Source organism: Polypterus senegalus, chromosome 18 (assembly GCF_016835505.1).
Source record: "Polypterus senegalus isolate Bchr_013 chromosome 18, ASM1683550v1, whole genome shotgun sequence".
NCBI lineage: Eukaryota > Metazoa > Chordata > Cladistia > Polypteriformes > Polypteridae > Polypterus > Polypterus senegalus.
Window position 1 is genome coordinate 55,348,749 of NC_053171.1, and position 120,000 is coordinate 55,468,748.

A 120,000-nucleotide genomic window follows, 5' to 3' on the forward strand; every position below is an offset into this window, starting at 1 on the left:
TGAAGGACTTAAGAGTTTGACTCCCATGAACAGATTTTTAAATCAGTGACATTACATTAAAGTGCTGAGGTGTCTACAGCAGGTGTGTCAAACTCCAGGGGCCTGATGTATAACGCTGTGCGTAGAATTCACACTATAACATGGCGTATGGACAAAAGCAGAAATGTGCATACGCACAAAAAAATCTAGATGCATAAATCTGTGTGAACACCAACTTTCACATTCTTCCGCTACATAAATCCCGGCCAGCGTGAAAAGTAATGCACGTGTACGTGCCTGCTATCCCGCCCCATCTCCTCCGAGAATTATGTGTATTTGAATATGCAAATCAATATAAATAGCCTTTAAGCTCAGCGTTCTGTGAAAACGAAATGGCAAAAGCATGGGGGGAAAAAGAAGTTCAGTGAATACCAAGTGGAGGCAAGGAAAAACATACTATTTGTTGGTTTAAGCAGTGGTATAAACAAAAAAAGGAAGTTGATCGAGTGACAGTGTCAGAGAAACTCGAAAGCTCAAGTTAACAAAGTCGCACCGTGCCCGAAATAAAAAAAAAGTTGTCAGATATCAAAGTCACCGTGAAAAGGCGAGTCATATCCCACCGTCTGAGTGTCATATGAAAGCTTATTAGAGTACAGAGAAAAAAAAAATTGGCACACAGTGGGGAAAAAGCATGAAATGTCAACTTTAATCTCGAAATTTCCACTTTAATCATATAGTTTATTTTGTCATTATAGTAGAACATCATAAACTTCATTCTAAAATCATTTAATTTACTAGTTTCTCAAATCCCATCGTAACAAAGTAGCACATTAAATGCTTTGTTTTGTATTTGATCTTCTATGTGCTCTATGTGTGTGAATCACTACGTGCTTCTTAAACTGGCTTTCTCTTCCTCCGACAGAACACAGAATCCATTACATTCATAATATTACAGCTCTCTGAATAATTAAAATACTGCGATGTATACTTGATAACATTTTCATGACGATAGGAGTTAAAGCATGTTATTAAACATGGGAACACAGTGGCGCAGTGATTGTGCGCGACCTTTGATGAAATAATTTATTGCAGCAGTACTGTCTCTTTCAAACATACTAACCACGAATTCCTGTCCTTCCTTTTCTTTCTCCAAATACCCAATCGCCACACAATCAGCTCTATAATAGATGTTAAGCCAGTTTTTTAAGTTTTATCTGCATAATATAATAAACATATTTTGCTGCATTTCATCTTAAAAATAATATCGTCATCATATGTAAATACGCGCTTTATAAAGTGGCTCAGGTTGTGCAATATTATAACTGTATTACAAGTTTACAGTGAGGTGATTGTACTTATAAGTACAAACAGTTCTACAAGGGGCAATTTGATGGATTGATTTATTGAGTTTATAGTTCTTGGGATGAAACTGTTTCTGAACCGCAAGGTGCATAAAGGAAAGGTTTTGAAGAGTTTGTCGCATGAGACCAGTTCAAGTAGGCAGTATGGCTGAGACAGCGTGTGCTTGATTGCTGTATATCAATAATTCTCTTTCCAATCAGCTGCTCCGAGTGGTGCAGTGAGAGTAATATAGAAAAAGATGATCCGCTGTCGCAACCCCTAATGAAAATAGCTGAAAGAAGAAAAAGAAAGTGCAGTGAGAGTAACAACACTAAAGCAGCTTTGGAATATTTGGAATAGTTTGGCCATTCTGTGGACCATTATATTGTTACAGGTTAATTACAACCAGATGCATTAAACTAATAAACAATATGCGGTTAATTTCAGTTTATTTCTAAAGCCATGTCAGGGATGTGGATCTAAAAAAGAAAGGGAAACCACAATGGAACAGTAGCCCTGCTTTGATGCTGGGTGCCGCCAGTTTGCAAAACCAAGCGCAGAACTTGCGTATGCTATGGTATGAGCTACCATGGAAATGTGCGTGGCTTTAAGCCAAGTTTAGGTTTTATACATCGTGATTTGAACGTGGAAACAAGCTTATGCAACATTTTTGTGCATATGCACCATTTATACATGAGGCCCCAGGCCTGGAGGGCTGCAGTGGCAGCAGGTTTTCATTCAAACCCTTTTCTTAATCAGTTTCACTGCTAATTAACTCTGTAGCTGCGTTTTCCCAAAATTACCAAAGTTTTGCAGCTTCAACTCAAAAAATGGGATTCAACAAAAGCCTGAAGCGCAGAAATGATTCCACAGACAAAATATCTTAGTTTTTAAAAGTTTAGTTAAGTTTTAAAGTAAAACAGTTCACACAAAAAAAGGAAAATTAAAAAAGGAAAAATTAATGTTAAGAAAAGTTAAATTCTAAGCTTAATCTTGTCACATCTCAAATCGTTACTATTTACTTAACATTTCTGAACCATTTCAAAACGGTCAGAAAACTGTATGCTTATCCCATTTCTAAGTTTTAAAATTTATCTTTCAAGTCCCTCTTTACTGGGACATGTTCTAAACAAACTGAGCTTATTATCACACTGTTACTCAGTTATAGTAAGAAGGTTCTCTCTTTTGCTAACATATGGGGGGGAAAGACTATACCATAAGTTATGACTATGAAATTTATATTCTATTCAAATTAAGCAAACATTAATATGAGTTTAATTCAAAACTTTCTAAGATTGGCTCTTACATTTCCGGCCCCTAATTGGCTATGCAGGAGCGGAGGCAATTACTATACTTTACTTCAATATGAGCCAATTACTTTTATATTAACTATTCTTTTCAAATCATTAGCAATAACACTGCAAACAAATATTTTAAAAATTTCATATTTCAAACATTGGCTGTTTCTTGAAGCAGGCACAGTTTATTCACGGGTCTGTCCAGTGTGCCGACTTTGGTCTGCACACAAACTCTTCTGACTGCACCTTTGGCATCTGGCATTGTCTTGATGACTCGACCCATTACCCAGAAATTGCGAGGTGTAGCTTTATCTACAATTAGAACAACGTCCCCTGGTTCAAAATTTCTTCTTGGTGCAAGCCATTTTTGACGTTTTTGAAGTATTGGAAAATACTCTTTCGTCCATCTTTTCCAAAACAAATCGGCCATGTATTGAATTTGTTTCCAGCGTCTTCTTGGGTATGGTTCATTTTCTGAAATGAGTTTAGGTGGTATTTCAGGTTTTATCTTCAATAATAACAAGTGATTGGGTGTGAGTGGTTCCAAATCATTTGGGTCATCTGATGTCTTCGTAAGGGGTCTGTTATTGAGTATTGATTCCACTCTATACATCATTGTAGGAAGGTTTTCGTCATCGAGTGTTTGTTGGTTTAGTGTTGAATTTAAGATCTTTTTTATGCTTCTGATTTGTCTTTCCCACACTCCACCTTGGTGAGAGGCTGATGGTGGATTAAAAATCCATTTGATTTGTTCTTGCATCGTAGCGTCACTGATTTTTTTGTGTTCCAATTTTTTAATAGCTTCTCGTAGCTGTTTTTCTGCTCCAACGAAATTTGTTCCATTGTCTGAGCGCATGATTTTAACTTGTCTTCTTCTATCAGTAAATCGGAGTATGGCTTGGATACAAGAATCAGTGTCTAAGCTATGTGCAATCTCTATGTACGCAGCTCTGGTTCTTAGACATGTTAGACATATCCTTTTTATGGAGATGTTACACAAGGTAACATGGAGAAAAAGGAAAAAATTGACAAAAGTAGGTCTCCTCAGAAGTATGGACAGAGATCAGGAAGTATTTTCACCACCAATATTTCTGATGTAGCAGAAAAGGAGACTCAAGAAATCTCTATCAAAAATACTATTAATGATACATGTGCATTTATAAAACCTTGTGCATTTTGCAGTGACCAGCATATTCTCACCGAATGTAAAAAAATCAAAGAATTGCCACATAAAGAAAGAATAGACTTTTTAAAATCTAAAGGTTTATGTTTTCGCTGTCTCAAACAGGGTCATCTAAGTAAGAATTGTAAAGAGAGAATGAAATATCAGACATGTTCCTTACAGCACCCAGATATCCTGCACATTCAAGAGGACAGTAGAGCAGTATTTAAAGCTACGGCTAGTGTAGCAACATCTACTGAAATGGAAACCAAGACTGGAACTTGTACCTTTACAGGGGCCGGAGAAGAATGTGCACTGCAAGTAGTTCCTGTTAAGGTAAAATCCAAGAAGAGTGAAAGGTATGTAGAAACATATGCCTTTATAGACCTCAGCAGTACAGTAACAATTTGCACTGAAAGGCTCCAGAGACAACTGAGCCTTCAAGGGAGAAGGACGCAAGTATTCCTCAAAACTATGAGTAATTACGATGATGATTCAAAAATGCTAACCCAATGTTCTGTTTTATCAGATTTACAAGTCTGTGGTCTCAATGATGTTGAATATATTGATTTGCCAAAGGCCTTCACACAGGTCTCCATTCCAGTGAACAGAGAAAGTATTCCACTACAAGAAGATATCGATAAGTGGACATATCTTAAGGAGGCACGTCTATCTCATATTGACTCCGAAGTTGATCTTTTAATAGGAATCAACTACCCAGAAATCTTCGAGCAGTCACGAATCATACCTAGCCAAGGAGGTGGACCTCACGCTATGAAGACTGCACTTGGATTGGTAGTTGGTGGACCATACAAAGAGATAGATGACCTCGCAAAACAAGGTGGTAAGATGCCTAAATATTCATTCAATCATGTGTCAATAACAGAAATTGAAAATATGTTGCTGCAACAGTATAACACAGATTTTCCAGAGTGCAACTGTGAAGAAAAAGAGGAAATGTCACAGGAAGACATCAAATTCATGCGCATAGCTTCAGAATCTGCAAGACTGGTAGGTGGCCACTATTGTTTAAATTTGCCTTTGAAGGATGAAACACTTAAAATGTTGAACAACCACTGTATTGCTGAACAGCGTGCTATTGGACTCAAAAGAAAACTGAGCAAACATTCAGGTTTCCACGAAGACTATAAAGCCTTCATGAAAGACATTTTAGACAATGGTTATGCTGTTAAAGTACCCAAAGAAAGCCTGAATTGCAATGAAGGCAGAGTGTGGTACATCCCACATCACGGTGTGTATCATCCAAAGAAAAATAAGATTTGAGTGGTCTTTGACTGCACTGCCACCTACCAGGGGATTTCACTTAACGAACAATTACTAAAAGGCCCTGACCTAACTAACACACTCATTGGCGTCCTTACAAGATTCAGAAAGGAGCCAGTGGCCTTAATGGCAGATATTAAGTCAATGTTCTACCAAGTTAAGATACCAAACAAAGACACTGATCTTTTACGTTTTCTATGGTGGCCTGAAGGTAATCTAAGTAAAGACCTAGAAGAATTCAAAATGACGAACAAAAGAACTTAGATATGAGCCACAGTCTCCTTCCCACAGAGCGTGCCCTGGGCATCCAGAGTTGCACAGAAACGGACAGTTTCAAATTTCAGATTAAGTTACAAAACAAGCCCGCTACAAGGAGTGGTATCCGTCTGTTGTTAGCTCAGTTTATGATCCACTTGGTTTTCCAGCACCTGCTTTACTGCCAGCAAAGCTTATTTTAAGAGACTTATGCAAAGAGAAATTTGGGTGGGATAAAGAAGTAGAAGTCAAACACATTCAGAAATGGAAAAAATGGATGGATGATTTGAAGTTACTTACAGACTATAAAGTGAACAGATGCTTCAAACCTACTGGGTTTGGAACCATGAAGACAGCACAAATGCACCATTTTGCAGATGCTAGTGAAGATGAATATGGCACCGTCACTTATCTTGTTTTAACAAATGAAGAGGGCAAAAGGCATTGTTCATTCCTGATGGGCAAGTCAAGAGTTGCACCACTGAAACAGGTCACAATTCCAAGAATGGAGCGGACAGCAGCCGTTGTGGCAGTTAAAATAGATAAAATGCTTAAAGTTGAGCTTCAAATGTCCTTACGAGAATCTACATTTTGGACTGACAGCACCACGGTGCTAAAATACATCTCAAATGAAAGCACTCGATTCAAGACCTTTGTTGCAAACAGAATCTCCGTGATCAGAGATCATTCACAACCTTCACAATGGAGTTATGTCACATCTGCCCTTAATCCGGCTGATCAAGCTTCTAGAGGGCTGAGCATAGAAAACTTTCTCAAGAACACCACATGGTCACATGGTCCAAGCTTCTTATTGAAGTCAGAACGTGAGAGGCCAAAAAGACCAGATCAACTGAACGACTCACTTTTTGAAGATGATCCAAAAGTTAAAATTTGTGTAGTTAACATGACAAAAATAGAAGAGACAGCTGAACCCATCAACAAACTAATCACTTACTTTTCAGATTGGCATCGCTTGAAGAAAGCAGTGGCTTGGTTTCTCAAGTTTAAAGACATACTGTTGCGCTTAAGAAATGAAAGAAAAACATTTCAACTAAAAGCCAGTCAGACTAAAGTAATCCAACAGAACAAAAATCACTCATCACAAAGCACATGAAAAAGTATAAAACGGACTTTAAAACCAAGTCCAATTTTTCTAGATGAATTAGTTAAAGCTGAAACAGAGCTTATCCGTCTAAGTCAACAGCAAGAATTTCCAGAATAATTAAAAGATCTAAAGAAAAAGACTTGTGTTAAAAAGAACAGTCAAATCTATAAACTCGACCCGATCATACAAGATGGAATATTAAGAGTTGGAGGAAGACTCTGTAAAGCTGCAATGCCCGAAGAAGCTAAACATCCTGCAATTCTACACAAGCATTCACATGTTGCTTCCCTCATAATGCAGCACATTCATAAACGCGTCGGACATTGTGGGCGCAACTATGTGCTCGCACAATTACGCCAGAAATACTGGATACCTCAAGCAAATTCAGCTATCAGAAAAATAATTTCAAAGTGCACAACATGCAGAAGATACAATGCGAAAGCAGGTGAGCAAAAAATGGCAGATTTGCCAGAAGATCGCCTAGCATCAGACCACCCACCGTTTACTAATGTTGGAGTTGATTATTTTGGCCCCTTCCTAGTCAAAAGAGGAAGACTCATTTTAAGCTTAGAAATGGGATAAGCATACAGTTTTCTGATGAAAATGTAGCTGCGTTTTCCCAAAAGTACCAAAGTTCTGCAGCTTCAACTCAAAAAATGGGATTCAACAAAAGTCTGACGCGCAGAAATGATTCCACAGACAAAATATTTTAGTTTTTAAAAGTTTAGTTAAGTTTTAAAGTAAAACAGTTCACACAAAAAAAAGGAAAATTAAAATAACAAAAAGGAAAAATTAATGTTAAGAAAAGTTAAATTCTAAGCTTAATCTTCATCTCAAATCGCTACTTAACATTTCTGAACCATTTCAAAACGGTCAGAAAACTGTATGCTTATCCCATTTCTAAGCTTAAAATAAGTCTTTCAAGTCCCTCTTTACTGGGACCTGTTCTAAACAAACTGAGCTCATTATCACACTGTTACTCAGTTATAGTAAGACGGTTCTATCTCTTGCTAACTTATAGGGGGAAAAGACTATACCATAAGTTATGACTATGAAAGGAATTTATATTCTATTCAAATTAAGCAAACATTAATATGAGTTTAATTCAAAACTTTAACTTTCTAAGATTGGCTCTTACAAACTCTTTTTCCCTTCATTTTAATAGCCTTTGTTTTTAAGGATTCAGTCCTCTAAATCAATTCTTTTCTTCATTAAATGACTGCCAAACAGAAATGACACGTGAAACGAGTTGGCAGATGACCAGTTAAATGGGAGCTTCAAACACCAATCAATTTCACTCCAACCAGTTTCTTAATGAGAAGCCAATTCTTGCTGTTAATTAAACTCATTATTTAATTCTGTGGCCTGTTGCCACAAAACTGTTGATTTTCTGTTTTTTCCAAGAACACCGTCAAAATGTTTTGGTGACTTGAGACATCGACCTTTCTGAAACCATCACTTTTCTTTATATTCAGATATTATGTGATGGGCACAAGTGAGTTGGTCATGTGTGTGGAGTGTTTTGTGTCTCACTGTTTGGCTGAGTCAGGTTAATTAAAACTATGGCAAAAGAAGTTAATTAGTAGGAAAAACTGGTCACTAATTAAGAAGATGGTTACAATGAAAACCTGCAGCCGCTGCGGCCCTCCAGGACCGGAGTTCGACACCCGTGGTCTATGGGAAAACATCAGGAAAAAAACATCTAGACTTGTTGTGTATGCATTGCCATTGAAAGAGTCTTTGACCAAAAACAATGCAGTTGTTGCTTCACACCCTCCACTTTTGCTCCCCCACTGACTTTTTGTTCCCGAAATTAAAACTGACTGAAAGAAGACTATTTGCTACCATGGATGAAATCCATAAGAGGCACCAGAAATGAGTACAGGAAATATTTACAGTAATTGTATTGCACCTCAATGAGTATATTTTGAATGTGACATAAAGGGCAATTACTGTTTATTTTATATTAAGTTTTTTTTTTATTTAAGTATATAAACAGAATTTCTGTCCCCTCCATCTTTGTAATTTGAATAAAATAACATTTCTCCCAAAATAAGCGAATACGCCAGTAGCAAAAACTGATTTTGCACAAGCAGGAATTACTATTTCAAAACAAGTTAATATTTTATTCAGACTTGTTTATCAAAACGCAAGCAGCAACATTATATTACACCAAAATTTCATAACCACACAGTCAACATTACAAGGCAGGCTTACTTGATATGTCCATTGAAAGTGGAGGAATAATTATAAACTATTAAAATTTAGCAAGATAAAAAAGGACAGATGGCACAAGTAGTCAAGATGACCTTTTCTCCTCGCAGTTGAATCTTTTGAAATCCATTGATCTGCAGGCTCCACAACCACACTTGACCACCTTTTCAGGCTACACTTGCCCGTTTGTTAAGGATGGAAGATTTAGGAGTGCTTGATGAGATGGAAAAGCACAAAACTGGATTTGTTCCTACTGAACTTAAGTGAATGTCAGATACAAACTTGCAAACATGCTTATGTTTAAAAGGCAGTGTCAGTAATTAATGGCAAAGGTACAATAATCAACAATGACAGAAGCCAAGAAAGCAGACAACCAAATGGAGCACTGATTAACAATGCAAAGCTCCCATGGACTGAGCAGTTACTATAAAATACACATGCATGTTTGTGTCATGTGACTGTGTGATCATTAATGGTTGCCAGGAAGCCCTAAATGAGCAATTGTGGACAAGAGAAAGCCACACAGATTCCACAGTCGACTGTCCCGTCTATGAGTTTTAACGCTCATCTTTTGTGCCCCTTCAATTTGTTTAGTTCTACTCAAATATTTGCTGCATACCACAAAGGATCTGGAAGAGTCTGGGAATGAAATGACGCTGTAACACTCTTCAGCGCCAAGTCCTTGTGCATTGTGTGGTCTTGTACTGTATTGTTTTCCTCCCCTGCTCTTCATTCTGGGCTTTTTTGTTTGGAACTCTATTCTTCGACATCCATTTGTTCTGGAGGGAAAAAAAAAAACACGCACAAAAATGTCACTGTTTTGAAATGAGGAAACTGTAAGCTGCAGAACTTAACAAAATGTACATGTGATAAAACCACTAGGTTATTCCTATTTATTTATTTAGATTTATCAGTTTTTGAACAGCACACCGCTCTGGTACGAGTTGGATTCTATTAGTTTTCTGTTGGAGTTTATATAATCAATAAAATGTCTACCAATAAGACACTCTGGATTGATCCGTGATGTGCTGGGTCGACCGCGTCTCTATAGTGGTAGTGTGGACGGTGGATGTGCAGCAATGATTTGTTCTACAAGCTGGCTTGTAAAGTTTGCGTGATTTACAGTTTCACCAGCTTTTTGTTTGTATGAGACACGAATGCATTCCAAATTTGCTGCCACCAGATGATGGAAATTTCTTTTCGTAGGATTTCTTTTTATGATCCACATGATCTATGCCGCCCATCGTACTTTTACAGTCGACAACAGCACAAGGCCTTGTAACCTGCTCGTTGCCTTTTGCCTGTAGAGAGACTGTAGCTGCATTATTTTCTGCATTATTGTTTCTTTTCTCGTGACCCAAATGTGGCAATTGGTGCCACGGCCCACCTGCCAAGTTGTTTGCCTGCCTATGGTAAAGTCATCCCTGATGGAGGATCACAGGAATCATGGGAAAGAGGGGTCCTTTCATCGGAGCAACGTTTCAGCCGTGGCATGGCCAAATGGGGAGGCAGCTAGATGGATGAGGTCTCCAGGACTCTAAAAATATCCAAACCTAATTATGTCATATCATCTACTGTTAAACTGTACTTCTAAAATTTTTATTATTATGCTGTATTAAGGAATTGTTCTGTTCTGTGTATTGTATTGTATTGACCCCCTACTTTTGACACCCACTAAAAGCCCAACCTACCTGGAAAGGGGTCTCTGCCTTTCCCGAGGTTTCTTCCATTTTTCCCTACAAGGTTTTTATTGGGAGTTTTTCCTTGTCTTCTCAGAGAGTCAAGGCTGGGGGGCTGTCAAGAGGCAGGGCCTGTTAAAGCCCATTGCGGCACTTCCTGTGTGATTTTGGGCTATACAAAAATAAACTGTATTGTATTGTATTATGCAGAGTGCTAAGAAGACAACCGCCTTTCTTGTCCTTCAATTTCAGCACAAACATGTTTCCCTCTTGCCAAACTACTACTGCACGTTGCTGTAATTTAGCTGTGCCAAAGTTTTGAGGTGTGCCACAGCAGTTAAGACGCACTGTTCCATATGCGTCATTCTTTCTTTGCAGCAAAATATCAAATAGCTGTGGTGAAGTATAAAATTATCCATGGTGATAGAGTACCCTAGATCCAATAGAGTATCTATCAAAGTCAGCACAGACAATGCAGCAACACTGTACTGATTTTATTTTGGATCAAACATTGTCCCTTTCCCTGTGTACAGAACCGAAATCCGAACGTATTCCATTTTAGATTCACAAAGCTCCTAAAACTTTATGCCAAAGCTTGCTCTTTTTGACACGATGTACTGTATCCACGACAGTCAGTCCTTATAAGCCATGAAACTTTCATTAATGCTGACATCGTGGTCCGAAATGTAAATGATCTGAAATTTTACTACAATCACCTGGTTTCTCCCCCACATTTTCTTAATTTTGGGTGCTGGATGGGTATTTTCATCAAAGTCTTCATAATTAGTGAACACCTATACTTAGACAATTTCTCCAAAGAATGTCAACACTGAGAGCACTTTTACAACCAGTGTGATCCTCGGTTCTAAAGCTTATGCAAGAAGCATCTGTACAGTTGCCCAAGTGACACGCAGGACTAACACTTTTGGCACGGTTTTTGTAGCCCAAGTAATGCTTGGGTCTAACACTAAGGAGGCTACAACACATCTGTACAGTGCATAATACAATGAGTTTTGTCACAAAGCAGCTGTACATACTTCTGGGTCTTAAACCCCAAAAAAACCCTGGGCCCTGTCTATCATTCATGGTTTCTCTTAATAATATGCTGAAGATAACGCAGCTCAACTGTCATTCTCTTCAGAGGACAGTATCAGCTAGAATTTCAATATACTTTACTGGTGTTTCAACCTTGGAGAAAAGAACACCATCTGCAGGTCAACCTGGCATAGACTGAGCTGCTTGTTATCTCAGTTCATCCGCCTATTTAGCACCCTACTTCTGTTCAGCTCAGCTCATAATTGTTAACATCCTCCTGGTCTACAGTGGTGCTTGAAAGTTTGTGAACCCTTTAGAATTTTCTATATTTCTGCATAAATATGACCTAAAACATCATCAGATTTTCACTCAAGTCCTAAAAGTAGATAAAGAGAAACCAGTTAAACAAATGAGACAAAAATACTATACTTGGTCATTTATTTGAGGAAAATGATCGAATATTACATATTTGTGAGTGGTAAAAGTATGTGAACCTCTAGGATTAGCAGTTAGTTTGAAGGTGAAATTAGAGTCAGGTGTTTTCAATCAATTGGGATGACAATCAGGTGTGAGTGGGCACCCTATGTTATTCAAAGAACAGGGATCTATCAAAGTCTGCTCTTCACAACACATGTTTGTGGAAGTGTATCATGGCACAAACAAAAGTGATTTCTGAGGACCTCAGAAAAAGAGTTGTTGATTCTCATCAGGCTGGAAAAGGTTATAAAACCATCTCTAAAGAGTTTGTACTCCACCAATCCACATTCAGACAGGTTGTGTACAAATGAAGGAAATTCAAGACCATTGTTACCCTCCCCAGGAGTGGTCAACCAACAAAGATCACTCCAAGAGCAAGGCATGTAATAGTCGGCGAGTCATAAAGGACCCCAGGGTAACTTCTAAGCAACTGAAGGCCTCTCTCACAGTGGCCTCTCTCACATTGGCTAATGTTCATGTTCATGAGTCCATCATCAGGAGAACACTGAACAACAATGGTGTGCATGGCAGGGTTGCAAGGAGAAAGCCACTGCTCTCCCAAAAAAAAATTGCTGCTCGTCTGCAGTTTTCTAAAGATCACGTGGACTAACCAGAAGGCTATTGGAAGAATGTTTTGTGGACGGATGAGACCAAAATAGAACTTTTTAGTTTAAATGAAAAGCGTTACGTTTGGAGAAAGGAAAACACTGCATTCCAAATTAAGAACCTTATCCCATCTGTGAAACATGGTGGTAGTATCATGGTTTAGGCCTGTTTTGCTGCATCTGGGCCAGGATGGCTTGCCTTCATTTATGGAACAATGTATTCTGAATTATATCAGAGAATTCTAAAGGAAAATGTCAGGACATCTGTCTATGAACTGAATCTCAAGAGAAGGTGGGTCATGCAGCAAGACAACGACCCTAACCACACAAGTCGTTCTACCAAAGAATGGTTAAAGAAGAATTAAGTTAATGTTTTGGAATGGCCAAGTCAAAGTCCTGACCTTAATCTAATCGAAATGTTGTGGAAGGACCTGAAGCGCACAGTTAATGTGAGGAAACCCACCAACATCCCAGAGTTGAAGCTGTTCTGTATGGAGGAATGGGCTAAAATTCCACCAAGCCAGTGTGCAGGAATGATCAAAAGTTACCGGAACGGTGGGGGTGGTCACACCAGATACTGAAAGCAAAGGTTCACATACTTTCGCCGCTCACAAATATGTAATATTCGTTCATTTTGCTTAATAAATAAATTTTAGGACTTGAGGGAAAATCTGACAATGTTTTAGGTCATATTTATGCAGACAAACAGAAAATTGTGGAGGGGTCACAAACTTTCAAGCACCACTGTATACGCAACTTTGGGGGTGGCAGTCGATGACCAGCCGTTCTTCAAAGACCACATTGCTATGAGTCTCTTGCTCTTGCAGATTTACTCATCCACAAGATCAGACCATCATATCTGGCAGAGTATGAACAACAACTTATGTCTGGACATTGGCAGCTATCTGCTGGCAGGACTACTGACATGTGTCACCAAGCCAGTGAAGAGGATCCAAAATGCACATCTGGTGTTTAACCAGCTGAGGCAGGCACATGTCATCTCATTAGATCACTTCATTGGCTCTCTGTAGTGACATGCATTAAGTTCAAATCCTTGATGCTTGCCTATAGCGTAGTCAAAGGTTCAGCACCTATACATATGGAGATACTTACAAGGTCTCATTCTCAACCACTCAGATCAGCTGCTGAATAGTATCTAGTGCACCAAGCTCCAAACCCTACTCTTTTCATATCTACAGTAACTCATACCTCATGAATTGAGGTACCTACCTTCATTCAAACTGATGATTCCCTTGATGCAAGTGTTAGACGACGCTCTTGTTTGGTGAATTTCTGACCATTCTGACTTGTTTTAGCTTTTAAGTTTTTATCACCTAGGAAGTGTAACTTGTTTGTATTTTGTTCCAAGCTCTTCACTTGTGATAAACAATTTGTACCTTTCACCTACCATACTTGTTCTCAAACAGTCCTCACGCCACATTGCCATAAGTACCATAACTGACGCTCCCTAGCAATGCAGGTAATGTGCCTCATTTGGGACTCTATGAGCAACCACTCAACCAACACAAAGTCAAACCAGCGGTACAAAAGAATTCTCCGTAGAGACATAGTACAGAAGAAGTCCAGTCTTCATCTCAGGTCACTGGATAGCATCCATGTCTTGCAACCATATAGCAAGACAGGAAGTACCAGGACTCTAAAGACTTGGACCTTTGTCCTTTCACACATGTATCGGGAGAGCCAGACACCCCTTTCCAGCGACTTCATGACCCCCCCATGCTTTTCCAATCCATCTGATTTCATAGGAAGAGAGTCACCAGAGACATGAATGTCACTGCCAAGGTAAGTAAACCTCTTGACAAGGTCAACACTCTCTCTGCAGATAGACACATTGCTAATGGCTGTACCCAAGTGGTCTTTAAAGGCCTGGATCTTGGTTTTTATCAGGACACTCATAAGCCCAGACACTCAGACTCCTCTCTCAAGTCTCATCCGTTATGGGAGATGGACATCTGAAGCAGAGCTCCGTTAGCAGAGGTGTTATTACTTATTTTCCCAGGATATATTATATTTACCCAAACTGAGGAGTTTCTGTTACAGTACATGCAATCATATATAAACATGAGCAGCAAGAAGGGGCTCAGAAAGAAACAAAATCTAAAGCTACATCCAAGCCTAGACAGTCATCAAGTCCAAGTCCAAGTTCAAGGTTCAAAGACTGACCTGGAACAGGCAGGTGAAAGCACAGACTTCCCAGGACCCTGTTCCGCTGCATCATCTCCAGTTGAGAGCGAAAATGGGAGCAAATGTGCAAGTGATGCAGGTCACGATAGCTCTTCGATTCCAAAAGATCACTCGAAACCGAAAATGGCCTTGCAGTCCACGCTTTCATCTACTCCTCGCAAGCTGGGAGCATCGGCTCTAATAGGACTTGCCACTTTACCTGCGGAGTACAAAGGCCTAAATGTTCTGTGCGAACTGAAGGTAATGATCATTACAATGGCCATGACCACTGCTCATTACATAAATGAGCTCAAGAAAGATATAAATGGTATGCGCAAGACAAACGAGAAGCTGCGGCTGAAGCTGCAGAAGCTGCGGCAGGATAATAAAGATTTGGAGAAACGTGTATATAATCGCTTTGAGGCAGCCTTTAAAGGTATGCTGGAAAAAATTGAGGAACACATTCAGGAAAATGCGTCTAAGTTTGAGGAAAAACTGAGAGCACTTGGCGATCAGCTGGAAGACATTAAGCAATCATTCACGGCTCAAATTGAAACAGCCGAACATCTGGCATCCACCACAGACGGAAAAGCAACAGCTGTAAATACCGAATGCAAAAAACTCGAAGACAGATTTGCTGCTCTGGAAGATGGATGCAGAAGGAATAATATTAGAATCGAAGGTCTACCTGAGAATCGTGAAAGTCCAAACCCAGTGAAATTTGTAGCTGAATTATTCTCAAAAATAACAAGAGGACTTTAAATCAGACACCGAGATCGCATCAGCATATTGCATACGGGGATCAAATACCTCTAAACCTAGGACTTTTGTCGTGCGCTTCGAGAAATTACAATCTAAATTTAATGTAATGTCACTTCTCCGACAGAAACAAGACTATTGACCTACTGTATGCAAATGTTAAAAATGCATACAGCGCCACCCGCTGCCTGCACTTGGGAAAGCAGATCATAACCTGGTTCTGCTTCAGCCTCACTACAAACCAAGAGTGAGGGAGCTTCCTACAACCACACGCTCATTCAGGAAGTGGTGCCCTGAGGCAGAGCAGGCTCTGAGAGACTGCTTTGGAACTGCAGACTGGGATATCCTGCAGGGATGACATAGTGGGAACATTGAAGAGGCTGACTGCACTACCGATTACATCAACTTCTGTATGAACATTGTAGTTCCAGTAAGAACAGTACGCTGCTATGCTAACAACAAGCCATGGATTACAAGTGACATCAAGGGCCTTTTGAACCAGAAGAAGAGGGCTTTTAAAGGTGGTGATCAGCATGTGCAGAAGGAACTCCTAGTCCAGCTCAGGGCGGCAAAAGAGCAGTACAGGAGAAAGCTGGAGCAGAAGTTGCAGAATAACAGCATGAAGGAAGTGTGGGATGGGATGAAGATCATCACTGGCTGCAGCTTGAAGCAGGGTGCCACCATCAAGAGAGACGTGGTGAGAGCAAACCAAATGAACAACTTCTTTAACAGGTTTAACCACCCTAACCCACTTTCACCTCGAAGTACTGCATCCTCCAACCATCCTTCTGCTGATTCCAGCATAGGAGAGACATCCCCACCCACAATTACAGCAGCGCAGGTGAACAGAGAGCTGAGGTGACTTCGTGCCAGCAAAGCAGCGGGTCCAGATGGAGTATCTCCATGACTGCTGAAGGCCTGTGCGCTAGAGCTGGGGAGTCCTCTACAGCGCATCTTCAACCTCAGACTGGAACAGGGGAGTCCTCTACAGCGCATCTTCAACCTGAGCCTGGAACAGGGGAGATTCACGAGTCTTTGGAAAACATCTTGTATCGCCCAAGTCCTAAAGGTATCATGCCCTAGTGAGCTGAATGACTTCCGGCCTTTCGCTCTGATGTGATGTGATGTGATGAAGACCATGGAACGGCTGCTGCTTCACCATCTGAGGCCACAGGTCCACCACGCCCTCGACCCTCTGCAGTTTGCATACCAGGAGAAGGTGGGAGCGGAGGATGCCATCATTTATATGTTACACCGATCCCTCTCCCACTTGGACAGAGGCAGTGGTGCTGTAAGAATCATGTTCTTGGACTTCTCTAGTGCCTTCAACACCATCCAACATCTGCTCCTTAGGGACAAGCTGACAGAGATGAGAGTAGATTACAGACAGACCTCAGTATGTGCGTCTCGGGAACTGACATTGTGGTCAGCAACACAAGAGCGCAGCAGGGGACTGTACTTTCTCCGATCCTGTTCAGCCTATATACATCAGACTTCCAATACAACTCGGAGTCCTGCCACGTGCAAAAGTTCGCTGACGACACTGCTATTGTTGTGTACTGCTGTCACTGTCCTGCTCCTGAAAGACTGAGGAGATCGTTCCTCCCCCACACTATGCAACTCTTCAGTTCCACCCAGGGGGGATAAACGCTAACATTATTCAAAGTTATTGTCTGTTTTTACCTGCATTTTTATTACTCTTTAATTTAATATTGTTTTTTGTATCAGTATGCTACTGCTGGAATATGCGAATTTCCCCTTGGGATTAATAAAGTATCTATCTATCTATCTATCCAAGAGATTATATTTGAAAATAACCATATTCATATCATTGGCTCCAGCAGACCTCCGTGACCCTTTGTTCGGATTCAGCGGGTTAGACAATGGATGGATGGATATCTTACCTGATTTCTCACCCTCAACAGCTGCTAAATGATTCGCTTTTTACAACATTAAACAGCACTTACGGGAAACCAAGATCAGATACAGCCTCTTGTGTCCTGCCAAACTGAAAGTGAACATTCAAGGCAAGCATTATATCTTTATTTCCACTATGTAGGAAGCAGAAAAAGAACTAAGAAAACTGACCCTGACACTCTTCTGAAATATGATTGTGAGTCACACCCTGTCATGGCATGGCAAAGAAGATCTTACCAGCTGTCTGATCCACTTGCAATGATACTGGTACTGTAATCATACATTCTTTGCCACTTTCTGTTTATGTTAGAATTACAATCGTACATGTATATGTATGTGTGGAAGAAATTAAAGTAGTAACTTTTAATTTTTTTTTAAAAAGGAGACTGTTTAACATTATACCCTTGGTTTATTGTTATTATTGTATTAGGGCTTACTATGCTTATCCAGGGCCACTTTTTAACACCAACTCCTGGGTTCACTATCTTACTATTTCAAGAATATTAAAGACTGTATTTTATGCTTATAGTATTTGGACTGTATTTTCAATAGATATCTCAATTTTAATCCTAATAAGCCACTGCTGGAGGGCTTGTTTTATTTTGGAGGTGCTCTGTCTCTAGGTACTGTATGTCAGAGGACTGGGACTTTGTGAAGTGTGGTCCAGTATCAAGTGGGGAGGCAAAATGGGCAGGTAGAGAAAGAGAGCAAGCTATATCTAATCTATCCTATTAATCCTTATAATGATGAGTGCCAACGTAACAATATGCTTCATGGTGATAACTCCTGGGAAAACTGGAAATTAAGGTCAAAGCTGTCTCACTTCCAGTTAAGACTACAAAATGACAGCAAAAAGTCAGAATCAATGTCTCCATGACAGGACAGTTAACATTGTGAGCTGGAATGTTAAAGGCCTGAATCATGAATTAAAGAGAAAGTATTCTCTCATCTAACAGGTCTAAACGCTAAAATAATATTTTTACAGGAGACCCACTTATTAAGCAAGGATCAGTTCCAGCTGCAAAAAGACTGGACTGGCCAAATATTCTGTTCCAGTTTTACAAAGAAAACTAGAGGAGTGGGAATTCTTATACATAAAACAGTCTCATTTGTAGCATCGGATGTAGTATCTGATTCTGAAGGGAGATATGAGATTGTCATGGGTAATTTATTTAACTGTAAAGTGATTTTGATAAATGTTTATGCACTTAATGTGGATGGATAGGGAATTTATGCAAAATGTATTTGCATCCATTCCCAATGTGGACACTCATAAAATTATAATGGATGGGGACTTTAATTGTGCTTTAAATCCACTCTTAGATAGGACTCCTGTCACAGGGGGGATGACATCTAACACTACAAAGACAAATTACACAGTTTATAACTGACCACAACTTATCAGACCACTGGAGATTTCTAAACCGAAAACTCAAGAGCATATTCCTTCTACTCACCAGTGCATCATTGCTACTCAAGAATTGATTATTTGTTTGTAGATAAACATTTCTTGCCTACTATTAAATCTTGAAAGTACGGCACCATTGTTATTTCCGACCATGCCCCTCTGATCTTGGAGCTAAAATCATTATGCCCCACATACCCATCTCGCAGATGGCGCCTTAATCCACTTTTATTAGCAGACGAGAACCATACAGAATTTATATCCAAACAAATCAGTTTCTTCCTAGAGACAAATACATCCTCACAGGTCTCTGCAGGAATACTCTGGGAAACCCTGAAGGCCTTCTTAAGAAGACAGATTATCTCATCTCTTTCCTACAGAGATAAATTAGAAACTAATAAGGTGTCAGAGCTAACCAGTGAAATTACTAGAATGGATCAAGAACATGCCAAGTGTCCAAGTGAGGCTCTTCATAGGAAAAGGCATGCTTTGCATTCAGAGCTCAACCTCTTAACAACCAAAGAAACTGAACAACTCATTTTTAAATCAAGACATCATTACTACGAACATGGAGAGCAAGCTAATAAGCTTTTAGCTCAACAAATCCACAAGCAAGAAGTTCGCAACACAATCCCAGCAATCACCAACACAAACGGAGACAAAATCATTGACCATAAAAATATAATGCACACATTCAGAGACTACTATAAATCCTTATATTCTACTGAGTTTAAAGAAGACAACACACAATCTAATGCATTTCTAGATACATTACAGATACCACACATAGATACACTTAGTGGAGAGGATTTGGATAAACTTTTGGCACTATAAGATTTACTAGATGCTATAAAGTCACTTCAGAGTGGGAAAGCATCAAGCCCCGATTGAAACCTGTCGAATTTTAGAAGAAATTCTCTACTCAGCTAGCTCCCCTTTTATTAGCAACATTCACAGAAACTAGAGACAATAAAATTCTACCTCAGTTTTCACCAAGCATTAATCACCATTTTTCCTAAACAAACTAAGGACTTATTACAATGGCATCATACAGACCAATTTCACTTCTGAATGATGATGTTAAGATACTCTTCAAAGTCCTAGCTAGAAGGATTGAGAAAGTGCTGCCCTCGGTAATATCACAATATCAAACTAGATTTATTAAAGGCCGACACTTGGCTTCCAATTTTTCGACACTTGTTTAATGTAATATATTCACCCACAAAGTCAAACAACCCAGAGATATTATGATCCTTGGATGCAGAAAAAGCATTTGATATGATTGAATGGAACTACCGTTTCACTACATTGGAAAAATGTGGGTTTGGTCCGAACATTTGTGCATGGATCAAACTACTGTATACCAATCCAGAAGCTTCAGTTTGTATCAACAACATTAATTCAGACTACTTTAAATTAGAATGTGGTACCAGACAAGGATGCCCCTTGTAACCATTATGTTTTGCAATTGCCATTGTGCCACTGGCAGTTCACTGTCGAAATGCTTATGGGATAAAGGGGATTATCAGAGAAGGACTTGAACAGAAAATTTCTCTATATGCAGATGATATGGTACTGCATATATCTGATCCACAAAATACTGTGCCAGCAGTCCTAACAGCACTAACATAATTTCAAAAGATTTCTGGTCTCAGAATTAATGAACACTAAAAGTGTGCTCTTTCCAGTGAATTCTCAAGCACACAATATTAGAATGGACACCTTCCCCTTTTATCATTGTATTTCAGTTTAAATATCTAGGTGTAAACATCACAAGTAAACAAAGCACATTATCAACAAAATGTTGCCGTCTGTATGGAAAAAATTAAGCAAGACTTGCATAGATGGTCAACCCTTCATCTCTTTAGCTGGAAGAATTAACATTGTTAAGCTTCTATTTTTATTTCAAAACATTCCAATATTCATCAATGATTTGTTTAAGAAATTAGATTCAACCATAACCTCATTTATTTGGAACTTAACACATCCACATATCCAAAGAGCGACCCTACAAAGACCTAAGGCAGATGGTGGCATGGCTCTACCTATCTTTCAGTTTTGTTACTGAGCAGCAAACATACAAGCTATAAAAACCTGTATACGGACACAAACAGATGAACAAACACAGGATTGTAGAAATAAAATCCTGCAGTACTTCTTTATATTCCTTGCTTTGTACCCCAACAAATGCAAGTTATCGCCAATATACTAACAACATAATTGTGCTTCACTCACTCAGAATATGGAACCAATGTAGGAAGTATTTTAAGATAGAGAAGCTTTTATCTGTGGCACCTCTGCCCGAGAACCACCTTTTACCACCCTCTCAAACATATACAGTTTTTAGTATCTGGAAACCATTTGAGATTAAATCGCTTAGAGATCTGTACATAGACAACATCTTTGGATCCTACGAACAATTACATTCGAAATTTAACTTTCCAGCAACACATTTCTTTCACTTCCTTCAAATTAGAAACTTTGTTAAACAGAACCTGCCCAATTTTCCTCACCTCCCACCTCCCTCTATACCAGAAAAAATATTGTTCAGTCTTGAGGACTCAGGCAGCATTTCTGTAATATATAAAACCATTTTACAGTCCCTCTGTTTCAAAGATCCAAGAGGACAGTGGGAAAAGGATCTCTCACTCAACATATCAGAAGAGGAGTGGAAGGTTGCAATGCAGAGAATTCATTCAAGCTCCATATGTGCAAAACATACAATTATTCAACTAAAAATTATATATTGAGCATATCTGTCTCATTTAAAATTGTCTAAAATGTTCCCAGATCTTGCCCACTGCAATTAATTTCCAGCCTCACTGGGTCACATGTTTTGGGCCTGCGCCAAATTAACATAATTCTGGACAAAAATCTTTAAATGCCTTTCAGACAGACTCTGTACAGCATTCGCAGTACCAGAGTACATGCCGGCAATGATATTCAGCAACTTTGAGGCGATCCCGCAAAGTCTCAGGATGTCCCTCAATCAACTGAGTCAAACTCTTAACAAAAATCGACAAAGGCTGCAAAAAAAACTCTGCCAATATTCACGTTTGTGCTCCATGAGAACCATCAGTATCAGAATGCAGTTGATGATAGACTTCTTAGGTGTAAAACCAGACTGCTCCGTTTGCTGGTAGATGAGTAAGTGATCACGGATCCTATTGGAGGACCCTAGCAAGGAACTTACCTGGCACCGAGAGCAGCGTTATCCCTCTTTAGTTGCCACAATCCAGGCAATCACCCTTCCCTTTCCAGATAGGGACGACAAATCCCATTTTCCAGTCAGTTGGGATGGACCCAGAAATATCCAACTTCCTAGCCAGAGGATCAGCTTAAAACAGCTTCTCAAAGTAGCCAGACCAGCAGGTCACAACTGCAGTGTCATTGATGAGGAGCGTTCCATCAGCTGCTCCGACTGCAATTCTCCAAGGAACAGATTTGGATGTGCGTAATGCTTCAATTCCTCTGTATGCAGGACATGGGCCACTAGACCACAGATGGTGTAACACTTGCTCACAGATTCCTCTAACAATGCCTCTTTATCTGTCCTCAGAGCCCTCGCAGCCGTCCTTCTCAGTTGCCATCAAGCCATGCACTGCGACTCCTTTCGATGATTTCCAGGGAGCCTTGCGAGATGAAACACCTCCTTCTGGGAACACTGGTAACACCAACACAACCCTCAGCAACCTTTAGGGTCTTGTCATGGAAGGTTTCCCACATCACATTAGGATCTGCAAATGCACCCAAAGTTCCTCACACAAACTGTGTGCAAACTCATTGGAAACAGCCCGATCTTGGAGTCTGGTCAGGTCCACCCTCATTTTCCTAGTAGTTGGTAATCTACTGGACCTAAGCATGATCTTCAGAGTAGCAACAAGTCTGTCTCAAACTTAGCACTTTTGTAGACCCAGCAGTTTTGTAAGAATCTCCAACGTCTGCCCACAAGGATGTGATTTATCATCTTCAACCCACCACCAGTGTTGGAGTACCAAGTCCAACGATGCAGCTCTGGGCACTGGAACCAGGATTCAGCGATTCGCAGCACCTGACCTTTTGCAAAGTCAAGGAACATGCATGGGGACCGAGACAATCCTCATAGCCAGCCCTGTCAGTGCCAGTGGTTGCATTGAAGTCAACCATGACCAGAGCAGTGTCACCTCGCGGGCACCCATCATCCACCAAAGTTGCGAATATAATGTCTCCCTCACCGAGACATCACTCACCGTGGTTGGAGCACGCACTAAGACAACAAACAAGACACTCAGAAAGTGCCTTAATCTGATTCTCATAATCTGCTTGTGACATCGGACACCATCAGAAGGAGCTGATCTGCCACAGCAACAACAACTCCCTGAGTATGACAGCCATCAGAGTAACCAGACCAATAAAAGGTGTACCCCCCTACAGAGACCTGGCTAGTCCCAGGTCTGCGCACCTCAGAGACTGCCGCCACTGAAATGTGGAGTTTATGTAGCTCCTTTAACAGCAGAGGAAGATGATCTTCATGCCAGAGAGAAGACGTTCCACACGCCTACCCGGATGGGCTGCCTCAAATTGGAACACGAGTGTTGCTTCAGCACCACACCAGTTATGATTCCCAACCGGCCTGATCCCATTGGCTCTTTGACAGCTTGACTCTACCGGGGATGGGATGGGACTTAATCTCGTTCATAATGCAAGCAGCCTTCCTATGGGTGGCTGCAGCAGGTTGTTTGTTTTTTTTAATATAAAAACAGTGGCTGCGAGTTGGAGGACCACTTCCAGGGCCAGATGCAGTTTAACAACACAGCCAATTCTGGGTGTACCTTTCTGTGAGTCCAGCATGTCTTTTCACCCTTGTTTCTTCCAGCTGCTATGGTCTACTACAGTTCCTTTCTCCAGTTCTTGTTCCAATGGCCTCCTTCAGCATTTGCCTTAAGGCTTGTAGCTGGACACCCACATTCTGTTGCTTCTGTTGGTGTCTGCAGGAGCTTATTTTCCCTCTCACACCACTCCTCTGTGCATATGGGTTCCCTACGAGGAATCACTCCCTGCTCCTCAATTTTGTTCAGCCAAGAACAAATCCATCAATTTGAGTGCCGTTTACTCACTTCTCTGCAGGGTCACTGACCGCTCTGACTTCTGATAACTGCGCCTTTCTCTTCTATTTCCCGATTCTCTGATTCTGGTCCTTCTCCCCTCTATGCTCAGGCTCCTTTTCATACTGTTTGTCGGCACAGGTGCTTCACCTGACAACCTGCAGAATGCCAATGGAGACAAGCATGCAACAAGCAATCGGCTTGCCTCCCCACCAACATCCTGCAAAACACTCTTGCACCCGCAAGATAGAGAGCACTGTTAGTTTATTTTAAAATACCTGCTTACAGCCACAGACCTTAATGTGCGTCATTACATTTATTGAATACCATCCATTCATTCATTTTCAGAACTTTTCCTAAACAGAGCAGCAATCTTTAAAAGTCCACTGCAGACTTTGGAAGTGAATTGCAACAAAGCAATTTGGAAGAGACAGCACTGAATGAGTCAACCCACACAAATTCCTCAGAGTCAAAGTCAACACGACCAGTTAAATCTAGGTGTACATCTGTGAAACTATTTATAGCAGAGCATTTATAATATAATGCTGACTTATAACAGAGCATTTATAATATAATGTTGACTATTGTGGCTGCGCATGTGCATCTCAACATGCCACATATCCATAATTTTTGTGAATTAGTACTTATATAGTTATGATTTATTTTTCCCCAGTAAAGTCAAGCAAATACAATGTATAGCCAACTAAAGCTTTTGAACATTGGGTCCCTTTGTAAAAATGAAGCACAAGATTACTGCCTGAGATAGTCTGAACACGGCAGACTAGCGAATCAGGTCAGCAGAGAGAAAGAGTCCAATGGTGGTGGCGAGACTCTAAACAAAGGAAAGGGTGGAGGTATTTGGGCAAGGCTTCAGCAAACCCCACCATCTACCTCTGCTGAGCATTTTTTTCACCAAAATTCGGTGTCCGGCGAACAAATGAGACGAACTACAACTCCAGATCACCTCACAGCTTACAGTAGTTGAGTATTACAGAGAGCAACATCATGATTTTGACAAACGTGGCTAAATAACTGTATCCTGGCCATCATTATTGAGCTGGAGAAACACACTGTTCTTCAGGGCAGACAGAGCAATACAGAACACCAGTAAGATCAAAGGTGAAGATCTGTGCATTTACATGAACAATGCTTGGTGTGTGGACTCTTTTAATGGAAATTCATTGCTCTGCTGATATAAACTTGCAATGAAAGAACTGCATGCTGCCGTTAGCAATCAACAAACGGCACACCCAGATAAGGCTTTCATTTTGTGGCCGATTTCAATCATTGCAACTTTAGAACTGCATTCCAAAAGTTTCATTAAAACATCTCCTGCCCCACCCAAGGAGACAGAATCTTACTTTATGTATATACAAACACTGCTGAAGCCTACAAGGCCTTTCTGCTCCCTGAACTTGGACAATCAGATCACCTCTCCCTGATCCTCAATCCTTAAATATACACCAGTCATCAGATATGCGAGACCTTCAGTAAGGACTATGAAAGCCTGGCCTAAAGAAGAAGACACTGCTATACAGCAGAGGTTTCAGTACACAGACTGGAGCTTGTTTGCCAAAAATGCCTTTTGGGACTTGGAAGTGGACATTGAAAGGTAAGCCTCTTCTGTTCTAGACTACATCAATACAAGCATTAATGAAATCACAACGTAAAAACTGTTCAAGAACTTGCCTAACTAGAAGAATTGAATGAATAGAGAAGTTAGGCTCCTGCTTTCAGATTTGACAATGCTGACAGCTACAGCACATCCTGGAATGTGTTTCTTGATGAAGAATTGACTAGAACCCAATACTATGCCTTTTGTACACAGGTGGAAAATAATTACTAGAGAGAGAGAAATATGGCACAAAAAAGAGATATGCATTTACTTTGCTTTAAAAGGTAACTTTCATTCACAGAAATATAATGCATAAACCGGTATACTGTACAGTACATATATATTTAAGCCGGAGAGAAGCATTGAGATATTACAGCCAAGTGGGAGAATACTGAAAAATCAGATGTCCCATCCAGTAGCTAGGAATGTCGGTAGCATGGTCAGACGCTTCTGATGTTGTATTGGATTCTAGTCATTATAAACACTTACATAATTACAACTTCATAGAATTCATGTCAGATATTGGTGACTACCAGAAGAACTGGCAGGTTATTAACACCTTCACAGACTCTGGATCTTTTAACCATATTGGTCAAGCAGACATTAGCACCTTTTAAAATAACCTGCTTTTGTGCTTCACATGTTTTCTGCCTATCTCCCTAACATGACTTACAGCTGTCATCTCCCTGGCAGTCTCCCTCTCTCTCTGCTGAATTGCATGGATTTGTGAAATAAACTTCATAAGTTACATTGGCACAGATAATCGTCTTGCTACAGCAAACCTGAAAAAGGGATCAAGAGAGCCAAACAGAAATACAAGCAACAAACTAAAGATCATTTCAAAAAACTCCGACCCAAGACGTATGTGGCAAGGCATCCAGATCATCACAGAATACAGGAAGGTAAATACAATCTCAACAAGTAGTAATGTCTCCCTTCCTGACGAGCTAAACAACTTTTATATTTATTTTCATCGAAGTAATAAAACACTTGCAACCAAAACTGCCCCACCCCCAGATGACCAGCCCCTCAGACCTACCACCTCCACTATTCAATTTGTACTGAGCAAAGTGAATGCACGCAGGGCTAATGGTTCTGATGGCATACCCGGGTATATGCTTAAGGTCCGCATTATATAACTCTCTGGAAATCCTCAGTAACATCTTCAATCTGTTTTTGGCCAAAGCTGTTGTTCTTGCATGCCTCAAGTCTACAGTGATTGTACTGTTGCCTAAACCATCCTCTCCAGGAAGCCTGAATGACTACCACCCTATTGCACTCATCCCATCATCGCCTAGTGCTTTGAGAGACTGGCTCTGGCCCACCTCAAATCCAATCTACTTCTCACACTAGATCTCTACCAGTTTGCCTATTGTCCCAGTTGGTCAATGGAGAATGTCATATCATCAGCCCCTGGATAACAACAACTCCTATCAGGATTTTTTTTTTTTAATTTTAGCTCCACATTTAGCATAATTATCTACTCCAATCTGGTAAATAAACTTGGCAACCTCTGCATCAGCACCTGTCTTTGTAATTGGACACTGGACTTTCTAACCAACAGAGCCCAGTCTTTCAGGTTAAACAACCACACATCCTCTACCCTGATTCTGAATACTGCCGTTCCACAGGGCTGTTTGTTCAGCCCACTCCTCTACTGCCTGTTCACCCATGACGGTGTCCCTTTATATGGTGTGGAGGACAGCCTAGACGCCCCTATAATGGAAGGGCTGGAAGAGAGCATATCTAGACCATTACCTCCTCTGGAGTGCTATAAAAGTAGGTTGCTCAACCCTGCTGGGGCCCATGGCCGCAGCTGGGGGGCACCTAGAGAACTGCTGTGCCCCTTTCGTAGCACTTCCGCCACATCTAAAAGTGCTGCCAGAAGAAGGTCATTGAGTCCTGGAGCTCTTCCTGTTGCCTTATAAAAGAAGCCAGCAGCCACTACTCCAAGAGCCAGTCAGGAGGAAATGGACTGACCTGTGCACTTTGGTGCTCTGGGGGGGTGAAGAAAAGCACTTCCCCAGTCAAGAATAAAATTGGGTTGTGTACTGCACTTGTGTCTCTGTCGGTCTTTCTTTATTGGGTTAACGTGGCTATAAGCACCTCAGTGGTCCACAATGGCTTCAGCTCCATCATAAAATTTGCAGGAAAGACCACAGTAATAGGACTGATAAGTAACAATGACAACAGAAAGGAGATCCAACACCTAGGAACATGGTGTCCTGACAACATCATCGCCCTTAATACTAAGAAAACCAAATAGCTTATTATGGATTACCAGAAAACTAAAGGCAAAAGAACCCTCCCATCCATATAAATGGGGCGGAGGTGGAATATGTTTCCAGCTCCAAATTCCTGAGTGTCCACATCTCCTAGGATCTTTCTTGGATAATAAATACAAATAATATATTCATATCATGTATCTGTACTTACTGATCGGTATTCATATCTATATACTCTTCCTTGTATATACTATTTCCTGTAAATTCAAATATCATATAGTATATATTCTCATTTGTATGCTGCCTTATAGCACCTTACTATCTATTGCACCTTTCTCTACTCTTTGAACTTTCTGTTTAGATAGTAAACTGTACTTCGTTGTACCTGTACAATGAGAAAGTTGAATATAGTCTAGTCTTAAATGGAGCACCTTCATAATGCAAGAAATTTTACTCATAATATGATGATCCCATCACAAATGAGAAAACTTACGTCTGCTTCTGTGGTAAGCTGAGCTGCTGTTGTCTCTGCAGGGTCTCAGCTAAATAAATTGAAAGGAACAAAACAAAAATCTCAAAGTACATTAGAAAGTATAATGTCAGATATTACTTTCAGGAAATAATTTATCAACAGAACACCTCTCTCCTGGCATAATATACCAGAGACTCGTCACAAAATGTGATAAGCACCATATTCTAATTTTTAGAAACACTGGTGTAAAGGGATTACTGATCAAGAGTCTCATGCTGTACTAAAATTGTATTTCAGAAATAAATGGCACATCCTAATCATTATAGCAAGTTTCAGATTACAATAATTGCCACTTCCATTTTAGTAGAATCTGCTATGAACTGTATGCTTTCGGCTAGGAAGCACCTTCCAAACAGAAGATGCAAGTGTGACATTAAATTGTTGGTGTTCTGCACGCAGGGCAAGGCAGACAGGAGAATTTTAAAGGGACTGAACCAGGCCATCATTTAAAAAGTTTCAAGCTACTACAAAAAGAATCTTGCAATGTGCATACACAACGTGGGATTTCTAAAAGAAAACTTGATGAGGGAACATGTGTATATTTATGGCAACTTTGACCAATGCGTATGTAACATTTTAGAGAAACTGGGAAATGGCAAAACCATTGATAAAGTAGGGAAATGAAGCTAAAGCAACGTGATGATGACTCATCTGCACCAAGCTGTTATTATAATAATGTGCTCTGACATTACAAGTTTACTAAAGCTCAAAAGAGATGAATATGTTGCACAGATTGTATTTTAGTTCCCTTTTAAGGAGACCACTGCTGTGTATTTGCACTGAAGAACACTTCTGTTCATTTTTTTTTTTTTTGTCAATTTCGACTACCTGCTGTCATTTCTCAGGGAACTGGCTGGCAGGTAAGGATGGATCTCAGCCGAGATTCACTTTATCATGCATGCTGTGCTGGAAGCCTTTAACTGACCGGAGTGCTATGTCCAGTTTTTGTAGTGTGTGGGTGTATATACATTTAACATGAAATGTTGTTACCAAAAATAAAGGCAGTTTGTAGCAGTATCTGACTTTCCTAACATATCTGTAGAACTTTAATGCACTTACAGTATATTGCAATAAGGGCACTTAGCATGAATTAAGGCATTCTTGTTAAACATAAGCAATTACATTCTATTAACATACAAGTAAGCATGCTCAGACTAAATCGACTGATTTTCACTTAAAAAAAAGTATTTAATCAGTGATCAGTAAAATGGCCGAAAAAAAAAAAATATTTTCCTTTGGTAAGAAAATGTAATTGAAATAAAGATCTAGTGATACAAATGAAAAAAACAACAAAGTAATCCAGAAAAACTACTACACAGGTGAGTTAAAAAAATAAAATAAAGTAAAGCACAACATTGTTCTTGGTGGTGGACCAGCACTTCTTTTATTATTCACAAGATGAAATACCCAGTGTTGCCCGGAAGAAATAAATTGTTTTTTTTTTAAATTGTTTGAGAAAAATAATGAAAAAAAACACAACTCAAAAAATAAAATAAATTAACATACAATGAAGACTCACTAATGTCCTTGTCTTGCGGTCTTGTATGTATGTTATCACCCAGTTGACGCTCAGAACCAGCCAACTCTATTTCATTTCAAAAGTAACAGGGGTGTGGTGACACTCAGACATAAAGAATGCTAGCAGGCTCCGCCAGTTCACCCTCTGGTGGACTTTCTGAGTGTCAACTGGATGATAACATGCACACAAGACCGCGAGATCACCCCCCACCCTACCTAGAAGGGGGTGGGGGTTAGGGCTGATTTCACCCTACAGTATTTTTAGTTGGCCATTGAGAAACATGCGTACCAAGTTTCATGAAAATTGCTACAGCTGTTAGACAGACAGACACACGCGCACGCACACATATATATATATTGACTTTTACATTATACTAGCTGAAATACCCAGCATTGTCCGGGAGGAAAATAAAGGGGTTTTTTAGTTGTTTGAGAAAAACATAATAAAAAAAAAAACACAACTTTAAAAATAAAAATAAATTAACAAACAATAAACCTGTGTTCACTTCCAGGGTCCTCCCTGCGTGGAGTTTGCATGTTCTCCCCATGTTTGCGTGGGTTTTCTGAGGTGGGCTGGTGAACTGCCCCAGGGTTTGTTTCCTGCTTTGCACCCTGTGTTGGCTGGGATTGGCTCCAGCAGACCCCAGTGGCCCTGTAGTTAGGATATAGTGGGTTGGATAATGGATGGATGGATAAAGACTCACTAATGTGCTTGTCTTGCGGTCTTGTATGTATATTATCATCTAGTTTACGCTCGGAACCGGCCAACTTTATTTAATTTAAAAAGCAACAGGGGCGCGGTGCTGCTCAAAAATAAAGAATACTGGCAGTCACCTGCTATATACTAACTGTGTAAGCCTAGAATCCTAGAAAGTATTAAAATTGTCAGAACTACTCTGGGCATCTCTCTGCTATGAGGATTCGTGTTGCAGACATGCTCGTATCATTTGTGCATTAGCAGCTAAGCGACTGTCTTTCTTCTGAGGTTTCCTTTTGCCGGTGTGCTGTCCTCACATGCGTAACCTCGGAGCTGTAGCCCTTACTCCGACTCTACCTCTCACTTCCAGGCTGGACAGAGTCACACACTTCTACGCATAGATGTTTATAATATATTATATAGATATATATGGCTGTTCGAGTCACAAAGACAGTAAGTGTTCTAAAAATAGTTGGGATGCCAACCCTGCCAACTCTATTTCATTTCAAAAGCAACAGGGGCGCGTTTTTTTTCAAACATAAAGAATGCTGGCAGTCACCTCCAGTTCGCCCTCTTGTGGCCATTCTGAGTGCCAACTGGATGATAACATGCATACAAGTCTTTGTTTCTTAATTTATTTTTATTTTTAACTTTGTGTTTTTTTAATTATGTTTTTCTCAAACAATTAAAAAAACTTTATTTTCCTCCCAGGCAACGCTGGGTATTTCAACTAGTATAATATAAAAGTCAATGTATGTAATGTATATGTGTGTGTATGTATGTCCCAGCATCACTTCCAAACGGCTGGAGCGATTTTCAACTTGCACTTTGCTGCCTATATTTGCTGTTATCACCACAATGTTTTGGAGCTGCACCAGCATGTGAGGGTTCCTTCTGTAGAAAGTGGTTTGGTTGATAAAAGGTAGGCTGCAGTAGGTGAGTCACCTGGCTTTTCCTAATCTTTTTCTAGACCGTGTAACATCACTTTTATGGCTTTCTTTGATTTTGCAGTGTCTATGATGCAGAGAAGATGGGGGCTGAGTGAGAGAAACAGACAGCTTAGCTGATGTTACCAGGAAGAGCTCTGCTTGTAGTGCCTGCACACTGACAATCCCTGCATGCTAAAGTATAAGAAGTTATCTTTTTTGCTCTCCCTACAAAGTAACTGCTTCTCAGAGCACTTGTAATCCAGAGGTCGTGGGTTTGCAGCTAACCACTGGCAGTTACTATGGCATAAAATGTGCGACCTGAGATAGATCGCCTTAGGATTCCACAACAAAACAGATTTGCATTTCTGAATGGTCTTGGCATTGGTGTTAATTTATTTTACATAGCACACTTCCCATTGAACAGAATACTGTGAATATTTGCAATTACGTACACATTTACAATTATATTGTTGCTTATATTAAGTACAAAATATGCTATAAAAACACAACATATTGTAGACAAAACAGCAATTACTATGTCGAATTTGGCTGGAGCAGCTCAGCATGCTGTCTTAGCAGTCCAGGTAATTCAGCTTCAACTAACACAACCCTTTAGTTCTTGACATTACTGAATGCAGAAAGCGCCTGGAGTTCTTCTAAATTAATTAACAAGAGCAAGACAAGTTAAGGGGGTGACAAATGTTGTCATCATTAGCCTCCCTTTAATGGTTTTACTGATTTTAACACAGTATATTTTAGGTCAGGTTGGTGCGAGACTGCACACGTGCCAGAGTGTGTGGTAGGTTTTTCAAATTGATGATGATTACAGGTTGGCAGCATTAAAAATGTTGGCACATTAAATAGGTTATTAAAAAACAATGTTGCTTTATTTAAGCTTTTTAAAAGATAAGAACAATTTAAGTGAAGTAAGCTCAAAAATGTACTTGCCTGTCTCAATTCCAACACATCCTGTAACAAGAACTGGATCCTGGAGGATACCTTCTTTGCCTTGATGATATCATTCATTTCACCAAAGTATTGATCCATTTGAATCTGTTTCAAAGAAAATAATTTATACATCAGGACTGAGCTTCCCTTCTACACCCACCCAGTCCCTGCAACCTATGTTAATTAAAACAAACATCTTCAGGTTTCTATGTTACAATGATATAGTCACAAGACAGGACCTGGAAGAACAACACATTTAATTACTTAATTTTTTAATATCTTTAAATATTAATATGAATTTGTGAAATAATGTAACATATTCACAGTTATAAAGAAACAGGACACAGCAACAAAAAAGCGACACAACTATAAGAACAAAGAACAATGGAGAGAAAGCCCTAACATAGCTCATGATTTACATACATAACTCATGATGCCAATAAAATCCATACAATATTTTACAGCAAAATGGCATTCCCAAAATATTTAAAACATCCATCTGTCTTCACATTCAACCACTTTGTAACATAAAAATGCTATAAATGTAAAAGACCCATTTCTCCCTTAAACATTACTTCAACTTTGATTTTACTTTTCCTTATTGTGTATGACCAGAAAGGACCATTTTCCTGTAAATTGTCAAATCAATGCTAAAACATGCAGCTGGTAGTGTTTCAAGTGTTTTTTGTCCATTTTTGATTCTTTGACTTATGTTAATATTGTTATAATTGTTAATTACTTCCATTTTTCTGGGTTTCTTATTAGTTTTGTGTAGTCTATGTATTCTCTATTATGTTCGGTTTATTTGGTGGGTAGTTCCCCGTGGCAGTGGGACAAACCTGCCCATCTCCATCAAGGGAATACCCTCAAAACTATACAGGCTGAGGAAACAAGCAGTCCTTTCTGGTTTACTGAATGAGCTTACAGTGTTGGTGAGATTTCAATTATTGAGAGCTTGTTGTGGATTTTCTGCATTTGTTTTTACCATATACTCTTTGAATTTACATTTTTTGGGACTTGCTTGCTACTTTTTCAAGCAACTCCTTCTGACCCTTTTTGTTTTCTTTGTAGTTTTGATAATTACTGAGCATTTTTGTTGACAATAAATCATTTTTATTTGTACTTTACATTTGTCCTTGTTGTGACTAGCTTGGATTTGATAGCCCCCTTTTTTAGTAGTCCTAAGTAGCACCCCAACCTCATGATGACAACAATATATTACTCAACATAGTAGTGGGAAGGTGTGATGCAGTGGACTTTATTGCTGGGCCCATCACCCAATTTTATGATCAATGATGTTATTTAGACAATTAAACATTATCCACCCATCCATTATCCAACCCGTCATATCCCAACTACAGGGTCATAGGGGTCTGCTGGAGCCAAGCCCAGCCAACACAGGGCACAAGGCAGGAAACAATCCCCGGGCAGGGTGCCAGCCCACCTCAGGGCGCACACACACACACACACACACACACACGGGACAATTTTGGATCGCCAATGTACCTAACCTGCATGTCTTTGGACTGTGGGAGGAAACTGGAGCGCCTGGAGGAAACCCACACAGACACGGGGAGAACATGCAAACTCCATGCAGGGAGGACCCGGGAAGCAAACCCGGGTCTCCTAACTGTGAGGCAGCAGCGCTACCCACTGCGCCACCGTGCCGTCCAATTAAACATTATTCAAAGGTTATTTAAAAGTACAGCCAGTTGATATTTGTTAGAAATGGTAGTCTGGTCTAACAGGTTATGTTTAGACAATTTGTAGACAGCATAAAAATGTTTGAATAAGAGCCAATCAAATCCTTAAAAAAAACACCCCAGAGTGCAAAGGTGGACTTGCCCATATATGGCACTGGCAACAATGGATACTGTTCAGAAACGTGCTTCAGGTGTTTTGTATTTTTTTTAATAATGCTACTCATCCAGCCATTACCATACCTGTGTGGGCCAAAGCCTATCACTGTAGCACTGGGCACAAAAAAAAACCTGCAAACCACAGACATATCACAATCAAAAAATATTTACCCTCCTTGAGAGAAACCATATAACAGAAGAGCATCTAATTCAAGGTTAAGAACAACCATTTATTTAGCGTGTGCTTATACATTATTTGATGCTACTAAAAATTGCAGCTGATGCATAGAAACAGCATACGCATTTGTTACTGTGGCAGTAGGTCTGTTGAGTATCTTATTTTTTGAGAGGCAGGAGTGATATAGCAAGCTAAACAGAAAATACATACATGCCGATTTTGTTTTTTGTTTTTTTTTTTAAATGAGGTACTTACCAGTAGGTTAAAAAACAGATGACCAATAGAGTTGACATTTTGTATTCTTTCTCTAAGTACATTATAAAGAAAAAAAATTGGCTACTATAAATTGATTTTATGAACGTATAAACATTACCAGGTGCCAAGTCCTGCTATATAGTTATGGGGGACTAACTATGCAGTTATTAAGTGGACTTACCTTGCAAACAGCAACATTACAAGAGCAGGAGTTTTTAGAAGTAATCAGTGACTGTTTTTTAACACCGAATGTTTAAGTAAAAATGCAAAGAAGTACTGCTTAAATAGGCTGAAATCAAACAAATCACCAGGACCAGATTACATTCACCCTGAGTTGTTAAAGAAGTTAGCAAGTACAGATATAAACCCATGACACATATTTTGAGGAAGTCACTGCACACTAGAAAGTTCCAAAGGACTGACAAATGCCAATTATTATCCAAGTTAACTATACGCCAGTAAGCGTAACATGCCTCACAGGTATATCAATGGAAGGAATTATTAAAGACTGAGAAACACATTGCAGGACCAGGGGCCTCATGCATAAACGGTGTGTATGCACAGAAATGTTGCGTAAGAACGTTTCCACGTTCAAATCACGATGTATAAAACCTACACTTGGCGTAAAGCCAGGCACTTTTCTACGGTACCTTATACCCTGTCGTACGCAAGTTCTCTGCTCGGTTTTGCAGACTGGTGGCACCTAGCATTAAAGCAGTGCTACTGTTCCTGCGTGGTTACCCTTTATTTCTTAGAACCACATTTCTGACTCGGCTTTATAAATACACTGAAACTAACCGCATATTGTTTATTAGTGTAATGCGTCTGATTGTAGATTACCTGTAACAATATAATGGCCCAGGGACTAGCCATAGTATTCCAAATACCAAAACTGCGTTAGCGTTGTTACTCTCACTTCTCCTTCTTCTTTTTCTTCTTTCAGCTGCTCCCTTTAAGGGTTGCCACACCAGATCATCTATTTCCATATTACTCTCACTGCACCACTCAGAGTATTTATATCACTGTATCTGAGTGTGAATCACAGCAGCAGCTGATTGGAAAGAGAATTATCGGTATACAGCATCAAGCACACGCTACCTCAGCCACGGCAAAACGTTTCAAAGCCTTTCCTGTACGGACCTCGTGGTTCAGAAACAGTTTCATCCCAAGAACTATAAACACACTCAATCAATTGCTCCTTGTAGAACTGTTTGTACTTATAAGTACAATCACCTCACTGTAAACTTGCACTACAGTTATAATATTGCACAACCTGCGCCACTTTATAAAGCACGTATTTACATATGATGACGATATCATTTTTAAGATGAAATGCAGCAAAATATGTTGATTATATTATACAGATAAAACTTTAACTTCATTTAAATAATCTGTATTGTTAATAATTAAACATGTGAGGATACGTTGCCGCAGTGCTAGCAAGTTCACGTATTGTTCCTACCTTGCGCACTGTATATTTACTGAGGCTGGCACGACACTGGAAGGATAGATGAATAGAATAATTAAACACGTACTATGAAGATATTTCAATGTTCCTTAAAAGTTTTAAAGAATCGTCGTCATAAGCTTACAGGTGGCTTAACATCTATTACAGAGCCGATTGTGTGGCGATTGGGTATTTGGGGAAAGAAAAGACAGGAATTGGAGGTTAGTACGTTTGAAAGAGACAGAACTGCTACAATAAATTATTTCATCGAAGGTGGCGCAGTAGTATCTTGTGTGAGACATGAACAATCACTGCGCCATCATGTTTCCATGTTTAATAACATGCTTTCATTCCATCATCATGAAAATGATATCACATATACTGTACATCTCAGTATTTTAATTATTCAGAGAGCTGTAATATCATGAATGTAATGGATTCTGTCCTGTCGGAGAAAGAGAAAGAACGGAAGCACGTAGTGATTCACACACATAGAGCACACTGAAGATCAAATACAAAACAAAGCATTTAATGTGCTACTTCAGTTACGATGGGATTTGAGAAACTAGTAAATTAAATGATTTTAAGATGAAGTTTATGATGTTCTACCTTAATGACAAAATAAACTATGTGATTAAAGTGGAAATTTTGAAATGAAAGTTGACATTTCATGCTTTTTTCCCCCACTGTGTGCCTATTTTTTTTGTCTGTACCCTAATAAGCTCAGACGGTGGGCTACAACTTGCCTTTTCACGGCGACTTTGATTTGTGACTTTTTTATTTTGGCACTGTGTGACTTTGTGAACTTGAGCTTTTGAGTTTCTCCAACACACTATGTCACTCGATCAACTTCCTTTTGTTGTGTATAACACAGTTTAAATCAACAAATAGTAAGTTTTTCCTTTGCCTCCACTTGGTATTCGCTGAAATTCTTATATTTTCCCCCGTGCTTTTCCCATTGTCTTTTCACAGAACGCCGAGCTTAAGGGCTATTTATATTGATTTGCCTATTCAAAGAGGCATAAGTCTGGGAGGAGTTTGGGCAGGACAGCAGGCGCGTGCACAAGCATTACTTTTCACGCTGACCGGGATTTATGGAGCGGAAGAACGCAGAAGTTGGAGTACGCACAGATTCCTGCATGTGGATTTTTCTGTGCATAAGCACATTTCGACTTATGTGCTTACGTCATGTTATAGTGCGAATTCTACGCATGGTGTTATTCATGAGGCCCCAGGACTTTTAATGAACAATCAGCATGGGTTCAGATGAAGAAGGTCATGTTTTACTAACATTACATTAGATTACAACCATTGTGCAGCATATGATATTATTTATGTTTACTTTCGAAAACCTTTTGATTACAGACAATGAGGCTAGACATCAGACCAAAAGAAGTGGGATATCAGGGTGTTTGTCGATGGCTTCAGAATTGGCTCAGAAATAGGAATCGGAGGGTTATTGTGCGAGAAACCATATCAGAATTGGATGAAGTTAAGATGTGTATCCATCAGAGTCAATGCTGGAGCCACTGCTATTTTAAATATAATTATATGCCTACCAAATGATTTATAAACATAAGCTGACCGGTTAGGTGGATTGGCGATTGTAAATTGGCCCTAGTGTATGCTTGGTGTGTGGGTGTGTTTGTGTGTGTCCTGTGGTGGGTTGGCACCCTGCCCAGGACTGGTTCCTGCCTTGTGCCCTGTGTTGGCTGGGATTGGCTCCAGCAGACCCCTGTGACCCTGTGTTCGGATTCAGTGGGTTGGAAAATGGATGGATGGATGATATAGTCTTCTAATAAATTACATTTTCAACAAGAAATTGTTAATATTTCTAGAAAGGTATGTCAAGGTTAGAATTATATATGTATAATATATACCATTTTTAATATCTGGATTTATCTCCTTAGTTTGACAGTGGCTCCAGATGGCAGCCAGTGAATCTTAATTCCAAATTTAGTGCAATGGTACTGCTAAATTCTAAAGGGGAATTGATGACTCCTGTATGAAATTATTGATTTTCAAACTACATGCTGTTGCATCAATTCTCAATTTTAAACAGTCTGGGAAGTTCTTTTTTAGAGGTAAAAGGTGAGCACTACTAATGATATTGTAGCATTGACTTGAGATGGGACAAATCAGGGATAAAAATCAGTAGATGGATTATATGAAGACCAATAAGAAACATTGCCAGTGTTTGGAGCAATTACATTACATGCATTTTACAAATAATGTGATATCTTGACTGACATATTCCTACCCAGAAATATCTTGTTACAGGTTTTATGCTCTGAGGGATTCTTGGGTGACTGAAAGGAGGAGAACTGTAACTCCAAACAAGTCTATAATAGGTGTAATCCCTCAATACAGCCCATTAGTGCAGAATCATCAGAGAATTTCTACAAATGACATGACCTGGCGTTACATTTATGGTTCAAGGTGTACAGAGTTAATTAAAAAGTAGACAAGACTGTTCCTTGTGGTGCTCCAGTGTTGCTAACAACCATAACAGAGACACAGTCCATTATTCAGTACACCAAAGGCCCAACAACCTGAATATCTCCTAGTGTATATCTTAGCAAGGATGGCTGGATGGTATTAATGGCACTGGAGAAATCAAAAAACCACAGTCTTCACAATGTTCACAGCTTTGTCTAGGTGGGAATAACCCTTTGTATTTTCTTACCTAACTAAATAATGAAAACTGCAGTGCAAAATATTTTAACACTCTCCTAAATACAGTGAAAATGAAAAAGCTTTTGTTGTCAAACAAACTTGACTACCTAGTTTGCCAAATGTTACTGGAGCTTTCAATGGGACCAAGTTCAATGTTTTTTGTCTGGCAAACCTCCCAAAAGATGGCGTCTGATAATAGTTTTCTAACTGTCTCCAGTGTCTTCAAACTTATTAACCATTGCCCTTATAGTAAGTGAAATCATAACATGTGCAGATTAATAGACTTTTGTTGCGTATCATTACTATATTCTTGGGTCTTTCCCATTGTGAAAAATCACTAAGGAAATTTGGCCTGTGTGCCACCGCATATTTATATCCCAGTGAGACAGGAAATCACGACTAAACACCTAAGAGTTCCTACCCACTCAGATGAATTTAAAAACATAAAATATGGTTGGATCATGCACTGATTGGTTGCAATATTGTGTTCAAGAACACTTGAGCAGTATACTCAGATTTTTTGAAGAAAGAAAGAAGAATTTGCTGCTGAAGGAGGTTCTGAGGTGTATGCACCTCTACAGCTAGCTTAAGCATTTTAGAAATTACACCACATGCCTCTCACCTTGGATTCAGAGAGGTCAAGCTGCTTCCCCACAGTGGTCAAAAGCAAGCAGAGGCGCTCCAGAGATTCCTCGCTGTAATTGCTAAGAAGCCATGCAATACACTGATGAACACGGCTTCCTGTAATGACCTTCCATTTAAAAAGCTGACCAATGAAGACAATATTGCCAAGTGATTTCAGGCGGGTGATCTTCTTAATCTCTTCCAATTGCATACAGAGACATTGCTTCTGAATTTCCTTTAATGATAAAGAAAATACATGAATTAGGAAAACCAACTGCAAAAATGAAGAAATGAATCAATAAACTAATTTTCTTACGATACATTCTGGATCTTTTATCATTCTTTCTCTAGCTATGCCAATGTCATTTTTGCAATACAGAGAAATATACCTTCTCTAGAAGAGACTTCACAAGTTAGCTGCCCAGCTTAAGCATAACTTCCTTCAACTTATCATCTACTTTATAATAAAATGTTGTGTGTGTCTCCAATCCCTCAGAGCTAGTTTGGCATTGGTGGCGCGATTGAAAGAGGAAGTGCGTGACACATGAGGAGGAGTAAAGGCGTAGGTGCCATGCTGAGATTCCCCTTCAAAAATGGGAAGTATAAAAGTAGATAGAAGGTGAGCAAGACGCCTCAAAATGACAGAGTCTGAAAAGCTAGCTTTACGGGAATACACTCGACAGGAAGCGTCGCACAAGAGAGGTTCAGACACACAAGGAAACAGAGAAAAGGTGCTGAAGGTACACATAGAGCAAGAGAAAAATGTTTAAATGTATTTTACTTCCCGTTGTGGCTAATGCTATATTACCTAACATTCCGCCATCCTAGTTAATCACTTATGTACACTATCATGATGTTCCTGTAATAATTTATTTACTTACACTTACTGTTTATGTCTGCCCTTATATTGTAAAGAGACACAAAAGTGAATCAGCTCAAACACTTAAAAAAATTACCATACATTTCATTAAATTTAATTTTCAGACACTTATAATCCATATCGGGCTGCTTTCATTTGTTCTATTCATGTTCCACAATATTGTAAACTTTGCTTTTGTCACTTCATCAAATAATTTGTGAAACAAAGCAGCTTAGTTCTTCTTGGTCATTTACATTTTTCCTCTGTAATGTTTTAGATGATGTTCTAAATGATTTAGATGATTGACTGTAACTAGAGCTCAGAATTCTGTGTAAACTTGGTTATCACCGAGTGAGAGTTGGGGTTATATGCAATGATCCATTAACTCTTGGAACAGTAACCTGAAGGAAATCTGGTGCATGAAATAACATCATGTTGCAAATCAATCATCATTACTACTATGTGTTTTGCCACACTAAGGTAACCAACTCATTTTAAAATAACAGTCTCAATCCATGTCACCTCTTAATCTTCTTTTCCTTAAACTGAAAAGGTTCAGCTCCTTTAATCTTTCCTCATAATTCAACCCCTGTAGCCCTGGAATCAGCCTAGTCGCTCTTCTCTGGACCTTTTCTAGTGCTGATATGTCCTTTTTGTAGCCTGGAGACCAAAACTGCATGCAGTACTCCAGATGAGGCCTCACCAGTGCGTTATAAAGCTTTAGCAGAACCTCCTTGGACTTGTTATCTACATGTCAGGGCTCTATATAACCTTGACATTCTGTTAGCCTTTATAGCAGTTGATAGTGTCAAGTCCACTACAACTTCAAAATCCTTCTCATAAGGTGTACTTTCGATTTTCAGACCTCCCATTATGTATTCAAACCAAACATTACTACCTAAATGTAATACTTTACCAATTTACTTACATTACATTTCACTAGATAGAAATCTGTGCCAGTGCTGTACAAGTCCCTCTGTAATGATTCAACAGACTGGAGATTATCTACCCTTCCCACTTAGTTTCATATCATCTGTAAATGTTACCATCTTATTAATTACATTCTTGTCCAGATCATTTGTGTATATTAAAGAGCAGTGAACACAGCACTGACTTCTGAGGAACAACACTCTTAACATCATCCAATTCTAACAAAAGACCCCCTCATTATAACACTTTGCTTCTTGTGTTGGAGCCAATTTAGTACCCATCCACACACCATCCCCTGAATTCCTACTTCTTTTAATTTGATCACTAACATTTCATGTGATATCTTATCAAAAGTCATCTGAATTAAATATAATATACACCTAATGTATACTTGTGTTACTTCCCCATAGCTTTCCAGCATATTAGTGAAACATAACCTTTCTCACCTGGGCCAACATTGAGTATTAGGTAAAATTTCACTGCTTGCCATGTGCTACTCTTATCGTTTCCTTAATTCCATTCATTAATCTACCTGTGATGCACATTAGGCTTACTGAACTATAGTTACTTACATCAGGCTCATCACCCTATTTATCTATCCATCCACTCACCCTTTGCCACTTATTCCAGTTTGGGTTGCAGGGCCAGCAGACTAAGCAAAGATTCCCAGATGTCCCTTTTCCCCATCAACAAGGGGATACCAAGGCACTCCCAGGGCAGAGGAGAGATATTCTCCACAACGGTGTCCTTGGGCTGCCTTAAGGTATCCTACTGATGGCCCAAACCACCTCAACTGGCTCCTTTTGATATGGAGGAACAACAGGACTCTACTTTGAGCTCCTTCCGAATGTTTGCGCTCCTCCAGGGCACCTTGAGAAGCAAACTCATTTCTGCTACTTGTATCCTCAATCTAGTTCTTTCAGTCACTATCTACCACTTGCAAGCTGGGCCGGTTCTAGACTGGCATATTTAAGGGGGCAGACAGAAATGTGAAGGGGGCACATGGTGGCAATGGAGGCTGGAAAGGGGTAGGGTGCTCTGGATTACTGTTTTTGTCATGTCATTGGATTGCACTTCATCAGGCCTCTACCCTAAGACCTGTCCAACTTGGGTGTCCCACCTGAAGGCTAAGCTTCTGCTGGTGTAGCTCTTAGGGTCACTGAGGCACGCAAACCCCCTGACCACGATAAGGTGGTAATCCCTCAGGAGGAAAACATAAAAATAAAACAACAAAAATATCAAATATATTAGAACCCAACAATAACACTTCTCAGTATTGCCAATATTAACAAAACTAAAAAGGGTAGGCCAAGTTATTAAAAAAAAAAATCAATTCACCAAGTCTTGAAAAATAGAATAAAAAAATAAAATAAAATAAAGAATAAAAAAAAATATCCATCCAGATCTTTACAACCAACAACATAAAAATTATCTTTATTGGATGGCCTAATTCTCAAATAAATTTGCAAAATAAGTAAGAATAAAATAAGACCTCTCAATATAGCCAATATTTACAAAACTAAAAAGGGTTGACATAGTAATTAAAAAAACAATTCACCATGTCTTTCCCTACAATTCTCAAACTAATTTGTAGAACACAAGATTTAGAACAGAACATTTTAACTTTTTTCTTCTTTTTTTGTCTTTTTGTCTTGTCTGTTTGTCTTGTTTGTTTTGTAAGCCACTAAACTCTCTGTTTGTAACTGAACAGCTCCGCTCTCCTTTCTCCTCAATCCACTCTACAACAACAGTCTCCTGTTTCCCTTTGCAAACACTCTTACAAATTCATCCATATCCAAGTTATTTGTTATGGACTTCTCATGGGCCAAGATCACCAAACTCCTCTTTCTTTTGTGTAACATGGTGCGACGATAGGGGTTAGGACCCGTGACAAAGTGGAGAAGGAACTCTCACATGATGCTGAAGACACACCAATTACCAGGGCTGTTACATACAATTTATGCAACTCAGGAAAGGCTTCCTTGTACTCCTGCAGGAGTTTACACACAGTGGACAGGTCTGTTTCCTTTGAAAATTTTTGAGCAGCATCTGTTTTGCAACAAGAACCTCATTTTCAAGACTTACAACATCTGCTACAGTGCCAGCCATCACAGCCAGAGGGTGCAACAGGATGGGATCTAGAAATGCACTAGATTTGGGTGCAAGACTAGATATGGCTCTCATCAGGTCAATATTCTTGTGTGAAAATCTAGTTTCCATTTCTGAAATGGCCCTGTCAAGGATTTTGAGCAGGGATCTTTTCAGAGACTGATGGGGGAAATGGTAGGGTCACCAGAGTCTGTATGGCCCAAGGTTGAGAGCACAACACTTTGACCCAGGTGTTTGCTCATTGTTCTCCTTCTCTTTGTTGGATGTGACTCATCCTCAGCAGGAGATGACACTCCCCAACAGTCATCCTCATGGATGTTTTTTAAAGAGTCCAGTGCTGCACTAACAGCCTCAGAAGCACTGCGCAGATCAACTGACTGAGACTGTAGAATAGCATTTGCTGGTTTCAAGACACCAAGCACCCAACACTGGGAACTTTCCAATCTCAAAGAAGTGATGCCTCTTAATTTGGCATAGCAGGCCTGATTCCTCGGTGCACAGGTCAACTGCAGCATCATCATCCTCTGTCATCTCAGATAGGATACTAAGGATTTGTTCTTGATTGTCCACAGTGCACCTTGTCACCTCACCTCATAGTGACTTGTCCATCTGATCTCAAGCAGCCTTTTTAGACAAGGTGCATCATGTTTATTGAGCACATAGTGGTGGTGAAAAAGTTGTAGAGTGAACTAGATAGGCTAAAAATCTTTTGCACACGGCTCACTCTGCATGGCATGCACAACCACTAAGTGCAGTTGGTGGTTGTAGCAGTGGATGTATGGGACATATCTGTCAAGCCTCTTTTGGAGCAGAGCTTGTACACCACCTCTAACCCCACTCATCACAGAAGCCCCATCATAACACTGGCTAAGTATACTGTCAGCACTGTAGCCAGCATCAGAAAGGTGTAACAGGATCTCAGAGGTGATGTACTCTGCATCAAGTTGTTACAAGTCAAGCAACCCAATAAGATGCTCCTCTGGCATGGAATTTCTGACAAACCGTATTATCACAGACAAATTTTCCACATTGCACCTATCCCTGGTCCCATCACTTTTGAGGCAAAACCCTGCAGAATCAGCACTTTCATATTTTTCCTGACCTCTCCAAGCACCATGTCAGCCAGTGTTTGGATAATTTCATTTTGGATATCCTTAGATGTGTATTTTGCATTTTTTGGGATACCCTTAGCAATGCTTGCTAGCTTCTCATCCTTCTCTAAGGTATATTCCATCAGTTTTAGAAAAATACCTGAAGCAATGTCATCATCATTACCCGCTGCATCATGTCTCAAGGTTTTTGCAATCCCATGGACCCCCAACTCATTTAAACAGAGAAACCTTATAGCACTACCAATACTCTTGACATAGTAATGTTTTTTTTCAAGTTGTGTTTTACCAACCAACATTGAATCCACAGTCCCCCTCTGGCCTCTCTGCTTTTATGCTCAGTCCAGATGGTTGAAGCATGCACATGGTTGTGGCTGGACACATGCCTCTGTAGCCCCTTGTCTCGATCAAGTGCTGCTTTCCAGTTGTTAAAACCAGTTAAGGTAAAAACTACATCCCTCTCATTAACAGTGCTGCCATATTTCCGACAGGGGAACAGAAGCATGCGTCCCACACAACAGAGTACTCCAGCCATGGTTGTGTGCGGTACCAGGCAGGATTGAATGATCTTAATGTTGTACCACCTAATACATGTTTGGGGTAACTAGCCAGTATTGGCTGGGATGGTGTATTGCCATTTAAGTCACTGGGTAGCTGAGCGGGTTGCTTTGGGGCAGCAATTGTTGGCAGAGGTACAGGAGAAGCAGTGCCTGTTGATGCCACAGGAGTAGACATGCTAGCTGCTGTCTCTGATGTACCAGTAGCAGCATCATTGCTACTGCTATTGGTACAGCAGGAGCAGCGCCACACTTTTTAAAAGCTTGGGAAAAGGATGCATTTCACAGCATTAGCTTTCCCTTAGTGAGCTGCTGGAAGCTGGGGTGGAAAGTGAATAAATAAGCTTTACTAAAATCTCTGATTACATCAGTATATGAAACGAGAAAACTGTTGAGTGCAGAGTTGAAAGCTGGGGCAGGGCTTTGTGTTGGGGCCTGACAGACACAGGTCCTCCAGTCGGCTCTGTGCAGCAGACAGGCTCACAGTGGTGCTTGTGGGATCGAGAAAGAAACACTTCTCTACCAGACTGAAACTGTGAGAAGAACAATGGACTAGTCCCCCATTGACTGTACAAATATAGATGTATTTTTTAGTTGTTGTTAATTATTTCACGAGTCGCTATGATTTTGACGACAGAGATTTGCTGCTTCCTCAAAGCCTCTTGCAGTTGACGAGCTCATTTGCTCTGCCCTGCCTACTGAGAAACCTGACACCGGGTCATTTACTAATAATTTTACATATACTAACAGTGATTGGATGTTTAGCTGGGGGGAAGTGAGTGGGGATCTCTACGGAGTACTGTGTGAGCTGCGCACAAACAAAGCACAAAGGGAAAGAGCGAACAAGAGGTGAAACCTATCATCTCATTTGTGCCTTTTCCAGTGGATTTTTCAGCTACTGTAGTAAATCTTGTCCATATTCAGTTTATGGGTAATCTATTATTTTCTTTCTCAACTTCTAAAAGTTTGATTTAAGGGGGCAGGACATTTGTTTAAGGGGGTATTGCCCCCTCTTGCCCCAGCGTAGAGCCGGCCCCGCTTGCAAGCAAAAGATGAGGGTTGCAATGTAGATCGACCGGTAAATCAGGAGTTTTGACTCCGCTCTCTCTTACAATGACTATCCAATACATTGTCCAAATGACTGCAGATACTTCTGTGTTCTGTCAGTCAGTCTTGTACTCACTTCTATCCTCACTCAAAAACATCCCAAGATATTTAATTAAACTCCTCCACTTGAGGCAGCACCTCATCCCCAACCTGAAGAGAGTACTACACCCTTTTCTGACTGAGAACATAATCTTGGACATGGAGATGCTTATCCTCAACCTGGTTTCTTCACACTTGGCTGAAAATATTTAGCTATGACACAAATTCGGTCCATAATAATCACAAATAGACTGGTCAAACATTCTAACATAAAATTACTGAGAGGGTAAAAAGCTGGTTCAGTTTTCCATGACTGGGATGAAATCCACATTGTTCCTCTTCAATCTGGCATAGGCCTTCCCAGGGAGGATTAGAATTGTGATCCCCATAGACCTGGGACACACCCACCTGTCCTCTTTCTTACACATGGGGATTAACACCCAAGTTTAATAATCCAGAGGCACTGTCCCCAACCTCCACACAATAATGAAGAGGTGCGTGAGCCTTGTACAGCCCAAAAACATCCACAGCCTTTAAGAACTAAGGGTAAATATCATCTACACCCAGAGCTTTGCCCCAAGGAGGTTTACAACTTCAGCCCCATAGATGGTTTAGTCCTCCTCCAAATCCCCCGACTCTGCTTCTTCAAGGCAAGGTGTGTGAAGGGGATTTAGGATGTGTTCTTTCAACCGTCTGACCATATCCCCATGTGAGGTCAGAAGCACTCCATCCCTGCAATTAAAGACATAGGTGAAAAACTGCTTCTCCCTCCTGAGCCACTTGAAACCTTGAAAGAATCGCTAACTAACCAAGCTCGAAGGCCTCTTCAGTCTGATGGTTCCCTTTACTGCTGGTGTCCACCACCAGGTTAGGGGATTACCGCAGCTCTGTGCAGCTGTCTCAGCAATGGAGTCATGAAACATGGCCCATTCAAATTCAACGTTTCCAGCTTCTCTTGAAACGCAAGAGAAATTTGTCCAAAATGGCAAGATGGAGATTCCCCAAATGAGTAGCAACTACCAAACAATCCCAGCACAACCTCATTATATATTTGAGTACATCTTTAATGTCTAGCATCTTCCAACACCATCTGATGCAACTCACAGCAAGGTAGTGATAAGTTGACAGCCCAGCCCCTCTCTTCACCAGAGTATCAAAGATATATGGTTGTAGATCTAATGACATGACTATGAAATCTTTACTAATAAAAGGCAAAGCCCTCACTCACTCACTCACTCATCCCTAATTCTCCAGCTTCCCGTGTAGGTAGAAGGCTGAAATTTGGCAGGCTTTTTCCTTACAGCTTACTTACAAAAGTTGGGCAGGTTTCATTTCGGAATTCTACACGTAATAGTCATAACTGGAACCTATTTTTCTCCATATACTGTAATGGATTTTAGCTCGATGGCCGTGGGGGGCGGAGCTGTGTGTCACATCATCACGCCTCCCACGTAATCACGTGAACTGACTGTGACCGCAGTACCTAGAAAAGAAGGAAGAGGTCCCAAAGAGTGCTGAAGAAAAACGGTGAATACTTTATTCGCGAGATACAAGTTTAATGAGAAGACACGAGGTATAAACGAGACTTTGGATCACTTTGTAACGGAGTTAAAATTGCTGTAGCGAGAAACTTTTAAGTGCCGGGTCTTAGCTAACATTAAATAAAGCTGTGGACATCGCAACATCACACAAGAGAGCAGCTCACGTGAACTGACTGAACGCAGTACGAGTGATCACTTCCATGCATCAAACCTGTTCAAAAAACGCATTACACAATTGACAAGGTAGGAAAAGAATATGCTCCGAGTTGAGCTCCACAGCTAATGCGGTCTTGCGGAAGCAACTTCGTCAAATACTCACAGAAAAATCCACAAGTTAATACACACGCTGTCTCTAGAGTTTCTCCACACTCAATGTATTCCTCGCATCCTCTTTATACCCTCTGATCTCCCATTTCAATTCAGATGCCTCCAATTTCCAGTAAAGCTCTGCTGCGCAATGACAAGTAATAAGTCTCAGGGAAAGACCCTACAAAAGGTTGCCATTGATTTCAGGCAAGGTTGCTTTTCTCCTGGACAACTATACGTTGCATTCTCAAGAGTGAGTTCACACAGCTTCGTCATATTACAACCAGAGTGCTGAACTGACAACGTGATATGTAAAGAGAACTATAATAATCGTAATAAATGAACAATAAAACAGTGTAGAACCCGTGGATTAAATAAAAAAACAGCTTCCTTGGCAAAGCAAGGAAAAAGGATGGCCATATATGTTGTTCGTTTATAAAACAGCGGAGAAGCTGTGTAAAGGCTGCTTCACAAAAAACCAGCGGAGCGCCTTATATGAGCAGGCAGTAAGGTCCGGAAGGTGGCAGTAAAACCTTCCGGGTCAGGAGGACACAACTGCCCTGGAGCAGGAGAGGACCACGGGAGAGGAGGAGTGACTTTCCGTGGCCACAGCCAGGTGGCGCCTTAAGCCTCCTAGAACCCGGGAGAACGTTACTTCCACCACACTTGACAAGATGGAGGAGGAACCTGCCAGGGATGTCCGGAGTGCTTCCGGGGCAAAGGGCAGCACTTCCGCCACACCAGGAAGTGCTGCCGGAAGATCGTCATCAGCCACCTGGAGCACGTCTGGGCGGGAATAAAAGGCGCCGCCTCCCAGTAATCTGGGAGCTAGAGTCGGGAGTGGGAGCAGGACGAAGCTCCCAGGAGGAGACTGGCGGCGAAGGACTGAGTTATTGAAGAGTTCATTGTGGGTGATTATTGCTTTGTGTCGTGTTTGGGACTGTGTTTATCAATGTTTAATAAACGTGCGACTTTTATAAAGATGTGGTCTCTGACTGGTGGTGTCCGGGCAAGTCTCACAGTACCTGAACAGTAAAGAAAATCTCGAATAGCTACACAATAACTATAACAATCGTAATAAACAAACAATAAAACAGTACAGAACCGCGAAACAAGGAGAAACGACGGCCTTATATGGCGTTCATTTATAAAGCAGCAGAGAAGCTGTGTGAAGGCAGCTACACAAAAAAACAGCAGAGCACCACACTCTGAATGTATTCCTCGCATCACCGTTATACCCTCTGATCTCCCATTTCAATTCAAATGCCTCAAATTTCCAGTAAGGCTCTGCTTCGCGATGACAATTAATAAACCTCAGGGACAGACCCTACAAAAGGTTGCCATTGATTTGAGGTAACATTGCTTTTCTCCTGGACAAAACAATACGTTGCATTCTCAAAAGTAAACTCAGTGCACACCTTGGTCATATTACAACCGGAGTGCTAAACTGACAACGTGGTATACAAAGAGATCCTTTAACAGATAGTTATTGGTATATTTTCCCTCAGTTTAAAAAGGTTTTCTTTTCTTCTTAATAAAAATTTAAAAGCAGTTCTTTTGTCGCTGCGACACGCGGGGATTTTGAGATAGAGATAGATCTCTCTCTCTCTCTCTCTCTCTCTCTCTCTCTCTCTCTCTCTCTCTCTCTCTCTCTCTCTCTCTCTCTCTCTCTCTCTCTCTCTCTCTCTCTCTCTCTCTCTCTCTCTCTCTCTCTCTCTCTCTCTCTCTCTCTCTCTCTCTCTCTCTCTCTCTCTCTCTCTCTCTCTCTCTCTATCTATATATATATATATATATATATATATATATATATATATATATATATATATATATATATATATATATATATATATATATATATATATATATATATATATATATATATAGCTATATATATATAGTAACAAAAGCAGATGGACACGGAGGCACCTATAAAAAACACAAAGACTTTATTTTTCTTCGGCTGTGGGACACGTCTTCTCCGTTCCACACAGCCCAAACACAGTCCCCAAAACACAAGCACAAAACAGTTCTCTTCCTTTCTTTACCACCACTCCTCCTTAAGCTTTGTCTCCTTCCTCCCAACTCTGGCTTCTCGAGTGGTGGTAGCTGGGCCCTTTTATAGCAAACACGGAAGCGTTCCAGGTGATTAACCACCTGGGGCCTCATGTATAACGGCGTGCGTAGAAATCGCACTATAACATGGCGTAAGCACAAAAGCCGAAATGTGCTTACACACAGAAAAATCCAGATGCAGGAATCTGTGCGTACTCCAACTTCCACATTCTTCCGCTACATAAATCCCGATCAGCGTGAAAACTAACGCTTGTGCACGCACATTATGTAACGCCCCAAATCCTCCCAGAATTACGCCTGTTTGAATATGCAAATCAATATAAATCGCCCTTAAGCGCAGCCTTCTGTGAAAAGACAATGGGAAAAGCACGGGGAAAATATAAGAATTTCAGCGAATACCAAGTGGAGGCAAAGGAAAAACATACTATTTGTTCAAATAAACCGTAGTATAATCAACAAAATGAAGTTGATCGAGTGACATAGCATGTTGGAGAAACTTGAAAGCTCACATTCACAAAATCGCACAGTACCAGAAATAAAAAAGAAGTCACATATCAAAGTTACCGTGAAAAGGCGAGTTGTAAGCCCACTGTCTGACTGTCATATGAAAGCTTATTAGGGTACAGAGAAAAAAGCCACACGGTGGGGAAAAAGCACGAAATGTCCACTTCAATCTCGACATTTCCACTTTAATCACGTAGTTTATTTGTCATTTAGTAGAACATTATAAACTTCATCTTAAAATTGTTTAATTAACCAGTTTCTCAAATCACATCGTAATTAAAGTAGCACGTTAAATGCTTTGTTTTGTATTTGATCTTCTACTCGTATGTGCTCTATGTGTGTGAATCACTACTTGCTTCTTAAACCGGCTCTCTTCCTCCAACTGGACACAGAGTCCATTACATTCGTGATATTACAGCTCTCTGAATAACTAAAATACTGAGATGTATACGTGATATCATTTTCATGATGATAGCAGTTAAAGCACGTTATTAAACATGTGTTTCACTTCGATGAAATAATTTATTGCAGCAGTACTCAGGGGCGGCTCTAGGCTTGTGGTGGCACTGGGCAGAGGAAGAATCGGTGGCTCCTTCGTCGGCCAATGTCAGTAAGGTAGCTTATCACAGTGGATGGCCACGTCCTTCAGTAAAAACAATATTTGGAATAACTTTTCTTCAAGATCGCATTGAATTTTGATTCCGTGTTTGGACTTACATCATGACAAGTAACACAACATGTAACTGCCCATGAGTGAATATCATGAGTAAATATCATTTCTTTCTTTCTAATAAATAAACTGACTTTTTTAAAATGTTTGTCCCTGTGATTTGTTAAATGTCATAGCAAAAGCTATTCTCACAGAAAAATGTAAATGTTTTAATACGAATGGCTTATCAAGATCTCCCTTTGTGTCTAATGTTTTTGGCGGAATATGTACTACATTACCTTTCTTGTCGCCTGTTAAAATCTTTCATAATCTCTAACCTGCACTGCATGTGTATCGCGCCAATGTTTTTGAACATCTTTATGAAGTTCTACTTTATGTTTTACTCTTTGTCTTTTATTTCTGATCCTGATTGGACCTGTGAAGTTTTCAGTTCCACTTAGTCCGGGCTGAGTATTACTTTCCTTATTTTCAGAATTTGCACATAGATTATTATTGTTCTTTTTTTCTCTCCAGTGCTTTTGGGTCTCTTTTTGATGTGCAGCTCTTTCTTATTCGCTTAGTCATTGATGTGTCATCTAGAACATATAAAATTATTGTCCTGATAAAATTTATAAGAGCTGAGAGCACAGGAAGTGTGTCTGACAAAAGCATTCACATGACTGACAGGTTAGATGACAGTGGTCTTGTTTGAAAATGGTTGTAAGTAGGATGTGACTTGAAAGAATCTCATTTTAAAAGTCTCTTACGCGGGACTTCATTCCAGAAAGTCTCTTTAAAAAGTCACGTCTCGACCCAAGATTGTTTTTATTATAATAGAGAGATATACTAGGGGGCTTCGCTTGCCATCCCCCCTGCCTATGCTATGCGCCAGCCACTTTGCGTCTCTGCCACTCACGTATGTGGATTTCACTTTCACCAGACAACAAATCTTTTAATTCTCGCAGATACGCCTCTTCATTTGGAAGAAACACTACTTTTCCCTGATGGCAACACGAATTAGACGATCTACAAGTCTCCGACTTCAAGTTTAAATCCAAACAATATATTCGATCTCTTTTCGCTGTTCCATTATTTCACTGAGTAATAATTTCCGTTTGTTTACGCTAATGCGATATTGACTATCATTTTTCTGAGACTTTCAAATTTTCGTACTTCCGTTACCTCTAACCTGCTCTGCATGTGTATCACACTAATGTTTTTGAATTCTTTATAATGTTCTACTTTGTCATCTACTCTTTGACTTTTATTTCCAGCCCTGGCCGTCGTTAAATCTCTTGGCACAAAGTCTCGTCTCGTGGGACTTGAAAGTATCTCTCTGAAATAGTCTCATCTCGTCCCAGGATTTTTTTTATATAAGAGAGAGATGAATATATAAACTCCTTCAAACCCACTTTTCAAATTTGTTTACTCGTAACTATATTTTAGTTGTAATTCTAATAGACTACACATGAATAGATTTATTAAATTCTTCATTGATTTGCAATCATTATTCATCCCTACTGTTATTTCTTTTCAAGTTTTCCTCTGCACTACTACAACCTGATCCTGGTGCCGTACAGCTGCCTACGATGTCCAAATGAAACCAAATTCTCCAACTGTCAACAAGACCGACTGCTTTGATGGCCTTCCCATCTAACTCATCTTAGAGACCTAAAAATTTATTATATACAAAGCATTTCTACTAATTCTGCATTTTATGCAAGTATGTATTGATTTATTTTTGTTATTTATTCATTACTAGCAAAATACCCGCTTCGCAGCGGCGAAGTACTGCATTAAAATTTTTATTAAGAAGAAAATTAAACCTTTTTAAACTGAGGGAAAATATGCAAATAATTATTTGTTAAGGATCTCTTTGTATACCATATTGTGAGTTCGGCCCTCCAGTTGTAATATGACCAAGCTGTGCGCTGAGCTTACTCTTAAGCATGCAACGTACAGTTGGCCATGTGAACAGTAATCTTGTTTCAAATCTCACAGCTTGGATTGCTGCTGTCATAATCGGTTTGAGTTTCATGGTTTGTTTCAATTATGACAGTATTTGCAGGATTTGTTGTGTTGAATTGACATTTGGCATCTGTCAAGCGTTGTAAGCACACAACCAGTTTCATCGATAAAATCACATCCAGCTTTTGAGAGTTTAAACATTCATAAACATGAAAGTGTCCACTACTGAAATCGTCACCTGTGAATCTAAGATGTTTAAGAGGCATTGGCGATTGTTGAAAGGCATAAAATATTTGGCCATTTCGGTACACTTGAAAGCGACAACTGAACAATTCAGCGGCAGCCATCAACTCACATGCAGAACCATAGGTGAAGGGCTTAAGCATTTAACTCTTATAGTACTCCTGTGTAGTATAATTATCTCCTGTACCGTCATCGGTCCACACCTTGAACCTGTCCCAGTCATTCAATACATAAGACACAATGTTCCTCTGGATATCAAGAGTGAGCCTGATATGGCTGTGCAATATGTAACAAAGAGAATGAAAAAGGTAGGTGCCATCTCCGGGCATGGAAACCACTCGGTAAGTGACAGTTCTTTGATCGATGGTGATCACCTCGATAGACATGTTAATGGGGGTACGGTTGGAATGATAAAGGAAATGGGTATCTGAACAATGTAGAGTAAGTCTAAAATACCTACACAATAACTATAATCGTAATAAATGAACAATAAAACAGCGGAGAAGCCGTGGATTAAATAAAAGGCTGTAGTTATCAGCATGGAGACGTGAATCCCGTGGCGAAGCAAGGAAGGGAATGTAGAGACTGGAGCGACAGACGGCCTTATATAGGAAGGCAGCCAACAACGTGGGAGGCGTTGGGATGGGTACCCAACGCCGCCTCACACAGTGACCAAGCTGCAGACTATGGACGTATATATGTACATAAGTAGGATTTAGTTAGCGTTGGGAACCCGCGTACCAAATTTCTTGAAGATGGGCCCTTAAGTAACAAAGACTGTTGAAAAGTTCAATATGGCGGCCGACAGTGGCATCATACCACCGAAATAAGTACCAAATTTCAGCCTTCTACCTACACGGGAAGTTGGAGAATTAGTGACGTTTGGAAAGTTCAATATGGCGGCTGACAGTGGCGTCATACCACCGAAATAAGTATGTACATCGGTTTTGGTTAGCGCAGGGAAGCCACCTACCAAATTTCGTGAAGATGGGGCCATAAATAAGAAAGTTCAACGTGGCGGAAGTTGTCGACCGTTATCGACCGTTACGTGTAGAATTTCTAAATGAAACCTGCTTACCTTTTGTAAGTAAGCTGTAAGGAATAAGCCTGCCAAATTTCAGCCTTCTAACTACACGGGAAGTTGGAGAATTAGTGATGAGTCAGTCAGTCAGTCAGTCAGTGAGGGCTTTACCTTTTATTAGTATAGATAGATTATTCTTAGCTTTCCTGCAACAACTACTTTGATATTTTGTAAAGCACTTTGAGCTATATTGAGTGCATGAAAATGTGCTAATGAGAAAAAAATGTTGTGGGCTTTATTTGTATTATAATCATTCAGCACCAACATGAAAGTGCCAGTGCTCTCCTACTAAATTTGTTCTGTCACTGACCTTCCAATTGCAATGCGTACACTTTTCAACGTGATATTGTTTTTTTTTTTTTTTTTTAAAGTACATTCATGTTACTTACACTTTCTGGTGCCATCTTCTAAAGGCCTGCGTCTTTTAACGTGGAGCTGCAGAACTACAAACCTCAATAGAAATACTCAGAAATTATCAAGCACCGTAGAACTTGAGTAATCTCTCATGGGTAAAATTGGGGACATGGACTACAGAGTCAATCCTAAGTGTCAAGTCACCTGAGTTGCTGCCTCAATTTCCTCCTGTTTCTTGCCAATTTCATTTTGTTCATCCCCATTCATGTAGAACAACTTTTGGCAGCTCTTCAACAGAAGAAATCTGAAGTTAACATATCCTCCAGACCCGTCTGCTGTGGGGGCATCCAGCTGTACAAATGAAAAAATATTACAGCAATTGACAACATTCTTATCTCAAACTGAAAGCAAATACTTTCTTAATAAAATACTTCACAATTTGATTTCAGAACATACAGTACATTTTTATGCTTTACTATAGGAAATTTATAGAAAATCTGAATCAACCAGAGTACTTTAAAAGCTTAAACTTCAATAATATGTTTAAGATACTGTATACTTAATGAAAGCTTTGTTATATTCCAAAGTATAGTGCAAAAATGTAGCTTTTTATATCATGTTTGTTTTAGAAGTTAATAGATTTGTCTTCTGTGTTAGTATGCAAGTAAAAAAAGAACAAATTTCAGATTTCCATCTTCTCAACTGCTTTTCCTGGTCAGGTTCATGGTAACAATGGCCTAGCCAGGTCAACCTAGACTTCCCTGTCCCTGGATTCCAAACCTTCCCATGCCAACAGAGAGATCTAGTCTCCTCCAGCACAGCCTGGGTCTGCCTCAGGGTTTAATCGCCCAGAGTAGGTCCAGCGGGAACCTTATGACATATCCCAACCACCTTAACCTGGCATCTCTCAATCCAGAGGAGCAGCGACTCTAGTCTGAGGCTCTCCCAAATTGCTGAGCCATATCCCAGAGTTTCAGCCCAACCATCCTGCAAAGAAACCTAATCTCTAACACTTAGTAACGACCAAAAAAATGAGATCATTAGTACAACAGCCAAAGACTGATACAGGGCGCGACTCCAATTTGCATGTTAACATCACATTCCCTTTTTCCATCACTCCTGAACAAGCTCCTGAGATACGTGAACTCTTCTGCTAAGGGCAGCTGTTCCCCTTTACCTGGCTAAAAAGAGTAATACTCTGTTTTCCAACATTAATTTTCCAAAACACTATATATTAGAGATTTTTGTATTCAATTAAAGAAAAGTAATTAATAAACCACTTTCCTGATAAAAAACTTGATGAACTTTGTTTAATCATTCAGTCGGCTAGAGATCTATAAAGATAACCAGACAGGTGCTAAAGATGAATGGCATAATGAGCTGATTCAACCAAACTAATCAACTGAAACAAAAACTGGCATCGGAAGAATCAAATTTAACCGTTAGACTTTTAACCTTCAAAAATATCAATTCTAGTACCATGGCAAAAGCTAGCAATTAGCAAGGCACAATATGGTCATCTTGAATCAGGAAGGTCCCTTCCAAGTGGAGAGGAGTTTGTCAAGATGTGCTGTACAAGCTCTTCTGAAGAGGCACAAGAAAATTAGGGCTAAGGCTGAGGACCAGAAACACTGGTAACCCACAGACACCACCTGCAGCAGAAGAAAGATCGCAAGCTGACATCCCTTTGAAACTGGAAGACGTCCAGCACAGCTATTGTTATGTACCAGTGTGAATTTGGTGTTTTAAGGTTAAGATATAGCGGGTTGGATAATGAATGGATGTAAGGTTTATTGTTGTTTTTGTATCATTTATTATTATTATTTTTATATTAATAGAGGGCTCTGCCCCTGCTCACTTCACTCGGAAACCCCCGAGCCTGTACTACGTGCAAGCCGCTTTACGGTTCAGCCGTCCGTGTATGGGGATGCGGATGTATAATTTAAACAGATTTTTATTTTCTTGGGAATTGTTGTATATGCATAACAGAACTAACTATTACACATTACAGCGAATAATTAGCCATATTAAAAAATGGTAAAACGTAATAATTTGAAAGTAAATTGTTTCATGTTGTGTTAGGGGTATTCATTGCGTTATACAATTTCATTGTTTTGATTTGAAATTAACATGCAAATACTTTTTAAACTTACACTTTTACTGTAAAACTTCAGTAAAAAATTTTTAAATTAAATTTTCATCAATATCGCATTTAGTTTTGATTCTGCATTTAGACTTTCATCATGACAACACAACATATAACAGCCTGTGATTGAATTTCATTTTTCTCTCTCTATTAAATTAAAAAACTTTTTTGAATGTTTGGCTTTGAGATTTGTTAATTGTCTTTGCAAAAGCTATTCTAACGGGAAACTGTTAACGTTTTAATATGAATGGCATATCAAGATCTCCTTTGATGTCTAATGTTATCCACGGGAGATGTACTACATTACCTTTCTTGGATACATCCTTCTTTCCACAGTAATTTGTGCGGTGGAAGACTGGATGGTGTTAATGGTTGTAGATATTCTTCGGCATATTGTAAGATTCGCACCATCACCACCAACTGTTTCAGCATTGTCTATTGATTCGCATTTAACTAATTTGCTGTGTAGCCAATCGACAATTTGCGTGTCAATTCGTTTGACTTCATCATTTCTTGGTGCTAGGATTGCCTGTGTACTCATTTCTTCTGTTGATAACCATTCGGAATGAAATTCTTAAGATTTGGACATAATACCTTTTCTTTAACTGCGAACTTAAAGTGAGGAAAATGTTAAAATTTATAAGAGCAGGGAGAGCAGGAACTGTGTCTGACAAAAGCATTCACACGAATGAGAGGTGAGAGTACTGTGTTTGTGGTTGAATATGGTTGAGAGGAGGGAGTGACTTGAAAAAATCTCATGTCCAAAGTCTTGATCTCATGGGACTTGAATTTATCTCTTTAAAAAGTCTTGCCTCGTCACAGGATTTTTTTTATATAGTAGAGAGATATCCATCAATTGTGTTTATTATTGGTTAATTACATACCTTATTCTTTGTGGGTGGAGCACAATGAGCTGTGCCCACCCTGACATCACCTCTCCTTAGCTCTCACTCTGACTATGTAAATGAGCTGAAAAGGCTCTGGAGTTGGAAGTCATTTATTTTTGGAGACATCCTGCATTTCTGAATTCTGAATTTCTGATCACTTCTTGCTCTGTATTAAAGAGTCTGATTTTTAGTTTTCATTTTGGGACATGTTTTTTGTGGATTGCCTAGGCAAACCAATGGGTTACTTGCTCTTGTTGGGCTTTTTGAACATTGAGTTGTTTTGCCAGGTCCCCATTTTTGAGAGCCTACCCCAGGTGAAGCCTGCAGGTAGTACTTTGGACCTGGCTGGATTAAGGTTGATCTCTTCTGGGCAGAGTAGTGAATTTTCTGGCCTGTTTTGTGGTGTTTTTGGAGGCTTAACACACAAGTAAACACAAAATGTAGTTTTTAAACGATGGTTTTATTATTTAGGGAGAAAAACAAATCCAAACCTACATCGCCCTGTGTGAAAAAGTAATTGCCCCCCGAACCTAATAACTGGTTGGGCCACCCTTAGCAGCAATAACTGCAATCAAGCATTTGCGATAACTTGCAATGAGTCTTTTACAGTACTCTGGTGGAATTTTGGCCCACTCAACTTTGCAGAATTGTTTTAATTCAGCTTTATTTGAGGGTTTTCTAGCATGAACCACCCTTTTAAGGTCATGCCATAGCATCTCAATTGGATTCAGGTCAGGACTTTGACTAGGCCACTCCAAAGTCTTCATTTTGTTTCTCTTCAGCCATTCAGAGGTGGATTTGCTGGTGTGTTTTGGGTCATTGTCCTGTTGCAGCACCCAAGATCGCTTCAGCTTGAGTTGACGAACAGATGGCCGGACATTCTCTTTCAGGATTTTTTGGTGAACAGTAGAATTCATGGTTCCATCTATCACAGCAAGCCTTCCAGGTCCTGAAGCAGCAAAACAACCCCAGACCATCACACTACCACCACCATATTTTACTGTTGGTATGATGTTCTTTTTCTGAAATGCTGTGTTCCTTTTACGCCAGATGTAACAGGACATTTGCCTTCCAAAAAGTTCAACTTTTGTCTCATCAGTCCACAAGGTATTTTCCCAAAAGTCTTGGCAATCATTGAGATGTTTCTTAGCAAAATTGAGACGAGCCCTAATGTTCTTTTTGCTTAACAGTGGTTTGCGTCTTGGAAATCTGCCATGCAGGCCATTTTTGCCCAGTCTCTTTCTTATGGTGGAGTCTTGAACACTGACCTTAATTGAGGCAAGTGAGGCCTGCAGTTCTTTAGACGTTGTCCTGGGGTCTTTTGTGACCTCTCGGATGAGTCGTCTCTGTGCTCTTGGGGTAATTTTGGTCGGCCGGCCACTCCTGGGAAGGTTCACCATTGTTCCATGTTTTTGCCATTTGTGGATAATGGCTCTCACTGTGATTCGCTGGAGTCCCAAAGCTTTAGAAATGGCTTTATAACCTTTACCAGACTGATAGATCTCAATTACTTCTGTTCTCATTTGTTCCTGAATTTCTTTGGAACTTGGCAGTCTAGCTTTTGAGGTGCTTTTGGTCTACTTCTCTGTGTCAGGCAGCTCCTATTTAAGTGATTTCTTGATTGAAACAGGTGTGGCAGTAATCAGGCCTGGGGGTGGCTATGGAAATTGAACTCAGGTGTGATACACCACAGTTAGGTTATTTTTAACAAGGGGGCAATTACTTTTCACACAGGGCCATGTAGGTTTGAATTTTTTTTATCCCTAAATAATAAAAAACATAATTTAAAAATTGCATTTTGTGTTTACTTGTGTTATATTTGACTAATGGTTAAATGTGTTTGATGATATATATATATACACACATACATACAAACATACACACAGGTATATATATGTGTATATATATGTATGTGTATAGCTTTGGTCACTGAGTGCAAGGGAAAAATAATAAAATATAGTCTATAAGTTATTAAACAGTAAAACATTAACGTTTTAAGAAGTACATGTACATTGAGCACTACTGGAGTAGTTACGGGTAAACTACATTTTAAAGACTGTGTAACACAACAGGTAAGTAACTAACAGCAGCTAAAATGTATATGGATCATCTCTCGGTAGTAGATCCCTTTTGAAAGGCGCTACACGACGGCTGTGGTATTGAAATGACATTTTCTATGTGAACGTTCAAATTTCTCCCTCTGGTAATGTGCCTTACCGGCATTACCAGCAATTAAAGAAAATTAGTTTTGTGTCCTCTGCAGTGTTAAGAGAGAAAGGCTTTGGTTTGGGATAAAAGGAAAAAAGGTGTAAAGAAAGGAAAGTTGCCTTTTTTATATAGTATAGAGAGATGTGTTCGCTGACGTTATGATCGCCTTTTGGGGACAGTCGCGGTGTGTCTTGTGTAGACTGGTGAGACGCCCCTGCCATTAATCGGCTGTGATGGCACTGTCAGTCCTCCACTCGTGTGCGTGTCTTCATAATCCGAGCTGACGACCTCATAATCGTATACGTTGAAAAGAAAGTGCGAATCGCCTTAATATTAGTTTGCCGCGGTGTAGAAAAGGGGTCCCGTGTTTGAACTTGTCTGGGCTATAGCTCAGGGTGAGGATGAAAAAAATTTAAAGTCAGCGTCTCAAAGGCCGGCACAGCTATGCGCGCTCGCTGGCTGATTGACTTTTGCTGGGCAGGAGACCCCAGTTTTTGCAGACACGTTCACGATATCAAAAGTCTCAGCGCTCTTTGGAGGTCATTTATTATATATATAGCAAAATACCCACACCTCGCAGCGGAGAAGTAGTGTGTTAAATAAGTAATGAAAAAGAAAAGGAAACATTTTAATCATGTGGCGAGAGTATGCAGGCAGTTCCTGGAGGATGAAGGTATTGATAGCATTGACTGGCAGCCACGCTTGCCTGACCTCAATCCAATAGAACACCTTTTGGTGTGACATTATGCTTTGGCCCATCTCACACCACCAGGTTGCACCTCAGACTGTCCAGGAGCTCAGTGATGCCCTGGTCCAGATCTGGGAGGAGATCCCCCAGGACACCATCCATTATCTCATTAGGAGATGACCCCCCCATCCCAGTTGTAAATTGTCAGGTATGTATACAAGCACGTGGGGGTCATACAAACTACTGAGTACGATTTGGAGTTGCTTCAATGAAATTTCGGCAAAATGGACTAGCCTGCCTGCCACATAATTTTTACACTTTCATTTTCGGGGTGTCTTTGAATTAAGCCCTCTGTAGGTTGATAATTTTAATTTCCATCAAACGATGGGGCATTCTTTTATTCAAATATGTAACATTCCATTTAACTGAAGTCAAAATATGCTCCATACAGTATATATCATATATAACTTTATACAATATGGTAAGATTGTAGTCCATATTTTCAAAGTTTGAACATACATAGTCTAATTAAATCCATATAATTCAAATTTCAGTTTGTATTTGACTACATATTTATGCATATGGCCGGAACAATTTATAATAGGGGCTTTACCTTGAACCATTGGCACAGCTGTGGTTTATTTTAAATATACACATTACAAACAATGCAGTTGCAGACAAAATAATAAAAAACGCACACAGACAAATACAATCACTTTTTGCAATTGATAGCTTTCTGAGCCACTGACTTTCAGCGTTTACAGTTAAACACACAAAGTACCTTCAGTAAATAGTGGCACATCCCAGCATAGACAGCACTGTATTGCCTCTCAGATATGGCCCTTTTAACTATGATGTTGACAACACCTTCAAGCCTCTCCTGGGTGTCCACAATTAACTCTTCTACCTGTTCAAGGAGGTGCGGATACCTTTCAGGGATCATCTTATCTAAAATATCTAACAGGTTTCTGAAGAGCTCCTGCAAAACATGTTAAAAAAACAGCTGAATGTTATTAGACATTTCACAATAAGCTTAACATGCTGTGCTCTGTGCTCATGACCAATGTGTAGACCTTGAATACAGAGTATAAGCTGTAGTAATTTGAAGAGTGGCATCTAGATAAATGCATTCACTCTTCATTGTAATACAGTTGGGTGAGGAAAACTGAGAAGTAGGTCCCATCATTCTAGTGTAGAATTGGATATGGACTAGGGCCTAGGCAAACATCAGCTAGGGAGATGGCCGTGCATACTTACACTTCTGTCTCCTCTCATCTTTGGGTTTATCTTCAAAAAACTGCAAAAGAAAGAAGCTTTTCCATTTGTTATGGAAACCATAAAAATATAACTTACACACAGAAAAGTCTACTTTTCAAGCAATCAGCGCTATTCTTCTACAGCTTATATAAAATCTAGTAGTTTGGATCCTGAACACTAAAGCGCAATTTGGGCAGGATATGTTTTACACCAAGTGATGGAGTACCGTATATACTCGCGGATAAGTTCTTCCACGGATAAGTTGGGACTTGATTTTACAGTATAATTTCTGGTGTTTTATAATGTCGGTCGTATAAGTTGAATGTGGAAAACTCCCGCTATTGGTCCAAGAGAATATGATATGCTAACACACACCTGAGAGAGTAACCACGGAGCACACTGCCTTTTTTTTTTCCTATGTGTGTGTGGCAATGTGCTGTATCAGTGTGTGCTCCTAACCTCTCTCCCTCTCTCTTTATTTTGCCTACGTGACCACACGGTAATACCCAAACTATTCCGAAGAGACGTATGCACTGATTTGTGTTTTGTGTATCTCACACCCAAATACGATGGAGCATTCAATCAAAAAAAAATATGAAGCTGGTTTTAAATTAAATATTGTTAAAGTAGTGAAAGAAATTGGTAACTGCGGTGCTGCAACAAAATTCGATGCACCTGAGAAACTGATGCGAGATTGGAGGAGGCGAGAAGATGTTAAAAAAGAAAAAAAAAAATGTATGTGTCACATTTTTGAACGGGCGTATAAGTCAGGGTCTGATTTTATGATTGATTTTTTGGGTTTCAAGACCCGATTTATACGTGAGTATATACGATAATTACTTACAGAAAAATTTCTGCAAATTTGTCCCTGTTCGAAATGCTCAAATCAAACTGTCCATTCACCATTATCATCTATTAAAAGTCTGTTTTAAAAAAGGACAGGCTAAACTGGTCCTGTGCAACTAAAGTTAGTAAAATTTCATCATTTCAGTGATTCAAACAGGACTGAAATTACAGAGGTTCTCTGACAATAAAAACTACTCTGATTGAAATACAAAAAAAAGGGGATAGCCGGTACTTCTTGATGAGTAAGATAAACCGGGTGAAAAGAGATTGCACACCGATATGCACCTTTTAAAACATAACGTGGAGGGAATGTTTCCAAATAGCTGAACAGACAGACATATTGGGGTTTTAAGTAATGGTCATTAATGGTGGTCTTAGAACTGACAGTTTGCACTGTTACACTCACATTAACTACCGGTACTCATAGAACGAGAACTGGGAAATGCTGGTATGGAGTACTGGGGCACACCAGCCCACTTCAAGCACCTGTTGGGGTAAAACTGATCGTATTGAATACAGTTTAATGCACATCACAGACTTTCTCTTTCGGCCTTTATATATTTTCATTCATCCATCTATCCACCATCCAACCTGCTACATCCTAACTACAGGGTCACGGGGGTCTGCTGGAGCTAATGCAAGCCAACACAGGGCGCAAGGCAAGAAACAAACCCCGGGCAGGGTGCCAGCAAAAACACACACACACACAAACACCAAGCACACACTAGGGACAATTTAGAATTGCCAATGCACCTAACCTGCATGTCTTCGGACTGTGGGAGAAAACCAGTGAAGCCGGAGGAAACCCACGCAGACACGGAGAGAACATGCAAACTCCACGCAGGGTGGACCCAGGAAGCAAACCCGGGTCTCCTAACTGTGAGGCAGCAGCCCTACCCACTGCGCCACCGTGCCACCCCTATTTTCATTCACTTCCAGGCAAATACAAAAATAATTCTTTAGGTTATAATAAGGTCTGAAACTATTTGCTCCTCCTCAGTTAGATTAACATAACATTTACAATTCCATGATTATCAATTTTTTATGGGTTGTATTATTTATTATATAGAAAATGACCTGGTAAAACTACATTTTGTAATTCTCTTGTTTGCTTGGTTTATTGCTAATAAAATTTGTAATCCATCTTCAGGAGATGGAAAGGTTATTTAAAGGAATACTCCACCCAAAAATGACCTTTTGTTGTCACCTACTTACCCGATGTTGTTTATAGTAATGGACAAGAAAAACTTAATGCATGCTTTTATGGAGAACAAACATCTTTAAATTCCTGATACAACTGACTTCAATGGATGCTTCTGCTGTTGAACAACATCACAAAATATAACATGAAAATATCTACAGTTCCTGTTGCATAATCCAAACATGTAATATCCAATTGTATGCTCACATGTAGTTTGGATAAAATCTCACTATTAAAAAAAAAAAATCTTGGAAGGAGACGAGACATGATTTTCTTGGAGAGACACTTATACGTCCTGCAAGAAAGAGATTTGACCACGCCCGGGGCCAGAAATAAAGGACAAAGAGTAGATGACAAAGTAGAATGTCATAAAGAATTCAAAAATGTTGGCGGGGAACACATGCAGAGCAGGTTAGAGATAATGGAAGTACTAATGTTCGAAAGTCTCAAAAAAAGGATAGGAAAGATCACAATAGCGCAAACAAATGGAAATTATTACTCTGTGAAATAACAGAACAGTGAGATTGAATATATTGTTCAGATTTAAACTTTAAGTCGGAGATTTGTAGATCACCTAATTCATGTTGCCATCGAGAATTAAAAGATTCCAAAAACGGCGTGGTATGAGGTCCCAAGAGATGGAGACTTTTAACATGAAATTCTTTCAAGTCACACCCTACTTACTGTTTTCAAACAAGACCACGGTCATCGAACCTCGGTTGTGTTCTCAGCTCTTATAAATTTTATCAGGACAATAATTTTATACATTCTAGATGACACGTCAATGACAAAGCAAAGAAGAAAGAGCATAGACAAACATTCAAGAAAGTTGTTTTATTTATTAGAGAGAAAGAAACGATACTCAATCACAGGCAGTTATATGTTGTGTTGTCACGATGTAAGACCGAACACGGAATCAAAATTCAATGTGATATTGAAGAAAAGTTAATTCCAAATATTCTTTTTACTAAAGTTTTAAAGTAAAAGTGAAAATGATGCATATGTAACAATTTCCATGAAAATAGCAATCTCTTTAAATTGCATATCCAGAAAACCAAACCCAGGGGTGGGTGAGCCTAGCGAGAAGGGGCAGAGCTCCCTAGGATAGTTTAAAATACAAAAAGAAAAAAAAACTTCTTCTGGAAAATCCTCCAATGAGCAGCTGAGGAGCAATCTTCAGAACTGAAGACCTGCCTACCTCTTTGTTCATTGGTAAGGAGTCCTGCCCTGTAATAGCCCATTTCTTGGCTACAATGTCGTCAGTATGGCAGTTTGTGCATTTAGTGGGGAGAATAATTAAAGATTAAAAGAAAAGTGAAAATGTCATCAGGTGGAAAGTATGCCTTGTATTTTTGCATTTTCAAGGTGCTTCCAAAAGTAGAATGTTAATTCAATGGAGCAGCTCCACAGACTGCCGTGGAAAAAACTCAAATATATGGCACTGTGGCTTACCAACCAATGAATTCAAGGAGAGGTGGGTGTTCAGTTCAAAAGCTCAAACCCACTTGAACATGCTTTCCAGCACCTCACATGGGGATTTCTCAGAAAGTGATCAGTTTAAAAATAGTTTAGCAAAAATGTGCTTGTTTGGGACATTGCTTTTATGGTAGGTAGTCCCATATCTTGGTTCTTCAGATCCAATATTACAAAACACCAAGAGGTAAGTAACCGATCAAAAATTATTTTTGGATGAAGTAGTTCTCTGTAAGTAAGTAAGTCTCTGACTCGTCCCGCACAATAGTTTATACCCCATTTTACAATGATGGGCTCAGTTTTTTTGGCATTCCTTAACATCACAAAAAATTTTCAGGGAAGGAAATTTTTAAATGACAAAAAGGAGTAGAAAAATCTACAGCTTTTGCTTTGAAGATGATAAAAAAAAAAAAAATGTTGCTGCTGCCTGTATTTGAGAAAGTTTTAAAGTGTTATTACAAGCATGCATGAGGTTAATGCACTTTAAGAAGGAAAAAAACACTCAAACACAAAGAATCCTAAGACAGGCATAGCCATAAAACCATTCAATCATCCCTTATGTACATGTAAATGTGGTCTGGGCTTGCAAATGTAAGTACACTGTATATAAATGAACAGAGTTTAACAGTACTTGCTCATCCACATTGGTTTCCACCTTTTTCCGGAATAGTTTTGAACGCTTCATGGTCTTGCGGTGCAGAAGGCAGCTTCAGAAAATAAATGACAGACCTTAACATAGAGTTTTCTTTTTTTTTTAATATTTACCTTGGCAGGTTTCTGGTGGCAGGACAATCGATGTAGCTTAAATTATGTTTAGTCTGATTGAGCCCCCCACACACAGGCTCACTACCGGCAATGTAAAGGACTGTAGTTATATACACTGCTAGAGAGGAGACATCTATGAAACCAGCAATGTAAATGGACAGTGGGAGTGGGATCCATACTCTCTTGGAACAGCCTGCCGACTCTAAAGCAGACCTCCTGTAATCAGACACCTTAACTCCTCCACTGAAACATTCCTGGCATGCATACCAATTACATGGTTTGCTAGCATTTTGTAATCTGTTTAAAATACAATTATCAAGTTTATGCATTACATATTTGGCAATTTCTAGCTTACCTGAGTTTTCAGACCTTCTGCAGAGCTCTTTCCATTGAATGGGCACAAGTAGTCTGGGCAGGGACATTCCTGGAACTCCTTGCCATTACTTAAGTGTGATTGGGTTATCTCAGTAAAGCCGGTCTTACTCGTGGATAAAGGTACATCCTTTGTAATGGTGCTCTTTATCACTGATGGCCAGGGTTTCTCTGCCCTATTCATTTTCTTCAAATCAGGATTAGATAGTTCCAGGATGGCATTCTTATGTCCTAAAGTAGAGCCATTCTGACAAGCATTTGCCGTATGGGTGGAAAACCGAGACCTGAGATTCCATCCTGTGGTGACTAGAGGTGTCTGAAATAAGGATGACTCTGTGGCCAATCTCCTCCTAAATGAAGGCTTCCATTCACGTTTAACTGTTTCTGGATGAATGTCTTCAGTTTGATTTACTGGAGTCCTGCCTCTCTTCTTCTCGATAGGTGGGTTCTTCGTATGTGACACATCTGCCTTGGACAGTAACTGAAATAAAAAGAATAGCAGTGTTTCCACAAGAAAATTATAGTGGATGACAATGGCTACTGCTTAATTTAACAACCAAAAGGAATACATGGGAAAGGTGCTATATAAATAAATCATATACATTTTTGAATTACAGTAAGAAAATGCAAAAGGCAGACATAAACATTTTTAAATTCACAGTCCACAAAAGGCATACCTACAAAAAAAGGCATGCAATTTTAAAAATCAGATCACTTTTTCAAGTTCGATTAAGCAGTAGGTCAGAGTTCTGTTGTTTACATTAGATTTTAAGTTATATTATTGAAAGAGAGTGAGAACAGCGGCAATGTGTTTACGTTGGGGGCACGGTGGGGAAAATCATGCTATTCCCAGAAAGCAGTGTCAGATCTTTGTCCCAAAACAACTCGCAATATTTCTCTCTATTATAAAAGAAAATCTTGAGACAAGACTATTGCCAACAGATTTTTTCAATTTGGTAGAGGGGGTGGCCCGCCCTCCTCTCAACCATTTCCAATTAACAGCCCACACCCACAGTCCTCTCACCTCTCATTGGTGTGAATGCTTTTGTCAGACACAGTAGTTCCTGTGCTTCTCAGGTCTTATAAATGTTTATGTTTTCTTCACTTTAAGTTCCCAATAAAAGAAGACATATGTCCAAATCTAATTGAAGAATTTCATCCCAAATGGTTATCAACAGAAGAAATGAGTACACGGGTAATCCTAGCACAGAGAAATGATGAAATCAAACAAATTAATGCAAAAATTGGTAAATGGTTACACGGCAAATTGGATAAGTGCATATCAATAGACTATGCTGAAACAGCTGGTGGTGATGGTGCAGAAGATGAAAACATCAACTTACAATATCCCATAGAATATCTACAACCATTAACACCGTGTGGTCTTCCACCAGCCAAATTACTGTTGAAAGAAGGATATATCGTAATGTTATTGCGTAATTTATGTCTGAGTGATGCTATAGGACAAGATTAGTTGTATTCAAAATTGGTCAAAAAAATTTACAGGTTAGAATTGTAAAAGGCAACAAGAATGGTAATGTAGTACATCTTCCGCAGATAACATTAGACACCAAAGGAGATCTTGATATGCCATTAGTATTAAAACATTTACAGTTTCCCGTTAGAATAGCGTTTGCAAAGACAATTAACAGATCACAGGGACAAACATTCCAAAAAGTCAGTTTATTTATTAGAGAGAAAGAAACGATATTCACTCACGGGAAATTCTATGTTGCGTTGTCACAATGCAACTCCAAACACGGAATTAAAATTCAATGCAAAATTGATGAAAAGTTAATTCCAAATACTGTTTTTACTGAAGTTTTACAGTAAAAGCGTAAGTTTAAAAAGTATTTGTGTGTTCATTTCAAAGCCAAACAGATCGAAAACATATAATGCAATGAATACCTGTATAACGCAACATGAAACAATTTTCTTTCAATTTAGTATATTTTACTATTTTTTACTATGGTTATTATTTGCTGTAATATAAAATAGTTCTATTATGCATAGGTAACAATTCCCATGAAAATAATCTGTCTAAATGGTACATCCGCTTCCCCATACGCGAGCGTAGCGCCCGCCCAGGGGTTGGCAAGCAAAGCGAGCAGGGGGGCAGAGCACCCTAGTTTTACATGAAAGGAATGTCATATTAAAAGGTTGACATTGCCAAAATCAACACTCCTCAGTCGCTGGAGCCGACACCTCTAGTCAATCGCTGCGAGTTTTCACAATGACTCCAAGTCATGTTCCGTGAGTAGTACAAGATAAGGGTCACTTGTTGCAGTTAACCATTAAAAAGAATGTTAAAAATAAATAAATAAATCAGAGTACTGTATTGTGTGAATGTAAAGACCAAACACCACAGAGAACTCAACTGCAATGTGCTTACAAATAATGATCTGAATTAAAACAAGACGATATGCTGTACTTTACATATACAAACAACAGAAAACCGTATCGATGCAGTTTGTTAAGATTTGTAATTGTTTGATTTATTATATTATTTATTGCTTCTGTGTGCTTATTGAAATGTCAGGCTCTGAAAAAGGAACTATTTCTGAAATGAACCTAACATACGTTTGATATGAACAAATGCTTAACATTTTGTATTTTATCCCAGTGTCAATTTTGCCTTCTAGACGTTAAATTTTGTTAAACACCGTACATTGTAATGAATAGTCTTAAGCTTATTTGAAAACTTTTTATTCTTATATATAGTATATCGTATAAAAGTGCAGAATTATTGTATCTACTGAAAAATGTCATTTGCTTTGGTAAAAATTGAATTCCCTTCAAAGGTTCACATTGATTTAATACATTAATTCACCTCAAGACTGGATGCCACAGAGTCTTTAACTCTTTTAAGGCTGATTTTTTTTTCCTCCTTTCCCCAGGGCTGGATAATTTTCCAAAAACCCATTCTGAAAAGCACATAAAGCAATAGTTTCTCACAAAAATGAACATAAATCATCCATTGCTACATGGAGCGCACCACGTGCCAGTGGTCTCTGGTGGCGAGGATCTGTCAGGCTGTTTTCTGAAAAAGCACACAAAGCAATGGTTTCACACATAAATCAAATATCAACATAAAATTTCTGTTGCTGGTTCTATGGCCACTCTTGCCAAGTGTTTGCTGTCTCTGGCAGCAGCAGTTGTGCAGGGGTGGGATTGGTGGTGGCCAGAGTGCGGTGCAATCTGGTTTGTTCCTCGTGATCACAAGTGGCTGCCCTCCCAGGCAAATGTTGCTGCAGTTGCAATAGCTACACAAGCTCATGTGGCAACACAATCAGCTGGGGACTGATCAACTTATGCTGGTACCTCACTTTCATTTTAGATCTCAATCTCCTGATCACTTGCACCGAAACCGAGTCCAACAAGTCAGGGTCCAATTTAAAATAATAATATATGCAAAATGTTACCTTCCGAGTATTTTGCTTTGCTATCTTGCCAGACATCAGTCCCATTTTTGCCATTATTTGCTCATCGCCACTCAGCACATGCATTCAATGTCAAGCCAACACTTTTAACATTCCTCCAAGCAAATAGAGATTCTCTTTACTGTAACAGCAAGTTTTGTCAACATTTATAGCTGATTCTCGCCCTCTACCAATGGACCATAAAACAGTTTAATTCATCCCCATAACCACAGAGATGGCACATATGGACACTGGGCGGATGACGGACATTACTAGTTGGCTCGCCTAACGATTTCAATAGCGGAGAAAATACTGAATTATGGGGCGAGTGTGTGGATACTGTAAGAATTACAATTATTTCTTTTAAATAGGAGTGTTATTGATGAAGTATGAAGTACAGGGTCAATGTTGAACATTATGGTGCCCTGAAATGCCATGCATATAAATTATTGATAATTTCAACATGCTGTGACCGAAATGTATGCAAATACCGTTTAAAACGTGCAAAGTGCACTTTTAATCACATTTCAATTGTTTAATCCATGGAGTAGAGGGGTAAATGAAGGAAAACTGTGCCAGTTTCCCAAACATTATGGATGATGCTTGTTTGTTCTGCTAGCTTAGCACCTATCTCTTTGTTTTGTAAAACTTGTGCCCTTGCATATGTTATTTACTCCAACAATGCCGAACGAACATCCCCGCGCTGGACAGGAGCCTAGACATCTGCCCAAGGAGGTATTATATTACATATGCCAATCTGCAGCTGTACAAAACCTGTGCATCTCAATACCCGCAATATTGGAGTCCCAACTATCATTAATTCTGTCTTTCCGATACACGGTTAAAAGTGATCCACAGGGACTTTCTTGTCTGCCACCCTAGAGAAGCCAGAATAATTTTTTTTTTCCCGCGAAGTCCTCAAAATGGTTGCACATTTTTAACACTGGGGTTGATGTACACACCTGGCAGGGGGTATACACTAACAATCTAAAACATTATGACCACCTGCCCAATATGTTTTTATTCTTTCATGTGCCACCAAAACAACTCCAGCCCACCATGGCATGGACTCTACTAGACCTCTGAAGGTATCTGGCAGCAGGATATTAGCAGATGATCTTGTAACTCTTGTATGTTGCGAGCTGGAGATGTTAACTTGTTGTAACACCACCTCCCATAGAAGCTCAATTGGATTGAAATATGGGGAATTTAGAGGACAGGGCAAGATGGAACTCTTTATCATGTTCCACAAACCATTCCCAAACAATTTGTACAGTTAGTCAGGGTGCAAAATGCTGCTGAAAGATGCTGCTTCCATTGGGGGTATACCATTGTCAACAAGGGGAGTACCTGGTCTGCAATGATGTTTAAGTACGTGAATGTCTGGACCAGGATTTCTCAGTAGAACGTTGCTCAAACCTTCACTGGTTGGTCTTCTTCCCACAATGCATCATGGTGCCATATCTTCCCCAGATAAACAAGGCACATGTACCCCGCCATTCCTATGATGCAACAAAAAACTCATCAGACCAGGCAACTTTATCCCATTGATCCAAGATCCAGTTCTTACACTCATGTTCACTTTGAAGACATTTTTGACGATGCACAGGGGTTAGCATGGGCACTCTGACTGGGCTGTGGCTACATAGTCCCGTACACAGGGACATAGGGTTCAATGCAGTGAGTATTGTGGGTTACAACTGTGAAATAAACCACAAAAAAAAAACATTTAGCAGCCAGATTGTAAAGCACTGCATTAGTGACATCATGTGGTGTGACCATTAAAATTATCAGAAATTGGAAGAAAAAAATAATGGAATGCAGGGTAAAACAAAATGGGGACAAAAACAATAAAAAAAAAATAATAAATAAGGCTTGAAACTTCAAAATTGCAAAGCAAATCACACAGTTGATATCGCAAAACTTACATACTAAAATATCCCACATAAAACATTCATACAAAGCAAAAACAACTTTAAACGTAAGCATAAACAGTTTTGTTGAAATTATTTGCAGCCTGGGCCAAATCAACAAAATTAACCTCAGTTCTTAAATACTTCTTATTTACATGAGTAGCGGAAATTTTCCAATTAAAATTTATGTTTTTTTCTCCGTGCTTTCTTCACTGTTTATTATTAAGAGTCCACTTTACTAGTGATCTTGGTATTGCGGTACTGAAAAAGTTAAACTTAATTTGTAAAACGTTATAATACCAGCATTAAGCTAAAGTAATGTTGTTTTGCAAGCACCTCGCAGTCAAGTTATTCATTAATGCTATCCCACCTCCATAGAGGACAAAAAGCTCTTTGATGTAATATACAGATTTTATCTTGTTCGAATCACTAAGGGGGACAAATATGTCAAATTCAAATGTTGGTATTAATGTGGCTGAGTCTTCCAGGGGGCTGGAGTGCGGCAGAGCAGGGCAACACTCATGAACGTGGGCTGGGAGAATTAAAAAGCTGGAAGCCCAGGGTAGGGGGTCGGGTCATGTTGGTATCAATACTGAAGTGTAAAACCTGATATTGTACCAAAGTTAAAATTTTTTAATCAATCCAATGCAAATGTTTAATCAAAATGAATATCTAACTTTGTTGAAGCAAGGAGATTTCAAGAAGTATGTCACCATTAGGGCATTTTTAAACATTTGTCAGGGTTTCTGCCAGAGCTTGAATGGCGTTTTTTTTTTAAAAAAAAACTTGACATTTGTTAAATTATTTGTTCTCATCAGCCTTTCATTTCAAATTGGCAACTAGTTTCCATCAGTTTTCTTCTCTTTTGTTTTCCAGTTTCTTTCCTCCTGTTTGGGAACAGCTTCTTCTTTGTGCTAACTGATGGGAACACAGGGAGGACTTCCCCTTCGAGGAGCTCGGCTTAAATTTTATCAGGAAATTTAATCTAAGTAACATTGATTTTTTAGGGCTTCCTCTACTTTTGTAATAGGCTAGCAAAGTCTAATCAAAGATACTTAACTATTGTTTGGGAAACGTTCTCTTACTGATAAAGTTAACAACCAATTAGATTTTTCAGAGGTATTTCCTGTCGTTAACCACTTTGTTAGTTTTTCTGCTCCTGTACTCTGCATTTCCTCCTAAAAACTAAAATCAAATTTAGATACTTGGTTCAGTTTCTTTTTCCTATGTTCATTTTGTGTTATACAGTATTTATTTATTTTAAAATGTCCGTTTATATGGCGCGAAGAGATTTAACATTTAAAGTTCTCTATTTTTGTTGACCCAATTTGAATTTTTGACGGGTTGCTCTCCTAATAGTGTTTTAAGATGTCTCTGTAAATTCATTTCCAAAAAATAATAACTTAATTGTGAATCACGCTTTTATGGTATTCATGGACACTGATGAAAGCAGAAAAGTCTGAGTCATTAAGGAAACTGTAGGACAAAGTGGACATTCTAGTAGGCTTTTAATGGCACACAAGGCCCATTAAGACAGCAGACTTAACAGGAATGCAGCAATCACATTTTCCCCCACACCTGTATTCCAGATTGAATGGGTAAACTGTAGCTCACCCAACACTTGGGGCAGTTCTAAAATTCATCTGATAAAGATATACCAGGGGTCTTTGCCCCCTACTTAGTTCGCTCGCCAACAGCCCTCGGCCCACAATAAGGCCTGCACTATGCATCAGCCACTTCACGTCTCTGCCACTTGCGTTGTGAAGAGGGGGGCTAAACACAAACCAAGGAGATGCGGTCGCTCCTCCGAAACCCCGTCTTAAATGGCGATACAGTGGGAAACAAAAACAGTTTTTTTTTACCTCTTCTTTGCTCGATCAGCTGCTGCTGCGTGATCGGCATCTCACATGGCGCACCTCTGTCATATCACCTATGTCCATATATCCAATCTCTTTTTGCTTTTACCTATTCATCAATATCGCATTGAATTTTAATTCCGAGTTTGGAATTACATCCTGACGACGCAACGTATAACTGCCCATGAGTGAATACGTTTCTTTCTCTCTACAAGAAATGTGTCTGACAATAACATTCACACAAATGAGAAATGATTTCTCTCGCAGGATTTCACTTTCACTAAACAACAAATCTTTTAATTCTCATGGATACACCTCTTCATTGGGAAGAAACACTACTTTTTTTCCCCTGATGGCAACATAAATTAGACGATCTACAAGTCTCCAACTTGAAGTTTAAATCCTAACAATATATTCAATCTCTTTTTGCTGTTCTGTTATTTTATTAATTTTTAATAATTTCCATTTGTTTGTGCTAATGCGATCTTTACTATCCTTTTTTTGAGACTTTCGAATTTTCGTACTTCCATTACCTCTAACCTGCTCTGCATGTGTATTGCACCAACATTTTTGAATTCTTTACGACTTTCTACTTTGTCATCTACTCTTTGTCTTTTATTTTCGGCCCCAGGCGTGGATAAATCTCTTGGCACAAAGACTCGTCTTGCAGGTCATGAAAGTTTCTCTCTGAGAAAATCACGTCTTGTCTCCTTCCAAGATTTTTTTTTTTTAATAATAGAGAGAAATAAGAGTGGAGCTGAAACCTCTGTAGAGACTCTTTTACACAAAATGGCATCCAAACAGACATTCACTTTAGGCTTGCAAAAGAAAACTGAACTTTTTTCTGGATGTGATGAGCTAAATAAAGAACCTATAAGCAGGCACAGGATATGTAACTGGAATAGGGCAGTGATCGAAACTCTATCCTACAAATTTAGCTGCATTCGTTTATCCCTTTGGAGAAGCGGAAAAGCGGATGATCGGTTGTCTTTGTGACCTGAAAGATAAGAACAGCTCTTTTTGGGTTAAAAGCTTCCCACTACATGTGGAGCACGAAGCTCAAACTTTCTTTGGCCCGGAAGCCACTCGCTCTAAGATTCACTCCTCCAAACCAAGCTCTGTGCCAGAAACTGAGCTCAGTCCGAAGAAGACTGAAAAGCAGCATTGTTTCAATATGACAACTTCAGCACCTACATTCTTGTGCTCAAAATGATAATGCTTTTCATTATGCTGTGTCTCCTGCAACTTCTAAGAACCTAACAGTGAGCTAAGGAAGGCAGCAGCACAGCACACTGTGGGCAAAAAGAAAAACACGTAGCAAAGACCAAGAGTACACTTCAATGAAAGAAGAGTCCTCCATTTGAACCTGGAGCAACAACATGCAACTCCACACAGCATTGGACATCATCCTTAAATCATCACATAGTGGATTTAAATATAATTTGCAATTAATTTAAATTTCTGGTATTTTTGGATTTACTGTATCTAATTAAGCTTAATCTTTGACTATTGGCATTTATTTCATTTTTTTTTTAATTTTATTGATTTTATTGTAATCAATCCATACAGATAGATCGATTTTTACAAAACATAGGATTGAAAACAAATCAAACCCCACCCCTGAGAAAGAGAGCATGACCAACGGAGTAAAACTTAAAGCTTGTAAAAATAAGTAAATTGATGAGTTTAAATAAGTGGATAAAGATAAATGGAGAAGAAAAAGAAAAACAAGAAATGGGAAGAGAATCTATTTCCTCAGTGCTGTAAGAGTTTATTATAAAATATTATTTATTAGATCCTGCCAGGTTTTGAAAAAATTCTGCACAGATCCTCTAACTGAGAATTAGATTTTTTCCAATTTAGAGATGGGATTCTTCCAGCAAGTCTGTGTGCCTGCCACTAGTGTAGTAAAGCCAATCACAGTTTGTTTGTCCTTCTCCACTTTGGAAGTAACACCAACACAGCTGTTAATGGATTAGGAGGGCTTGTGACACAATGGCTGTCTGAAAGGCACTTAAAAAATTTTGTCCAGAATGATGTTAATTTGGTGCAGGTCCAGAACATGTGACTCAGTGAGGCTGGGACGTGACTGCAGCATTCGCAGGTTGGATCTTGCCCGGGAAACATTTTGGACAATTTTAAGCGAGACAGATGTGCTTGATATATAATTTTGACTTGAATAATTGTATGCTTTGCGCATAGGGAGCTTGAGTGAATTCTCTGCATTGCTACCTTCCACTCCTTTTCTGATATGTTGAGCGATAGATCTTTTTCCCAGTGTCCTCTTGGATCTTTGAAAGGGAAGGACTGTAAAATAATTTTATATATTGCAGAAATGCTGCCCGAGTCCTCGAAACTGAGCAATATTTTTTTCCAGCATAGAGGAATATGTGAGATGAAATTTTGTTGATAAAGAGCTTTATTTTTACTTGTGATATTTACCCCTAGGTATCTAAACTGATCTGCAATGATAAAAAGGAAGGTGTCCATTCTGATATTGTATGCTTGAGAATTATTGGAAAGAGCACACTTTTATTCAAATTAATTCTGAGACCAGAGATGTTTTGAAATTCTGTAAGTGCTGTTAAGACTGCAGGCACAGTATTTTGTGGGTCTGATATATACAGTACCAAATCATCTGCATATAGAGAAATTTTCTGTACAAGTCCTTCTCTGATAATCCCCTTATCTGATAAGCATTTTGGCAGTGGTTCAATGGCGATTGCAAATAGCAGTAGTGGCAAGGGGCATAATACAAACTGAAGCTCTTGGATTGGTATACAGTAGTTTGATCCATGCACAAATGTTCGGGCCAAACCCAAATGTTTCTAATATAGTAAAAAGGTAGCTCCATTCAATCATGTCGAATGCTTTTTCTGCATCCAACGATATCATCATCTCTGGGGTGTTTGACTTTGCTGGTGAATATATTACATTAAACAGGCGTCGAAGATTGGAAGCGAAGTGTCGGCCTTTAATAAATCCAGTTTGATCTTGTAATATTACCGAAGGCAGCACTTTCTCCATCCTTCTAGCTAGGACTTTGGAGAGTATCTTAACATCATTATTCAGAAATTGGTCTGTATGATGTACATTGTATTAAGTCCCTATTTGGTTTAGGAAAGATGGTGATTAATGCTTGGCAAAACATTTGAGGTAGAATTTGATTGTCTCTAGCTACTTTAAATGTTGCTAATAAGAGGGGAGCTAGCAGAGTAGAGAATTTCTTATAAAAATTCTACAGGGTAGCCATTAGGGCCTGCTGCTTTCCTGCTTTGAAGTGACTTTATAGCATCTGGTAATTCTGATAGCGGCAAAGGCTTATCCAGTTCCTCTGCACTAAGAGTATCTATTTGTGGCATCTTTAATGTATCCAGAAATACATTAGATTGTGTGTTGTCTTCATTAAACTCGGTAGAATATAAGGACTTATAGTAATCTCTGAATGTGTGCATAATAATAATAAATTTTATTTATATTGCACTTTGAGATTGCTAAAATATAAAGTGCTACAGAGTCAAAAATAAGAGTCTATAAAAATACTTTAACAAAAAGTCTTTCTAAAGAGATGAGTTTTTAGATTTCATTTAAAACATCAGTCACTGTGGGGCTCTCAGGTAATCAGGGAGGGCATTCCAAAGCTTCGGCGCCACAGATGAAAAAGTCCTATCACCCATGCTGCTGAGCTTAGTTCTGGGGACTTGGAGGGTGTTTATGTGTACAGAGTGGAGGGTATGTGAGGAAGTATAAGGAGTGAGAAGTTCCTGTAGGTAAAGAGGTGCATGTCCATAAATGCACTGATGGTTGAGAAAGGAGACCCTTGCACTCTATTCTGAGCTGGACAGGGAGCCAATGAAGAGTTTTCAAGATGAGGTGATGTGATCGCGCATTCACAACCTCATCAGGATCCTAGCAGCGCTGTTCTGAATATACTGAAGTGTCTGGATACACTTACCTGGAATCCAGATTAGGAGTGCAATACAGTAATCCAGCCTGGAAGAGATAAAGGCATGGACGAGCTTCTCTGCATCTACCAGGGTGAGTGTTGGGCGTAGTTTGGCGATGTTCTTAAGATGGTAAAATGATGACTTACAGAGGTGTTTGATGTGGGTGTCAAAGGTGAGTTGTGAGTCCATTTTAACACCCAAATTGGTAACAGATGTGGAAAGAGGGATATTTTGACCAGAGAAAGTGATACTGGTGATAGTAGAAGAACAGAGATGGTGCGGTGTACTAACTAAGATGGCTTCTGTTTTTGAAATGTTCAGCTGAAAGAAGTTGATTATATTTTTATGGTCAATGATTTTATCTTCGTTTGTGTTGGTGATTGCATTGCGAACTTCTTGCTGGTAGATTTGTTGAGCTAAGAGCTTATTAGCTTTCTCTCCATGTTCATAGTAATGATGTCTTGATTTAAAAATTAGTTGTTCAGTTGTCTTTGGTTGTTAAGATGTTGAGCTCTGAATGCAGAGCCTGCCTTTTCCTATGAAGAGCCTCACTTGGACACCTGGCATGTTCTTCACCTATTCTAGTAATTTTGCTGGTAAGCTCCGATAGCTTATTGGTTTTTAATTTATTTATATGGGAAAGATATGAAATAATCTGTCATCTTAAGAAGGCCTTCAGAGTTTCCCAGCATATTTCTGTAGATACCTCTGTGGATGTATTTGTCTCTAGGAAGAAAATTATTTGTTTGGATATAAATTCTGTACAGTTCTCGTCTGCTAATAGAAGCGGGTTAAGACATCTGCGAGATGAGTGTGTGGGGCATAATGATTTTAGCTCAAAGATCAGAGGGTCATGGTCAGAAATAACAATAGCGTCATACTTGCAAGATTTAACCATAGACAAGAAATTATCATCTATAAAAAAATAATCAATTCTTGAGTAGCAATAATGCACTGGTGAGTAGAAGGAATATGTTCTTGAGTTTGGGTTTAGAAATCTCCAGGGGTCTGATAGGTTGTGGTCATTTAAAAACTGTGTAATTGTCTTTGCAATGTTATATGTCATCCCCCCTGTGACAGGAGTCCTATCTAAGAGTGGATTTAAAACACAATTAAAGTCCCCAGCCATTATAATTTTATGAGTGTCCACATTGGGAATGGATGCAAAAACATTTTGTATGAATTACCTATCATCCACATTGGGTGCATAAACATTTATCAAAATCACTTTATAGTTAAATAAGTTGCCCATGATAATCACATATCTCCCTTCAGGATCAGATACTACATCGGATACTAGAAATGAGACTGTTATATGTATGAGAATTCCCACTCCTCTAGTTTTCTTTGTAAAAACTAGAATGGAACATTCGGCCAGTCCAGTCTTTCTGCAGCCGGAACTGATCCTTGCTTAATAAGTGGGTCTCCTGTAAAAATACTATTTTAGCGTTTAGACCTGTTAGGTGAGAGAATACTTTCTTTCTCTTTAATTCATGATTCAGGCCTTTAACATTCTAGCTCACAAAGTTAACTGTTCATTCAAGGAGACATTGCTTCTGAACTTTTTTGTCATTTTGTAGTCTTAACTGGAAGTGAGACAGCTTTAACCTTAACTTCCTTTTTTCCCATGAGTTATTGTCATGCAGCCTATTGTTACAATGGTAGTTATCATTATTAGGGTTAAAAGGGTTTCTCTCCACCCCTTATCCCCCCACCATTTTACCTCCCCACGTGAGGCTGGACCCCACTTCACAAAGTCCCAGTCCTCTGACATACCTAAAGACGGAGCACGTCCAAAACAAAACAAGCCCCCAAGCAGCGGCATTTGAGGATTAAAAAGTAGAGATATCTATTGCCGATAAAGTCTAAATACTATAAGCATAAAATATAATCGGGCGACACGGTGGCGCAGTGGGTAGCCTCACAGTTAGGAGACCCGGGTTCGTTTCCCGGGTCCTCCCTACATGGAGTTTGCATGTTCTCCCCGTGTCTGCGTGGGTTTCCTCCGGTTTCCTCCCACAGTCCAAAGACATGCAGGTTAGGTGCATTGGTGATCCTAAATTGTCCCTAGTGTGTGCTTGGTGTGTGTGTGTGTGTGTGCCCTGCGGTGGGCTGGCGCCCTGCCCGGGGTTTGTTTCCTGCCTTGCGCCCGTGTTGGCTGGGATTGGCTCCAGCAGACCCCCGTGACCCTGTAGTTAGGATATAGCAGGTTGGATAATGGATTGATGGATAAAATATAATCTTCAGCAGGCTTGAAATATTAAGACAGTAAACCCAGGGAGTGGGGTTAAAAAATGGCCCTGGATAAGCATAGTAAACCCTAAAGCAATAATAACAATAAACCAAGGGTATGATGTTAAACAGTATCCTTTAGAATAGTTAAAAACAAAAAAAATTAAAAATAAAATAAAAAAAACTACTTTAATTTCTTCCACACATACGCCTATAATTGTAATTAAATCATAAACAAAAATTGTCAAAAAGGATGTATAATTATGGTACCCGTATTGTTGCAAGCGGATCAGACAGCAGGTAATATCTTCTTACCATACCATGACAGGATGCGACTCACTATCTTATTTCAAAAAAGTGTCAGGATCAGCTTTCTTAATTCCTTTTCTGCTTCTTCCGTGGAGGAGAAGATGTGATATTTGTCTTCAATTTCCACTTTCAGTTTGGCAGGATACAAGAGGTTTTATCTGATATCAGCTTTCTGTAACCGCTGTTTAATGTTGTAAAAAGCTGCACGTTTAGCAGCTGTTGAGGGTGAGAAATCAGGGAAAATACGAATGTGGCTATTTTAAAATATAATCTCTTGTTTGTGTCCGAGAAGTGCAATTACATTAAGCTTAAATTGTAATCTCTCGAAGCGGACAATTAAAGACCTAGGTTTAGAGATATTTGATCCACGTATGCGATAAGCTGCCGCCATTTATTTATTTACATAAAACCATTCATAAATTGCATCCGATGACACCGTAAAGAGAAGATATGAGGGTATTACACATTGATAAAGGGGAAAAAAAGACTTGAAAACCAGCAACAATATTCAAGCATTTTCTCAACATATATAATACCTCATCCGTCACTTCATTTCTGCCACATGGCTGCTCTTCCTGCTCCCCAGGATGGATGCCCTGTTTGCCAGCGTGATCCGTCTCATTGGGTGGCTGCTCTTGTTTCTCAACTTTTGCATCTATAAAGTCCTCACTGCTACCATTAGCTTCACTGGAGTTCTTCTTGGCAGACTTCAGTTTATTTCCATGTGATTCTTTTTTGACATCAGTTACCTGAATGAGTAAAACAGAACACAAAAATAATAAGTCAGATGTGCAAATCTAATGGAGAACCTCCTGAGGACCAATTATAATAACAGAAGTAACCTGACAAACTGGAGGTGGCCATTCAGTCCATCAAGCCCATTTATTTAGCTAATAGCTAATCTGTCCTAATATCTCACTCAGATCCTTCTTAAAGGTTGTCAAGGTTTCTGCTTTAACTCCATGTTTAGGTTGTCCCACAACTGTTTGCCTAAAAAGTGCTTCCTGTCTTCAGTCTTAACTGCACTTCCATTTCATTTCCACTGGTGTTCTTCAGTACACAATTTACCCTAAAGCTGAAAGAATACTGCTAGATCTACTTCATCAATGTCTTTTGAAAAATTTGAAGCCATGGATTAAGTCTGCATGAGGTCTCATTTGCTCAAAACTGAACAGGTTTAATTCTCAGAGTCTCTGTCTCTGGGACATGGAGAAGGATGTGCCGGTTTCACTGCACCCATGTTTTATTCTTTCCTGAATGAAGACAAGTAAACCCCATGTTTGCAAAAAAATGATCTGATCTTCAGGACACATATAAATTCTGAAACTTAGAACATGGTACCAGGTGTGCACGCTATTGAATTGTTAGCAAAATCAGTGTTGACTGGAAGCAAATTCCAAACTAAACACCTCTGTCATCTTGGCAATGAATAGGTTTCCCTTGGGCACCCCAAATCTTTTTGGGTATTTTTATTTCCAGTTTATGTAGCACTCATGTGCACCTCCAAGTAATATAAAATGTAATACTAATTGTAACTTTATTAAAAAAAAAATAATAATTCAAAGCACTCAATCTTAACTAAAGAAATGTGGTATTCGGATTCTACTACTAACATACATACACAAATTTCACAACTGCATTGACATGATTCTGCGGTATTTTACACCACAGACCTAATTTTTATACTAGATTTGTAATTTTATTTTTTTAAATATATATTTTAAAAAATTTTGGGTTGAGACGTGACCTTCTCAGAGACACTTTAACTTCCCGCAAGACAAGGCAGTGAGACAAAGGCTTTTAAATGTTCGAAGCACCGCACGAGATGCAGATCACACAGCAAGCCAACAGCAGACTGAGCACAGAGGAGGTTTTGAAAAAAAAAAAATTGTTTCCCATGGTATCACTGTTTAAGAAAGGGTTTCGGAGGAGCGACCACATCTCCTTAGCATGCATTCAGCCCCCCTCTTCACAACGCGAGCAGCAGAGACGCAAATTGGCTGGCACATTGCAAAATCCCCGGGGGTCGGTTGTGAGCGAACGAAGCAAGCAGGGGGCAATGCCCCCTAGTATATGTATATACATACAGTGGTGTGAAAAACTATTTGCCCCCTTCCTGATTTCTTATTCTTTTGCATGTTTGTCACACAAAATGTTTCTGATCATCAAACACATTTAACCATTAGTCAAATATAACACAAGTAAACACAAAATGCAGTTTTTAAATGATGGTTTTATTATTTAGGGAGAAAAAATCCAAACCTACATGGCCCTGTGTGAAAAAGTAATTGCCCCCTTGTTCAAAAATAACCTAACTGTGGTGTATCACACCTGAGTTCAATTTCCGTAGCCACCCCCAGGCCTGATTACTGCCACACCTGTTTCAGTCAAGAAATCACTTAAATGGGAGCTGCCTGACACAGAGAAGTAGACCAAAAGCACCTCAAAAGCTAGACATCATGCCAAGATCCAAAGAAATTCAGGAACAAATGAGAACAGAAGTAATTGAGATCTATCAGTCTGGTAAAGGTTATAAAGCCATTTCTAAAGCTTTGGGACTCCAGCGAACCACAGTGAGAGCCATTATCCACAAATGGCAAAAACATGGAACAGTGGTGAACCTTCCCAGGAGTGGCCGGCCGACCAAAATTACCCCAAGAGCGCAGAGACAACTCATCCGAGAGGTCACAAAAGACCCCAGGACAACGTCTAAAGAACTGCAGGCCTCACTTGCCTCAATTAAGGTCAGTGTTCACGACTCCACCATAAGAAAGAGACTGGGCAAAAACGGCCTGCATGGCAGATTTCCAAGACGCAAACCACTGTTAAGCAAAAAGAACATTAGGGCTCGTCTCAATTTTGCTAAGAAACATCTCAATGATTGCCAAGACTTTTGGGAAAATACCTTGTGGACTGATGAGACAAAAGTTGAACTTTTGGAAGGCAAATGTCCCGCTACATCTGGCGTAAAAGGAACACAGCATTTCAGAAAAAGAACATCATACCAACAGTAAAATATGGTGGTGGTAGTGTGATGCTCTGGGGTTGTTTTGCTGCTTCAAGACCTGGAAGGCTTGCTGTGATAGATGGCACCATGAATTCTACTGTCTACCAAAAAATCCTGAAGGAGAATGTCCGGGCATCTGTTCGTCAACTCAAGCTGAAGCGATCTTGGGTGCTGCAACAGGACAATGACCCAAAACACACCAGCAAATCCACCTCTGAATGGCTGAAGAAAAACAAAATGAAGACTTTGGAGTGGCCTAGTCAAAGTCCTGACCTGAATCCAATTGAGATGCTATGGCATGACCTTAAAAAGGCGGTTCATGCTAGAAAACCCTCAAATAAAGCTGAATTACAACAATTCTGCAAAGATGAGTGGGCCAAAATTCCTCCAGAGCGCTGTAAAAGACTCATTGCAAGTTATCGCAAACGCTTGATTGCAGTTATTGCTGCTAAGGGTGGCCCAACCAGTTATTAGGTTTAGGGGGCAATTACTTTTTCACACAGGGCCATGTCGGTTTGGATTTTTTTTTCTCCCTAAATAATAAAAACCATCATTTAAAAACTGCATTTTGTGTTTGCTTGTGTTATATTTGACTAATGGTTAAATGTGTTTGATGATCAGAAACATTTTGTGTGACAAACATGCAAAAGAATAAGAAATAAGAAAGGGGGCAAATAGTTTTTCTCACCACTGTATATGTAAGAATGGTACCAGAACATCCTCTGACAGCAACTTCTCCCAGCTATCCAAGAACAGTTTTGTGACCAACAATGAACAATCCAGCATTATGGAGCACTGGGCCAGAAGGCAAAAGTGAAAAATAAGTGGCTCAGGAAACAAAATATCGAAATGTTGGGTCCACAGCCAGGAAACTCCCCAGACCTTTAATCCCATTGAGAATTTGTGGTCAATCCTCAAGAGGTGGGTGGACAAACAAAAACCCACAAATTCTGATAAACTCCAAGCTTTGATGATACAAGAATGGGCTGCCATCAGTCAGGATTTGGCCCAGAAGTTGATTCACAGACAGCATGCCAGGGCGAACTGCAGCGGTCTTGAAAAAGAAAAAAGGGTCAACACTCAAATAGTGACTCTTTGCATAAATGTAATGTCATTGTCAATAAAAGCCTTTGAAACTTCTGAAATGCTTGTAATTCTACTTCAGTACACCATAGAAAAAAAGACAAAAAGATCTGAAAACACTGACGCAGTAAACTTTGTGAAAACCAACACTTGTGTCATTCTCAAAACTGTTGGCCATGGCTGTAGAATGAAAAGAAAATATTTTACATTAGTGAGTTTGGGGTGGGTAAGAGACATCTGACAGGAAGGGCCACGAGGCCTAGTAGGTTGACTTTTTCCCAAAAATTCTCTTGGACACAATTGTATTTTCCTATATTCTCCTCTCTGCATGTTTGTTTATTTAGTATGACTACTTTATTTAGCAAAACCTTGGGTCTAAATCATGTCATTCTGTGTATGGAGGTCAGCTTGTCAGTACCCACTGCTGTTTTCAGTACTAAATTCCAGTGTCTTTCTCTGCTTTCTAGTTGTATTCTGGGATTGGAGGTCACTTTGTGAATGACCTGTCCAGTCCACAATATTAAAAAAAAATCAGTCACTTCCTCCCCGCTTTTTAATTTCAAAATAAACACATGACTATTTAGAATTATAATAGATATGTTGATCTGTAAAAATATTGCAAAGTTTGCCATCTATAAATTATCTTTCTATAACAGATTCAAATTTGTTACCTGCTCCAGTATCATATAAATATTGCAAGGATGGTCGCCCTGATCCTTGCAGCAGCAGACAATGGATTCGTGACGAAGGTTCTCCTTAACATCCAAGGTTACCATCTCTTGTGACTTCCCAGTATTGGAGGTAGCCAAATGAGGGTCAGGGATTGTGGCCAGCCCATTTTCTACCTAAAATTAAAACAGAAATTAATTATAAAAAAACGGGCAACGCAGAAATTTTAAGTTAAAACGTTTATTAAAATTGTCCTAAAACAAAATTAAAAATGAGCAAAAGCATCACTAATTTTGTGATTTCCCTAAACTGAAATCTGCTGCACTTGTTACGGTTATGAATTTCAAATGCATGACAACAGTCAGTGGGACCAACAAACAATGAAAAGAGGTACAGGAGGACAAACGTCCCAAAACATGCAGACCACTTAGAGCCTGCAAAAGACTAAAAAGGGAACGCATGATGGTAGGGACCCTGAACCCAACAACCAAGGAGCATTCAGAGACAGCACTTAGCACTAACACCAGGGTTTTGGAGACATTTATGGGTTTAAACCATATTGCTCAAGGCAACCCACAAGGCGAGTGTGCTCCAAACAGACACGGTACACCTCAACAGTTTCACAACTCACTATTCATATACCACCTGCATAACGAGACATCACTACTAACCGCATCTGTGGAAAGAAGTGCATTGAAACTCATGAAATGACAGATACAATCAAGCACAGAGAAGAGGCGCATCTGTAATGTTCCTTGGGAAACTGACCTAGTCAGTGGTGAATGACGACAATGAGTAGCAATGGTTGGTCCAACTAGCATGTCAGATAGATGCCTTCTAAGTGAGTGCAGTATACTCCCTGAGATAAAGGTGGGTAAATCAAACTCACCATATTTAATTTAGATACAAGGCCTTTAGAATATATTTAGACCCCTTCCCTCGTTCACATTTTGTTGTTATGTTGCAGCCTTATGCTAAAACCATTCAAAGTTTTCCCCCCAAATCCAGACACTCAACACTTCAGAATGTGAAAGCAAAAACATGATTTTAGAGGGGAAAAAAGACATTTGATACAAGTATTCAGATCCTTGACCCAATATGAGGACTTTGTGGGTTTGATGGGACAAGGGCACACAACTGAATTTGTTCCATTTGCTGTAGATCCTCCCAAGCTTCGTCAGGATGGACAGAGACCATCAGTGGACAGCTATTGTCAGGTCTTAACCAAAGAGATTTTCCATTGGGTTCAAGTTTGGGATATTCAGAGAGTTGTCCCTAAGCCATTTCTCTTTTCTTTATGTGAAGGGGTATTGTCATTTTAGAAATTTAACCTATGGTCCACAGTAGTCAGAAGCAAGTTTTCATCAAGGATGTCTCTGTACTTTGCTCTATTCCGCTTTCCCTCAGTCCTGCCTGGTGTCCAAACCCAGAGCATAATGGCACCACCACACTTCACTATTGCAGTGGTATTACACAGGTGATGAGATATGCCCGATTTCCTCCAGACATGGCCAGCTGGTTCAATGATAGTTTCATCAGACCAGAGAATCTTAGTCATAGTCTGGGAGCACTTTAGTTGTACTTTTGCAAACTCCAAATGGGCTTTCATGTGTTGTCCAAAAACTTTGCCATAAAGCCCAGATTATTGGAGTGCTGCAGTGGTGGTTGTCCTTCAGGATGTTTCTCTGGATCTCAGCTGTACTGACTATCAAGTTCTCTCTTTCCAAGGCCCTTCTCCTCCGATTACTCAGTTTGGCCGAGTGGCTGTGGTTATTCCAAACTTACTCCCTTTGAGAATTGTGAAGGCCACTATGCTTCTTGTAGCCTGCCTCAGATCCATGCCACAACACAATCCTGCCTCTAAGCTCGGCAAGCTTTTCCTAAAAACCTCATAGTTTTTGTCTGAAACCATGAAATACATTATTCAACTTTGGGACCATCCTAATCATGTGCAAACAATTGAACTGATGACGGGTGGACTTCAAACAAGGTTTAGAAGCATGTCAATGATAACCAATAGAATGCGATGCACCGGAGCCAAATTTCAGCTTTCTTTGTAATGGGTCTGAATAGTTGCGTCAATCTGATAAGAAATAAATGTAAAAAATTATCTTTTCATTTTGTCATTCTAGGGCATTGAGTGCTGCTGGATGAAGGCAAAAAAATATTTTAGCACAATTCTGAAACAAAATGTTAAAAAAAAAAAAAACAAAAGAAAACTGAAGGGTCAGAATACTCTTTGAAAATCTCACTATTGGTGGAAAAAGCAAAAGAAAATCAACTTATAATTTCTTTGCTGCAGTGAAGGCACAGGCTCTTCTGACTGAAGACTCCAAAGTGACCTAATTTATTATTTAATGATTTGTCCAGGGTGGCAAGGTGGCGCAGTGGTAGCGGTGCTGCCTCGCAGTTAGGAGACCCGGGTTCGCTTCCCAGGTCCTCCCTGCGTGGAGTTTGCATGTTCTCCCGTGTCTGCGTGGTTTCCTCCGGGCACTCCGGTTTCCTCCCACAATCCAAAGACATGCAGGTTAGGTGGATTGGTGATTCTAAATTGGCCCTAATGTGTGCTTGGTGTGTGGGTGTGTTTGTGTGTGTCCTGCGGTGGGTTGGCACCCTGCCCAGGATTGGTTCCTGCCTTGTGCCCTGTGCTGGCTGGGATTGGCTCCAGCAGACCCCCGTGACCCTGTATTCGGATTCAGCGGGTTAGAAAATGGATGGATGGATGATTTGTCCTGATTGCATTACTCAAATGTACCATTTCCACATTAGATTGTCATGACATATGATTAAACTGTAAATGAGTAGGTCTTGTCTATACTTAATCTGGGATGGGCCCATTACAAAATACTAAACTGTTTTTAAGGACAGACATGTCAAGTACTGCAATGCTGCAAACTGAATGTCAATCGGCTTATGGAATCATCACACAGAATCAAGAAGGCAAAACAATTGCATAATCATAGAATCAACTACGCTCAGATATTAGACTGTAGTCCTCTTAAATCAGGCCAGAGAGTAGTGGAAATCGAACAATGCAGAACTAACACTTACTGGAAAGCATCTGCACAGAGGAAAACACTGTCCTTATGCACACTTTTAGGGGTTATTTCTACAATGACAGTTAAATTAACACATGTAACAAAAACCTTCCATGAACAGCTCATTTTCAATCATTAATAAAATATAACGCATCTGACATTCTAACTTGGTTTATCTGGCCCAAACAAATGACCAAATTCTGACTGAGGACGCACATTCACAGCAGATGCAGATTAGCTGCCACAGGTGGATGGCCAAGAGAGACTAAAATCATAATGCGTCTCATTTGCAGGAAGGGCGATTTCAACTGTTATTCTCAAACTGGCATTTTGTAGGAATATGAAATGCCACTATACTTACATAGAAATAATGAAGTCAGAAAATACCTCACGTGAAATTAACTTAATAATACAAACAAGTGCATCTCCACCAACGGCTGTTCAGCACACTTCTGAATAAGTTCAAAAGATTATATTCAACCAAGTCATTATGACATCCATTTTCAAATCCTGCGTAGGGTCACAAGGATGCTGGACCCTATCCCAGCAAGCATAGCAACCATCCCTGTACAGGGCACCAGTACATCACAGGGCCACATGCACAAGCCAACTTAGCAATCCCAACTAATTTCAGAACCAGTTTGGACAAGGACAGACCATTTAACCCAAAAAATGTGTTGCTTATTGTCTCTACATCACCATCACTGGCAAAACCAAAATTAGTTTCAGAAGCGCCTAAGAGTTCACATAAATGGTACTGGAGTCCCAAAGGTTTCAAAATGTTCAGGTACTGATTGACAACTTGTGCTAATTCAGGTTGAGACTCCCATACTTGTTCATAGTTTACCCAAACTTAGTCCCCACACAGAAGTAGGAAAGGACGTCTGTGCTTGATTACCCTTCCCCAAACAACTCGGTCCTGTATCTTCTCTCCATTCGTTCTTCCATTCTCATCACCCTTTTATCCACATATTTATTGTCTCTCCTCATCACATGTTCATACCACTTTAACAAACTTTCTTAGATCTCTCTCCTACTTTGATTGTCTCATTTTTTATTCTGCCCTTTTTTGTAACTCCACACATCCATCTCAACATTCTTGTTTCTGCTACATCCAACTTCTTCTCCTGCTCTTGCTTTACTCCCCAATGTCTCAGCTGCATACACATTTAATGGTCTTATAAAAACCTTACCTTTACCCTTCGTCTTAATTCATCGGATCACTCAACATTCCTAACTAGCCATCCACTGCGTCTCAGCCCGTGTAGTAGTGAAATAGGACAGTGAGGAGGGCCCTGTCCAACTCCCTACTCCTGATGTCACACTTCCCCCTCCCCTCAGCCCGCAACCTCCTGCAAGCAAATTATGATTCTTAGTGCAATGAGAGAAGTCGCAAAATCAACTGGAATGTTCAAGTACATTATAGAAAAAAAACAGATCTAAATCCATTAAAGTAGTTCTCTCGTTCGCTAGCTAAGTGGAAGTAAGGTACACGTCCCAAGGCAAACACGTGAGTGAGGAGGGCCCCAACCCCCTCCCCTCGGCCCGTTGCAGATCTCTTAGATTCGTGCAAATAAATCAGTACCGCAAGAGAACTATGATACTTAGCATGATGAGAGAAGTCGCAAAATCAATCGGAATGTTCAAGCAAGTTATAGAAAAAAACCCAATCTAAATCAGTTAAGTAGTTCTCTGGTGAAAAGTAGACAGAGGATTTTATACAGTGTTTATATATATATATATATATATATATATTATATAAAACTGCTCAAAAAAATTAAAGGAACACTTTGAAAACACATCAGATCTCAATGGGAAAAAGAAATCCTCCTGGATATCTACACTGAGATAGACTGGGTAATGTGTTAGGAACGAAAGGATGCCACATCGTTTGATGGAAATGAAAATGATCAACCTACAGAGCCCTGAATTCAAAGATGCCCCAAAAATCAGAGTGAAAAAATTATGTGGCAGGCTAATCCATTTTGCCAAAATTGAATTGCAGCAACTCAAAATTGTACGCAGCACTTTGTATGGCCCCTGTGTTCTTGTATACATGCCTGACAACATCGGTGCATGCTTCTAATGAGATGACAGATGGTGTTGTGGGGGATCTCCTCCCAGATCTGGACCAGGGCATCACTGAGCTCCTGGACAGTCTGAGGTGCAACCCGGTGGCATTGGATGGACCAAAACATAATGTCCCAGAGGTGTTCTATTGGATTTAGGTCAGGAAAGTGTGGTGGCCAGTCAATGGTATCAATTCCTTCATCCTCCAGGAACTGCCTGCATACTCTCACCACATGAGGCCAGGAATTGTCGTGCACCAGGAGCCACTGTACCAGCATAGGGTCTGACAATGGGTCCAAGGATTTCATCCTGATACCTAATGGCAGCCAAGGTGCCTTTGTCAAGCCTGTAGCGGTCTGTGTGACCCTCCATGGATATGCCTCCCCAGACAATCATTAACCCACCACCAAACTGCTCATGCTGAATGATGTTACAGGCAGCATAATTTTCTCCATGGCTTCTCCAGACCTTTTCACTTCTGTCACGTGCTCAGGGTGAACCTGCTCTCGTCTGTAAAAAGCACAGGGCACCAGTGGTGCATCTGCCAATTCTGGTATTCTATGGCGAATGCCAATCGAGCTGCATGCTGCTGGGCAGTGAGCTCAGGGCCCATTAGAGGACATGGGGCCCTTGGGTCACCCTCATGAAGTCTTTCTGGTTGTTTGGTCAGAGACATTCACACCAGTGGCCTGCTGGAGGTCATTTTGTAGGGCTCTGGCAGTGCTCATCCTGTTCCTCCTTGCCCAAAGGAGCAGATACTGGTCCTGCTGATGGGTTATGGACCTTCCGTGGCCCTCTCCAGCTCTCCTAGAGTAACTGCTTGTCTCCTAGAATCTACTCCATGCCCTTGAGAAAGTGCAGGGAGACACGGCAAACCTTCTGGCAATGACACGTATTGATGTGCCATCCTGGAGAAGTTGGACTACCTGTGCAACCTCTGTAGGGTCCAGGTATCGCCTCATGCTACCAGTAGTGACACTGACTGTAGCCAAATGCAAAACTAGTGAAGAAACAGTCAGAAAAGATGAGGAGGGAAAAAAGTCAGTGGCCTCCACCTGTTAAACAACTTCCTGTTTTGGGGGTCATCTCATTGTTGCCCCTCTAGTGCATCTGTTGTTAATTTCATTAACACCACAGCAGCTGAAACTGATTAACAACCCCCTCTGCTACTTAACTGACCAGATTAATATCCCATAAGTTTCATTGACTTTATGCTATACTCTGATTAAAAAGTGTTCCTTTAATTCTTTTGAGCAGTATATATATATCTATTATAAAAAAAATCTTGGAAGGCTTGGAAGGAGATGATACGTGATCTTATCGGAAGATGATTTAATGTCCCGCGAGAGACACTTTAACGTCACGCAACACAAGGCAGTGAGACAAAAGGACAGCTGCTGTACAGGCTTTTAAATGATCGATGTGCAGCAAGACAAGCAAAACACAAAGCAAGGCAGCAACAGCATAAAGACAGCAGCTGATCAGACCACATCTCTTCAGCGTGCATTCAGATAGCAAACAACAGGAGAGGCAGACACAAAGTGGCTGTAGTGTAGCACACCCGGGAGAGGAATGGGGGGTTGTTGGAGGTAATTCGGTGAGCGAAGCGAGCAGGAGGCAAAGCCCCCTAGTGTGTGTGTGTGTGTGTGTGTGTGTGTGTGTGTGTATGTGTATATATATCTATACTAATAAAAGGCAAAGCCCTCACTGACTCACTCACTCACTCACTGACTGACAAACTCATCACTAATTCTCCAACTTCCCGTGTAGGTAGAAGGCTGAAATTTGCCAGGTTTATTCCTTACAGCTTACTTACAAAAGTTAAGCAGGTTTCATTTCGAAATTCTACGCCTAACGGTCATAACGGTTGACAACGTCCGCCATGTTGAACTTTCTTTTTTATGGCCCCATCTTCACAAAATTTGGTAGGTGGCTTCCCTGCGCTAATCGAAACCAATGTACGTACTTATTTCGGTGGTGTGATGCCACTGTTGGCCGCCATATTGAACTTTTCAACGGTCTTTGTTACTTATGGGCCCATCTTCAAGAAATTTGGTACGCGGGTTCCCAGCGCTAACTGAATCCTAATTACGCATATATATACGTCCATAGCCTGCAGCTCGGTCACCGTGTGAGGTGGCGTTGGGTCCCCCATCCCAACGCCTCCCACATTGTTGTAAGGCCTTCCGTCGCTCCAGTCTCTACATTACCTTCCTTGCTTCGCCACGGGATTCACGTCTCCCTGCTGATAACTACAGCCTTTTTATTTAATCCACGGCTTCTCCCCCGTTTTATTGTTCATTTATTACGATTATAGTTATTGTGTAGGTATTTTAGACTTACTCTACATTGTTCATGTACCCATTTCCTTTATCATTCCAACCATACTCCCATTAACATGTCTATCGAGGTAATCATCATCAATCAAAGAACTGTCACTTACCGAGTGGTTTCCATGCCCGGAGATGGCACCTACCTTTTCCATTCTCTTTGTTACATATTGCACGGCCATATCAGACTCACTCTTGATATCCGGAGGAACATTCTGTCTTATGTATTGAATGACAGGGACAGGTTCAAGGTGTGGACTGATGATGGTACAGGAGATAATTATACTACACAGGAGCACTATAAGAGTGAAATGCTTAAGCCCTTCACCTATGCATCTGCATGTGAGTTGATGGCTGCTGCTGAATTGTTCGGTTGTCGCTTTCAAGTGTACCGAAATGGCCAAATATTTTACACCTTTCGACAACCGCCAATGCCTCTTAAACATCTTAGATTGACAGGTGACGATTTCAGTAGTGGACACTTTGATGTTTATGAATGTTTAAACTCTCAAAAGCTGGATGTGATGTTATCGATGAAACCGGTTGTATACTTACAACGCTTGACAGATGCCGAATGTCACTTCAACACAAGTCCTACAAATACTGTCGTAATTGAAACAAACCATGAAACTCAAACCGATTATGACAGCAGCAATCCAAGCTGTGAGATTTGAAACAAGATTACTGTTCACATGGCCAATCGTACGTTGCATGCTCAAGAGTAAGCTCAGCGCACTGCTTGGTCATATTACAACCGGAGGGCCGAACTCACAATGTGGTATACAAAGAGATCCTTAACAAATAATTATTGGTATATTTTCATTCAGTTTTTCTTCTTAATAAAAATTTTAAGGCAGTACTTTTTGCTAGTCTATATGCGGCGTATATATATATATGGAGAAGAGACGTTTTCTTCCAAATGTTCCATTCACACTGCACTCTGCGAGTTATCTCGTCAACTAATTGTCATCTTGGGATACCACTATTCCTAGATATTTGCAGTTATCCACTATTTTCTATAGCTCACCCTGTAGGCTAACTTCTGAATCCTGACATTAAACCTCATATGTTATCTTCTTCCTATTTATCATCAATCCTCTAGTTTCCAAAGCCCTTTTTCCATGTTTCCAATGTCCTCTTTACTTCCTCCTTCCTGGTGTCACACAACACAATGTCATCAGCAACAGGACTGCACCAAGGGGATTGGTCTTTTATCCAAAGACACAACACATCCATGTCCAGACTAAAGAGGTGAGAGGACTTAGAGGATCCCTGGCGTTGAATTCCTCTAACTGGGATCTTGTCCGTTACCACAACACTGCTTTTAATCAGAGTCCTCACTCCTTCACACATCCTCCCTTACTTTTCTGGTCCTTTCTCTCTCATCCACCAACTGACTGCTTGACACACTATAATAAGAGTTTACCAAATCAATAAAATGCATTTGTGAACCTTTGTTTGATACTTCCCTATAAAATACATATAAATTAAGCAATCAAGGGGGCCAAACTAGCCCAATGTGGTGCCATTCCTAGGGCCCAGATAAACAGAGAGGGGGTTTGTGTCAGAAAGGGCACCCCAGCTGTAAAACTTTAGCCACAGTGTTAATGAGGGAATCTGTTTACACAGCTTCAGAAATTGCCCAAATTTAATTTAATTGACTCATTTACTATGTAAAAAATGACTTGAAGAGACTAGTGCCTACATGATTTGCCACATCTCTAAAATACTTTTAAAATCAAAAAAAGAAAAAGTTTTAGGAAGCTGCATTAAATATTTGGATCAAGACAGACGGGCTATACTCAAAAACGATCACTTGTCAATTTTCCCTGGCTGTTAAATATATCAACTCCTTCTTATAGCTTATTTTCCAAATCACTTCTTCCATGCAAAGCCTAACCTGGCTATGCAGAGTGCCAGGCAGTAATCTACACCAGACCAGGCCTCCCTGATGCATTAACTCAAATTGGGAAAATGTTGAGACAAAGAAATAAATTGAGAAGTTATCTGTCCCCAGTGACATTCTCTCTGTGTGGGTTTCCACCTACGTTCGAAAGATAGTACAGATCAGGTTGAATGGTGGATCTGAATTAATCTATCCTGTCAATGCACTTACTAAATACGTTAAATGTTCTTTTACATTTAAACTTGGGTTTCTTCCTACCTATCCTAAATTTGTTGCTTCGATCTTATGTAGACAATGCTCACACATTGTTCAAAATGGTGGTTTGAAAACAAAAACTGGATTCCGTCATCTTTATACTCACTCTTCTCTTTTTATTCTTCCTGTTCCTCCTCTTCTTAATCTTGTCGTTCTCATTTTCTTCATTTTTTTCTTCAGAGTACCCATCCAAATCTTTTTTGGCCTCCTCTGTAGGGGTTTCCTCCGAGTCAAGTGTCAACTTGCTCTTCTGACCCTCCTTTTCTTCTTGATCTTCACAGCTCCCAATTTGATCACCTACATTTTCCTCAACCCGACTATAAATGAGATATCCCAGATAGGACAGTATAAGACTGCCAGCAAGGAAGTACATGTAACCAGCAAATTGAAGGGAAGTCACCAGGCCTCCAATACCCTGACTCTCATAAGACCACAGCATTCTTACAAAATATTAAACTATCCAGGCAGAGACTGATAATAAACTTGGTCAGTTCTCTCTTTAAGGAGGATAAGAAAATGACAAGTCCCACCCACATTAGTGTAAGAGCAGCATGGGGATAGGATAATGAGGAGAAGGGACGGGTTTAGTGAACAGTCACTCATTACATTCCAGGACTGGAAGAGGAGAAAAATTGCAGTAAATTTAAATACATTTTATATGAGATAACAACAACTAACTAAAAAAAATGATTCCTGAAGAATGTAGAATGTTGCTTCACGCTGTAGTCTAAACTAATGTGGACAACCAAAATCCAAAGCACCCCTTTTGCAAAGATGCTGTGGTACGGACTAATCCATTCTTTCAACATTCCATTAGATTGGGGTGATGCCATCTTAAAAAGTTGAAAGGATGTATGCCATATTTCCCCTATCATCACACAGCAGGCAAAGTGTCCCCACTTTCTCCCCTTTGCATCCTCACTGGGGTTGGAAGGATATCAAACTGACAGCACCAGGTATGATATACAGAATGGTTCCATCTTCCATTGGTCTTCCCACAAGATCTTTATCGGGGGGAGGTCCAACCTTGTCGTGGCTCCTTATAGCCCTAACTCGATGGTCCCAACTCTCCTCCTCAATGTTCCTCACCTCCCCTTAGATCACTAAACTCATTTCCCTTGTACTTGATAATCCCCAATCACTGTCTTCCATGGCCTATGTTGCCAATGATGTCCCCAAATTTAAGTGAACTCTTAGCCTGGGCTACAGCAGCACCAGTATCCCACTTGCACTCTGATCTTATAACTGACTTCACCAACTCCTTCCTTTTTAGAATCCATATAGATACTAACTTAAATTTAACAATTTTGAACCGCTCACTAATGGATGACAAGGGTAGCTGTAGCTGATCCGAACTTGTGTACAGTTCAACAAATGCGAAGTTAAGAGGGATTCTACACCACCAGCAAAGGTCCTTCATTATCATCTTCTTTAGTCCTAATATATAAAGTGTCACATAATTCTAAGCAGCGATTCATGTTGCTCAAACCATGCCTTGAACTTCCCCATCAAGCCAGACATACCAATGATCGTAAGCCAATCCTCTGCTTGTTTCTCAGTGCTGCAGAGGTTATCCTTATCTGACATATTGGTCTGCCTGAAAAAAACACCTTCTCCTTGTTAATGTGCAAGCACAGCTTTCACTGTTTGAATTTCCATACTGGATAAACCATGAGGTTTTTTAGCTTTCTTATGTTGTAAAAGCTAGATATGATGATACATATAGATCAAAGTTGGCAAAAATCATATTCAAAAATTTTGTTTTTTTCCCTAAGAAGATGGAAAGAGCAATGCCAACTTTGCAAACACTGAGTGTGGTAGATTTTTTACACCATCCCAACATGTTTGATTTTATTATACTGGGACTGCAGAGTACATAGGTTATACCATAGCTCACGTTCTGAAACTTTCATGTTTCAACTGATACAGATTTTAAAACATTACTCTCATAAGGGATTGTTGATAATCTCATACATACATACATTTTGAAACCAGTTTAACCTAAATCAGAGTAATGGAGAGAACACTGCTTATCCTGGCAACAACCCTGGACTAGGAACCTGTCATTTGCAGGACTGATTTGCAATTAGCAGTTAATTAACCTGCATGTCATTGAGAATGAGGGAGTGACACTGTAGCACTGAATGGAAACCCAAACAGGACGACTGTGCAAATGACACAAAATGACCAAGTCTTGGGTTCCCAGAACACTGGAGAACACTAACCACTACACTTCTGCCAAGTACTGTGGATCAGAAAGTATTCTGCCCTCCTCACTTACTGTACACTGTGTTATACATTCAAATTTTAAAAAGGACATACATGTCCTATCTACCAATCAATTTATACTCAATAACCCATAAATGACAAAGCAAAAATGTTTTGACAAAGGTTTGCAAATTTATTCAATATCAAAAAGTGAAAACACTCATTTGTGTAAGTATTCAGAGCATTTGCGGTGGCACTCCTAATTGTGGTTTGGTGCTTCCAGTTTGCTTTTATTCTCCTTGAAATGAGTCTAGACCTTGACTGGAGTTCACCTGTGGAAAACTGAATTGACTGGACATCGTTCAGAAAGGCACTTGTATACTGTAAAAGGTCCCAAAATTCACACTTCAGGTCAGGATAAAAACAAGCTATGAAGTCTAAGGAACTCTTCAAAGACCTACACAATCAAATTCTGGTATAACAAAGAAATGGTGTTTTACCCTTGCCATAATCTAACCGAGTGCTCACAGGAGCACAGTGACCTCTATAATTGAGAAATCAAAGAAATCCGGAACCACTAGGACACTTCCAAAAGCTACAACACATCTGGCCAAACTGAGAAACCAAGTAAGAGGGGATTTGGTCAGGGAGGTGACCAAAAATCCAATGGTCACTCTAACAGAGCTTTAGATGTTCACTACAGAGATGGGAGAACCTGTCAGAAGAACAACAATCTTGGCATCACTCCACTAATCATTTATAGTAGAGTGGACAGACAAAAGCCACTTTCAAGTAAAAAGCAAACTGCAGCCCGCTTGGAGTTTGATGGCATAAGGAAAAGGTTCTATGTTCTGATGATAATACAGACTTCCAGTCTATAAATTTCCAATCCTTTGGCTACCTTATTCTGGTAAGTAACCATTTAAAAGCAGTTCTACACCATCTGTCCAGACCGAAGTGATTTCCTCAGGTGCTTAGCATGCTCACCCTTTCAATTTTTTTGCATTTGCTCTGTAAACACAAATCAGTTTTGGCAGACAAACCATGCATGCCCAACTCGAGTGTTTTGGCATGTAACAAACTTTTAGAAAATATGAAAACGGTAGTCTGGACAGAAAATTTTTGAAATGAAAATGAAGTTGTCAAGTTTATCTGTGTTACTGTTGACTAATACCCAAGTGAACTTTATGCATGACAGTAGCTTCAGAGCAAAGTGAACCAGTCCAGATTGTTGTTTGAGAACTCGAGTCCGATTGGCCATAGAGACTTCAAAGTGTACGTGAAAGGCAAAAACACATTCTTTAGGGTGGGTGTACTCAGTGTGCTTTTTTTCTTGTTACAAGTTTGTGTTTCTTCTCATAAAGACTCATCTGTACAGATAACTGATCAGAGGAAGAGACACACTATATTTTACATGTCAGAAAAAAAAAAAAACACACACACACTTGTAGCCCATAAGCACTCCGATTAAGTTGGTATGCATCTCAATTTTCGAGCAGCACAATTAGACTTTAACAATTTCTTGCAATTATGTTTCAAATTAGAAAACCACCATGGTGCCTGCAACTCTAATTAAAATCACCCACTATATTGTATACCTGCTTTTGGCTTTCTTAATCTTATATTGTTGATTTCACTCCTTGCACAAAGAAACATTTCTCCAAGCGACTCTTATACGTGGTCTTATCAAGCTAGCAAAAATACACTACATTAAAGAAGAATCTTCTGAAAATTTCTGAAGCAGACTATATTTCTAGTCTGAGGTGACTGTACTGTTCCTTGTTTAGTTCCATTAACGCTTGCAGCCAGATCAGAGACACATACTTGGCACTTCACAAACAGCAGTCTTCTGCACATGAAGGCCATTACCTTCATTTAAAACAACACTTAGTCATGGATGAAGGTACTGTAAAAATATGAAAACAAAATCTTTGCAATGATGGACACTTTGTCCAAATGGGAATAAGCCTTGTTAAAAAATAGCATCTTCTACTCCAACCTTTGTCTGAAAGGAAAAATGCTGTGGATCCAAGTGGTCTTTCACAAGAGGACTCATAGGGACATTTGCAGTGTGCTGTCAGCTCAGAATGATCTTGTACTAATCTGGTTTTAGTACTAACATCAGACCAAAGAGAGTGTGCTACCTGGAGTCAGAAAAGTTTGACACAAGTTATATGTTAACTTGAACCACCTGAGCAGGTTTAAGGAACTTACTAAAGGTGGTTAATGTTACATTACTTTTACATGCTTTAAACTTGACTATTACCAACATGAAAAATTACTAATATGCCATTAAAAAGAACTATAAAAAAAATGGATGCCGTATTTGGAGTGAAGTATAGCATAACACTGAAATATTTTCAATGGAAATATTGTGTAAGAAACAGAAAAATTCCAACTTGTGTGGCCACAGTAAGTGATCATTTTAAGGATGGGGGCGGAAGGATTACATACACTGATTTCCTTTGTGCTCTATACTTTATCTTTTTCAACTGTAGTGAAACAGTCAACCTGAACATATTCAAATACATACTTTGGATACATTACAATTGGTGGAAATCATATTATGTACAATATACACGTCCACGTATTTAATTTGTGAGGTAATGAATAAAGAACTATGCATTTTCTATTATTAAAAAAATCCTGGAAAGAAAAAGTAGGGCAACGAGACGTGATCTTCTCGGAAGACACTTAAAAGACCCACAATGCAAACAATATCAAATAAGAGCACAGCCAGCAAAACACTCAGTCGTGTAAAGGCACATAGTGATGTGTTGGTCGTGAACGCAACAGCTCTTTGAAGTGAACGATCGAAGCCAGAGCCACTTTTTTCCTTTCTCATTTTTCCCAATCTGCACGGGACTGGTCAACTACACAATGCGTGTCTGCACTGTGCAGGTGGGGCAGTTGTACAGACAAACACAGCACACATACGCTCAGCGAGATAAACAGAAGGGAAGGAGCTGCGCACGACAAAATGAGTAAAATTTAGCTACTTTTCAATTACATTGATAATACAAAGGCAGAGTGCGAGTGCAGTGCGTGCAACATTAAAATCTCATATCGAACAGGCGATATAAATTAACTGCACCTGCACATGACAACTGTACATCCATCAGTATAGTGGGAAGAAAAAAGACAAGCAAGTGAACCTGCTACTAATGAAAGCGAGTTTGTCTACTGCAACTGTTGAAAAGTACCAGTTTGTCAATGTCTACACCGTCATCCAATACAGCACCACAACCACCTAGACCTACAACCCAGAGCTCTATGAGGCAGTTTGTGCAAAAAGCTATGACTCCTGTTAAACAGAACACAATTGATGAGGAATTGGCTAAAATGATTGCACGTGATTTCCAACCATTTTCAATCGTGGAAGACAAAGGATTCAGAACCTTTACTCATGCTCTCAATCCAATTTATGTAATTTCCTGCAGGAAAATGCTCTCCCACAAAATTATTCCAAACCTATATGACAGAAAATGTGCTTCACTGCACATGTTAAAAAAGCCTTAGGAGTTTGCCTGACAACGGACAGTTGGACATCCCGAACCACCACATCCTACATGTCAGTTACTTGCCACTTTATTGAAAATTACAACGTGGTGTCTTGTCTTCTGGATTGTTTTCAGTTCAGTGACAGACACACTTCTGAGAACTTTGCAGAGGTGCTGCATAAAGTGGAAAAGAGTGGGATGTGGAAAACAAAGTGGTTTGCTGTGTCAGTGACAATGCAGCCAACATAATTAAAGCAATTAAAATTCTGAAATGGACCCACCACCCATGTCTTGCACACACATTTAACCTGTTTGTGAGAGATGCTCTGAAGGTGATGAAACCCACTGTGGACAAAGTGAAGGCAATAGTGGAATTCTTCCACAGGAGCACAACAGCCACAGAGAAGCTCAAATCTACCCAATGGCAGATAGGCATGCCTGAGCTCAAGCTCAAACAGGAGTGCATTACAAGGTGGAACTCAACCTTTCATGTGCTAAAACAGATTCTGGAGTCCAAGGATGCAGTCATCTCTACCCTGGCTGTTATCAGTGCACCAGTTGATCCTGTGAGCCAAGCGGAATGGGAGGTGCTGCAGGAGGCATGCACGGCTCTGGAGCCATTTGAGCAAGTCACTGTGGAGATCAGTGCAGACAGGTACAGTGTACAAATGCTATTATTGTTATTATCATTATTCTTCAATTATTATCATTTGTATTAGTTGTTGCATTATGGATATGAAAAGTAGATTAGACATAAATGGAAATACTGCTAAATAAAACAAAGCATAATTTTAACAGTTATTCATTACTCATTTTTAGCTGAGTTACAGCCTCCAAAATGCTGATCCTGTGCAAGTGTCTGCAGAGTGTGACAGCTGAACACCAGACCAGAGTAACCACAGGGAAAGTGGCAGAGTTAGTGGCTGTTCTCTGTGCTTCCATGGACAGAAAGTTTCACAGAATAGAGTACAACAGTGTTCTTTCAGAAACCACCATGCTTGACCCAAGATTCAAAAGGTTGGCCTTTAATAAAAACAGAGCGACTGATGAAGCTCTTCAGAGAATAAGTGCAGCAGCAAGATATGGCCAGCCAGCTCCACTGCCATGGGGCCAAGAGGGTGAAAAGGGAACAGAGGATGAACAAAATGAACCACAAGCATCTGCTGTTTGGAGGTTCTTTGAAGAATGAGCAACTAGTCCTGGAGACACTCAGAAAAGAAGGAATCCCTCAGCAGAGGCAATACTGGAAGCGAGATTGTATCCTGAGTAGCCTCTTTTCCAAAGTAGTACAGACCCGCTGAGCTGGTGGGATGGATGGATGGATGGATACTTTATTAATCCCAAGGGGAACTTCACATAATCCAGCAGCAGTATACCGATACAAAGAAACAATATTAAATAGTAATAAAAATGAAAAAAATAAAAAAAAGCAGACAATAACTGAGTAATGTTGGATTGGCGATTCTAAATTGGCCCTAGTGTGTGCTTGGTGTTTGTGTGTGTCCTGCGGTGGGTTGGCACCCTGCCCAGGATTGGTTCCTGCCTTGTGCCCTGTGTTGGCTCCAGCAGACACCCGTGACCCTGTATTTGGATTCAGCGGGTTAGAAAATGGACGGATGTTAGCATTTACTCCCCAGGGTGGAATTGATGAGTCGCATAGTGTGGGGGAGGAACGATCTCCTCAGTCTGTCAGTGGAGCAGGACAGTGACAAAAGTCTGTCACTAAAGCTACTCCTCTGCCTGGAAATGACACTGTTCAGTGGATGCAGTGGATTATTCATGATTGACAGGAGACCAAGGCTTCAGATTACCCATGTCTCACGCATGGAGATTGTGCAAAGTAGCAACATCAGTCCCCTCCGAGAGAATCTTCTCCAAAACAGGGCAGATAACAGTGAGAATAAACAGGATCAACCCCTCAAAGCTGAGGCATTTCTTTTCTCTTAATGCCAACCTTCTTTAAAGACTCGCTAAAACTATTTCCTGGATGCTACTTTTTTGTTTTACACATTTACATTGTTTTGTGATTCTCTAAGCTTATGTTGCTTCACTGCAAATTAAAAATATTGGATCTTGAGATCGTTTTGTTTAATGTACCTTAAAATGTATTATTTTGTACCATGTTATAAACCATATAAATAATAAACATAAGTGAGCCGAAACATAAGAGCCGAATTCCCGTCATTAGTAGCACACACAGATCCTGTGCTCTCAGCACATATAAAGCATATAAGGCCAATACGTTCTAGATGAAACATCAACGAATAAGCAAAGAAGAAACAGCAGCGCGGAGAAAACAGACCCAAAAGTGTTGGAGAGAAAAAAGGCAGATAAAAAAATTATGAAAGCAGTGGAATTCAAAAGTCTCAAACAAACGACAGTGCAATACACATGCAGAGAAAGGTAAAAAATATGAAAGCAGTAAAATTCAAAAGTATTGTAGTGTTCCAGGCAGGCTGAAACCTGCTTTGTTTTAAGTGACCGTTAGGTCTGATTGAGGGAGGGTGGAGTACAGAACGGAAGACTGATAGTGGGGTACTGATTGATGAAAGGGGGGGCGGGGCGGCGAAACCCAGGGGATGACGGGTTGGAGAGGGAGCTAGAAAGTTGCGTTTGGGGTTACAAAGTCAGTGATTGTTCAAGTAAAACTTATGTGACACTTTTACGTCAGTTGCTACAGTATCAAAAAAAGATAGTAAAGATCGCATTAGCGCAGACAAAAGGAAATTAATCATCAGGACCAGGTATAATTGAAAAAAATAGCAGGACAAAGCGAGGTCTGAAATAAAAAGGCAAAGAACAGAAAACAAAGTCTTTTCGCATTTGCACCATTCAATGCACAAAACGTAGATTTACACAATAATGGACCATACGCTATGAGAATCTGTGGTCCCGTAACAGTTAAAGCAATGACAAGTTTAATTTTAAAGAAAACACAATTTGGTCATGTGTATATTTATGATCACAGAGAAGCAATGCAAATTTTAACAGGCGACAAGAAAGGTAATGTATATATTCCGCGAATAACATTAGACACCAAAGGAGATCTTGATATGCCATTCGTATTAAAATGTTTAGTGTCCCGTTAGAATAGCTTTTGCTATAACAACAAACCAATCACAGGGACAAACATTAGAAAAAGTCAGGTTATTAATTGGAGAAACAAACAATATTCACTCATGGGCAGTTATACGTTGCATTGTCACAATGTGCCTCCAAAAATGGAATCAAAATGCAATGCGATCTTGAAGAAAAGGTAATTCCAAATATTGTTTTTAATGAAGCTTTAAAGTAAAAGTGCAAATAATGAAGATAAAATAATTCCAAAGAAAAAAAAGCTTTTAAAATTGCATATCTGACTACCAGCGAGACACACTAACTTGCTCCCAGCTCTTAAAACAATGACAAGCAAAACGCGTAGCTTGCAGCAGATGATCCGACCACTTCTCCTTGCATGTACCCAACCCCCTAAACCCCCCCCCCATCCCCTTTCAAAATGCAAGCAGCGTTATACATCCTGCAAGAAAGAGATTTAACTACGCCCGGGGACAAGTATTGTTTTTACAACGTCACGCGAGACAAGGCAGTGAACCATCATTTAAAACAAGTCCACAGACATCTAACGTAGCAGTTGTTGGATTGCTTTTGGCAGACATGCATCATGTGCTCCCAGCTCTTAAAAACAATGACATGTGACAAGCAGAACAGGCAGCTTGCCAGCAGCAGAGACAGCAGATGATCAGATGCCATCTCCTTAGCATATGTTCAGCCACCCCCCCTTCACAACACAAGCAGCGTTCTACGTTCTGCGAGAAAGATGTAACAATGCCCAAGGCCGGAAATAAAGGACAAGTATTGTTTTTACAAACGTTTTTAAAGTAAAAGTGAAAATAATGCATATGTAACAATTCCCATGAAAATCTCTTTAAATTTTATATCCAGTAAACCAAAGACGAGGGTGGGCGAGCGAAGCCCCCTAGTCTTATATAAAACATGTGAGAGAGAGAGAGAGAGAGAGAGAGAGAGAGAGCGCAATGTTTTCAGATTCTGAGACACAGATGCTAGTAAGGGCGGGCCTGATTTTGAACTCAAAATTAAGTAAAGGAAACACAAGATAAATTAATAGATTGTACAAATGGGATAACATTTAGGTTTCTTCGCCAACTTAAGTTAACTGATATGAAAGTTGGAGCATTTCACATATTTACTTAATCTATGAGTCACTTGTTACATTTTTGTTTATTAGTTTGTACCAAAAAGACATATTCAAAAGCAATAGTGATAACAGAATGCAATTATGTGTTAGTAGACTATATTAAATATGTGCTATAAATACAAATTTTTTCAGTGGGAGATTGTGAAATTCTAAAACTCTGTATAGTGTGATCTGTTACATTGGGTTTGACAATTATAATCTTGAGAAGATATGCTTGGGACAGAAATGATACCTGGTATGTCTCCAATTGCAAGACTGACAAAACACTAAAGGCCTGTTGCTTTAGTAATGGCAAGGTGGGTTTTTGGGAGTCCCCACGTAGTGTATTTCTAGTAATGTGTATGATGCTTGGTGTGCCTTTATGGAGCCTATCGCATTAAAAAAAAATTAAGGCAAGTAATGACAACTGTTTCAGATAGCACCACAGGTGCAAATACCATATCATTGACAATCTCTGGCTGATATTAATAATATTTTACAGCTTATCCATGCCAGCAGCACTTTTACCCGCTAAGATCACAGGTGCTTTAGCTGAAGTGAAAAAGAGTGAATATTTTCAGTCCAAAAAAACCACACCCCATATTCGGCATAAACCCGCATATAAAAAGTATTTTGACAGAACTGAATATAGCAGTGTTTTTTATTAATCACCATTACAGATTAAAACTACTATACAGAAATGTAAATACAAAGTCTGATTTCTTGTTTTAGAATGCGGAACCAGTGGTATTCTTCATCACCAATTTCATTTGCTGCTATTGAACTACTTGTGAGCTATCTGTGTAAAATAAGATTTAGAAAATTACAAGAGAAAGATGTGAATAAAAAATTACCTGTTGATACAGAAGACATGGTGCTTAAGGTGTGATGCTTCACTTTCATATTATTAAATATACTGGAAGAAATGTATAAAATCTAAGGGGTTAGATTAGTTGAAGAGCATATTTCCTGTAAAGTCAAGATACATCTGATCAGGTTTAACTTTTAATAATTCAAACTCAACCTACTATGTTTTAAAACACAATCCTTATTTTAACAAGTCTCCTGCACATACATCTAACCACAAAGAATTAATGTTAGGACATTCTTTCAACTCCCCAACGAATTCCAATATTTAAAGAAATCCTTTAAAATACCAGATGCATTTGTAATTTCAGGCCATTGAAAAATAAATAGGCCACCAAAAAATTAAGTTGCCATAACCAAACTTTCCAATCTTCTACTGGATTACAAATACATATTAAGATTAGGTTTTGAATCTGGCAGGAATTAACTTATACCTGCTTTGTTAGAACTAGTGAGGAACTCCAGTACAACATCCTCACTATATGCTTTGTTCCTATATCAGCCACTATGAATTACTGACAAAGCAAAAACCAGACTAATCAGTGCTCGGGAAATAGTAACAGTGCAGGAAATACTCTATAGCTGCAATGCTACTGCCCACTATATCCTTACCTGTTAACATTTCCCCCAACTAAAAGGACAGAATGTTAGAATAAATGGAATACATTCAGTAATGGAACCTTTAAAAGACATTTACTTAACCCCCAATGTGCCATTCATCATGATATTTTACATTATTTGTAAATTACTAAAACAAAAAAAAAAAAAACAACCCTAAGAAAACAAACTTCCACAATCTTCCTTTACCTGTTACAGCAGGAATTGTTTTTTTAAACATTTTAAAATTATATGGGCAGGTTTCTCAGTCTATGACAGTTTTCAAAAGAAAGCACCCTTAAATAATCAGTCCGTTTTGGATTATCAGATGTTTTGGAAGTCAGTTCCATCTTTCCACTACATATAACAAAATGAGAGGATACACTATGCTAAGATTGCCTTAGAAATACTTTACATTTGAGAAATTGTGAAATAAAGCATGCATGGGTGTGTCTCAACACCAAGGACAGTCGAGTTTACACCCCATACTGGCTGTTATCCTCTTCCTCAGCAGCTATGAGTTCTTTGATCTGGAAGATTTCCAACCTGTCTTTAATTCCGTTTCTTAAGTCTCCACTGTTTGTATTTCCAGAGGACTACTGTGATGGCAGCAAGCAACAGTGACACACTAATTCAGCTGAAGCACATGGGTCTTTTTTGGTAATTAAGAAGTGGCTCTCTCACCTGGTACTCTGACCTCTCTTTTTATTTTTTTTAAGCAGGCATTTAATTCTTCAAACAAGTGGAGCCACTGCAACATTTTAGGATATTTTAGCAACTCCCAGTAACTACTTTGTGGTTAAGTTTTTCCCTTTGCTTTCCAGATTGGGAGAGAAAGTCCTGGAATCTGAATAAGAAGTAGTGCTTTTTATCTTGTAGATATGTAAAGAAACATTAATGTCCAAAATTAAAAACAAAAATATTTTAGTAAATTGATGAAACCTGCATTGTAGTGTACAATTCTTAACTAATCACACTAAAGCATGTTAAAGAAAAACTTATCATTCATTTGCAATGGTTATGTTTGTCCAATTTAAAAAAAAAAAAAAAATAGCATGTGAGAGAGAAGGAGAGATTATTAGTGACATAAGCAACAATGCACTCCGATTACATAGATGAGCTTTAATTAAGGAAACAAAGCAGCAGTTCCTAGCATCAAAATGCTTTGTTTCATATTAAAATGTTCATAGCAATTTCATATTTGGGTACAGTACTTAGTGCTCAAAGTATTTACTAAAATTAGAATAAACCACTCTTCAGTTTGCACAAAATTAAAAGTTCACATTTAAAAGTCCATCACCACCACCCACCCTCCCCATACCACCCTCTGCCTGCTGTCTTAAACTGATACAAATTTCATTTCTTTCACCTTTGCTCAGCAGTGTTCAGTACAATCACACCATACCCCTTTATACAAGTTATATGGGCTCAAGTGCTTTTCTATATTAAAAACTTAAAACACAGCTCAACACATCAGCTGGAATATGAAAATGTCAGCCTTGCCAAACCTCACAAAAGGCACAAAAATTTAATTACATCCCCTTCATGTGTTAAGGTGAGCAGACTGCATGCGAGTGTTCTGAGGAACATTAGCAACCCAAACTCTGAAGGAAGAGGTTTTCCAAAAAAAAAAAATGAAAAAGGTTAAGCATCAGCTTTCTGACTCAGTAAAGACTTGTAAATGGTCAATGAAATAACGGAGCTCCTGATTCTAATTGCAAAGGATGGATCACTCTTTAAAATTTTGTTGTGTTAAAACTAATTTTACATTTTATCATACCCCAATAAAGGTTACATTCTCCTTTTTATGTAGCACCAATTCAAACATACCAGGTGGAACAAAATCAAAAGAAAAACAAAAAAAGCCTCCAAATCCAAAACAGATAAATCACTTTTTAACATTATCTCCATTGCAAGTACGGTTATGAAGATCCCAACTTAGTCTTTTGAAGAAGATAAAGTTCAAGAACTCAATTCAGCCACACTCAGAATGGAGATGTTTCTAATAAGAAGGTGACTGACTATTTTTTTTTTGGCTTTCATAGATAAAAATGTAAAAGGCCTTTTTGGAATCTTTTCTAGAACAAACCTGTTAATGATGCACAGAAAAAAATATATTTGTTCTACTATTATCCTTTAGAAGCACACTGTGCATGACGTTAACATCTACACTAAAAATATATACATACATAGTTAGTTCAACACAACAGATATCCAGTCAAAATTGGTACAATCCTAATTTTCAATCCAGCAGGAGAGAGCTCTCCACAGGGTATGGGGAGGTACTTGGTAAAAAGAGAAACGGGAAATTTCATAACAGTGGACACCATTGCCAAAACTGAAATTAGTAGGTAATTTCTGAAAACTGAAGAGTGCAGTGTATAGGAATTGACTGTAATATGGTGCAGGACATGTCTTACACAGTTGACCACAGCTTTCTACTTTGAAGAAATGCATCATTCTTGTTCAACAGAAGTCCATTCTACTATCAACAGGGAGACAGCACCAAATATTATTGGAAATGTTATTGTGTAAGGGGCAGATAAGCACACAAATTGTTTAATCTCCCAAAGACAAAAAATAAACTTGCACATCCGGGAGGAGAAATGATGCTTAATGTGTAACGGCTCACTTATAGCTGGTTCTGATTACTTCAAAGCCAACCTAAAAATGAATTAAGATGTGTCCGGTTAAATTGTGAGCAGACCTGGAATTGTGTGCTTCTGAAAATGTCATTAATTGCACATCTAAAAGTTAGGTTTGACAGGCCTAGGTTCCTTGATGTTTTGAAGCAGAGCAATTTATGCAATGATCTGTTAAAGAGGCTGGCTGCCTTCAGTCTCAGTGGAGCTGAACATCAAGCTGGTCCCCATATTTGCGTAAAAGTTTGCTGTGGTTATGATCAACAGACCACAGTGGGGGCAGGTGCTGTGGCTTCATTACAGTTAGAAAATGTTGCCGCCAACGCTTTTCCAGCTCCATTAGCCCAAGAAGCCCACCCTTGGCATTCATCTTGACTACCTTCAGGCCATGAGGAACATAGTTTTCATTGAAGATCCTGAAAGAAAGATGATAAACTTAAGTACAACAGAAAAGTGACACTTTCATTTTAATTATACTTTTAAAGTCTATGTTTTTATTTTCAGAAAAGATGAATCAAAAGAGTGACTCCATTAGCTGCATTTTAAATTGGAAGCGTTCTATAGGTACAGTAAATATGTTTAGTAAGAATACTTAATACGGGATACTAAAGAATGCATGTACTCCAATGCTCCAACTGCAAAAAACTTGCAAATTAAGCAAAATGTAGTCTGAATATCTAGAAAGTAACTAAGTTCAGAAAACACTACCAAATACTATAATAATACAGACTGTTAAAAGAAACAGAAAATCTCTGCAAACTCATGTAAAGCAGAGCCACTAAACCCAATTGGCATCAGGCAAACAATGAACAATGCATCCAAAACATCCCTAGATGTCACCTAGAAGACTGAAGAAATGGTTTCTGTGCCTTATTTAAGCTATCACTAGAAATCTAAAGCTGAGCTTTGTTCATTTTACTAGATAGTAACAAGTAGTACTTAGTCTATAGTCTTCTCAATAAAAGGCTTGCGAGATGGAAGAGAGAGAGCGGAAAGCAGCAAAGACCAATTCCAAAAGTACAAGGCATGCACCATAAGAATGAAGAAGTTGAATCTGTCAAACTTAAAGAAAAACAAATGAAGGTTACATAAGAGGAACTAAAACAATGGATTGTCAGCTAATCTTTTAAACTCTCTTCCTGGAGCATGTAGTTAGTTTAAAAAAAAACAACAAAAAAAACACACATTAAGAATTCTCTTAAGTGTACTCTTTCCAGTGGATTCTCAAGCATATAATATTAGATTAGACACCCTACCTTTTATCATTGCAGAACAGTTTAAATACCTAGGGGTAAACATCACAAGTAAACAAAGCTCTATAATCAACAAAATTTCGTCGTCTGCATGGAAAAAATTAAACAAGACTTGCATAGATGGTCAACCCTTCATCTCACACTAGCTGGAAGAATTAACACTGTTAAGATGAATATTTTTCCTAAGCTCCTTTTTTATTTCAAAACATCCCAATATACATTAATAAATCATTCTTTAAGCAATTAGATTCAACAATAACCTAATTTATTTGGAATTCAAAACATCCACGCATCAAAAGAGCGACCCTACAAAGACAAAAGGCAGAAGGCGGCATGGCTCTACCTAACTTCCAGTTTTATTACTGGGCAAATATACAGCCGATAAGAACCTGGACACAAATAGAAGAACATACACAGGCATGGACCGCAATAGAAGTAAAATCCTGCAGTACTTCTTTGTATTCCCTGCTCTGCTCCAATAAACACACGTTATCGGCAATACACTAATAACCCAATTGTGCTCCACTCACTTAGAATCTGGAACCAATGTAGAAAGCATTTTAAGACGGAGAAGCTTCTATCTGTGGCACCCTGCAAGAGAACCACCTCTTTCAACCTTCACAAACATATGCAGTTTTAATATCTGGAAAAATTAGGAATTAACTTGCTTAGAGATCTTTATATAGACAACGTCTTTGCATCCTATGAACAATTACATTCCAAATTTAACATTCCAGCTACACATTTCTTTCACTATCTTCAAATCAGGAACTTTGTTAAACAGAACCTTCCAGATTTTCCTCATCTTGCACCCTCATCCACGCTGGAAAAATATTGCTCAATTTTAAGGAATTAGACTCCATCTCTACAATATATAAAATCATTTTACAATCCCTTCCTTTCAAAGATCCAAGAGGACACTGGGAAAAAGACCTCTCAATTAATATATCAGAAAAGGAGTGGAAAGTAGCAATGCAGAGAATTCACTCGAGCTCCATATGCACAAAGCATACAATTATACAACTCAAAATTATATATCGAGCACATCTGTCTCGACTAAAACTCTCCAAAATGTTTCCAGGGCATGATCCAACCTGCGAACGTTGCAACCAAGCCCCAGCCTCACTGGGTCACATGTTCTGGGCCTGCACCAAATTAACATTATTCTGGACAAAAATTTTTAATTACCTCTCAGACAGCCTTGGACTCTCAATCCCTCCTAACCCATTAACAGCTGTGTTTGGGGTTCTTCCAGAGGGAAGTGGAGAAGGACAAACAAATTGTGATTGCATCCACTACACTCTTGGCACGCAGACTTATTCTGATAAACTGGAAGAACCCAAACTCTCCTCTTTTAAGTCAGTGGGAAACTGATGTGTTATACTATTTGAAATTGGAAAAAATCAAATACTCAGTTAGAGGATCCGTACAGACTTTTTTCAAAACATGGCAGGATCTAATCAGTAATATTTTAAAATAAGTTTATAAAGCACAGAGAATTTATTAATTTAGGTATGTTTACAAGCCTTAAATTTTACACCGTTTGGCTTGCTCTCTCTTTCAGGGGTGGGGATCGATCTGTTCTTAACATAATTCTTTTTTTTGTAAAAACTTGATTGCTATGTATGGATTGTAATAAAATTAAAAAAAAAAAAATTCTCCCCTCAGAGCAGTGCAGATACACTGTAACATGTCATCAGGAAGTGTAATTAAAAGTAGCACCGTCAACACTTCCAAATATTAATGTTAATATTTCAGGAACATTCACTTGCCGATTCTTATGACCCTAAGATTGAATGAATGGTCTCTTCTCACTATTAGCAGTACAACAGTTCTAATGTGTTAGTGGAAGGCAATGCTGCAATTGCAAAACACTTCTCAGTAAGCAGATGTCTAGTCTATGAGGACTATGCTTTTCAAAAGTCAAATTTCATTTGCACTAGTACCAGTCATAGTCTTATATGGTTGTACAGTATATGAGGGAAGGGGAGAAAACCGAAGTGGTATGGTTCCAGCATTACATTAAATTTCCGTACCATGAGTAAATGGCACTTTATAAATATCTCATATTCATTAGTGAGATCTCAATAGGTCAGTTTTCAATGAAACATATGCATTTCACCTTGCTTGATTCAACAAGGTGAACCCTTGATGCAACCTGAAACCACACCCCAGACACTTTGAACATATAGCATATATTATTATAAACAAGCTAGAACCAACACTTCTTATAAACAACTTGTGAAGAAACACAAAGCAGCGAGATTGTATGCTGAAGCAGGGAGGATGTGTTAAGACATATGGCTGACAGAGCTGTCAGTTACTTGTTTCAGTACCAATGTCCAAAAGCTGGTATCAACACCAAAGTCAAAATTTTTGTGTAGATCCAATACTATGTCTATGTGGCGTATGCTTACTGTCACCGTTTTCTTTTCCCTATAGGCATGCTAGTTTCTAAAACACATCTCAGTATTAGTTTACAAGCCTGCTATGTCAGCAAGCACTTTTGTGCTGGGTAAGGCTCTATAATGCAGCAGATGCCCCCGGGATAATGTTCAACTTATCAAAACTCTGAAAACTAGGTATGTTTATAAAAATACAAATCCATGGGTAGTTTGAGGCACACACAAAAAAAAGCATACCATTCTTTGGGGTGAGTTGTGTTATAGAGAAGGGTTTTTATTGTCCCAATCTGAAGTCTTCCTCCTAACAAAAACTTCCAATCCCACCTCCTACCCAATCAAGCTCTCAACATTCCAGGTACTTTTGATGTTATTTAAACAATCACATCACCTTGACAGATTTCTGAAATGTGCAAACTTTGTTATTCATTGCTTTTATTTATTTAATTTATAAATTTTTATTAATAAAAAGACAGCAAGTGGCTAGTTAAACTCAAAACTAATATTTTTTAGGTATGTACAATATGCACAGTTTAAACGCTCTTATATTACATATACAGTGTGCAGGTGTGAAAAAGAACGTGTATTGATTAACAGGAAGAGAAAGTAGCATCATTTACTAGTAAGAGTGAGAAGTCGTCAGCACTTACCAATTTTTAATTAATTTCTTTTAAAGAAAGTTTGAAAAGGAGTGTACATGTGCACAACAGGCAGAGGAGGAGGACATATTGATAAAAGCCATGAACCTAAGCGTCCATATTCATTTTCTGTCTCAGACTTACTATAAGACTCACTGCACAAAGTTACAATATATCCCAATGTTGAGAGATATATTATATATATATATATATATTATATACCACCAAATATATTATATATATATATATATATATATATATATATATATTATATATATATATTATATATATATTTTATATATATATATATATTATATATATATTTTATATATATATATATATATATTATATATTATATATATATATATATTATATATTATATATATATATTATATATTATATATATATATTATATATTATATATATATATATATTTGGTGGTATATAATATATATATATATATATATATATATATATTTGGTGGTGGTTGGTGATATTAACTTCCTGTTTGTGGCACATTAGTATATGTGAGGGGGGAAACTTTTTCAAGATGGGTGGTGACCATGGTGGCCATTTGGAAGTCGGCCATTTTGGATCCAACTTTTGTTTTTTCAATAGGAAGAGGGTCACGTGACATTAAACTTATTGGGGATTTCACAAGAAAAACAATGGTGTGCTTGGTTTTAACGTAACTTTATTCTTTCATGAGTTATTTACAAGTTTCTGACCACTTATAAAATGTGTTCAGTGTGCTGCCCATTGTGTTGGATTGTCAATGCAACCCTCTTCTCCCACTCTTCACACACTGATAGCAACATCGCAGGAGAAATGCTACCACAGGCTTCCAGATTTTGTTCAGTGATGAGGCAAACTTTTATGTGAATGGTGAAGTTAACAAACAAAACCACCGCTATTGGTCTGACACTAACCCACATTGGATAGATTCCTCCAAGACTGTTGGAACATAAAAAATTGATGGTATGGTGTGGTATATGGGGTAAAAAGATAGTGGGGCCATTCTTCATCAATGGAAACCTCAAGGCCACTGGATATGCAAAATTGCTACATGATGATGTGTTTCCCTCTTTATGCACTGAAGCTGGCACGTTCCCCGAGTTTTTCCAGCAAGATGGTGCACCACCACATTATGGGTGTCAGGTCCGAGCATTCCTAGATGAACAGTTTCCTGAAAGTGGATTGGTCAGGGGCCAGTTGAATGGCCCCCAAGGTCTCCCGATCTGACCCCCTTAGACTTTTATCTTTGGGGTCATCTGAAGGCAATTGTCTATGCTGTGAAGATACGAGATGTGCAGCACCTGAAACTACAGATACTGGAAGCCTGTGCTAGCATTTCTCCTGCGGTGTTGCTATCAGTGTGTGAAGAGTGGGAGAAGAGGGTTGCATTGACAATCCAACACAATGGGCAGCACACTGAACACATTTTATAAGTGGTCAGAAACTTGTAAATAACTCATGAAAGAATAGTTACGTTAAAACCAAGCACACCATTGTTTTTCTTGTGAAATTCCCAATAAGTTTAATGTGTCACATGACCCTCTTCCTATTGAAAAAACAAAAGTTGGATCCAAATGGCCGACTTCCAAATGGCCACCACCCATCTTGAAAAGTTTCCCCCCTCACATATACTAATGTGCCACAAACAGGAAGTTAATATCACCAACCATTCCCATTTTATTAAGGTGTATCTATATCTATATATATATCTCTATCTCTCTATATCTCTATATATATCTATATAAAAAAGCTGTATATTACGTCTTGTCAGTATATTTCTTTAAAGCAGCAGATCTAAAGCCATGAAAACGGAAGGCCCTGACTTGTTAAATAGTTGCTTTTTTAAAGTGAAGTTTGTGAATGTCCTTGTTAATGAAAGGCTGTACTGGTCTGCCCATTTGGCAATCAGTAAGAAAAAGCATAACTTACTTGGGGAGGATGTCAAACATTAAAACTTTCCACAGGGATTGGGGATATGCATAGGTCCTTTACTTCTTTGTAAGATTTCATCTTTGGTGTAGGTACCCTTTAAAGCTACATTCACATTCTGCTTCATGTAAGACCAAAGCATCAACTTTTATATTTTCATTTCAGTAGTGTTGGCACAATTTTATCAAGAATGTTCTGCAATTTAAGAGGTTAACAACGTCATCTATGCATACAAGGCTCTCTTTAAATAAACAGTGCAGGCTGGAAACAGCATGGCCTAATTAAGCCCAGTTGATCTACATATATCACAAAATATACTGAATGTGGAGTCCAAATGAACACATTAATTTATTTTTTAATTTTATTTTAATCCATCACACAAAAGCTCTGCATGTAGCAGGTCAAAATGCTTTTGAATTAAATGTTGGTTTACTTCAAACATAACTGGACAATTTTTAGTCCAGCCTTTATGGGAGTGTGCTGTGCCACCTCTCCATAATCTAATAAGCCTACGTACCTGGTCTGTCTGTCTGTCTGTCTGTCTGTCTCATTAAAAAGCCATACTGTATATGTAAAAATATGTTGTTTGAGTTACACTAAGCGACTGCTTCATGAAAATGCAGGGCATGTGCGGTTGCTACACTTTTCCAGCAAGCAGCATTTGAAAATGAGGAGCATACCTAAAGTGGTAAAATGTGTATTTCTAGAGATGCTGCAATCAGGTTAAGCAGGATACCACTCAGGTTTTTCATGGTACTTGATTGGCCGATTCAGATTAATTTATCCCTTTAAAAATAAATTTTACACTAAGCTCCCGTTATATCCAGATGCATAAAACTCTTCTGTCCTATATTAAAGTGTATTTTTATAAATAAAACTATAGGCCACAGGTGTTAACTGCTCATTTTTAATTAACAAAATGAAATTATGTAGGCTTATTGTTCAGTGACCATGAAAAAATGAAAAAACATTCCTTAATACATAATAAAATATGTGCACAAAAATATGTACATTGCATAGTAGACAAAATGGTTCTCTTTAATTACAAGCTGTCATATTGCTATTTTGTTTCTATAATGTACCTAACTAAAGCTCTCTATCTATATACCCATATCATATATAGAGATCTCTCTCTCTCTCTCTCTCTCTAGGCAACTAAACTGCTTAAATGTAAATATGCACTTACAAGTTTTAATCCTTTTGAATCATCAATTATAATACAGAAAGGAGTGCCAGACAGGAGTGCGTGATATGTATCATATATGATAATACCTTAATTGTCATTTTAACTATGTGTAGGCTGAAATCATCAAGTATGCCGCAAGTTTAAATTTTCCCCAAATTGGGAAAATTTGCAAAAACAATATCTGTGCATCCCTGCCTCAAGCTACCCTTCTGGATGGGCTTTCAGCACTTGTAACATGTAACTGTGCTGCACTGGAACCAGATGCTGTAGACAGACTGGTATTTCAGTCACACAACTTGAAGTTTAAGAAGAATTTTAAAACGGTTTTGTTTCGGATATCGTTGTGCAATATTTGGACAGAACTTTAAGTTAGTAATTGGTTTTAAGATTTGATTTTTTTTTTGTTTTTTACCTTTGTGGAATATGACAGAACTTTACAAATGCTACAGTTATTTTACTGTGCAGCAGTTGACAGAACTTTAGATTGTTACATTTTTGCTCTTGCTTGTATGGTGCACAATCAATCTTACAGCAGAGTAAGATATGTTCATCCAGACTATAATGCTAATGCCCTGTAGTTTAATTATAATTCATATTTTATTTCCGTTTGATTCATGTCTTGTTAGCATTAAGAGTAAGTGTCTGTTTAAAATGCTATTACTATAATAGATGTGTTGGTCTTAAGTTCAAGTTTTGTGTAATTCCAATAGGCCACTTTGAAATGGTTTACTCATACTGGTACTGTTTAGTCTCAGTACTACTTTCTACTGTCTGATCTAAAGAGAACATGCCGAAGAGGTGAGCGTAAATGGATAAAAATTAAGCTGATTACCCACTATAAGATATTGCAGGTTAAAATAACAGAAAATAACATAGTCCATCTTGAGCGGCGGAGTTATTTCTCTAGAATTATAAACAACAATGTAGGACATTGTGTCAGTGAATCAAGAGGGTTTGGGTCATCAGATGCTATTGATAAATACAGCTGTGTGTCGTCAGCATAGCTGTGGTAGCTCATGTTATGCCTTGAGAAAATCTGAGCTAATGGAAGCATGGAGATCACAAAGAGCAGCAGACCCAGGATAGAGCCTTGTGGAACACCATATAGAATATCATGGGTCTTTGAAGTATAATTACCACAACTAACAACGAATTTTCTACCTGACAGGTAGGACTTAAACCAATTTAAGACACTCCCAGAGAGGCCCACCCATTGGCTAAGGTGATTTCTAAGAATATTGTGGTGAATGGTATCAAATGCAGCACTCAGATCTAGAAAGATAACGGATAAACGGTCTCTGTCTGCATTTACCCACAAATCATTGACTACTTTACCGAGTGCAGTTACTGTACTGTGATTTGTTCTGAAACCCGACTGAAACTTATCAAGAATAGCAGGTTTATTGAGGTGGTCATTTAGCTGCATAATGACTGCCTTCTCTATGATTTTACTTAAGAAAAGCAGATTAGAAATCGATCTAAAATTTTCAAAAGCAGAGGAGTCAAGATTATTTTTCTTCAGCAGGGGTTTAACTACAGCAGCCTTAAGACAGTCTGGGAAGACCCCCAATTCTAATGATGGGATTACTATATCTAGAATACTATCAATAAGCAAGCCAGATACTTCTTTGAAAAAGCTTGTTGGTATTGGGTCAAGGACGCAGGTGGATGGTCTCAGTTGAGAAATTATTTTGTATAAATCAGGTAAATCTATCCTGGTGAAAGAATTTAATTTGTTTATAATGGAGTACCAGGGTTTAAGAGGATCAGTGTTGGGGAGATTTGGATTGCCAAATACTAAAAATTGTGGGGACCTGAAACAAGTATAACTGATGGCCAAACACACAAATTCAACTTTGGATCTTTGCCTTTTGAGTTGATGAAATTCAAGATGAAAAAACAGACCAAAAATTCAATCAATAAAAACGAACCTCAACCTTCACTGCATGGCTTTTACCTACATATAATTAGCAAGCAATCAGCAATAGTACCTGGTTTCCAGTCCAGCTGCTTCTTGCACCTTCTCAGCAGTCACTTCCTTGATCCCAAAGAAATCTTGTATTAGCTTCAGGAGCTCCACTTTCCGACTTTCAGGTAGGCTTTCTGCATTTAGCAGTGCTCGTGCCGCGGAACGTACCTGCCTCCTATCACCATCCTCAAGCAGACGTACTCCATCCTCGCATCCCAAAGGTGCATTATACTCTTCAGCAAGCTGTTGTTTTAGTAGGGTGTCGTAATAGTTTGATGTGGCATGACAAGATGTGCACAGAAGTAAGACATCATGAGAGTTATGGTCCTTCATTTCAACTGGAAAATGACGACGATACTCATGAGGAACAATATTTTTCCTGAAACAAAAAGTAGAGACTTTCAAAGTAAACTAATATTAACTTTCAGACCCCAGTCAAGAGTCATAAACAGAAAATACATTTTTCTCTAAAACTTTACTATATTTTATTACAATGACTCACCGAGGTTGCCTATGTAGCACACATGTTTAATTGGGGGGGGTTAATTGAGTGGTTTTGGAAATGGTGGCACACACAAGCCATATTTATTTCTTATACATATACATGTATAACATTTTTTGCATCTCTTCTAACCTTTAAAAGCAGCTAAAAGGGCAAGCTTTGCATCTGCCCTTGAGTTTTGTGACTGGAAACTGAATATGAAACTATAGAAACTGTGCAGGAAATATTTAAAACAATATTTACCATATGGTTTAAAATAAATAGAAAAAAGCAACTTAAAATAAATCTTAGTATTTCTACATAGCAAAGTGGAACACACAGGTCAAGATCAGCATCAGACTCATTTGAAATTCTTCGACTTAGGGACATTAGGTCTTATCCTGTTAAAGTTGAACTTAACCCTAACAGTACCTGCACATTAATTCATATACTGTAAATGCATCTTTCAGCAAAATATGCATAATTTCTATGCTAAAATTTCCTTAACATCTGTGTTTTAGAGTAATTGGCGGTTGTCGAAAGGTGTAAAATATTTGGCCATTTTGGTACACTTGAAAGCGACAACCGAACAATTCAGCTGCAGCCATCAACTCACTTGCAGATGCATAGGTGAAGGGCTTAAGCATTTCACTCTTCTAGTGCTCCTGTGTAGTATAATTATCTCCTGTACCATCATCAGTCCACACCTTGAACCTGTCCCAGTCATTCAATTCACAAGACACAATGTTCCTCCGGATATCAAGAGTGAGCCTGATATAGCCGTGCAATATGTAACAAAGAAAATGGAAAAGGTAGGTGCCATCTCCGGGCATGGAAACCACTCGGTAAGTGACAGTTCTTTGATCGATGGTGATCACCTCGATAGATATGTCAATGGGGGTTACGGTTGGAATGATAAAGAAAATGGGTACCTGAACAATGTAGAGCAAGTCTAAAATACCTAAACAATAAGTATAATCGTAATAAACGAACAATAAAACAGCGGAGAAGCCGTGGATTAAATAAAAAGGCTGCAGTTATCAGCAGGAGACTTGAATCCGTATGGCAAGGGAAGGGAATGTAAAGACCGGAGCTAAGGACTGCCTTATATAAGCAGGCAGCTCTCAACGTGGGAGGCGTTGGGATGGGGGACCCAACGCCACCTCACACAGTGACCGAGCTGCAGGCTATGGACGTATATATGTACGCAAGTAGGATTCAGTTAGCGTTGGGAACTCGCGTACCAAATTTCTTGAAGATGGCCCCATAAGTAACAAAGACTGTTGAAAAGTTCAATATGACAGCTGACAGTGGCGTCATACCACCGGAATAAGAACATACATCGGTTTTGGTTAGCGCGGGGAAGCAACCTACCAAATTTCGTGAAGTTGGGGTCAGCCTTCTACCTACACGGGAAGTTGGAAAATTGGTGACGTTGGAAAGTTCAATATGGCGGCTGACAGTGGCGTCATACCATCGAAATAAGAACATACATTGGTTTCGGTTTGCGCAGGGAAGCCGCCTAC

The 120,000-nt window shown here is 39.3% G+C and overlaps 2 protein-coding genes across 4 annotated transcripts in view; both read right to left on the reverse strand.

Moving 5' to 3' along the window:
- Positions 1 to 32,453: 32,453 nt before the first annotated feature.
- LOC120518405 lies at positions 32,454 to 95,031 on the reverse strand. Its single transcript, XM_039741190.1, has 8 exons — positions 94,699 to 95,031; positions 84,996 to 85,169; positions 80,771 to 80,983; positions 66,542 to 67,039; positions 61,426 to 61,623; positions 54,920 to 55,066; positions 39,285 to 39,521; positions 32,454 to 32,486 (listed from the first exon to the last, which is right to left on the reverse strand). The coding sequence occupies exons 1-8, from the start codon at positions 95,029 to 95,031 to the stop codon at positions 32,454 to 32,456; spliced, it is 1,833 nt and encodes a 610-aa protein (XP_039597124.1).
- Positions 95,032 to 107,066: 12,035 nt separating this feature from the next.
- Positions 107,067 to 120,000, reverse strand: part of exd2 (exonuclease 3'-5' domain containing 2) — a 70,799-nt gene continuing 57,865 nt past the window's right edge. For 2 of the 3 annotated variants that reach the window (XM_039741235.1, XM_039741236.1), the window contains exons 8-9: positions 118,016 to 118,372; positions 107,067 to 109,017 (exon numbers count right to left, since the gene is read on the reverse strand). In XM_039741235.1, the coding sequence (XP_039597169.1) occupies positions 108,801 to 109,017; positions 118,016 to 118,372 (574 nt within the window). In that variant the 3' untranslated portion in view covers positions 107,067 to 108,800. The remainder of the gene's footprint in view (positions 109,018 to 118,015; positions 118,373 to 120,000) is intronic. The other variant, XM_039741237.1, reaches the window with a different exon arrangement.

Bases quoted from the DNA above. Each gene is read 5' to 3' on its own strand.
- LOC120518405 (XM_039741190.1), bottom strand. From the start codon at position 95,031: ATGCTGTGGTCTTATGAGAGTCAGGGTATTGGAGGCCTGGTGACTTCC. The intron at 80,984-84,995 runs GTAACAAATTTG...TTACTCATTCAG, and splicing joins TTTATATGATACTGGAGCAG to GTAACTGATGTCAAAAAAGA. The intron at 39,522-54,919 runs GTGACTTGACAC...TTATCATTAAAG, and splicing joins AAATTGAGGCAGCAACTCAG to GAAATTCAGAAGCAATGTCT.